Raw genomic sequence first — 131,171 nt, forward strand, 5'->3', positions numbered from 1 at the left:
AGTAAAGGGCTATGTAATGATGAAATAGATAAGAAGTAAACATTTATAAACAGTTAAGTCTTTCAGCAAAAACAAAATAAACAACTTCAGTCTCTCCAAATGAACTGTGCATTATTTGTAGACTTTGCAAAATCTTCGAAATATTATTTGTAAATAGTTTGTATGCTATTTTTTATGTAGTTCATAGCTATGTTGTTATTGCATTAAGATTAGATTGTAAATCATTTAGTGCGATTGAAATAAAAGACATTGAAACATTAATTAAGATATGCGCATACATACATATTTAAATGTTAAAGGTATTAAATTTGGTTGAATATCTATATCCATTGTATCCAGGAGTATTAGACAATATACTAATTATGAACAAAACATGTACGTAGTTTTTATAAATTATTAGGACATGCCCTGACAATGTGCAGGCAATACTTCCAAGAAGAAGTACAGAAGACATTCAACATTTATCGATAACTTGTTCATATGTTACTAAGCTTTCGTTTATCATTTATATACAAGCCCTATGAGGAAGACTTCAAATGAACTGAGTAGCCCAGATTCACTTCTCTTGTTACTAATTATTTGTTAAGATTTTATCAATGATGTGCAACGCATCTACAAAGTTAGTTGCGTCAACTAATCTGAATTTGGATACAAACACTTACCTCAATATCTGTAACTCACTATTAGCTATTATAAACAATTACTTCCTGCTTAGATGTCATTTACAAAACGTTTTGCACCCCTTAATCTAAAGTGGAAGCATGTTCTCATATTGAAACATTAGGCTACTTCACTGTCTGTGTGTCACTCAGCCACATATTTTACAAATGATCTGTTAATGTTAACAAATTATTTACGAAGCTTTTTGAACCCGTTAATCTAAAGTGAAAACATATTCTCATACACAAAAACTTAACTTAATATGTGTAACTCACTACTACCTTTTACAAATGATCTTTTATTGTTTACAAATTATTTACAAAGCTTTTTGAACCCGTTAATCTAAAGTGAAAACATATTCTCATACACAAAAACTTAACTTAATATGTGTAACTCACTACTACCTTTTACAAATGATCCGTTAATGTTTACAAATTATTTACAAAGCTTTTTGAACCCGTTAATCTAAAGTGAAAACATATTCTCATGAACAAAAATTTAACTTAATATGTGTAACTCACTACTACCTTTTACAAATGATCTGTTAATGTTTACAAATTATTTACGAAGCTTTTTGAACCCGTTAATCTAAAGTGAAAACATATTCTCATACACAAAAACTTAACTTAATATGTGTAACTCACTACTACCTTTTACAAATGATCTTTTATTGTTTACAAATTATTTACAAAGCTTTTTGAACCCGTTAATCTAAAGTGAAAACATATTCTCATACACAAAAACTTAACTTAATATGTGTAACTCACTACTACCTTTTACAAATGATCTGTTAATGTTTACAAATTATTTACAAAGCTTTTTGAACCCGTTAATCTAAAGTGAAAACATATTCTCATGAACAAAAACTTAACTTAATGTGTCACTAGGCTACTGCCTTTTCCAAATGATCTGTTAATGTTTACAGATTATTTACAAAGCTTTTTGAACACGTTAATCTAAAGTGAAAACATATTCTCATGAACAAAAACTTAACTTAATATGTGTCACTAGGCTACTGCCTTTTACAAATGATCTGTTAATGTTTACAAATTATTTACAAAGCTTTTTGAACCCGTTAATCTAAAGTGAAAACATATTCTCATATACAAAAACGTAATTTAGGCTAATATGTGTAACTCAATAGTCTACTACCTTTTACAAATGATCTGTTAATGTTTACAAATTATTTACAAAGCTTTTTGCATGCGCTAATTTGAGGTGAAAACACATCCTCATATACAAAAGCTTTCTTCAACATGTATAACTACAGTAGGCCTGTACTACTTTTAGCCTACATAGTCTATGACCTGTTAATGCTTACAAATCCACGTCCTGTACCAGAAACAATTGACCCTTCCAGAAGTCCCGCCCTCCATAGTTACTGTTGCTACGCCTGTCAAACTTTCGCACCTTGCCCGTCTATTACAATGGAGGAGACACAGGATTTTTTAAACAAATGTAATTTACAAAGACATCGCACCACAATGAAAGCTCATATTTGGTCACTAGCGAGCTACATCTGTCCTTTGTCAACTACAGTTGCATTTTCAGCTCTGAACAAAACCGTTCATGAGTTATTTAAGCAAAAGTCGAAGGTACTCGTTGTTTTCGATGGTTCCTCCAGGCTAGTACGAATGAAACGAGCGGGGGACAAAACTAGCATAACGTTTTAAGCTATACTTCCATAACGTCAATATTTGACAACATAACATGATTGGTACTTCAACTAGGTATTATTTTAGACAGAATTGCTGACGGGCTATACATAGGGCCTACGTCTCGTTGAATGTCTGTTAAGAACTTTTTGCCGCCATCGTGAAACGTATCTCGCGGTTATGGAAATATCACGCAATATGCAAAATTTAAAGTTAGAAAAATACGTATTTCAAACTATACCATGTCTTTATAGTTCAACATGTTATTTCACCGTGATTTCACGTGTTTGGGGGCACCACACATCCAAATAAATGCCCTTAATGGCCCACAGGCTATGCAGTCTCCATAGGTTAACATGGCAAAAACTCGAAAGCTTGCCAGGCCTTGATTGCGTAGTTACGGGTTGCTAAGCCACGATTGGCCTGTGGCGGTTTTAGGGCGTGGCTCTGGAAGGGTCAATTAGTCCTTCAACAGTTGAATCTTTTAGGCTAAGTGGTATCAACCGGGTACTGTAGCCTACACATTGTTGTTCTGTACACTAATATTGTGATTTTGTTCACAAGTTGTAATGGATGGACAGACGTCTTCGGCGAGGCTCCCGGAGGTTCGGAGCAGTTCGGAGAGAGGAGGAGAAGTGTCCGTGCAGTCAATCCATAGACACGCAAACGCATTGTGCTATATCTAGGTCTTGCTGACTAGCTGAAGGTTTTATGCTACTCGCGGAAAACTCTCGGTCGGAGTTCTCGACGTGTTCACTTCCAACACAACTTCACCGTCTAGCAGTAATGTTAAAAGCGAGTGTTTTACACACTAAACACAAAGGCTGTACTGTTTGGCTGCGGTAAACTTCTCCCGCTAAGCAGTCGTTCTCCCTTGTTCTCCCTTGTTCTCCCGCTTCTCGTTTGTTTGTTTCTCCCACTTCCTGATCACACTTGACCTCTAGCTCAATTCTCATTGGCTCAAATAATACAAATGTAAAAGAAAATACACATTTCCATTATTTTCACGTTTAGAATCAAAACATAATATCTTGACAACATTAGTAACTAGGAAATGATAAACAAAATATATTCAAAACGAATGCATAACCATGACATTTAATAAACATGACTTGCATGCCTAGCCTACAAGAGTCAACGTTTCCAGGTAGGCTATAGATGAATATATTTTGTTTATAATTTCCTAGTTACTGAAATGTTGTCAAGATATTCTAAAAGTGAAAATAATGGAAATGTGTATTTTCTTTTACGTTTGCATTATTTGATCCAATGAGAATTGAGCTAGAGGTCAAGGTTGATCAGGAAGTGGGAGAAAGAAACAAACGACACCAGGGAGAAGCGGGAGAAGAAGGGAGAACGACTGCTAAGCGGGAGAAGTTTACCGCAGCCAAACAGAAGTACAGCCTCTGTGTTTAGTGTGTAGAACACTCGCTTAAACATTACTGCTAGACGGTGAAGTTGTGTTGGAAGTGAAAACTTCGAGAACTCCGACCGAGAGTTTTCCGCGAGTAGCATTTAACCTTCAGCTAGTCAGCAAGACCTAGCTAGCACAATGCGTTTGCGTGTCTATGGATTGACTGCACAGACACTTCTCCTCCTCTCTCCGAACTGCTCCGAACCTCCAGGAGCCTCGCCGAAGACGTCTGTCCATCCATTACAACTTGTGAACAAAATCACAATATTAGTGTACAGAACAACAATGTGTACAGTACCCGGTTGATGCCACTTAGCCTAAAAGATTCAACTGTTGAAGGACTAATTGTTTCTGGTACAGGACGTGGATTTGTAAGCATTAACAGGTCATAGACTTTGTAGGCTAAAAGGTAATAGGCCTACTGTAGTTATACATATTGAAGAATATGAGAATATGTTTTCACTTTAGATTAACGGGTTCAAAAAGCTTCGTAAATAATTTGTAAACATTAACAGATCATTTGTAAAAGGCAGTAGCCTAGTGACACATATTAAGTTAAGTTTTTGTTCATGAGAATATGTTTTCACTTTAGATTAACGGGTTCAAAAAGCTTTGTAAATAATTTGTAAACATTAACAGATCATTTGTAAAAGGCAGTAGCCTAGTGACGCATATTAAGTTAAGTTTTTGTTCATGAGAAAATGTTTTCACTTTAGATTAACAGGTTCAAAAAGCTTCGTTAATAATATGTAAACTTTAACAGATCATTTGTAAAAGGTAGTAGTGAGTTACACATATTAAGTTAAGTTTTTGTGTATGAGAATATGTTTTCACTTTAGATTAACGGGTTCAAAAAGCTTTGTAAATAATTTGTAAACAATAAAAGATCATTTGTAAAAGGTAGTAGTGAGTTACACATATTAAGTTAAGTTATTGTATATGAGAATATGTTTTCACTTTAGATAAATGGGTTCAAAAAGCTTTGTAAATAATCTGTAAACATTAACAGATCATTTGTAAAAGGTACTAGTGAGTTACACAGATCAAGTTAAGTTTTTGTATATGAGAATATGTTTTCACTTTAGATTAACGGGTTCAAAAAGCTTCGTAAATAATTTGTAAAGTATAATAGATCATTTGTAGAAGGTAGTAGTGAGTTACACATATTAAGGTAATTTTTTGTATATGAGAATATGTTTTCACTTTAGATTAACGGGTTCAAAAAGCTTCGAAATAATTTGTAAAGTAATAGATCATTTGTAAAACATGTTGCTGAGTGACACACTGTGAAGTAATGTTTCAATATGTGAACATGCTTCCACTTTAGATTAAGGGGTGCAAAAAGTTTTGTAAATGACATCTAAACAGGAACTAATTGTTTATAATAGCTTATAGTGAGTTACAGATATTGAGGTAGTATCCAAATTCAGATTAGTGGATGCAATTAACTTTGTAGATGCGTTGCACATCATTGATAAAATCTTAGCAAATAATTAGTAACAAGAGAAGTGAATCTGGGCTGCCCAGTTCATTTGAAGTCTTCCTCATAAGGCTTGTATATAAATGATAAACGAAAGCTTAGTAACATATGAACAAGTTATCAATAAATGTTTAATATCTTCTGTACTTCTTCTTGGAAGTATTGCCTGCACATTGTTAAGGCATGTCCTAATAATTTATAAAAACTACATAAATGTTTTTCAAATTAGTAATAACATACATATATAGCATTAACATAGTATTTCTTACTCATTTACAAATATTTGTAAATGTTTTGTTCAGCCGTTTACTAATGTTTTTCAAATGAGTAATAACATACATACATAGCATTAACATAGTATTTCTTACTCATTTACAAATATTTGTAAATGTTTTGTTCATGATTAGTTCATTATTTACTAAGTGTTACTAATGCTTTATAAGCGACCGTTATTCTAAAGTGTTACCGATACATTTCAGTTTTCAGCATTAGTTCTGAGATGTGTGGAGAGGGAAAATGTAGGTGTGTCCGGGCCTTTGACCAAATGGCCGGCCACACACACAATGGGGACAGTTCAAATGCAAATAGATCACCTGGACACAAAGGAGTCTAGCTGTGAGGTCGTCTCCCCCGTCCTGAACTTTAGAGATAGTTCCCGGATGGAAGATTACCAGCTTACACCATTTTTAAATATAGGCAATTTATTATGTCCAACTAGCTCTTATATAAGACGACAGCTCATGTCAACACATTATTTGTGTAGGCCTATATTTTAAGCTACTAGGCTACATGTATGATGGTATGATGTGTTTTTTTTCTATCATTATTACTATTAATATATTGGTTCAATTAATTTACATGTAGCACTTCTGGCAAGTAGGCCTACTATTGCCTAATAGATTCCTACAAGTTTTTTGTCAAGGCAAGTTGCTGCACTGCCAGCTACATCTAATCCAAACATAGAAGGCCAATAATAATAGGATCTATTCTAGTTGGTTGGTAATCCAAATGCAAAAAAAGTATAAAGGCTAAACCAAAATTATGATAATTGCGATTAGCCACGTTGCTAACTACAATGAAAACGGTGCTGACAGCTACTGCCATAATTTCCTATACAACTACATAAACAACAGAACATTACTTGAAATTAACTTTACTCACGTAATTGTCTTGCCATAATGGGCAAAGTAGGCTAGTCATTGAAACTTCTGTTATGCTCCACACAGCAGACACATGTGTACTCTTTCCGACACTTTTAAGACAAGGCTATTTTTGGACATGTTGCGAGAGACATAACGAGCCGATTGATCTGACTATAATCTTGATTTTATTGATGATGTCAGCAGAGCCAGCTTCTATAAGCCATCGAGTGGTGTGCATGATGAACGAACCTTATCCATATGCCAAGCAGTGGACATGCGTAAGGCGTGTGTAAAATATCCCTTTCAGTGCGAATGCAATACAGTAAACAGTAGGCTGGTGCGCGCGCGCTGCTCCATTGGCTTTGCGTGCGCAGCTTTCTCATAATGTCTACACTACAGGCTACTGTCTCATAGACCGTACATTTACGTATTCGGTAATTTCTGTACAGAATTATCTTTGATGAAATTATAATCAGACCGTCCAACGGACCCCCCCCCCCACCCTTAAAAAAAACCTCATCGGATCTACACGATTCACCCAAGTCCCCCAGACAGCCTTGAAAAAGGCGGCATCCGCCAAAAGGCGCGCTGTTTGCATCCCTGCAGAATAGTGACAAAAGTGATGAGTGGCTGCCAGAGAACAATAGAGGCATGGGATATGACAATTATGAAGGAGATGCAGAGAGTCAGGGTGCAAATAGTTGATAGGATTGATGATCATAAAATGAGGTTAATTTGAGAAAAACTCAGTTTGTTTAATTTTTATATTAGGTTTACACTTTTATGCTTGAGTGCTGAGGTGCATGTAGTCCACTGTAGTGGACTTGTTTGTAACTTTCTGAAAAAATAATATTTTTGAAAAAAAAATTGAATATGTGTTATTTTCATGGATACTAATGTGTTAATAACGTAGCTCCATAGCTCCACAGGGGGGAACATTTGGGATTGTTACTTGACATTTTGAGTGGGTAATGAATCCCTGGTGCCGTGAATAAAGCTGAGGTCTCACATCTAAATGGCCTTGGCTTATTCTGACTACAGCCTCCCATCCCTGTTAAAACAACGGGACCACATTCACATTGTAACAGTTTATTGGTGATTAAGGAGTGTGCACATACTGATATATATTCACATCATCTGGGAATCTTAAGTTGTTTGAGCTGGACTCCTGCTTAAAATATTCCCCTGGAGTCAGAGTTTAGAGATTTATGAGATATTTGAGAGATATGTTTTCGAAGAACCTCTGTCCATCGTGGCATAGTACCAGTGCTACTTAATTTACCTAGACTGTGTGACAGCAGCTCATAACCCTTAAATCCATATAAATTGTGGTCCTGACCTGGGTCATCAGCAAGAAGGTACAACTCACTGGCATGGACATCTGACAAGTTGGCATAGAAACTCTCTGGCTGAAAGCCCACCCACAATGTATAACGGTACTGACTAGACCGGACAGAGTACCCCAGTACTCGCACGTCCTTAAAGTGTGGCTGATCTGAATTGAGCTGGGGAGTGTCTGCTGGGCGTGGACACTGGCTAAATGCCATTTCCTCCTCACTGATATAGGTCTCCGGTCGGAAAAAAGTATAAGCTCTATTTTCACCCTCAGTACATAGATGAACATGGTTGGCAGGTTGGGGACATTTGTGAGGTGCATGCAGACCTGCTAGATGAGAGATGGTGGGAAACAAGTCCACCAGTTCCACAACAGACTTCACAACCTGACCTGAAGACAGAAAATAGAATAATGTTACTAACATTGCTCATTGTTGTAGTATATTTTTGACAGTGACAGAGACACTTTTTTCATCTCCAAAAGGCAAGAAAACCTTGTTAAAAAATGCAAGGTGGAAATTGATAATATGCATGTTGTTGTGATAAGTTATATTTACCTAAATAGCTAGCTTCCTGACTGGCTAACATGGGCAGTTAAGCAAGGGGCCATTCAGACTGACATGCTGAATTCAAGTGTTTCCCATATGGAACAAGCAGTCCATTGCTATGCAACATCTGAAACTTTCCTCCTATTTATGTGGGGTACTACAGTATTTGTCTTTCGGCGGAAGCCATAAAGATAATTTTAACAGATACATTGTGAATGAGTGTACTCATTTATGAAACATAACACTTTTCTTGTACATGTGCAGCCTATTTGCTGTAATGTAGCATATTATATTGACACATTTGATGGCTTAGGATAGCCATATAGGAGATGATTACTTTCTCTTTGGCAAACGCAACATTCATGAATTATATATTTTAAATTATTTTCAAAGGGAAAATTTCAGTGTCATATGGTTTTGTAATGAATGTATTTATAGTATGATGCGTTCTCTCTGCGAAAATAAAGTCTGTTGCGCTTAAATCGTTTTAGTTTCCCGCCTTCCTTGAAGACAGCTTCTAACTGTCAAAATTAACAAGGTTCAGCTGGACGTCACTGTGGCTCGAGATCACAAATGTTTCTCTTTTGGATGTATAATGCATCTTTCATGTCGTAAATTCTAGGGGCAAGGCCATTAAAACGAGCATATATAGGGGCGTGATATTTAAATCATGCTTGTTTCCAGCCGCCACATTTATCAACACACATTTATTCTTACGCTGGAATTGGAGTGATACGAAAGTTTGATGAATCACACGTGAGCCCCGTCGTAAGATGTCCATGTTAAAGAGCCCTTTCACCAATCGGAGTTAAATAATGGTCAGTAGTGCGAACCAGATAACCTCGCAAACTCCTATAGCCTCGTCTTTGTTGCCTTCATGATTTCCTTTTAAATGTTTCTTATATCAAAAATAAGATATACAATGACAAACCAGATGGAATTGGCCACTCTCTCCTGCATGCAAGGTGCATTCCCAATTAAGTGGAGTAAGTAAAGTTAGATCTGCTACATGGTGGAGATGGGGAGGACCCAAAAAGTATTATCCTTGCATGTAATCTGGTGTTAGTAAATTTTAACACTGTAAACGCACTCGACAAACAGTGAAACGCAGTTCGCAGTGAAACTACTAAATGGCTGTTGGTGCCCCCTTTGTCCTTTAGTGCCCTATGCACAGTGCGTGATGCTCATGGTGGGAGCGGCGGCACTGTTTTCACGCATGTCTGGATAATGGGTGAGGAATGTTTAGGAGACAGGCTATGTACGTGTTTTTTAGGCACAGTGCAGGACAGTCCTAGCCTGGCCCCCGCCTGACAACGTACCTCCGCTCATTTACAGCTCTCTCTCGCTATCGTTGTGTCGCCCGTGTCATTACCAAACGTTAGCGATTGAACTCCAATGAATTCAAACTTCAGGCAAGCGTCCACAAACCAGGAAATAAACCTTTGCCAATGGAGATATGTAGGTCAGACTCTCTGCGAAGAAGAGAGTCTGGTCTCCAGGCTAGGGCAGCCCTTAATCTCTGACTAAAAGTGCACCGAACTTATACCTATAACTTTGGGGCTGGAAAACTGTCTGACCTCTCACAAGTTCACCAAGCTCCCGAACTAGTGAGTGAGTGAGTGAGTGAGTGAGTGAGTGAGTGAGTGAGTGAGTGAGTGAGTGAGTGAGTGAGTGAGTGAGTGAGTGAGTGAGTGAGTGAGTGAGTGAGTGAGTGAGTGAGTGAGTGAGTGAGTGAGTGAGTGAGTGAGTGAGTGAGTGAGTGAGTGAGTGAGTGAGTGAGTGAGTGAGTGAGTGAGTGAGTGAGTGAGTGAGTGAGTGAGTGAGTGAGTGAGTGAGTGAGTGAGTGAGTCTGTCTGTCTGTCTGTCTGTCTGTCTGTCTGTCTGTCTGTCTGTCTGTCTGTCTGTCTGTCTGTCTGTCTGTCTGTCTGTCTGTCTGTCTGTCTGTCTGTCTGTCTGTCTGTCTGTCTGTCTGTCTGTCTGTCTGTCTGTCTGTCTGTCTGTCTGTCTGTCTGTCTGTCTGTCTGTCTGTCTGTCTGTCTGTCTGTCTGTCTGTCTGAAATTTTCTTCTGCAGTTATTCAACTATTCCAAGGTAAACTCTGCATGCATGTGTGTATGTAACAACTGTGAAATAACAGAAATATTACTTCATCAACAACATCAGCATTTCCCAGTGACTACAGCATCACATTTGTTTACCTGAAGTGAAGCGTTTGTTTGGTTCCTGAAATACATCCACATATGGGAAAGTGTTTTCACCAACGCCTTGGCTGGCTGATGTCAGCCCTGGCACAAACACCATTAATGGCACACGTGTCGCCACATCGAAGTTGCTGTATTTGGCCCACTCACCATGCTCACCTAGGGACCACCCTGTAGAAGAGCAACATGTCAAACAAATGAAATCACAAGGAGGAAGAAGGTGGTATATAGAAATGGCTCATGTTTTATTACTTAAACAATAACCCTTATCAAAGACAATCAAAAAACATGACAGGTTGGCTTGGAGTCAAAAGATATCACCCTCTAGGCCTCATCAGATTTTTTGACCACTACAACAGATACAAAGAAAAATAAGCTGCATCAAACATCAACATAACATCAAAAAGCTGCTGAGATGAGCTAAATGCCTGTTATAGACTTTAATGGAATTGCTGGAGTTCTAATGAAAACAGGCAAAGACTACTATTATTGTACCAGTGCACTAGAAGACGAAGAAGACTTTGTCGACTTCTACTGTATGTCAAGTGGCATGACTTGGCATACAAGCATGGCATTTACTTGTTGATACATTCAAGAAGCAGCAATCATTGCCCTACACAGGACCCTCATTTTGGAACACCTGTTACTAACCATGATCAGATGTAAAAACCACAATGGTGTTCTCTGCCAATCCATGTTCATCCAAAGCATTTAAGAGCTTGCCCACCTGGGCATCCACGTAGGACACAGAGGCAAAGTAATGTTGGCGGATCTGAAGCTGTGAAAGGAAAAAAAATCCTGTTTAAAACCTGACAAGAATGCCATCTTGATTGCTATGAATCTAACATGTTGACTGTACTGCCTGATATATTTTATGTTGTAATGTTCAACTGTTCATAAATTAAATCTCTGAGACAGGTTTGAACTGCTTGCCGTTTACTCGTATTCCAATGCATGTGTGACATTAAACAGGTTCCCCCCAATTCGACCTTAACGTAAAGTTCCTCTTAAGAGTCATTGCATGAGAAATCCAGGCAGAGGTCGGAAGATGGGGGTCGGCCAAATTGGCTCATACTTTGTATATGTAATAAGTATGTGGAACTATGAACAGCCATATAATTAAAACCCACCAGCTTTGTTTTGTTATGGAGTTCTGGGACCCCTCTCAGAGACCCTCAAAAATCCAACAATTCATGGCTGAAAATGACTAAAATTGCAATGGCTACACTGATTATCCTGATAAAGATATGGACATAAGCTTTATATTTCCAGAGCCTAGGTAGCATAGTAGCCCTCTAAATGTTGGTCATTTTTAACTCTTTGAATGCCGCACTGTTTTTGGAAGCTATGTCCCAGAGTGCCGGCAAGCTAGATCATTTTTGACTATTTTTGTAGAGCCACAGCGTATATGTTATAGCTAAGGACAGGTGAGACTCTGAGCTCTCAGTGGGTGAAAACCGTTTATTTCTACGTGTCTCCATTCCTGAGAAATCCCAAGCTAAACAGTGGCTGGTTTTCATCAAAATCCCTCTTTGTCCTCTGGAAACGGAGATATAAGCCGCTTTAAGACAGACGTTCATTTCCGCAATGTTCACAGACTTTTTACGGAAGGGGCTTTCTTTTTTGTTGTGCTGTCTGAATTCATATGTCCGTATCTACCACCGGAACCTTTCCTGCTGCCGACCTATGTTGCCGCCACAGCTGCTATGTGAATGCAATCGCGGACAAAATCTGCACTTGTCAGCGATGATCAAGGGAAGTGTTAGCCTACTTAAAGCGCCCTATGTCAATGAGCAGTTCGATCTCTCCAACACACTGCAGGTAATGCAGCAAGGCTAGCTCTTCCATAGCCTAGGCTATTCCCGGGGTGATTCTCAAACTCTCTCCTCGATCCTCGATGCTCGGTCCCACTGATCTATAACCAACACTGGATAGACTATCCCATTGTTGAGACTGCCACCTTGTGACGAACCCACAAAATTACGAAATTACCTTGTATTGACTTGACGTGCCTGATTCAACACAATTCATGCGGCAATATTTTTTTTTTTTTTCGTTTTCAATCGTCATCTACTTCAGTTCTCTTCATGATAGACTTCCAAAAATCACACATAAGGTGAGTTAGAGTCTAGTTTCGTAATAAAAAAAAAAAGAGCTAAAAACGCAATATTGCGTTTTTGGCACTCTACGCATGGGAGCTAAAGACGCAATATTACGTTGTTGGCACTCAATGAGTTAAGAGGCATTATCTCGTATTCGCAGTGGCTTTGGTGGATGGTTTTGTTGTCGTCTAATTCGGCCATACATAATGTGTGCCGTGCCAGGAGGGTCTTTAGCAGGATTTTTTGGGGTTTTGGACTATGATGAACCATATTCAGATCGCCACCACGTGATCATACTATGCCATTACATCGCAAACAGACGGACAAACAGACAGAGAGACAGACAGACAAACAAACAAACCCTGATTAAAACATAAACTCCTAGGCGGAGATAAGTAATGTTGATTGGGCTAATGTTGGGCTCCACATGGGGGGCAGCATGGAGCATTGGGTAAGATAAACGTTGAAATTAAGATGAAAATAAAATAAGAAACTTACCCAGTGGATGGCTACAAACTCCATAATTCAATATGCCTGTCAATATGAAGCTCTGCACCCATTTCACCTGTAAATTAAATGTCCTGATAGCCCTCATGCCTTTTTCATTATGTGCCCCATAGTAAATGTACACAATAATTTAGCAAGGAACTTACTAATAGCCTACATCGAGAGCAACAGAATGTGTAAAATGCTCCCTTCAAGTATCCTAATCCCCCATGTGGAGCCCAAATCAACATTACTAATTACCTTCGCCAAGGTGGTTATGTTTTCATCAGGGTTTGTTATATGTTTTTGTCCGTCCGTCCGTCTGTAAGTAAGATAACTCAAAAAGTAATGGATGGATTTCGCTGAAATGTTCAGCGAATGTCAGGCATGACCCAAGGAAGAAACGATGAGATGCATAAACGGGAGAACGATATGACCAGTTGTCCCATAAAAAGGGCAGAAACTAGCTATTTAAAATGCTAGTCAACGTCAGCAGTGCAATGCTAGTTGAATCGTTTTGTTTACTCATAGCAACAGTTGATATGGACGGAAAACTCATGCTTTTAGCCTTCTCCCCTCTGAATTGCGCAATACCCACTCCGGTTCGCAGGAAAAAACAAGTATTTTTTGGTTCGACTTCCGAACCAAGGTGCCACGTTCCAAACCGGATTTTGTTTGGTGGAAACACGACGAACGGTTCAAATGTTGGTTCGGGAACGGGAACGGAGCCGGTTCTCTGTCGGTGGAAAAGGTCCCTCTGAGTGCTTTTCTAGTTTGCGATGTAATGGCATGGTATGGCCACTCGAGGCGATCTGAATAGTCTAAGTTCAAATGTATGACAACCAAGAACAACAATGCATGCGGAGGTCTGCACTCTCTGAGTGTTTTTCTAGTTAACTCATTGGCTGCCAGCATTGAGCCAGTGCAGAGCGCTCCATACTGCCAGACGCTTTACAGCATTTTGACCGTTTTTCCAAGATCCACTGAACGGTGAGCTTTATGACTATGTAAACACCGAAGATACCATATGAACGAGTACACTCTCTTCTTTCACCAGGAAAAAACGGTTTGTTTCTATTGTTTTCCATTCTTTAATAATCGTCAGTAGAACATGGGTTGGTTTTGCTAAAAACACCATTTTTTGAAAAAAAAATGGAGAAACCATCTTTTTGTGAAAATCAACTTTTTAACGTTAGCGTTTCAGTAGTATGTCAACCACGATTGCACTGTTATCTCGTCAGTCTCGTCAAGGTTGCTAGGGACTCTGATGGTCGCTATAGACTCTGAACAGGATGGTAGACGCAAGCTAGCACTAGCAAAGTTGTTGTTAGTCTATAGCAATATCCAATGTAAATGGATCATACCGTTCACATGTTTTCCATCCTTGATATAAGAAGTAAGCATATCTATTCGCTGGACTGCGTGCAAACTAGATCCACTGTGGTTGATCTTCAGTGTGTTTGCTTGCTATTATGTCTCTGCATGTGTCTTTGCAGGCAGATACTAATCATCCAAATGGCACTGCTGCCATCTAGCGGTTCGGATCGCTAGTACAGTCTGTTTACAAGCCTGAAACTCTGCCAGATCGTTCCCAAGCCCACCCATTGAAAAATGCAATCAATGGCAGTCAACGTAAGTGTCTAAATTGACGTTTAAAGACGTAAATGGCAGTGAATGAGTTAATTATAGCTTTCTTTAACAATGTGTCATACAGTGACACACAAATTGACCATAAATTACTACCTGGCACGGCGCACATTGTGTGTGGCCCAATTAGACGACAATTGTTTTTGAATCAGTAGATGTTCCTCTCTCCACCAACAGTAAAACCATACACCAGTGGTCGGCAATAGGCGGCCCGCGGGCCAGATGCGGCCCGCAAGCAAAAAACATCTGGCCCGTGAGATCTTTTGAACCAGAGAATGAAAAAAAAAAAAAAAAACCTTTTTAAAAATCGGACTGCCAGTCTCAAACATGCTCTTTATTTTGAAACGTAACTTTCCAGAACAGAAGAATTTCAATCAATCTAAATGCTTAGATATTTGTTTCATCTGAATACGAGTGAAGCACGCAGCGAGGTGCAGCGTGAACGCACAACATGCAAAAACAAATGAAGTCAGTGGACAGCGCTGGTTCTCAAATTCCAAGCTAGTCCCTAAAACACATGTTGTCATTCAAACAACGGACATAGGCTTATGGTGATAATTAAAACATGACTTCTTTTAAACAGGCCTGACATCAAACAGGCAATTTACGCACATAGAACTGTGAAAAGTAAAACACGAGTTTCAAACATTAATAGCGTGCGTGTTATTTAGGAACGCAACCTTTAAATTAGCATGCTTACTTTCGTTGTGCCGTCTTGTACTCTTTGCATGCAGAGAAACCCTCGTTAGTTGTTACAGATCAGGCATGTGGGCTTTGCATTAATACAATTAGGGAGGATGAAGGCATAGTTCTCTGTCCATTCATCATTAAATATCCTGTTTTCGCTGTTAACTTTTCTCTTCAGATTTTTTCATAGTGCCATTTTTTGACAGCTAACAGCAACGCGTGGAAATGTTTTTCTGGTGTTTTTTATTATTTTTTTTTTAAAGACACAGGCATATAATAGCGCCCCCAATGACCAGTCGACAAATTTAACCTACATCAGCCTGCTTGAATGTCTCTGCTCTGTCATTTCAAGAGCGCCTATCATTTTTACCTCCTCTGATATTAATTAGTTAAATTAGCCATTGTTTTGGTTGTGAACTTGTGGCCCGCTATGTAATGGCTCGGAAAATATCTGGCCCGAGGCCAAACTTAATTGCCGACCCCTGCCATACACCAAAGCCACTGCGAATATGAGATAATGCCTCTTAAAAATGACTGAAATTTAGAGGGATGAAAATTCTACCTTCAGTGGTGTAGATAACCCCCAGTGCAGCTTTTGGTCTTTAAAGAGGACATAGAATGGATGAATTGAGTATTGCACTGTGTTCTCTAATAGCATACAGTGGGTACGGGTTGAGAATGCACTTTTTGCCGCGGCAATCCCGCAGAGATCCCGTTGGCTGTCAAGCCGATTTTTTCCAAGGCTAAGGCAATGTATCCAAACAACCACCAGGTGCCAGAAAGTTTCAACCCGCATTTCAACTGCATTTAATGATGAAGACCGCATATCAGTCAATAGTCGACTTCTTTAATCTCATTTAATCATTAAAATGAAGGTGATGACTGGCGAAATTAATCAAACGACGTTTCAATAAACCATTGTTGAAATGAATGAAAATGGTTTTAAAAAATCGCCTATAGGCCTATCAGAAGGAAATAGCCTTCAATTGAACCTGAAAGACTCGATAGGCAACCTTAAGATTAATTCATTAATTCATTGTGGTTACAAGACTGCATTTCCGTGAATAGGCTATAGTTGTCAAGGCGAAGACGAAAGAGATGGACAAGATAGACATCAGGCTACATTTTATATGCTAGGCCTACTTAGACATGTTATAGGCTATTTTAAAACGGAGGCATGCATTCATTTTAACCGGGGACGCTGGGTACATGTACCCAGCACTTTTTGTTATCACAGATTTTGTCCCCACCACTTTTGACAACTGAAAATAAAATGTATTTAACAGAAATCTCTTTAATACATGCCTACACTTGACACTTTACTTATAACCGTACATGCACGGAGAAGATAGCGTATTTTGTAACATTGTAACAATGGATGGTCAGCTCTATGCGATAGGGCATTGAGGGTGATTCATTGTAACCATCGACTAGGTTGCTAGGTTACGGGGACGCTGGCGAGACACGCTGCTCCTTCTGGCATCATGTTTTTGTTTGCTTTTATGTAATTTTCATAATTTTATGTTTTATTCTGTTTGTTTTTTGTAGTTATTTGTCTAGTTAAATGTTTTCACTCTTGGTTTACGTAATTTTCGATAGTCTTGTGCTTTTTGTTAGTCTTCATTTTGCTGCGTATCCAACTTGGCTTATGAACGTTTGGCATGAACTGCTGACGATGGCTAGCTTTTGCCTTGGGCCTCTCATCCTCCATCCGTGAGCGGCGCGCACCTCAGGACTGGGCAGGAGAGATGAGGACCGGCTACCAACTGCGGGCGATATGCTGCTACCAACGAGCTACAGCTGGCCTGCGAGCTGCCATGGTCTGCTGCCTGGAGTCTGGATCGAGCTAACATCAGAAGCTAAAGGCAAACTGTCGCTGTCGGAGTCCACGGAGTTGCTGATCTGCAGGATCACCCACGACTTCTGACTGTTCTGTTATGCTGCTCTCAATTTACCTGAAAGTCCTTTGGAATAGGTCCATATGGAAAACTGATGTTTTGAGCCTTTACATCTTCTCTTGCACGGATATCAGTCCAAGGATTGTAGGCAACTCTAGGGAGGCCTTTTGGAACATCAGGGTCAGGCGGTAAAGACATCTTCTCAAAGGGATAAAGCTTCAAAAATTCCTAGGAAAACATAAGTATGCGAGAGGGGAAGAGGATTAAATAATGTTCTAGATTCAGACAATATTTTTGCAAGGTAAAAACTGGCAAAGCCCTCTCTTCCTTTCTCTCAATCACAATAAATCACAATTAATCACAGCAAAATTGTGTAATTAAAGGAGAATAACAGTGATTTTTCACATAAATCTGTTTCTCGAGGTCACAAAGTCTTGTAGTACGAAATAAAGTGAAACAATTAGTTCTACCTAGCTCGAGTTGCTGTAGCTAGCAGCCACAGCGCTACACTCTGAGGGCACGTCCATGAGCCCCATGTTCATGCACCAGGACTGTGAGCACTAAAAGGGCTTGAGTGCAAGTGACATGCAGACATCATTGAGTAGCCATGTTTCCTTATGCCATTTTACAGGAACGGATGCTCAGAAAATTAGTGGAATTACTCCAAAACCTGTTCTTTATCGTCATAGGCCCACCTGAGCGACTAAATAAGTAGAGTTGCTCCGATCAGCAGTTTGGGGCCGATCACCCATCACCAAAATCATGATCGGCCGATCACTGCCGATCACAGAAGGGCAGGGGAATGAGAGTCTTTTAACAATAATCTAGTCTAATCTAATCTAATCGAGTTTGCATCATTTGTAGAAATCAAACTAACTATGAATTAATGTAAGTGGCATAAAAAACAGTATAAGCTAGTCAAGATGTTGAAGAACCACCGTTTATCTATTTGTATTAAGAAAATGAAATAACTTTGGTCATCGTTTCCAAATATGCAGTGACCTAAAATTATTCCATAGCCTACAAGAACCACCTAAAGATGGGACCAAATTACACATTGCCTACTTGAAAAGTATAGCCTCTTAATACACTGACTACATGAAAAACGTGTTACACCAACTGAAAATGAAACCTGGCGTTTTTCTAGGCTGATTTGACATGGAACTACACTCTCATCTGGCGTAATAATCAAGGCAACTTGCAAACGTACCATAGGCGCAGTGATATCGTACGCAGCATCTGAAAATAGTCCCCATAGACAACAAGCAGTAGTAGTGCCAGTAGTATGTAAGTTGCCTTGATTATTACGCCAGATGAGAGTGTAGTTCCATGTCAAATCAGCCTAGAAAAACACCAGGTTTCATTTTCAGTTGGTCTTATTGCACTTTCTAACTTGAGAGGAGACACTTTTTAAATGGCAAAATTACCAGAAATCTTAGTCACTTTTAAACATGAAGCTAGCAGGCGAGAAGCTAATGGTCTAATCCGATTCAATGATCTATGCTAGGCTGAAGCTAAAAGTTGTATCGCCAGACTCACAGAATGGCTGGATGAACGGGAACAAGGTAAATATTGATTGTTTTGCTCGAGGGGAAGTGGAAAATGAGCGTATTTCCAAAAATGGCGGAATATCCCTTTAACTAGAAAAACACTTGAGAGCGCAGACTTCCGCCTTTGTTCTTCCTAGGTTGTCATACATTTGAACCTAAACTATTCAGATTGCCCCGACGTGGCCATACCATGCCATTACACCACTAAGCGAAACACATAAACGGCTCCGGAATCCCAAGGGAATTACGGATCACTTTTTGAGTTATCTTGCTAACAAACAGACAGACAAACAAACGCCGGTCCCCGATGAAAACATAACCTCCTTGGCGGAGGTAATAAAGAAGTTAATATTACATGGAAACATGAAAATCCTTTTTCCTCCCCATAGTATCGGATCTGGCACGGGGAATCATAATTTTACTGATATTGGTACCAGCTACAGAGTTTTTGGTATTGTTACATCCCTAGAATACATACCTGAGGAATTCGGAATGGTATGTGTGGTTTGTAGTATCCAACTGCCAAGAAAAACGGACTTTTTGATTTTTTCATTGACTTCAACAACCGTATTGCCTCCTCCGTATTCTCTATGTCTGGCAAGGTACCGAGTGGCATTTCAGTAACATTGACAGCACAAAGAAGGTTTTCATGCAGTTTGCCATCTGTGCCTTTGCACACCTAGACAACAAAGACAACAAATGATCTACTTGCCATGTATGATGTAGAAGGAATGAATTTACTGCAACTGGAAATGCTCTGCATGTCCAGCAGTAAAAAGTCAAAAGTTAATTCAAATGGATCGATCATGATTAACTACTATGAACACAATCAAATACTTAACACATAGTCTGGTGCACTGTGTCTCAAAATAAGCTCTTGCTGGAATGATGATAATAGTACAGAGATTGAATATCAAAATATTTAATCATTTGATAATGATAAGTAAACATTTGCATACGGAACAGTGCATTTCAGCTTTTCTGCCAACTGGATAACATCTTTTAAGCAGACAATATCAAACCAGTCTAGGAAAATAGTAGGTCCAAGTTAATATCCAGAGCTTTCAAACTCTTTTAAACAGACTTTTTAGTAGGCCAATTCAATCATTATTTCAAATGAATATGTTCCTTGACATTGGCACTGATGGCAGAAAACATATCAAGGAAAACTTTTGAAAGTGACTGTCAAAAATTATTCATTTTCATTTGGAGTCTCCATTGTAATAGTTTTGACAGGAAGAGCAGCTAGTTGTTTGTATTTAATTATTTATTTTCATTTGGAGTCTCCATTGTAATACTTCTGACAGGAAGAGCAGCTAGTTGTTTGTATTTGTTTGAGCGATGATATGGCCAAGGAAAGTGAGAGCTACTTTATTTACGAGAAGTATTTGAAGAAGACTGACAAGAACTCAAAGTTCACTCCTTTTCAAGACTCAGAGGATAGAGACTGCAATATTTAATCTATGGTAAAAAGAGAAGTGTTCATTCATTTAGGCCCACGACTCCTGCTTGGATTAAATGGCCCAAGCAATGAAGAGGAGTACAAATAAATTTGTCTGGTACTGGTTGGTGCTCTCACAGGCTTGCATTTTGTTTGTACATGTTGCTGATAAGGTTGCTGGCACGCCCAAACTAGATCAGTGGAGATAGGTGCTGGAAGCTCGACCCTTCTGCTTCTGCTTCTGTTAGTTTTTTGAGGATGGTCACTGAAAGGAGCTGTAAAACAGTTATCAAAGGCTGCTGAAAAGGCAAGCCAATGGCTATGACTGAGGGGCTCACAGACTACTTGGGGTCATGTTGTAACCTGAATTGATGCTGATGTCTGAAATCTAGCTGGGTTTGTGCCCCTATCCAAGGCTTGCGTATCAGCAGCAATGAAGAGGAATGACTGAAGATTTTGTTGGTATTTGTGGATGCCTTCATCAAGGGCTTGCTAGTTTGGGCTTGCTAGTCACGCTCTCTTATCTCTACACCCAGTTCATTACAACATTACAATGTGGAACTTGCAGTTGCCTTCCAACATCCACCAGGAGTTCCCAACTGCACTTGCTGTACAGCGCAAATGAGAGTGAGAATAGTTCATTTTCACACACCCCAAGCCATTTCCTAACTACATCGTAAACAATTCTCTCAAATTTCTCCACCTCCGAAACACCAATTTCATACACAGACATCTGACAGATCTGATGTGTGGCAAGAGCCCAAACTGTAAGCACCTACATAGCACCTAGATAGGTAGTATGCCCGGTTTGTGACTGCAGTGCAAAGATGTCACTAATTTGTGACAAATTGAGATACACATTTTAAGAGAGTATTAGTTTCTACCCCAGTTCTATCAATAAACTTTTACTTATTTTTAAATATTAGTGTTATATTTTAACACTACATTATAACACTAAAATCCAGCAGGAATACACAAGGTGCTGGTCTAGTAGTCACTATTGTTTATTAGGCCTATAAAATGCACAATGCTCCAACAATGCTTTACCTATGACAGAGCATTACTTTTTATTATTGTTATTGTTATTATTGTTATTAGTATTATTATTATTATGATTATTATTATTACTATTATTATTATTATTGTTATTATTATTTTATTATTACTACTCTTTGCCCATCTATGCTTTTATCTGCTATTACTGTTTGTTTTTTGTTTATGTAAAGCACATTTAATGAACCCTCTGTGTATACTGTGTATACTCTCTATATACTGTAAATAAACTTGACTTGACTATTAAGGCCACACATGATTTTTTTTTTGTTGTGGGGGGAGGGGCATGATGAGATTGAGCTCGACATGTTGACATTAAGATCAAGGTTTGAGAATAAAGCTGAAATATCATGTCAACTTTGATCTTGACATCTTGAACACGGTATGTTAGTTACTATAGAAACATATGCTCTGAACCTAACCTGGTCGGAGCAGGTTTTGAGCAGGTTAAGTTTGAAAGATAACCCGGTTTTTGCTCAGGGTAGGCTATTTAAACCCGCGATTTCCGCAGCTTTCTCGTGTTTGCAATGGCATGCCCTATTGATGAGAGGCCTATTGACATCGGAGCGCAAATAATTTGTGCAATTCACTGAGAGAGTTTGATAAGACCACGGATTCTTGATGAATTTTGGCTGAAGCAATATAGTTTTTTACGTTAATCTTAATTAATATATTTAAAGACTTATTCTATTCTATTCTATTCTATTCTATTATTCTACGTTAGGCTACCAATCGTGAACCTGGCCTCAGTTCACTGAAAACTATTTGCATAGCTCTCCGTTTATTTGCGACGTGTAGTTTTCTGTACAGTATTTGAGATGCTGAGCATAGGGAAAGCGGTCTGCCAATCAGTGCGTAAAGTCTGTCTTGCGCTGGAGCGGTTATAGTGCGCGACTTCATCCTCTTTCCTGGCCACAACTCACGAGGGTAATCATTAAAATGGAGTTTCACCAACTCACAGGTCACTAATGCTTTAAGTGTCCCCAAGTGGCACAAAAATTATCCTTGCTGTTGACTGTTCATATGGGTATCACTATGATACCATTCGGTTACAATATTATGTCATTGGGTGCATTGATGGCACAAGTGCCTATAGGCCCCAGCCATATGAGGCCGATTAACAGGAAAGGCTATCACAAATGTTTAGGTATACGCAGCCTATATTGGCCATTTCATATCTTCGAGATGGATTGTTAATCGCTGTCGATTTTATCATTAGCCAAGAGGATATAGCCTATGATGCTTCGTACATGATTACTTATGTGGAGGCACAATTGCCTGGTTTGGTCTACGATGCAGGATGTAATTTGAGCTATACATTTCAACAGACTGCGTTGCATTATGAACATATCATAGACCTTATATAATTGTTGTGCTTGTGCAAGATAGCTAAAAGTTTGTATTTGGTCGCAGCGCAATTTGATGGGTATGGGGATCGAGGGTATCCATGCCTCCCGACGCTCATCACCCTGTAGGCTACCCTAATCCCGCTCCTGGACCACAGGCAACATTTAACCTGGCACACAGCAGAACCCGCGATTGAAAACACATTTGGGATATTGAAGTCCATATTTCAATGCCTACGTAGTATAAGAGTGTGTCCGAACGGGCTTGCGTAATTGTTGCATGCGCCGTCCTCCACAATATAGCCATTCCGCGCAAAGAGATGTAGAAATGTATGTGGAAAAATAATATAATTACTACCATGAATCATAGTGTTTCATCTTTACTTGATCAGATGATCGCTTGGGCCCATCGGAGTAGCCTACATCTTTATAAAATAACAGGTTATGTGGTAGGAATGCTAAGAAAACTTAACTGAGATACGAATAGATTCATAGTTCAGATATTTAGGAACGTGCTTTGTCACGAAACGTATGCATTCACGCAGTCAGCGATCCTCTAACAGGGTTTCTCTGAATGGCAGAGGCTTTGGTGTTACTTTTTAAAACTTTTTCTAATTTATTACAGCCTGCGTTCGAGTTCTGAGAAACATGCGGCCCGTTTCTCGCCTAGAAATCTAGACGCCCCTAGTGGCAACTAGCCTGTTTCGCCCTTTTGATCAGGATTTGCATGCTCCATACATCACGTCTTTATAGGTTTGGCGTGTACGCGCACAACCCAGTGTTAACCAGCTCCGTGTTGATTAAACTAATTCATAACCGGCGCGGTGGAACCGACAACTCTGGTTTAGTCGGCTCAGGGTCAATCAACCTAGAGTTCAGCGTTAACTCTGTGTTTGTAAAACCTCCGTTCGTGGAATACCCCTCTGGTCGGACCTGGGGAACATAGGGATGACCCCCAAATAAGCTAATACAATTTGTAGGCATATCTGCTATCTATTGCATATTTGCATTTTGTGCATAATTAAGTATTATTAGAAGGCTAATTTGCCAAAAACGTTTAACTTTAGGTAATTTAAGTCATAGCCTACACTATATTGGCGATGTGAGGTCAATAGGTGGCTGTCACAAAAACGGAAACTTGAGATAAAACGTTTTGAAGTTAGTGAGGTTTCCTGCCCATGTCGGCCCAAGTACCACCATTATGACCAGCATTAAAATACCGCTCAGCGTAGGCCAATTTAAATGTATTGTACATTGTACATACTGTTTTGCATTGTTTTATTTTGTTTTCAAGAAAGATAAAAAAATGTTTAACACTCTGGAGTCTAAATCGCCCCCTGGGGATTTGAAAAACTGTTCCAAACACACATCTCAATCTCTGCTAGTTTTTGTCCTAGAAACATATAAGTGATACCATTAGAAACCTTTAATCAACTAGTTTCCAAATAAAAGAGAATGTATCAATGGCACTTTGTAAGAACAATAAAAGAAAATCTTAGGATTTCAGTCCTCTCACCTGCAGCAGGCCCATTCAACTTCATTTGCATTTGAAAGAGACACGCACTAAGTGACACATTTAGTCTGACTTCTTGCCAATTTGTAGTAAAACTACATAACATCTTTTAATGTTCTTTTTACTTATACGGAGCCAACACCGTTGTTTTCAAGGTTCAAACTTCAAAAGTCTTAGCTCGATATATTTATTGTGTGTTTTTAACCTTTGAACTTTGAAAATAATTTTTTAAATAGTTGTGTTTACACTGAATTATAATAAAAAATAATTTCATTACATCCACTTTACTCCTATATAATTATTGTGGAGAACCTCTAGAATATAACCATATGTGCCACTTGTGCATAGACGTTTTTAGTTAGATGAAAAATCTCAAGGTATAGCTGACTACCTCAAAGTGCCTGAAAAGGCCCCGGACCTCCAAGTGATAAAGTGAAAGATTTTTCATCATATACTGTACATATTTTACAGGGCTCTTCAGAGTGCTGCAGAAAGTTGCATTCACATGAATGGGCCTTCCCAATGTTCGGAGGTCTGTTAAAATCTATATAATGACCACTGAAAGTATATAATGGCCGCTGTCAATGGCAACGGGTTTGGTGCTTTTAATAGAGTGCGTAAGTGAAAGTGTCACGTTGTCCCGGTAACGCGATTTCCTGTTCAAAACAAACGACCTGCAAGTGGCATTTTCCATTGCCTCACCGTGTTGTTTCTTTCAAAATGAAAATAAATTCATTTTAAGCAGTAAAAATCACTACGATGTCAAGGCGTTTATGTATGCATCTGGTGTACTAAAAGGAGACGTTCACGCTAGCATGAAAAAAAAAGTTTATAATGTCACGGCAAGCTGGGCTCATCTATGATTACATGAAGTTGGCTAATGTCAACCGATGTCAACTCGTAAATTAATTTGCGCAAAAACATGGCTTTTTCTGTAAAACAATCATCTGGCATAGGATTTTACATTGTGAATTTGGTTTGTTTAGAACAGAAATTTCGGTTGCTAAGGAAAAGTCTTACACACTTACGCACTCTATTTTCGTCTTTCATATCAATCCGCAACAAATCCGATAGTTGGTTGCAATGGAATGTCATTGAAAGTAAAACTCAGCTACTAAGTATGTTGCCAGGTAACACTTAACAACTGTCAACTGTGGCGAACTATTTATTTTTAGTTCTAGCGGAAGCCACCAAACGGTAGCCAAGTCATTGCTAAAGACGCATTGAGTTAAGTTTAATTTCTCGTTTTCGGCAAGTAGCCTACTTTTTAGATATACCTAGAACTGCTAGGCTGCGGTCTTGTGACCGCAGTGATTAAAAAAAAAAATTAAAAAAAATCTTTTCACTCGATTAAATTCCAAGACCCTAGGTTCACGACTTTTCCTAAATACGCGTGTTTTATCACCCAGAATTTTTACATGATCAAAAGCACACCGGTACAAGCTAGTTTATAGTGAGGGGAATTGTGTTATTTTAGGAACGATTCATATAGATTTTTGCAACTAGTGTTTTTTTACTTGCTAGGACCCCATTGAATACAAAACAACCTGTTTCCAATTTTTTTCATCATTTTTAGTGCCAAAATTCAAAATGGCGGTCAATGTATGCAGAAAAATCACAAAAAATAACATATAGTATAGTAATTCCGTGACTATTCTCTGGCAAATATATTTTGTTGACTGATTTGACTTCTATACACCCTATACATCTCATTTTGAGACTTAGACATCATCTTGGCCCTGAAATCCAAGATGGCCACCATCTGGTAGAGCGAAAACATCATTTTTAATACACAAATGTTTTTTTTAACCAGAGCACCTACAATGATGCATGAAGACAGTTTTTGTGGTAAATTGACCATAAGGATTGTGATTTTGACATCATTTTGACATTAGCTCATTGTTTTGACCCCAAAACCCAAGATGGCCACCATCTGGGAAGGCAAAAATGTGACGTTTAGAAGAAACACTGCCTTTGACACCATAGATCATGACATACTACTTGATAGGCTTGAACATACCATAGGCATCAAAGACTCAGCACTCACTTGATTAAGATCATACCTTACCAACTGTCGACAATTTGTACTGGTCCATAACGAACCATCTACCCAGATTATGATAAAATATGGAGTGCCTCAAGGCTCAGTACTGGGGCCCCTCTTATTTTCCCTGCATTATGCTTCCCCATGGTTCTTAAATTAGGAAACATGACACTCATTTCCATTCTTATGCAGATGATACACAATTATACTTTTCCATAAAGCCTGATGAATTAACCCTGTTAGGCAAACTTGACACAATCATGTATTGGAGATATAAAAACCAGAGCACCTAAAATGATGCATGAAGAATTTTTTTGTGGTAAATTGACCATAAGGATTGTGTTTTTGACATCCTTTTGACATTAACACATTGTTCTGACCCCAAAACCCAAGACGGCCACCATCCAAGAAGTTTAAAGTAATAGAAGATTAGTCCGAATCAGAGCATTCTGCCTCACTAGACTCTGAATCACCATTATCTGATGAAATTCTACTCTGCACATCATCATTTTCATTTTCTTCCCAATCATACTCGCACTACTATCTTCCGTGCTGTCTTCAACTGCCCTTAATGCAGGTAGATGAGTTGGAAGAGCAGGTATTGTGTTGCGGACAGGGCGACAATGACCATCCACCAACTCCCATCCATGTCTGATTGGCATGGGATGGTGCTCAGGGAGGGATGGCGTACTAGATATGCCAAGTAGTTGTCACAGAGGCAGCGTTGGCACAAGCTATCTTCATCTGGGGTGAGACTGATAGATGATTTATTTTTCATGCTCTTCCACTTCACTGCACCTGCCTCTGCCATGGTGCTACTCTTGTGGTACTCTTGTGACCACAGATGACATGTCTTGTGAACTTGGATACTTCCTGCAACACTTCCTCCTCAAGGTCAAGGCTAAAGCATTTAACACATTGCTTTGTAGCGTAAGTAACATGGGGCATCTACAAAAATTGATATGAGGCTACCTGACTGACATTGCACAAACTGTTGATGCAGAGATTGTTTACTCTGGTGGCCCCCACTGTACTAACTTGTCAACCCAGCAACCAATGCAGAACTTCTGCTTTGACCAGTCTGAGGCAAACACTATCATCTTCTCCACTTACGCAATGCTGCGAGAATCAGGCTATCATGGACCTGTTGTCCTTGATTCTGCTGGTAATGATGCCTATGTCGAACCAGCGTTAATCTCAAAGCAACTTTCTGGTATGCTCTACATCAAGAGAAAGTAGAATATGGTAGCCTGCAGTGATCTGATAACTGACAAGATGGTAGACTGCATTGTGCAGCTGCACTATATGATCGGATGTGATCCTAACTGGATTCTGTGGCAAGGATAAGAATTCAGTGTATGACCAGATGGCAAAGAACCCTGTGCAATAGCTCTCACAGTGTGGAGATAGCCTTGACTTTGAGGATGAGGTGATACAGGAGGTGTTACAAGTTCACGAGACAGATCATCTATGGTGACCACAAAAGTAGCACCATGGCTGAGGCACATGCAGTGAAATGGAAAAGCATGAAAAAAATGATAATCTCCCTCCAGATGAAACCAGAACCTCCAGAAACACTATATTGACAAAAGTATCAGGTCACTTGTCTTGACTCGCATATGAACTTAAGCGACATCCCATTCTTAAAGGGATATTCCGCCATTTTTGGAAATACGCTAATTTTCCACCTCCCCTCGAGCAAAACAATCGATATTTACCTTGTTCCCGTTCATCCAGCCATTCTGTGAGTCTGGCGATACAACTTTTAGCTTCAGCCTAGCATAGATCACTGAATCGGATTAGACCATTAGCTTCTCGCCTGCTAGCTTCATGTTTAAAAGTGACTAAGATTTCTGATAATTTTCCCATTTAAAACGTGTCTCCTCTCAAGTTAGAAAGTGCAATAAGACCAACTGAAAATGAAACCTGGCGTTTTTCTAGGCTGATTTGACATGGAACTACACTCTCATCTGGCGTAATAATCAAGGCAACTTGCAAACGTACCATAGGCGCAGTGATATCGTACGCAGCATCTGAAAATAGTCCCCATAGATATCAAGCAGTAGTAGTGCCAGTAGCTGCAAGTTGCCTTGATTATTACGCCAGATGAGAATGTAGTTCCATGTCAAATCAGCCTAGAAAAACGGCAGGGTTCATTTTCAGTTGGTCTTATTGCACTTTCTAACTTGATAGGACACACGTTTTAAATGGGAAAATTACCAGAAATATTAGTCACTTTTAAACATGAAGCTAGCAGGCGAGAAGCTAATGGTCTAATCAGATTCAATGATCTATGCTAGGCTGAAGCTAAAAGTTGTATCGCCAGACTCACAGAATGGCTGGATGAACGGGAACAAGGTAAATATCGATTGTTTTGCTCGAGGGAAGGTGGAAAATGAGCGTATTTCCACAAATGGCGGAATATCCCTTTAATCCACAGGGTTTAATATGATGTTGGTCCACTTTTTTTAAAATATCTAACTGATACTAACAGCTTCAATTCTTCTGGGAAGGCTTTCACACAATGTTTAAGAGTGTGTGAATTTTTGACCATTCTTCCAGAAGCGTATTTGTGAGGTCACACACTGATGTTGAACGACGAGACTGGTCTCTGCTCTAATTCATCCCAAAGGTGTTCTATTAGGTTGAGGTTAGGAGGTCAAGTTCATCCACACCAAACTCTATCTGCATCCATGTCTTTATTGACCTCGGTTTGTGCATTGGTGCACAGTCATGTTGGAACAGGAAGGGGTCATCCCCAAATGGTTCCCACAAAGTTGGGAGCATGGAATTGTCAAAAATCTCTTGGTCAATGCTGAAGCATTCAGAGCTCCTTTCATTGAAACTAAAGGAACGTGGGGATTAATTAGAGCGGAGGCTGACTCCCAAATGCGCTTCTGGAAGAATGGTGAAATATTCCCATAACCAGACTCCTAAACCTTATGGAAAGCCTTCCTAGAAGAATTGAAGCTGTTATAGCTGCAAAGGGTGGACCAACATTAAATTAAACCCTATGGATTAAGAATGGGATTTAATATGCAAGTCAAGGCATGTGACCCAATACTTTTGGCAATATACTGTAGTGTAGCAACTGATCAAACAGGGTGATTATTAATATACATTTTCTTATTATAGCTCAGGGGAGGCTATTCCTATACTAACTCCTATCCAGTAAAGACACATCCCATGTCTCTTACATATAGTGTAGTAGTAGGCATGTGATGTAGTCTACTTTAATGACCTTTTGAACTCTTTTATAAAAGTCCATGTCTGGACACACAAGTGCTGGTTCATTTTCCTGGTGGTCCCCTGCCATCAGATCGTTAAGATTACAGAACTGAGTTCTTCCTGAAAAAGCTCACGAGTAACAAGGGCTGTGCTAGTATATTAATTCAAATGATAAAATGTTCAGAGGTGGTCAGAAATGACCCACAGAAGAAACTATTACATTTTGGGAGTGATCCGTATCACCGTCGGGATTCTGGAGGCGTTTATGTTTTTCGCTTTTTGGTGTAACGGCATGGTATGACCACGTGGTGGCGATCTGAATAGTTTAGGTTCAAATGTATGACAACCTAGGTAGAGTAAAACAGGTGGAAGTCTGCGGAAGTGCTTTTCTAGTTAGGTTATGTGAAGGAAACATAATCAGTCAACGGGTATGCAAATAAAAGTACCATAATAACATAATGGTGGTTACACCCATTATTGGTTGATTATCATGAGACTCATGTTACTAATGGTCATATTTAGTAATTCAATTATTTAGAAAATGTATATATATATAATCATTATACCTAATATATACCATATGTCCATTTGAAATGTTTAAAAAGGCGATTATTTGCCATTTTTGGTGATATATCCGCCATCTTGGATTTCGGGCCTGTGCAGCCCGGGAAAAAATCGGAAACAGGTAGTTTTGCAAACTATAGGGTCTGAGGAAGTGAAAAAACATAATTTGCAAAAATCTATATGAAATGTTCCAAACACTTTATTTTGCTACATATCGGCCTATACTATTAGAGCTATTTTGATCGTACTTCCATGACAACACTGCCAGTCTCACGTTCTGCCTTTTTTTTCAGGCTGCGGCTCTCTTTTCTCACAGCAGATGTCGCAAGGGCTTCCTCCTGTAAGTTTCCTGTCAGTCGGGCATGAAAATAATATTTTACCATCAAACATATAGTTTATATATGAAATATGTATTATATGTGATTTACGTTAATAACCATTTTTCCATTTACATGGCATAGTCTATGGAGGCGATTTACAGTGGTAAAATGTTTGTTTTGAAAATGCATTGCGACGTTGTTCTATTAGGCACTACAAAGCTAAAAGGCAGTAACTGCCAACTGAAAAAAACAGAAAAAAATTACCTTAAATTTATCCTGCTGTCCAGCCTAAGTAGTTGTAGGTGAATTATTGGACATGTGGAGGTTTTGTTACTTAACATTAACTTATTTTTGGTAAATATCAATCTTCATAACAAGTTGAATGTTATGAAAATTATAATAAAAAAAGATAGACCAAAAACGCAGTTACTGCTTTGTAGGGCAGCATAGGTCTACCTGTGTAAAAATTATTTTCAGCTGAAATTAGTCATATTTAAGGCGAAACACTACAGGTGAACAGGGGAACATTTTAACTTAAAGATATCTTCATGAAACTTTACCAGTTGAATACTCACATAAATTGGAGAAAAAGATGTATTGCAAGTTTTCTTTAATTTGATGTTTAAATATGCTAATTAGGCTATAACTAATTAAATATGTGCTAATTTGCATACAGTATTTTGATGCGAAGGATCTGACCATTGGAAAAAGCCAGGTTGAAAATTATTGTTATGCTGTGTTAATATATCAAATAAAAAAAACATTTACTGAGGTGATTATGAATATCTTTTTTTTAAATCAGAAAATACTGTCAATTGGCTTAAAAAATGGATTTTCGTCCTCTTTTTTAGGCATAAAAAGTAATATAAATTAGGCCAAGAATGCTATATCAACAAATGCCTCTGTAAATATCCTCCAAATATAGTTAGGAATAAAACTGGAAAGTTTGGTGCATGTAGGTGCTGCAGAAGTGGAGATGCTTTGCATGAAGTGTGGGGAAAAAGTCGTTTTGAGAAAACAGCCTTGAAGCACAGCCAATGAAATGCATTCTCAGCTTAGACTCCTCTTTGAACTTTCGCGATTGGTTGCTTATACAAAGGAAATGCCCATATTTGGATCACACAGCGTCATGTAGGAGAAACAGGGCTTTCCAACGGTGTCAGACACAATATGATTTGGATCACGGTCGCGGTAGTACATGACACTTTAGAATGGGAACTTTTGGTAAAATTAAAGAGACCCTATGCAGTGTCCCTATCCGCTATTGCAACCTTGCAGTTTCTGCAGGAGACGATCGCTGCAGTTTACATCTGGAAGTCTGAGATGCGTAAGGAACAAGAAGAACCACGCTTGCAATTTATATATTTATAGCCTATGTATAAATATACACGCTAAAGCTGTCGGGGAAGCTCTGCAGAGAAATATGCAAGCATAAAACGAGCGAAAATGAAAAACCAAACCGAAACCAAACCGAAACCGAGATGAAATCGCCAATCCTGCATAATTCCTCTTTAAGAGAAATATATAGGCACGAGTAGACAAAATGTCATGAAATAAACACTTAAATGTGCAAATCGGACTTTGTTGTTGTAGGTGGTAGAATACATGCTAAGGTAACAAACTAGCACAAAATCTCAAAATTGAACAATGCTAAAAAAAAACGCCAAATCATTCATCTGCACGCAACTAACAAAGGACATTGGCAAGCGATTCTTATGAATTATTTCCAGATGAAACTCGTCAAATATAAATAAGTTTCGGCCAAATCATTCATCAGCGGGCAAACTTTTTGGGCAAACTTTTCTTATGCATTTATTTGGGCTTACTTAGTATGCCCATGTAGCCTACATTCATAGTTGTATATTTTCTAAGTTGTATATCTTCTATAGTTGTATCTTTTAAAGCTCAGACTAATGTATAAGCATTTTCTTACATATTTGCTGTCAATAAACCACTAGTTACTATCGATTTACCAAAAAGATTTGGATGTTGTTTCTATAATCGTACAGCGGCGAGTGGCGCAACTTAGCTCTCTCGTCTAGCACTCGATCGACCTGGGTTCAATCCCAGCCACGAGCGAAAATTTGTAGCTTTTTTAACATTGACTGAATTCAATGACCGTTTTTCAGCGTTGATGAACAATTATTTTTCGTTAATGGTTTTTAATAACAAATTATCTGAAATAAACAGATGAAAAAACAAACGTTTTGAAATAAAGACAAATAAGCAGTACAACAATTAGTTCAAGGCGGAGTTTTTGGTGTTTACATTTGTCAATTGACATCCCATTTTAGAGCAAGAAAATCATTATTATTATTATTATTATTATCCTATTATTATTTTTCAGTCTCCATCGGATTCGGAGAGGCACAAAGACACTTAAAGATGATACAGACGGCCGATGATCGGCGCAGCACTTTAGGCCTACATAACACACTATCCATTGCAAACATAGCCTACTGTATTTGAAACCTTCGCACATGGAGGCATTCAATAGAAGAGCAATTAGCTTATGTCTTGTGCGATCATTCCCCGTCCCCCATACACTCGTCTAACCAGTTCACTTTACCCCCCCCCCCCCCCCTCTCTTCCCTCTGCATCTTTCAGTATGTTACGCCTACTGTATTAGTTGTTTGATTTGTGAGGCAGAGCAGTAGGCTGGCTGTTTAGGCAACTCATGGAAGAATGCGCAATCTTGATCGTAAATGCGCGTTTCAGAATGTTCGAATTCGCCTACGTGCGAGTTGTGTGAATGCTGAACCACGAATTCACATAGAAGTTAACTTTAAAATTTAGAAAAAAATGTAGCTCTTTTCAGCAGACATCGCAAACATACAACATTCGCAAAACTGAGAACATCTTTCACTCATCATTTTTTAGCCTATTTACTTCTCGCGCCTATGCCTGCTCAGCATAGCCTATTGCTCTCTCTATCTCCCTCCCTCCGAGGTAGCCTACAAGATGCTTCTCCCTCAAGTATAAATGAATGAATGATAGAAAGTAGCCACGGTAGCCTGTAAAATGCAGCATCAAATCCTGGCTACTGTTATTGAAACCATACTAGGTTAGCACGGTGCTTCTAGTAGGACGTCAAAGCGGTCAGATGACCGGGGCGCGGCGCTTCTAGTTATAAGTGGGTCAGAACGGCACGGCGCTTCTAGTGTTAAATAGGGTTGGGTATCGTTTGGGTTTTATCCGATACCGGTGCCAAATCGATACTTTTAAAACGGTGCCGGTGCCAAAACAATTTTTTACAATGAAATGGTCTAGCATGAATAGGCTATATGCACGGAAGGCTGTTCAAGTACCTCATTTGTTTATGTTTTGTTGTATCTGCATCTTATCTAGCTCCTTATAATTTATGTTCACTCCAACAAGATATGGTTACCCCGTAACCCCAATAACAAAAATTTTAACACACACAAAATATGAAATTGAACTGTTATACTGAATTTACTATCAATATCTCATTGCTTCTATGCATAATATTTAAATGTTAAAACAGCTTGCCATGGTGTACACACAATGGTAAGCTCTGCTTTCATGTTCATCCAATATAGGCCTAGGTGGCTTGGAGTTCCTCTGTTTTTTCCAGCTGAACTTTTTCTGAGTCCAAGAAGCGCTCCTAGACAAACATTTTCTGAATCATAGGCCTAGGTGGCTTGCTATAAGGTAGGCTAAGTTAAAATGGCTTACCATAGAACTGCCAGGTCAAACGCATTTCTAAGTAACGTTGAGGGACTTTCAAGTTCATTCAGTGTGTTCCCAAATGCTTCAAGAAATATGTCTTCCCTCATAACACGGAAGACGGAATAGTTTTACACATGTTACATGTGCTGATGTTGAAGTGTTTTGATACCCAGCAGTGAGGCATTTAAAAAAAAAAAAAGAGCAACTAGCCAATGCGCCAGCATGCGCCTATTTTTTTTCTTGCTCTGTTGCTTCTTGATTGTCTTTGCACATAGGCCTAGCCCACACACAGAGAGAAGGACAAATGTCTACCGGAACAGTCCACTGTTTGTGCCAAGGCGGCTAACAGGCTACAAAACGTTGGTTCATCTTTCTTTCTTTGATTTTTTATTCTCATTCGCTTTCGTCATAAATCTTTGTAATTCACATTATAACAAGCACATACGAACCTATAATGTAGAGGTCAAATTCATTATTGATTATTATATGACTCAAGCAAAGCAAGTAGTTGTGATGCATATAACATTTGACTGATTAACAGGAATCACTGCATGTTTATAATGCAGTTTCCTGATTTAAATTATAATCATTCATTTTCACTTGTCATAATGTATCACAAAGGTGATTATGAGTCATGAATACATATGATTACAATGAGCATTACAAAGCTCTATAGAGACCTCATAATATATTATGAACACCTTCATAAACCATTATAAATACAAGGTTCATAGAAAGTGTTACCATTATTATTATGCAACAATTTATCATCATCATCATCATCATCATCAAGTTCACTACATGAGCATCTGTAGCCAATGTGTCTCGTCTTTGTTTTAGACTGAATTTGTGTTCTAAAATAATTTAACTTAATATAACCTAACCTAACCTAACTTATTTAAACTAACCAGCATTTGAGACTGATGGGGCATTGAACGCTGTTGTATCATTTTCTGCGTTAGCTTATGAAGTTTTGCGTTATCATGCATCAGGAAATGTCACTGCGCAACTGTTCAAGCAAACTTCTCAAACCTCTGCTCTTTTCTCCATGAATTCTCTACATCTATAGCCCTAACAAAAAAGAGAATATTTGAGACGTCTGTTGATTTGGACCATCTTAGTTTAATTCTTTCTGTCTGCTGGAAGCTGTTCATATCGCATAAAGAATCATATCACTGCTGTAGACCACCCACCCTCCTCCACTTTTTTTTTCTCGGATCTGCACCACATTACATTCTTGGTCTTTTGAGACCCGAGCTGACGGAAATCAGTCATAGGACAGAAAACTTTAATCCATGCATAGACGCATAATTTGCATGCCATGAACATTCTGAGTCATGACCTCACAAATATGGAAGCTAAACATTTGAAGACAAAGGGGAATGTCTATATCTATCTCAATCATATCGATTAAGGCAAAAAAACAATCAATTTAAATATCAATATCCAGGGGGAATACACAAGGCACCAGACTAATAGGGGTAATAAGGCCTAAACATTTGGGCAAGCTTGACACTGACCTTCCTCCTTTCATAATGGAAAGAGGGAGGATGATACGATGGTACAGACCAGCTGTACGGGTAGTCATCCGTGTGGTTGGAAACAATGCCTTTAGGGTAAGCACACAAAGCAGAGGTTTTCATGCAGCCAAAACACAAGTCATAATCCACTGGAGAAATGTTAGAAACAATACAAAAAGAAGCATCAGCGTACTAAAGGATATCAGATGGGGTAAAACACAGAAGGGCAGCATGCATAGGACAGTATTGCACTTCATGTTGTCCTTCCAGATGGGTAAAAACTGGCATTTTGTATGGATAAACCTACATGTAGGCCAACTTTCAGACTTACCATATGAACATTTCTTCAGTATATTCCTTTACCTATGGACTACACTTCTGCAAGTTTTGAAATTGTAAGGACTCCATATTCAAAGTAATTTGAGTACAAACATATGTCTTTTTCCATTTTCCTAAAGAAATTGTGCAAGTTTGCTTCAATCAATAGGGCAGAAATCAACAAACCTCATCACGGCGCAGCAATATGGTTTCATTTTGGTTTTGAAGATGTGATTAATTGAATTTGATGAATTTAATATTGAGACTGGCCTTTTTTTGAGGGGGTCGTATTTTTAAGTGTACCTGGACTAAGTGAACTCATGACCTTAGCTTTACTGAACTCAACTCGTGTTTTTTCTGGAGCTGCATCTGTACTACTAGCTGTTAGTTTATAGAGTAGTTGTATGGGAGCTTCATGTTGGTGAATTGTTTATATGGTCATCATAGTTTCAAGTTAGCAAGTTATTAATATGGTTAGTTATTAGGCATGCTGGGTGGGAAGTCGATATTGTTTTCATTACGGCCATCTGTTTAATTGCACTGAGACTGGCCTGCAAACATAATAATTTCCCATAAATGCAGTCGCCTACTGTTAACGTAATAAAATATTTCCCACAAACATAATAATTATTACGTTTGCAGGAAATTGTTACATTGGTGGGAACATTGAAAAAACGTATTACATTACCCTCCCATAAACATAATAAATCACAGATTTGGTGAAATTGTTACTGTTTTATCAGATGTAGGAGCTTATTTGTCCGTCACCTCATATCTCTAACCATGTAGCCTGCTGTCAGAGCTTAAAACCTGATACAGTGGCATGCTGAATATGTTTAATTGCTTCCCTCATTTGTTTTTATTGATAAAGTTTGATTTGTGTGTGCATATTTTCAAACTAACATTTATTCATTCTCACCACAACTGACAATGTGAATGAATAGCATATGCTAAGTTTAGCCCCTAATATTAAATTCCTGAATGTTAAAGAGACCCTATGCAACTTTTTCATAGTCATAAAATCGCTTAGAAATCGTTGTTTTGCTTGACTGACCAGTTTTAGCGAAAACAGTAATATTTCCTCCCGCCCCCAGTGTCCCTATCCGCTATTGCAACCTTGCAGTTTGTTCAGGAGATGATCGTTCCCTGTTTACATCTGGAAGGCTTAGACGCATAAAGAACAAGAAGAACCACGCTTGCAATTTATATATAGCCTATATATGTATAAATATACACGCTAAAGCTGTCGGGGAAGCTCTGCAGAGAAATATGCAAGCATAAAACGAGCGAAAATGAAAAAACGAAACCGAAACTTAAGATGAAATCGCCAATCCTGCATAGTTTCTCTTTAACACTAGAAAGAGTTGTGCCAAAAATAGCTGTATCAAATAAATGTCTTACAATGCAAATATTTTATGCCAATAAAATTTATGAAATCAGTATGTCTGCAATATGCACAATGGTTAAATGTCAAATAAACTTTTTTTCAAAAATATCTTTAAACATCTTTGGTGAAAACATTATACTATTATCAAAAGATGTGAGGCTTGAACCACACAAAGTAGGCGGAGACTTGATGTAAACTGAACACATTTCAATTACTATTTTGAAAAATACTAGATTTTGATATCTAAATTTCGGCTCTAGCTGGAAAGTGGCTAGAGATGGAGAAAAAGTGTGAATGAGACGGATATTAAGAATTAATTTTCAGGAAATACCTGATATGTTGAAAGAGTTGAACTTATTTAATCAAATTCAACCTCTCCATGACTCCATCTATTTGTTATTTTGTCCATATATAAAATGAACAGGAAAAAGTAAATTGTAAGCCAACAGTGGTAAACTAGAACTATTACTATACCACAACACTCAAACACAAAAACGGTAAAAGTCTTTTTTTTTTCTCCACCACCACCCCACTCTATTGGAGGACATTTTTATTTTCTTATTTCTTCACTTCTTCACTATTATTATCATTATAATCATTATAATATGATAATAATAATAATAACAGTAACCGTTTTTAGCTTTTGAGTTAGGCTCAGAGTTGTAATGTTTTCACCAAAGCTGTGCAGTGATCAAACCGTAACAATTTCAACAAATCTGATTTATTACGTTTATGGGAGGGTAATGTAATATTTTTTTTTCAATGTTCCCACCAATGTAATAATATCCTGCAAACGTACAGTAATAATTATTACGTTTGTGGGATTTTTTTTTATTATGTTAACAGTAGGCCACTTATTACATTTATGGGCAATCATAACGTTTGCAGGATTATTACATTTTAAAAGTGCATATTTTTATTACGTTTGTGGGTTATTACATTTGTGGGAAGTTATTACGTTCGTGGGTGTTACAAGTGGACATCCCCGACCCACATGTTTGAGTGTCGTTATTTACAGAAATGTTCCTGGCAGGAGGTGTACTTTTAGAAAACATCTGGGTTTCTAAATGTTCCTCATAGGCTTGTTTAATTTGGCAATTGAAAGTCAAAGTCTTTTTGAAGTCCAAACAGAAGAAAATGTGACTCTCCACGGCAAAACCAGTCGCTTGTCGCAACAGGCGTTTCTGAGAAAAATGACCATTTATGTTACTTCAACAACATCACAGAGAAGCTTCTGGTGTCCTTCTACCGCAGCACAGTGGAGAGCGTCCTGAGCTACTGCCTCTGTGCATGGTACTCCAGCTGCACAGTTGCACAGAGGAAGAAGCTAGACAGGATAATTCACACTGCCCAGTGGATTGTTGGAAGCAGTCTCCTCCCTCTAGAGGACCTGTACAAATCACGCTGCCTCAAGAGTGCTGCCAGGATCCTCCAAGACCCCACTCATCCAGGACACAAACTTTTCGAACGTCTGCCATCTGGCAGACGTTTCAGATCCACAAAAACACATACAAACAGACTTAAGAACAGTTTCTACCCATCAACCATATCACTTCTAAATGCTGCCAAAGCCCGCTGATGTGAATGTATCTATTTATTTATATGTATTTTATATTTTTATATTTTAGGTTTTATCTCTTATCTTTATTTTTATACTGGCACTGTTAGTGGACACTTGCAATTTTCGTTGTTCAACTTGTTGAATAATGACAAATAAAGATTCTATTCTTATGCTAAAATCGTGGATTTTTTTTTTTTTTTTTTTTTTTAAAGGTTCAATTCCAGCAGGAAGTTAGAGGCGTTTTTGCCGCTCTATTCCAATATTTACGGTAAATGCACTCATTGACCAACCTAGAAAAACGCCAGGATTCATTTTCAGTTGGTCTTATTGCACTTTCTATGGAAGCCCGTTTCCGCCACTTGGTGGAAAAAAACTGGCAGATACTAAGTCATAATTATGAGATGCAAAGTCGTAATTATGAGATAGAAAGTCATAATTATGAGATAAAAAGTCATAATTATGAGATAGAAAGTCATAATTATGAGATAAAAAGTCATAACTAGAAATGCAATTCCAAGGAATTACCAGTGCATGAAAATGCAAAAATAGATAGATAATGTAGATATGGTTACTAAGGTGTAGCTAGGGTAAACATGGTGGTTGCATAGTTTACAGAGAGTTGATAGTGTGAAGGTAGACTGTTAAAAGATGAAACATTCCAGTTCTAACTTAACTAATGATTTCTATTCATGTTAAAATGTTGATTAGCTAACTTAGGTAATGATTTCTAGCAGTTACGCTAAAAATGCTAATTATGCTAGCAATGCTAACTTTACTAACAATGCTAACCAGGTTGATTAGCTAACTTAACCGATGATTTCTAGCAGTAATGCTAAAAATGCTAACTATGCTAACAATGCTAAATTTGCTAACCATGCTAACCAGGTTGATTAGCTAACTTAGTTGATGATTTTTTGCAGTTATGTTAAAAATGCTAACTATGCTAACAATGCTAACTATGCTAACCATGCTAACTAGCTAACTTGCTAGTGAGGACTTTTATTTTGAAACATTTGTTGCTAGGGTATCCATGGTGGCCACTATCAGGAAACAAGAAGTTACTGCAGTATAATCATGTTGGTTGCTATGGAAACGGTCATAAACACTTAATTTTAATGGTTGCTATGTTGGTTGCTAGGTACATGGAGGTCTCATGTAGTTGACTGGAGGCATAGTGGATGATAACTGACAGTTGGAATGGTTGAACAGTTCAATAGTTGAGTAGTTTCAATGGTTAAATGATTTAATGGTGTATTATTGCAGTGAGGACTTTTATTTTGAAACAGTTGTGGACAGAGGAAACAATTGACAATTCACTGATCTACGTAAAGAATGATGGAGCGGCAACAATGGGATAGTCTAGCCCTTCTATCTTTCTTTATGTAGATCATTGAGGATCGAGGCCCGAGGAGCGAGTGAGGACATATAAACGCTGCTTGAGAGGCACTCACAGTAAATACTTGTATGTAGATAGTCTAATTACAGTGCATGAAAATGCACTGTACTGTTATCCCTAGGCTTCTTCTTCTTCTTCTTCTTCTTCTTCTACTACTTCTTATTATTACAGTGCATGAAAATGCACTGTACTGTTCTTCCTATTCTTCTTATTATTACAGTGCATGAAAATGCACTGTACTGTTCTTCCTAGGCTTCTTATTATTACAGTGCATGAAAATGCACTGTACTGTTATTCCAAGTCTTCTTCCGCAACTTCTTCTTATTATTCTTCTTCTAACGCACGCAATTCAGCTTGAACCGTTTAACGTAGAAACTCCATTCAAACTATGTCGCGTAGGTCTTGCTTATGCCATGTGTGCTTTCTATTTTTCAACTTGCTAACTTTTATACTTTTTAAACTATTAGTTAAAAACTATTACAATTTCCCCCATAGACTTAACATGGCCCATTATGACATCACGGCAGCAATTAGAATGTTACCCCAGCTGGTCAGCCACCTGGGCACCAACTGTCAGTTTCTCTCAGGCTTTACAATCTCTCTGAAGACTACATATTCTGTTCCCCTGTATCCTCTGCGCACAACAGTATCAAAATAAGTCCTCCTTATTCCATTCAACTTTATATCCATTCATCTTCTTCAAACCATTCACTCATCCACCCATTCTAAACAGTCTGCCTATCAACATCAATTAGACGCTCTACATTCAACTTTTAAACAATCTACTCTGTCTCAGGCTGGCTCTCTTAAGACTAGCCAGTTAAATTGATTACACCTGTATCTGTATCCACTACTCTCAGTAGAGAGCTGTGTCTCTCCATTCTACAAGAATATAAGGCACATTCCATCCAACATTCTATTCATTCATCTTCTTCAGACCATTCACTCATCCACCCATTAAACTGTCTATCAACATCTATTAAACAATCTGTCTATCAACATCCATTAAACTCTCTGTCTATCAACATTAATTAGACTATCTACATTCAACTTTTTAATTATTTACTCTGTCTCAGGCTTTAAGAGTACTCTGGCTCTCTTAAGACTAGCCAGTTAAATTGATTACACCTGTGTCAACTACTCTCAGAGAGCTGTATCAGTGTCTCTCTTAACAAGAATATAAGGCACATTCCATCCAACCTTCTATCCATTCATCTTCTTCAGACCATTCACTCATCCACCCATTAAACTGTCAATCAATATCTATTAAACAATCTGCCTATCAACATCCATTAAACATTCTGTCTATCAACATTAATTAGACTATCTACATACAACTTTTAAAGTATTTACTGTGGGTCCCTCTCAAGCAGCGTTTATATGTCCTCCCTCGCTCCTCGATCCTCAATGATCTACATAAAGAAAGATAGAAGAAGGGCTAGACTATCCCATTGTTGCCGCTCCATCATTCTTTATGTAGATGAGTGAGGAGCGAGAGAGGACGCGTAAACGCTATATGAGAGGCACCTTCTGTCTCAGGCTTTAAGCATACAATCTCATTAAGACTACAAATCCTGTTTCACTACGTCCTCTGTCCACTGTTTCAAAATAAAGGTCCTCACTGCAATAATACACTATTAAATCATTTAACCATTGAAACTACTCAACTATTGAACTGTTCAACCATTCCAACTGTCAGTTATCATCCACTATGCCTCCAGTCAACTACATGAAACCTCCATGTACCTAGCAACCAACATAGCAACCATTAAAATTAAGTGTTTATGACCGTTTCCATAGCAACCAACATGATTATACTGCAGTAACTTCTTGTTTCCTGATAGTGACCACCATGGATACCCTATCAACAAATGTTTCAAAATAAAAGTCCTCACTAGCAAGTTAGCTAGTTAGCATTGTTAGCATAGTTAGCATTTTTAGTATAACTGCAAAAAATCATCAACTAAGTTAGCTAATCAACCTGGTTAGCATTGTTAGCAAATTTAGCATTTTTAGCATAGTTAGCATTTTTAGCATTACTGTTAGAAATCATCGGTTAAGTTAGCTAATCAACCTGGTTAGCATTGTTAGTAAAGTTAGCATTGCTAGCATAATAAGCATTTTTAGCGTAACTGCTAGAAATCATTAGCTAAGTTAGCTAATCAACATTTTAACATGAATAGAAATCATTAGTTAAGTTAGAACTGGAACGTTTCATCTTTAAAACGTCTACCTTCACACTATCAACTCTCTGTAAACTATGCAACCACCATGTTTACCCTAGCTACACCTTAGTAACCATATCTACATTATCTATCTATTTTTGCATTTTCATGCACTGGTAATTCCTTGGAATTGCATTTCTAGTTAAACTTCTTCTTCTAACGCTCGCAATTCAGCTTCAACCGTTTAACGTAGAAACTTCATTCAAACTTTGTTGCGTAGGTCTTGCTTATGCCATATGTGCTTTGTATTTTTCAACTTTGTAACTTTTATACTTTTTAAACTATTAGTTAAAAACTATCACCATTTCCCCCATAGACTTAACATTGCTCATTATGACATCACGGCAGCAATTAGAATGTTACCCCAGCTGGTCAGCCACCTGGGCACCAACTGTCAGTTTCTCTCAGGCTCCTCTCTGAAGACTACATATTCTGTTCCCCTGTATCCTCTGTGCACAACAGTATCAAAATAAGTCCTCCTAATTCCATCCAACTTTATATCCATTCATCTTCTTCAAACCATTCACTCATCCACCCATTCTAAACAGTCTGCCTATCAACAACATCAATTAGACGCTCTACATTGAACTTTTAAACAATCTACTCTGTCTCAGGCTGGCTCTCTTAAGACTAGCCAGTTAAATTGATTACACCTGTATCTGTATCCACTACTCTCAGTAGAGAGCTGTGTCTCTCCATTCTACAAGAATATGAGGCACATTCCATCCAACATTCTATCCATTCATCTTCTTCAGACCATTCACTCATCCACCCATTAAACTGTCTATCAACATCTATTAAACAATCTGTCTATCAACATCCATTAAACTCTCTGTCTATCAACATTAATTAGACTATCTACATTCAACTTTTAAATTATTTACTCTGTCTCAGGCTTTAAGAGTACTCTGGCTCTCTTAAGACTAGCCAGTTAAATTGATTACACCTGTGTCAACTACTCTCAGAGAGCTGTATCAGTGTCTCTCTTAACAAGAATATAAGGCACATTCCATCCAACCTTCTATCCATTCATCTTCTTCAGACCATTCACTCATCCACCCATTAAACTGTCAATCAATATAAAACAATCTGCCTATCAACATCCATTAAACATTCTATCTATCAACATTAATTAGACTATCTACATACAACTTTTAAAGTATTTACTGTGGGTCCCTCTCAAGCAGCGTTTATATGTCCTCCCTCGCTCCTCGATCCTCAATGATCTACATAAAGAAAGATAGAAGAAGGGCTAGACTATCCCATTGTTGCCGCTCCATCATTCTTTATGTAGATCAGTGAGGAGCGAGAGAGGACGCGTAAACGCTATGAGAGGCACCTTCTGTCTCAGGCTTTAAGCATACAATCTCATTAAGACTACAGATCCTGTTTCACTACTTCCTCTGTCCACAACTGTTTCAAAATAAAGGTCCTCACTGCAATAATACACTATTAAATCATTTAACCATTGAAACTACTCAACTATTGAACTGTTCAACCATTCCAACTGTCAGTTATCATCCACTATGCCTCCAGTCAACTACATGAAACCTCCATGTACCTAGCAACCAACATAGCAACCATTAAAATTAAGCGTTTATGACCGTTTCCATAGCAACCAACATGATTATACTGCAGTAACTTCTTGTTTCCTGATAGTGGCCACCATGGATACCCTAGCAACAAATGTTTCCAAATAAAAGTCCTCACTAGCAAGTTAGCTAGTTAGCATAGTTAGCATTGTTAACATAGTTAGCATTTTTAGCATAACTGCTAGAAATCATCGGTTAAGTTAGCTAATCAACCTGGTTAGCATTGTTAGTAAAGTTAGCATTGCTAGCATAATAAGCATTTTTAGCGTAACTGCTAGAAATCATTAGCTAAGTTAGCTAATCAACATTTTAACATGAATAGAAATCATTAGTTAAGTTAGAACTGGAATGTTTCATCTTTAAACTGTCTACCTTCACACTATCAACTCTCTGTAAACTATGCAACCACCATGTTTACCCTAGCTACACCTTAGTAACCATATCTACATTATCTATCTATTTTTGCATTTTCATGCACTGGTAATTCCTTGGAATTGCATTTCTAGTTACAGTGCATGAAAATGCACTGTACTGTTATTCCAAATCTTCTTCCGCAACTTCTTCTTATTATTCTTCTTCTAACGCACGCAATTCAGCTTGAACCGTTTAATGTAGAAACTTCATTCAAACTTTGTTGCGTAGGTCTTGCTTATGCCATGTGTGCTTTGTATTTTTCAACTTTGTAACTTTTATACTTTTTAAACTATTAGTTAAAAACTATTACAATTTCCCCCATAGACTTAACATTGCTCATTATGACATCACGGCAGCAATTAGAATGTTACCCCAGCTGGTCAGCCACCTGGGCACCAACTGTCAGTTTCTCTCAGGCTCCTCTCTGAAGACTACATATTCTGTTCCCCTGTATCCTCTGTGCACAACAGTATCAAAATAAGTCCTCCTAATTCCATCCAACTTTATATCTATTCATCTTCTTCAAACCATTCACTCATCCACCCATTCTAAACAGTCTGCCTATCAACAACATCAATTAGACGCTCTACATTGAACTTTTAAACAATCTACTCTGTCTCAGGCTGGCTCTCTTAAGACTAGCCAGTTAAATTGATTACACCTGTATCTGTATCCACTAGATGATTATACTGCAGTAAATTCTTGTTTCCTGATAGTGGCCACCATGGATACCCTAGCAACAAATGTTTCAAAATAAAAGTCCTCATTAGCAAGTTAGCTAGTTAGCATAGTTAGCATTGTTAGCATAGTTAGCATTTTTAGCATAACTGCTAGAAATCATCGGTTAAGTTAGCTAATCAACCTGGTTAGCATTGTTAGTAAAGTTAGCATTGCTAGCATAATAAGCATTTTTAGCGTAACTGCTAGAAATCATTAGCTAAGTTAGCTAATCAACATTTTAACATGAATAGAAATCATTAGTTAAGTTAGAACTGGAATGTTTCATCTTTAAACTGTCTACCTTCACACTATCAACTCTCTGTAAACTATGCAACCACCATGTTTACCCTAGCTAAACCTTAGTAACCATATCTACATTATCTATCTATTTTTGCATTTTCATGCACTGGTAATTCCTTGGAATTGCATTTCTAGTTATTATTAAACTTCTTCTTCTAACGCTCGCAATTCAGCTTCAACCGTTTAACGTAGAAACTTCATTCAAACTTTGTTGCGTAGGTCTTGCTTATGCCATATGTGCTTTGTATTTTTCAACTTTGTAACTTTTATACTTTTTAAACTATTAGTTAAAAACTATCACCATTTCCCCCATAGACTTAACATTGCTCATTATGACATCACGGCAGCAATTAGAATGTTACCCCAGCTGGTCAGCCACCTGGGCACCAACTGTCAGTTTCTCTCAGGCTCCTCTCTGAAGACTACATATTCTGTTCCCCTGTATCCTCTGCGCACAACAGTATCAAAATAAGTCCTCCTAATTCCATCCAACTTTATATCCATTCATCTTCAAACCATTCACTCATCCACCCATTCTAAACAGTCTGCCTATCAACAACATCAATTAGACGCTCTACATTGAACTTTTAAACAATCTACTCTGTCTCAGGCTGGCTCTCTTAAGACTAGCCAGTTAAATTGATTACACCTGTATCTGTATCCACTACTCTCAGTAGAGAGCTGTGTCTCTCCATTCTACAAGAATATAAGGCACATTCCATCCAACATTCTATCCATTCATCTTCTTCAGACCATTCACTCATCCACCCATTAAACTGTCTATCAACATCTATTAAACAATCTGTCTATCAACATCCATTAAACTCTCTGTCTATCAACATTAATTAGACTATCTACATTCAACTTTTAAATTATTTACTGTCTCAGGCTTTAAGAGTACACGCTGGCTCTCTTAAGACTAGCCAGTTAAATTGATTACACCTGTGTCAACTACTCTCAGAGAGCTGTATCAGTGTCTCTCTTAACAAGAATATAAGGCACATTCCATCCAACCTTCTATCCATTCATCTTCTTCAGACCATTCACTCATCCACCCATTAAACTGTCAATCAATATCTATTAAACAATCTGCCTATCAACATCCATTAAACATTCTGTCTATCAACATTAATTAGACTATATACAACTTTTAAAGTATTTACTGTGGGTCCCTCTCAAGCAGTGTTTATATGTCCTCCCTCGCTCCTCGATCCTCAATGATCTACATAAAGAAAGATAGAAGAAGGGCTAGACTATCCCATTGTTGCCGCTCCATCATTCTTTATGTAGATCAGTGAGGAGCGAGAGAGGACGCGTAAACGCTATATATGAGAGGCACCTTCTGTCTCAGGCTTTAAGCATACAATCTCATTAAGACTACAGATCCTGTTTCACTACTTCCTCTGTCAACAACTGTTTCAAAATAAAGGTCCTCACTGCAATAATACACTATTAAATCATTTAACCACTGAAACTACTCAACTATTGAACTGTTCAACCATTCCAACTGTCAGTTATCATCCACTATGCCTCCAATCAACTACATGAAACCTCCATGTACCTAGCAACCAACATAGCAACCATTAAAATTAAGTGTTTATGACCGTTTCCATAGCAACCAACATGATTATACTGCAGTAACTTCTTGTTTCCTGATAGTGGCCACCATGGATACCCTAGCAACAAATGTTTCAAAATAAAAGTCCTCACTAGCAAGTTAGCTAGTTAGCATGGTTAGCATAGTTAGCATTGTTAGCATTTTTAGCATAACTGCAAAAAATCATAAACTAAGTAAGCTAATCAACCTGGTTAGCATTGTTAGCAAATTTAGCATTGTTAGCATAGTTAGCATTTTTAGCATTACTGCTAGGAATCATCGGTTAAGTTAGCTAATCAACCTGGTTAGCATTTTTAGTAAAGTTAGCATTGCTAGCATAATAAGCATTTTTAGCGTAACTGCTAGAAATCATTAGCTAAGTTAGCTAATCAACATTTTAACATGAATAGAAATCATTAGTTAAGTTAGAACTGGAACGTTTCATCTTTAAACTGTCTACCTTCACACTATCAACTCTCTGTAAACTATGCAACCACCATGTCTACCCTAGCTACACCTTAGTAACCATATCTACATTATCTATCTATTTTTGCATTTTCATGCACTGGTAATTCCTTGGAATTGCATTTCTAGTTCTTCTTCTAACGCACGCAATTCAGCTTGAACCGTTTAACGTAGAAACTTCATTCAAACTGTGTTACGAAGGTCTTGCTTAGGACATCAGTGCAATGTATTTTTTAACTTTGTAACTTTTATACTTTTTAAACTATAAATTAAAAACTATTAACAATTTCCCCATAGACTTAACATTGCTCATTATGACATCACGGCAGCAATTAGAATGTTACCCCAGCTGGTCAGCCACCTGGGCACCAACTGTCAGTTTCTCTCAGGCTCCTCTCTGAAGACTACATATTCTGTTCCCCTGTATCCTCTGCGCACAACAGTATCAAAATAAGTCCTCCTAATTCCATCCAACTTTATATCCATTCATCTTCTTCAAACCATTCACTCATCCACCCATTCTAAACAGTCTGCCTATCAACAACATCAATTAGACGCTCTACATTGAACTTTTAAACAATCTACTCTGTCTCAGGCTGGCTCTCTTAAGACTAGCCAGTTAAATTGATTACACCTGTATCTGTATCCACTACTCTCAGTAGAGAGCTGTGTCTCTCCATTCTACAAGAATATAAGGCACATTCCATCTAACATTCTATCCATTCATCTTCTTCAGACCATTCACTCATCCACCCATTAAACTGTCTATCAACATCTATTAAACAATCTGTCTATCAACATCCATTAAACTCTCTGTCTATCAACATTAATTAGACTATCTACATTCAACTTTTAAATGATTTACTCTGTCTCAGACTTTAAGATTACTCTGGCTCTCTTAAGACTAGCCAGTTAAATTGATTACACCTGTGTCAACTACTCTCAGAGAGCTGTATCAGTGTCTCTCTTAACAAGAATATAAGGCACATTCCATCCAACCTTCTATCCATTCATCTTCTTCAGACCATTCACTCATCCACCCATTAAACTGTCAATCAATATCTATTAAACAATCTGCCTATCAACATCCATTAAACATTCTGTCTATCAACATTAATTAGACTATATACATACAACTGTTAAAGTATTTACTGTGGGTCCCTCTCAAGCAGCGTTTATATGTCCTCCCTCGCTCCTCGATCCTCAATGATCTACATAAAGAAAGATAGAAGAAGGGCTAGACTATCCCATTGTTGCCGCTCCATCATTCTTTATGTAGATCAGTGAGGAGCGAGAGAGGACGCGTAAACGCTATGAGAGGCACCTTCTGTCTCAGGCTTTAAGCATACAATCTCATTAAGACTACAGATCCTGTTTCACTACTTCCTCTGTCCACAACTGTTTCAAAATGAAGGTCCTCACTGCAATAATACACTATTAAATCATTTAACCATTGAAACTACTCAACTATTGAACTGTTCAACCATTCCAACTGTCAGTTATCACCCACTATGCCTCCAGTCAACTACATGAAACCTCCATGTACCTAGCAACCAACATAGCAACCATTAAAATTAAGTGTTTATGACTGTTTCCATAGCAACCAACATGATTATACTGCAGTAACTTCTTGTTTCCTGATAGTGGCCACCATGGATACCCTAGCAACAAATGTTTCAAAATAAAAGTCCTCACTAGCAAGTTAGCTAGTTAGCATGGTTGGCATAGTTAGCATTGTTAGCATTTATAGCATAACTGCAAAAAATCATCAACTAAGTTAGCTAATCAACCTGGTTAGCATTGTTAGCAAATTTAGCATTGTTGGCATAGTTAGCATTTTTAGCATTACTGCTAGAAATCATCGGTTAAGTTAGCTAATCAACCTGGTTAGCATTGTTAGTAAAGTTAGCATTGCTAGCATAATTAGCATTTTTAGCGTAACTGCTAGAAATCATTAGCTAAGTTAGAACTGGAATGTTTCATCTTTAAACTGTCTACCTTCACACTATCAACTCTCTGTAAACTATGCAACCACCATGTTTACCCTAGCTACACCTTAGTAACCATATCTACATTATCTATCTATTTTTGCATTTTCATGCACTGGTAATTCCTTGGAATTGCATTTCTAGTTAATGTTGATAGACAGAATGTTTAATGGATGTTGATAGGCAGATTGTTTAATAGATATTGATTGACAGTTTAATGGGTGGATGAGTGAATGGTCTGAAGAAGATGAATGGATAGAAGGTTGGATGGAATGTGCCTTATATTCTTGTTAAGAGAGACACTGATACAGCTCTCTGAGAGTAGTTGATACAGGTGTAATCAATTTAACTGGCTAGTCTTAAGAGAACCAGAGTGTGTTTAAAGCCTGAGACAGAGTAAATCATTTAAAAGTTGAATGTACATGTAGATAGTCTAATTAATGTTGATAGACAGAGAGTTTAATGGATGTTGATAGGCATATTGTTTAATAGATGTTGATAGACAGTTTAATGGGTGGATGAGTGAATGGTCTGAAGAAGATGAATGGATAGAAAGTTGGATGGAATGTGCCTTATATTCTTGTAGACTGGAGAGACACAGCTCTCTACTGAGAGTAGTGGATACAGATACAGGTGTAATCAATTTAACTGGCTAGTCTTAAGAGAGCCAGTGTATGTAGCCTGAGAGAGAGAGAGAGCTGCTGCACCTGGACTGGCCACCTGGCGTAACATTCTAATTGCTGCCGTGATGTCATAATGAGCAATGTTAAGTCTACACTGTATGGGGAAATTTTAATAGTTTTTAATTAATAGTTTAAAAAGTATAAAAGTTACAAAGTTGAAACATACAAAGCACACATGTCCTAAATAAGACCTACGCAACAACGTTTGAATGAAGTTTCTACGTTAAACGGTTGAAGCTGCATTAAACACGTTAGAAGAAGAATAATAAGAACTAGAAATGCAATTCCAAGGAATTACCAGTGCATGAAAATGCAAAAATAGATAGATAATGTAGATATGGTTACTAAGGTGTAGCTAGCGTAAACATGGTGGTTGCATAGTTTACAGAGAGTTGATAGTGTGAAGGTAGACAGTTTAAAGATGAAACATTCCAGTTCTAACTTAACTAATGATTTCTATTCATGTTAAAATGTTGATTAGCTAACTTAGCTAATGATTTCTAGCAGTTACGCTAAAATGCTAATTATGCTAGCAATGCTATTTTACTAACAATGCTAACCAGGTTGATTAGCTAACTTAACCGATGATTTCTAGCAGTAATGCTAGAAATGCTAACTATGCTAACAATGCTAAATTTGCTAACAATGCTAACCAGGTTAATTAGCTAACTTAGTTGATGATTTTTTGCAATTATGCTAAAAATGCTAACTATGCTAAAAATGCTAACTATGCTAAAAATGCTAACAATGCTAACTATGCTAACCATGCTAGCTAGCTAACTTGCTAGTGAGGACTTTTATTTTGAAACATGTGTTGCTAGGGTATCCATGGTGGCCACTATCAGGAAACAAGAAGTTACTGCAGTATAATCATGTTGGTTGCTATGGAAACGGTCATAAACACTTAATTTTAATGGTTGCTATGTTGGTTGCTAGGTACATGGAGGTTTCATGTAGTTGACTGGAGGCATAGTGGCTGATAACTGACAGTTGGAATGGTTGAACAGTTCAATAGTTGAGTAGTTTCAATGGTTAAATGATTTAATGGTGTATTATTGCACTGAGGACTTTTATTTTGAAACAGTTGTGGACAGAGGAAACCGTTAACAGGATATGTAGTCTTCTGAGAGACTGTATGCTTAAAGCCAGAGAAACTGACAGTTGGTGCCCAGGTGGCCGGCCACCTGGCGTAAGATTCTAATTGCTGCCGTGATGTCATAATGAGCAATGTTAAGTCTATGGGGGAAATTGTAATAGTTTTTAACTAATAGTTTAAAAAGTATAAAAGTTACAAAGTTGAAAAGTCATAGCACACATGTCCTAAGTAAGACCTACGTAACGCAGTTTGAATGAAGTTTCTACGTTAAACGGTTCTAGCTGATTTGCGTGCGTTAGAAGAATAACTAGAAATGCAATTCCAAGGAATTACCAGTGCATGAAATGCAAAAATAGATAGATAATGTAGATATGGTTACTAAGGTGTAGCTAGGGTAAACATGGTGGTTGCATAGTTTACAGAGAGTTGATAGTGTGAAGGTAGACAGTTTAAAGCTGAAACATTCCCAGTTCTAACTTAACTAATGATTACTATTCATGTTAAAATGTTAACTATGGCAACAATGATAACCAGGTTGATTGGTTAACTTAGCTACTGATTTCATGCAGTAATGGTAAAAATGTTAACTATGCTAACTATGCTCACAGTGCTAACCAGGTTGATTAGCTAACGTAGCTAATGATTTCTAGCAGTTATGCTAACTATGCTAGCAATGCTAACTATGGTAACAATGCTAACTTAAACTAACAATGCTAACCAGGTTGATTAGCTAACTTAACTGATGATTTCTAGCAATAATGTTAAAAATGCTAACTATGCTAACAATGCTAAAATTGCTAACAATGCTAACCAGGTTGATTAGCTAACTTAGTTGATGTTTTTTGCAGTTATGCTAAAAATGCTAACTATGTTAACTATGCTAACCATGCTAACTAGCTAACTTGCTAGTGAGGACTTTTATTTTGAAACATTTGTTGCTAGGGTATCCATGGTGGCCACTATCAGGAAACAAGAAGTTACTGCAGTATAATCATGTTGGTTGCTATGGAAACGGTCATAAACGCTTAATTTTAATGGTTGATATGTTGGTTGCTAGGTACATGGAGTTTCCGTGTAGTTGACTGGAGGCATAGTTGATAACTGACAGTTGGAATGGTTGAACAGTTAAATGGTTGAGTAGTTACAATGGTTAAAGGATTTAATAGTGTATTATTGCAGTGAGGACCTTTATTTTGAAACAGTTGTGGATAGAGGAAGTAGTGAAACAGGATCTGTAGTCTTAATGAGATTGTATGCTTAAAGCCTGAGACAGAAGGTGCCTCTCATATAGTGTTTACGCGGCCTCTCTCGCTCCTCGATCCTCACTGATCTTTCTTTATGTAGATCATTGAGGAGCGAGGAGCGAGGGAGGGCATATAAACGCTGCTTGAGAGGCACCCACAGTAAATACTTTAAAAGTTGTATGTAGATAGTCTAATTAATGTTGATAGACAGAATGTTTAATGGATGTTGATAGGCAGATTGTTTAATAGATATTGATTGACAGTTTAATGGGTGGATGAGTGAATGGTCTGAAGAAGATGAATGGATAGAAGGTTGGATGGAATGTGCCTTATATTCTTGTTAAGAGAGACACTGATACAGCTCTCTGAGAGTAGTTGATACAGGTGTAATCAATTTAACTGGCTAGTCTTAAGAGAGCCAGAGTGTAGAGATACCTGAGCCTGAGACAGAGTAGATTTTTAAAAAGTTGAAAGTAGATCGTCTAATTAATGTTGATAGACAGAGAGTTTAATGGATGTTGATAAACAGTTTAATGGGTGGATGAGTGAATGGTCTGAAGAAGATGAATGGATAGAAAGTTGGATGGAATGTGCCTTATATTCTTGTAGAATGGAGAGACACAGCTCTCTACTGAGAGAGTAGTGGATACAGATACAGGTGTAATCAATTTAACTGGCTAGTCTTAAGAGAGCCAGGCCTGAGACAGAGTAGATTGTTTCAAAGTTGAATGTAGATTGTCTAATTGATGTTGATAGGCAGACTGTTTAGAATGGGTGGATGAGTGAATGGTTTGAAGAAGATGAGTGGATAGAAAGTTGGATGGAATTAGGAAGACTTATGTTGATACCGTTGATACAGGGGAACAGAAAATGTAGTCTCAAGAGAGCCAGTTTAAAGCCTGAGAGAGAGAGAGAGAGAGAGAGAGAGAGAGAGCTGCTGCACCTGGACTGGCCACCTGGCGTAACATTCTAATTGCTGCCGTGATGTCATAATGAGCAATGTTAAGTCTATGGGGAAATGTTTAATAGTTTTTAATTTACAGTTTAAAAAGTATAAAAGTTACAAAGTTGAAAAATACATTGCACAGGTCTCCTAAGTAAGACCTACGTAGCAAAGTTTGAATCAAGTTTCTACGTTAAACGGTTCAAGCTGAATTGCGAGCGTTAGAAGAAGTTGGATTAATAACTAGAAATGCAATTCCAAGGAATTACCAGTGCATGAAAATGCAAAAATAGATAGATAATGTAGATATGGTTACTAAGGTGTAGCTAGGGTAAACATGGTGGTTGCATAGTTTACAGAGAGTTGATAGTGTGAAGGTAGACAGTTTAAAGATGAAACATTCCAGTTCTAACTTAACTAATGATTTCTATTCATGTTAAAATGTTGATTAGCTAACTTAGCTAATGATTTCTAGCAGTTACGCTAAAAATGCTTATTATGCTAGCAATGCTAACTTTACTAACAATGCTAACCAGGTTGATTAGCTAACTTAACCGATGATTTCTAGCAGTTATGCTAAAAATGCTAACTATGTTAACAATGCTAACTATGCTAACTAGCTAACTTGCTAGTGAGGACTTTTATTTTGAAACATTTGTTGCTAGGGTATCCATGGTGGCCACTATCAGGAAACAAGAAGTTACTGCAGTATAATCATGTTGGTTGCTATGGAAACGGTCATAAACGCTTAATTTTAATGGTTGCTATGTTGGTTGCTAGGTACATGGAGGTTTCATGTAGTTGACTGGAGGCATAGTGGATGATAACTGACAGTTGGAATGGTTGAACAGTTCAATAGTTGAGTAGTTTCAATGGTTAAATGATTTAATAGTGTATTATTGCAGTGAGGACCTTTATTTTGAAACAGTTGTGGACAGAGGAAGTAGTGAAACAGGATCTGTAGTCTTAATGAGATTGTATGCTTAAAGCCTGAGACAGAAGGTGCCTCTCATAGCGTTTACGCGTCCTCTCTCGCTCCTCACTGATCTACATAAAGAATGATGGAGCGGCAACAATGGGATAGTCTAGCCCTTCTTCTATCTTTCTTTATGTAGATCATTGAGGATCGAGGAGCGAGGGAGGACATATAAACGCTGCTTGAGAGGGACCCACAGTAAATACTTTAAAAGTTGTATGTAGATAGTCTAATTAATGTTGATAGATAGAATGTTTAATGGATGTTGATAGGCAGATTGTTTTATATTGATTGACAGTTTAATGGGTGGATGAGTGAATGGTCTGAAGAAGATGAATGGATAGAAGGTTGGATGGAATGTGCCTTATATTCTTGTTAAGAGAGACACTGATACAGCTCTCTGAGAGTAGTTGACACAGGTGTAATCAATTTAACTGGCTAGTCTTAAAGGGATAGTTCGGATTTTAAGACACGAAGTTGTATGGGTTCCCTGTCAGCAACGTAGTGCATCAGCACTGACTTACCCCCGACAGCGTCCTGTGAGCCGAGATCCAGCCGGTTTTAGATCGTTTTTGATGCTGAAGAAAGTAGTCCGGCAAGTTTCTGGGGTCACGAAAGTAAAGTGTTTTTCTTCTCAAAACCATATGCGTTCAACAGAGTGATATATTTCCACCACAAAAACGTTGTCCAGGAAAAATTCAAACCTTGTTATCACTTACTTATTTTTCGCGATTCCTATCACTGCGCGCTACTGACAGCTGGACAACGTTTTTGTGGTGCAAATATATCACTCTGTTGAACGCATATGGTTTTGAGAAGAAAAACACTTTACTTTCGTGACCCCAGAAACTTGCTGAAGAAAATAGTCCGGCATCAAAAACGATCAAAAACCGGCTGGATCTCGGCTCACAGGACGCTGTCGGGGGTAAGTCAGTGCTGATGCACTACGTTGCTGACAGGGAACCCATACAACTTCGTGTCTTAAAATCCAAACTATCCCTTTAAGAGAGCCAGAGTACTCTTAAAGCCTGAGACAGAGTAAATAATTTAAAAGTTGAATGTAGATAGTCTAATTAATGTTGATAGACAGAGAGTTTAATGGATGTTGATAGACAGATTGTTTAATAGATGTTGATAGACAGTTTAATGGGTGGATGAGTGAATGGTCTGAAGAAGATGAATGGATAGAATGTTGGATGGAATGTGCCTTATATTCTTGTAGAATGGAGAGACACAGCTCTCTACTGAGAGTAGTGGATACAGATACAGGTGTAATCAATTTAACTGGCTAGTCTTAAGAGAGCCAGCCTGAGACAGAGTAGATTGTTTAAAAGTTCAATGTAGAGCGTCTAATTGATGTTGTTGATAGGCAGACTGTTTAGAATGGGTGGATGAGTGAATGGTTTGAAGAAGATGAATGGATATAAAGTTGGATGGAATTAGGAGGACTTATTTTGATACTGTTGTGCACAGAGGATACAGGGGAACAGAATATGTAGTCTTCAGAGAGGAGCCTGAGAGAAACTGACAGTTGGTGCCCAGGTGGCTGACCAGCTGGGGTAACATTCTAATTGCTGCCGTGATGTCATAATGAGCAATGTTAAGTCTATGGGGGAAATGGTGATAGTTTTTAACTAATAGTTTAAAAAGTATAAAAGTTACAAAGTTGAAAAATACAAAGCACATATGGCATAAGCAAGACCTACGCAACAAAGTTTGAATGAAGTTTCTACGTTAAACGGTTGAAGCTGAATTGCGAGCGTTAGAAGAAGAAGTTTAATAACTAGAAATGCAATTCCAAGGAATTACCAGTGCATGAAAATGCAAAAAAGATAGATAATGTAGATATGGTTACTAAGGTGTAGCTAGGGTAAACATGGTGGTTGCATAGTTTACAGAGAGTTGATAGTGTGAAGGTAGACAGTTTAAAGTTGAAACATTCCAGTTCTAACTGAACTAATGATTTCTATTCATGTTAAAATGTTGATTAGCTAACTTAGCTAATGATTTCTAGCAGTTGTGCTAAAAAATTTAATTATGCTAGCAATGCTAACTTTACTTACGATGCTAACCAGGTTGATTAGCTAACTTAACCGATGATTTCTAACAGTAATGTTAAAAATGCTAACTATGCTAACAATGCTAGATTTGCTAACAATGCTAACCAGGTTGATTAGCTAACTTAGTTGATGATTTTTTGCAGTTATGCTAAAAATGCTAGCTATGCTAACAATGCTAACCTTGCTAACTAGATAACTTGCTAGTGAGGACATTTATTTTGAAACATTTGTTGCTAGGGTATCCATGGTGGCCACTATCAGGAAACAAGAAGTTACTGCAGTATAATCATGTTGGTTGCTATGGAAACGGTCATAAACGCTTAATTTGAATGGTTGCTATGTTGGTTGCTAGGTACATGGAGGTTTCATGTAGTTGACTGGAGGCATAGTTGATGATAACTGACAGTTGGAATGGTTGAACCGTTAAATAGTTGAGTAGTTTCAATGGTTAAATGATTTAATAGTGTATTATGCAGTGAGGACTTTTATTTTGAAACAGTTGTAGACAGAGGAAACAGTTAACAGGATATGTAGTCTTCAGAGAGATTGTATGCTTAAAGCCAGAGAAACTGACAGTTGATACAGGTGTAATCAATTTAATTGGCTAGTCTTAAGAGAGTGTTACTTAAAGCCTGAGACAGAGTAAATCATTTAAAAGTTGAATGAAGATAGTCTAATTAATGTTGATAGAGAGTTTAATGGATGTTAAATGGGTGGATGAGTGAATAGTCTGAAGAAGATGAATGGATAGAAAGTTGGATGGAATGTGCCTTATATTCTTGTAGAATGGAGAGACACAGCTCTACTGAGAGTAGTGGATACAGATACAGGTGTAATCAATTTAACTGGCTAGTCTTAAGAGAGCCAGAGACAGAGCTTGCTTACTTTGCTTAAAGCCTGAGACAGAGTAGATTGTTTAAAAGTTGAATGTAGATCGTCTAATTGATGTTGATAGGCAGACTGTTTAGAATGGGTGGATGAGTGAATGGTTTGAAGAAGATGAATGGATAGAAAGTTGGATGGAATTAGGAAGACTTATGTTGATACAGTTGATACAGGGGAACAGAAAATGTAGTCTCAAGAGCCTGAGAGAGAGAGAGAGCTGCTGCACCTGGACTGGCCACCTGGCGTAACATTCTAATTGCTGCCGTGATGTCATAATGAGCCATGTTAAGTCTATGGGGATATAGCTCAATGTTAAATCTATGGGGAAATCGTTTTTTAATTCATAGTTTAAAAAGTATAAAAGTTACAAAGTTGAAAAATACAAAGCACACATGGCATAAGCAAGACCTACGCAACAACGTTTGAATGAAGTTTCTACGTTAAACGGTTCAAGCTGAATTGCGCGCGTTAGAAGAAGAAAAATAAAGATAAGAAGAAGCCTTGGAAGAACAGTACAGTGCATTTTCATGCACTGTAATAAGAAGCCTAGGAATAACAGTACAGTGCATTTTCATGCACTGTAATAAGAAAACTTGGAATAACAGTATAGTGCATTTTCATGCACTATAATTATGAGATAGGAAAGTCGAAATTATGAGATAAAAAGTCATAATTGAGATAAAAAATCGAAATTATGAGATACTTTCTCATAATTATGAGATGGTAAGTCATAATTATGAGATTATAATAAAGTCGTAATTAAGATTATAAAGTCAAAATTTTGACTTTATTGGTTGGTAGCCTGCCTTGACCTCGCATCACTTCCTTCCCGTTCAAAACTGTTGCCGGCAGTGTTGTGCACGTTCACACTCTTCAGTAGCCGGACTACCTAAATCTAACAAGTTAGGATTATTAAAACAATATTTGAGATGGGAAAGTGGTGCTAAATTTCCATAAACTTTATTCAGTGAACGGGTAAAGCCGTCCGTTTGTAAGCAACATCAAGAAATACGATCTTTTAGTTCTGTTTACCGTTACCTAGCAACCCCGACAACAAGTGAGTAAATAATTAGTATTCTCCTTCGTCAACTCAACATGGCGTAGTGCAGCGGGTTAATGACTGGTTTACCATGCCTGAGATGTGTGGTTCGAATCCCAGTTGAGCTACCGTTATTATGCATGTCAAAGTACGATCGATTAATTCTTTTTTCTTAGATGACGTACCTCGCGGCAAATAAGAGTTTGTGCTTTTTGAACCTATAATAAATATATATATTTGACAGGTTCAAAAAGCACAAACTCTTATTTGCCGCGAGGTAAGCTATAGCTTAATTAAGACACTCTATATTATATAGAGTATTATTATTAAAGGTACACTTCACCGATTAGCATTAAGCTTTGTACCTTTAGAAAACCAGTCATGTTTTTGAATGGTCATGCATCATTCCCTCAGTTACGGATTTCAATGAAACCCATGAATAGGACTTCCTGCTTTCAATGATGTAAAACAGGGATGGGCAACTTTCATGACTAAGAGGGCCACATTTTTTTAACATCACCATCAGAGGGCCAAATGTGGCCGCGCACTTCCGCACATCTGATGCTGCAAAATAATTCTGAATGAGAATGAAATATGTCAATTTTCATGTTAAAATGCATTTTTAACATAGACTCCCTAACAACAAATACAAGTATTTTACAGCCAGTCATAAGTATTATTTTCAGTGTAAAGGGCTCACATAAATCACCATTCAATGATGGCACAGAACTGAAAAACAGTGGCCCATCATTAAGTGCAACAAGCCTCTTTTTCAATGCATTTATGCTCCCACTCCATTTTTAAGAAATTATAGACATTTCCTAACGTCCATAATGAGAGTACAGATGAGATGTAACATGTAACATCCATCACATCTGTACTCTCATCCAACTCCAAAAAGTAGGCTACAGTCGGCCTACTTGCAGTCATGCATGATTTGTCTCAGCTCCCCACCTCGACATTATCAGAATGCCCGTCACCGTGCCCGTCACCGTGCATCGGGACAAAGATACCGTTTTGAAGTTTTAACCTCCACTACGCACCCAAACAATTTCGCCATCTGATATCCCTGCTGAAAAAACCAGCCTGACCAGCTAAAGGTGGTTTGCTGGTTGACCAGCTTGTAAACCAGCTTGTTTGACCACCCTTTGATGGTTAACCAGCTAGACCAGCAAAACTCTCGCGAAAACACACCTTCAGCTGGTTTACCCAGCTTATGATGGTAATTCAGCTGGTTTTGATTGTCGTACAACCTTAAGCTGGTCATTTTAGTTGGTGTTGCTGGTCTACATTGCTGGTTTTTACTGGCCACGCCAGCTTATGTTGGTCATTCTAGAAAACCAGCTTGACCATCTTTGTCAAGCTGGACAGGCTGGTCACCAGCATGACCATCTTAAACCAGCTGTATCCCAAACGACAGGCTGGTCACACCAGCACGACCAGCTTCCTCAGATGGTCACGCCAGCATGTCTAGCTGGTGGCCTAACCAGCTACACCAGCAATAAGAACTGTGTTTTGGGCAAAGACCAGCTAAAACCAGCTAAAACCAGCTACCAGCCTAAGCTGGTTTCTTGCTGTTTTTTTCAGCAGGGATAGCTTCTTTGCTTTGGCAAACTCAAGCGAAACAGCAAAAAAAAAATTTACTTGATCAGTTTATTGTCTGTAAACAAGATTTATTTATGGATAGCATGTTGTTCATGCTGCAATAATTACTTGGAGCAATTCAACTATGATTTAGATTGGAAAAGTGAGCAAAAAAGTGACTCTTATTCTTAAGTTGACTTCCATGATATCAAAAGTGCACTGCAGCTCCAGTACAGTGGATTTATAGATCTCAGTAAAGAAACTCTGAACAAGCTCACATTTTGAACAGATGATCCAAGTATACAGAATGATATATACTACAAAAATTAAAAAAGAATCCTGTTAACTTTCGACATGGTGAAATGAAAAGATGAAAACAGACTTTTTGAAAATTAAGCCCCCAAAAAATGCTCTGACAATATGATAATAATAACAACCAAAGACAATGGATGGACCTCACCTTATAATTGATATATGATTAGGAAAACAATCTTTGTCTTTGTTTTCCCATAATGAATTTATAGCCATTTTCAGAGCTTTGCAGAGGGGAAATTACAAGATAAGTCTGATCTGATTGGATTTTTTTTAATTCAACAGGAAAATGTTTGCAACTATTTGCATAGTTTCACTAATGCGTGTGAAATACTAAAAAGAGGCAACAATGTTGGAAGTTGGACAAAAAGGATTGTTCACCACAATGCTTAAAATTACTCAAAGCTTCAAAGGGCTGTAGTTTTGGAACCATTAGTGATGCAGATATACTATTTATAATGTATGCATAAGTTTGGTCTAAACATCTGTGATTTTTGACTTGACAAGGAATGACCCGTTTCTTAATTAATCATGGTTGCTTATTGAGCATAACATCCATTAAACCAATGAGAGTGGCATCTGTCGTTCCCTTTAGCTCAACATCAAACAGCGTGTTTTAACGACAAGTGTCCGCATCTTTACTAATATAAGGTTTGTGTGTGACTATCTGTTGAAAAACTGAATTCAGCAATAAACAATCCCTCCTACCCACTTCATGCCCTGGAAGTATTTCGATAGAGCACCTTCCTGACCCTCCCAAGGTGCAGGACTAATGTTGCGTTCGACGGCATATGGGACGTGGGACTTATCCTACCTCCAACTAAGAAAAGTGCACTGGAATGCCTGTCGAAGTGGAACCTCCTACCGGCAAAGTCAAGGGAGCTCGACCTACCCCGACCTCACCAAATTAAATCGGAGGTCACACATGGAATTACACATCGTGAGAGATAAAACTTCAACGAATAGGCTTACTATACTACAGTATTACTATAATAGGCATGTTACTTGTGTAGGGTTGTTTTAGACACTGCAATTAAAACACAACTTGTTTTTTTAATATTATGGCATGAAATGTTGTCATTATTACCTGTTAGAATGAAAATATATGGGTAAAAGTATACCCAGTTCCCCTACATAGCGATATGCAGCACTTTAACGACTCCAGATCAGTTGGTGAAAATTTTAGTTATGTGTCAACCAGTGTAGCCTACTAGCTCCTACTCCAAAGCGTCCCAGGTAATTGAAGTGGAATAACAGAAAGCATGGACACACTGGGTACACTTCAGGGAGGACAAGTCCCACGTCCCATTGAACGCAGCATAACGAATGCAGGAAGTCTTTCCTGCCAGCTGCTATTAAACTGTTAACTGTACAATAATATTGAATGCTAGGCATGCATGTACAAGTATTTAGGCCACACAGATATATTTTAATCTTCAGTTTATCTAGCCTACTATTCATTTGCATTTCCTTTAGTAGTATACAGGGAACAACTAACTTATTTCCAATAGGTGTGCTTGTGTCAATGTAGCCTACAGTAGAGTGTTCATGCAGTGTTGGATGTAGGCTTAGTGTGTGTGATCCTTGTCTGACCGAATGTAGCTGCTGTAACCAAGTAAATTACTAATATTCAACATGCTGGAATGGTTTCCTTGGAACCTCAAATGCAGGTTATTCCAAGCCCTCAATGCCATGCCCTGGATTATTTTCATTCTGAACACAGGCTGATATGGGTTTAGTTACAATGTGAGCATAAAAAATGTTTACCTGGATGGAATATCTTTCCAACAGACAAGGTAGTATACCCATGGCTTTTGAAATACTGAGGGAAGGTGGTGTAATTGCCCGCATGGACTCTCCAGTAGAAATTTGAGTTGTCATACAATTTCGTAGTGTCTGGCCTTCGACTTGTTAACATTGATGTTCGACTGGGTCCACATAATGCTTGCTAGAGAAAGAAAAAAAAGAAAGAAATGAGACTAGATCTAGCCTTAGCCATGACGTCCTCCTACACAGTGGATTCTCGCGCACTCACCTGTGCATATGCATTGGAGAACAAGTTGCTTTTCGATGCAAGTTGATCGATATTTGGCGATTTTACAAGTGGATCAGAGTAGCAGCCCAATGATGGTCGCAGGTCATCGGCCATAATGTAAAGAACATTGAATGTATCTGAAAACGGAATAGGCTAGTTAATGGAAATCAAACTAACAAAAGCATCGCTTAGCCTACAACATGAACGAGCGTAGGCTACTTGAACCTACCTCTTCCCACAACTTCCAACAGGCTTATACATATCACAAAGAGACGCGGCAACATCATCTTCAGAAGCATCGTTCTTGTGCAACGTTGTTCGACGTTGTTCGACCTCAAAACTCATTTCCAACTTCTTCCTAAATCGTATGCTGACTTCTTCTTCTTATAGTTGTCATTGGAGATTATTATGTTAGACTATTACTGCCCTCTACTGTCCTCTACTGCAGCGGTTCCCAAACTTTCCCCCCCACGCGTATGCTACCGCCTACATCCTGACTATAGACTCGCGTAGGCCTACCGAATCAATGGCTTTTAAGAGATCTTTCTTTAAGAGGCAGGGTTTTGCTTTCAAAGGCTGAAGGGATATCTAGATTGACCTACACTGCACTTTCACTTAGTGTTGATACCCTTACCTGTAAAGCTATAGATCAACTTCTCTTTGACTTTGTTTGGAAAAACCACACTCATTATGTAAGAAAATCTGTTATAGCCTAATGAATGAGTAGGCTACTGTAAAGGTAGGGTTGCCAACCGTTCCGTAGGCTATAATACGGAATCGTCCCGTATTTGACACCTAAAAGTCTTGTTCCGTATTGAACTAATACGGAACGCTCTTTATTTTTGAGAAACTGCTCAATGCACACATAGTAAAAACACACACACAAAAAAACTAAAAACTCCCTGACACAACGTGCGAGCCTGCTGGTCCGCAAAAGGCATGGAGTGAGGTCCGGTGCTTCACCTGATAATTAGCTGCGCAATTGGATCAAGCTGCGGCCCGACAGAAAATAAAACAAAGTTTCTGCAATTAGGAGGAAATGCTAGCTAGTTTGATGTGATGAGTCATAGCCTACAAATAAGTGGTGGTATGAGCGTTTATTGAATGCATGCCTGTGTGCGTTTGCCCGACAGAAACTGAAACTACACAATAACGTTGTTGGCAAAGCTCCGCTTCAACCTGTTGGAAGACTATTTAATTACGTAACGACATTTAACAACGTGGAATCTTACAACTTCCATGGAAACAGAGCAGAGACTGTACAATCCATTGTTTAGCATTGAGTAGCCTATAGTCAAATTTGAATATAACATGGTCAAAAGATTGTAGCTTTAGTCTTTCATTTAAAGATCTCCAGATAAGTGATTTACGCTCGGCTGTTTAAACCATAGACAAAAGTTGGTATTATGTTTCCTGGATCTTTACATTCAGGCATTCAAATGAAATTTCATTATAAAGCATATCATTTTGTTCTCCATTTTCCGAGCATTGAGAATAGCCGAATGGCTGAAACGTCTGCTCACCCAGTAAAGAAAGAGTTTCTTCAGCAAAGACTTTGTCTATTTTTTACAGAGTGCGAACCCTTACTACCTTTTCCTGATATCTTTTGGTTTAACGCACCTGACTAAAAATAATTTCATCAAGAGCGCAACAGTATCCCACCTTCTGTTCTCCATTTTCCTACCAGAGTATGATGCTTGCATGAGGGAAACATCCCAAAACAATAGCACCCATATAATTGCTGTTGTTTTCAGAAGTATTTCTCATGCAACCATGCAAAAGCAATGAACTATTGTAAATATTACATTATTAAAGCAGGCCTCTGATGTGCATAGGACATGTACACACATGCATAGTTTTCACAAACTAGCACTTTAAGCACTTTTAGCACTTCTTGACTGCTTTGAAGTGAAAGTGCATGTCTAACAATAGTCTATAGCATAATAATAATTGTGATAATGATAATCATAATGATAATTTAAAAATACACCCCCGGTAGGCCTATTTTTGTTCCGTATTTTAATTTCTCAGAGTTGGCAACCCTATGTAAAGGTGGCCTTAACTTTTTGGACTTTACAACTTTAAATTAGACCTCAGAGCGTTTGCCGATGGGACAAGCGCATTTCGTCCATAGAGATTGAATGATGGATTACGTGATTTTGCGTTCTCCTGTCCTGGTTTACAAATAGTAAATCTATGCTATGGCCTTATAAACAACGGATCTGTGTTCAAAAGAGTTCAAACAACCCACACATATTTAGGTTAGGCTACTGTGGTAAACGTCAATCGAGGGTGCAAAGTGATGACGGATCAACATCGGAGTTTGGCATGGATTCAACTAAGTTACAGTATAGGCTGATGTTAATTGGCAGAAAGATTGAACATGGTTTGCGACACCTACATGACAATAAACTTGAACTAGCTAGCGACAGTTTTGTTTAACTAGTTAAACAAAGAGATGAGAGAAACAAAGAGTTTAAGTTTTACAAATACAGCTAGGCTACCTCCGTAAGTATACACATGCTAAAGTTGAATATAAAGGGTATATAAACTCATCTTTTGGAAATTTATCTTAATGCCTTCAATTAAAAAAATGAGGAAATATCCAACCTTTCAGGACATCAGTTTTCTTTGTGAATGAATAATGTATCGTAAATAAATAAATGTTTTCCTTAAAATGCAGGGGACATTAGTATTGGAACTCCTATGTTAACCCATATGTGTTAAAATTCCCATAGAGGCAGGCAGATTTTTTGTTTCTTTAAATACCAGTTATTTCATGGATCCAGGACACTGCACCCTGATAAAGTCTCCTTGGCCTTTGGGATTAAAATAGCCCCACATCATCACATCTCCTTCACCATACCTATAGGATTGGAATGAACAATATCCATTTCCCTGTTCGTACATCCACATGCAATATTTCCTAATACAACAACAATGCCTGACAAGGACGTATTCGTTTGAGGGCTTGACAACGGCATAGACTTGTTTGTCAAATTTTAATTCAAGGGGAAGGGGAAGGAGGAGGAGGTGGCAGGAGGTTCATGTTCGGACCTTAGGTCCACCTGTAGCAGGGAATAATGCACAACTAACGCAATTAGTGGGCTAAAGGAATAGGCTACAAAAAAGTACATTGCATTCATTACATTGTGAATACATGGATATAGTTTCACATATAGTCTACATGTTATTTGGGTGAAATTATTAAAAAAATAATAGAAAATAAATTTGCACACAACCAAAGTCAATCAGTTTGAATGGGTCTTGACACGTGGTTCACTATGTTGAGGGACAGTCATTTAATTCTCAAGTGCCAAGTAAACACAGGAAAAGAAGAATGACAGAGATGTGAACGTGGTTTAGGCCTAACAATGCTTAATACGGTTTGTTTACAGCAGAAAAGTTCAGTTGGGTAGAAAATGTCACCAAAGTGCATCATTATTAAATGACTAAATGTGTTGATGACAATACATTTCTTTGTTTTACAATTTTGTCATTTCAGAATTATTTTAATATCTGACATATGTATATGTTAACAAATATGGGGGAACATAGGGCAGCTTGTTAGCTGTTAGTCTCCCTAGAATCCTGAGTGTTAACAGATGGCTGCTCCCGGTCAATTCCTGTTGTACACATCATCCGATTCTTGACTTTCTTGTTGGATGTCATAATGAGAAAAGGGCTAAGAGAGGCATAACAGGATGAGAACCACACTCGCATGTCTGCCACCACGGGGGGCACCTGATCCACTGTCAGCATGTAGATCCAGATTACATTGTCTATACCAAAGAATACCGTATATAGAATCACTAGTGTGACCACTGTCTTTGCTGCACGTGTCTCCATGGCTGCATTGGCCTGACTTCGCCGTATACTGCGTGCCTTTTGGGCATGGTGATGGAGTACCACCAGTATATATCCACTGGAGCCAAGCATGAGGCCTACAAAGACAAAGTCCCGGCCTGACACAGCTACCCCATTGATCACATATGATAGGTTATCACGGAAATCCACATAGCAAAAGCCAAGGTTGAGTGTGAAAGCTGGCACTGTGCCATTTCGGGGTGCAATGGAAAAGAAAGGTGCAGCAATGCACACAGCCATGTTGATAAACCAGAGTGCAGCAAATGTGGGAATGACAAGGCCAGGGAGCCTGGTCTTCAGTCTCATCCAACAAGGCTTAGCTGGGGCCAACATGACAGCCTGGAAGACACTGAGCATGCAGGTGATACAGACAGAGAGGGCACGGGCAATACGGTAAGAGTAGATGACCACCTTGCAGCCAGCATCATTCAGTAAATTCCGTAAGCCAAAGACAGTCATAGTCTGGGGTACACAGCGAGTCAGCAGTAACATAAGGTTGGTGAAGGCAAGATGGCACAGGATGATGTCCACAGGTAACAGATGTGGTTCTAGGCACACGATGTGAGCGTAAGCCAGCAGCACCAGAACATTTCCCAGAATGCCCAAACCTGTCTGCAAGAGGAAGGACACTCCCTTGATGGACAAGCATAGGTCCATGGGGTTACCTAAACAACAGAGATTTAAAAAGACGAATTTAAAGGAAATTGAGAACAATACATTTATTTTACTGCAATCTAAATATGCATAGGGCTTAATCAAAGTTCTTATATACTTTTAGTGACTGCCTGTGACTCCTGCAGACTCAACACTGACATACGCAGAGCCTCATTTTATAGTCCGCACCATGCTATGGGGAATAGAAGGTTCAAAAACAAGAGTGGAAAACAAAAGTTGACTGACAATTAAAAACAAGGGTACAATGGAGAGATTGTGCAGCTGCTATGGGCACCTGTTTGTGATGGGGATTGGTAGCAATACAGTAGAACATCTGTTTACTTTACGATCACTACCAGGCCCTGTTCTTCATCTCATCAAGAGGAATATTAGACAGACAGACAGATAGATAGATAGATAGATAGATAGATAGATAGATAGATAGATAGATAAATACTTTATTGATCCCCAAGGGAAAATTCAAGGTCCCAGTAGCTTAAGACACCACACAACAAACACTATTTGGTATAATATACCAAAAGATGCTGGCAACAACAGACTGGTAAAACATCCAGAGGAACTTGCTGCAGCTTCCTCAGGAAGTAAAGCCTGCTATGCCCTTACTTGTAGAGTGCTTCAGTGTTGACTGACCAGTCCAGTTTATTGTCCAGATGTATCCCCAGGCACTTGAATGTGTTTACCACCTCCACATTGACCCCTTCAATGATGACTGTCAGCAGTGCGGGCTTAGACCTTCGGAAATCCACCACCATCTCCTTGGTCTTAGCAGTGTTCAGTTGTAGGTGGTTGAGTTTGCACCTCCACCAGGCTCCTGTATTCCTCCTCCTGCCCATCCCTGATACACATGCACAACACATGACTCTGTGTTGTAGCAGAACCCAGACGTGAACAGGGTGAAGAGGACTAGAGAGAGCACTGTTCCCTGTGGAACTCTAGTGCTGCTGATGACAGTGTCAGAGAGGCAGTTCTTCAGTCTGACGAGCTGTGGCCGCTGTCAGGCCGCTGTCAAGTCTCGCAGAGCCTTTGAAAGACGATGGTAATCAGGCTATCTGCTTTCACCAGTTTTACACGGTAGGGTGTTGGGTAGTGTAGTACTCTCTTGTTAAATCGTGAATAAAACATTGTTTTCTCAAAAACAAGGTTGATGCCCCGTTAACTTTTGACATCTATATGAGCCGGTATAATCGCTTAGTCACATCGTAGCTGGTTTTAAGTCTACCATGGACGGTTACGATTTTATGGCTTATTCTCCAGTTGTCAATGGAGAAATTGTATTGGATTTTTACTTCCAGGCAAGGCTGTGGGCGGGACTGTGGAGCTCTATACCTGTCAACATTTAGCTTTCAAAATAATGGGATAACGTTACTGCATTTCGGTCATTGTTTTTACCTTACCTAGAGCCTATGCAGCCTATCCAACTGCTGCCTGCAGCCTACTTCCAAAACTCCAAAGCTGCTGTCAGATTTTGTTCGGAGGACACAAGTTAGGCTACCAACACTCAAGAACAGTTTGTGATGTGTTAATCAATACCATTTCCAACCATTTCACAACAGCTAATTCTGGAGTAGCCTAGGCTAACAACTAGCCCGCTTGCTTGCGAGACTCGGCTGTGAACTGCACCGGTTTCCTTATTTGGGTTTACGTTGCCAGGTGTTAGCCTATGACAGAACGGTTGAAATAAATTCAAAGTAAGTGATTGCGTAGGCTATGTGTCAGGTGTATGGCAACCAGTTGTCAGAAAATGAATGGATCAGTTATTTTCGAATTAAGTATGATGGCCATGCAAATTACGCGAGTTTTTCGGGAGAAACAACAAAACGGGAGGGCGGCAGGAAATGACCTTAAGATAGGAGAGAAACAAGGGGGAAACGGGAGTTTTTGGCAGGTGCTCTAGGTCATAACTCACCTATGACCTTCACCATGTGGATTTGTGGTTGTTGTGCACCTTAAACCAGCGGGTTTGCAAAGCGACCTGTAATAGGCAACCCCACATATTCCCACAGACGTGCTCCCGAGACAAATCACCCAAAGATGATTGACACGAACCGCATTGCCACAACACTATGACACCGACAAAGACAACGGGCAGAAGGCCTAACATGCTGTCACACGAATAGGCCAAAATCACACCTGAATACTGCTTAATGTGGATTAATGTATTGACTTTTCCATTAAGTATTTAAGCAATTTTAGTAGGCATGTTCAATAGTTATTTCCTGTGTCATTCCACTATAAAACTTTATTTATCGACTTTAAAGTTACACTAAGTATTTCTTGGGGGGAAATTCTCCCATCTATCGGTGAGATGGTATATTGCAACAGACTCCAGTCTCTAAAGATGGAGGCTGAAACATGGCTGTCACCATACTGACGACGAGCTCCTGAATGGCAGATTTTACACTAATACACAAGAATGATTTGTTGGTGGAAGTAATTACACATGAATGAGCACATATTTTTGGAAGAAATATTTTTGCTAAGAATCAACCCCCCCAAACATACAGAATGTAACTTTAATGTTTGGATTTGTTGTGGATTAAGTTAATAGGCTACTAATGTCTGGTGAATTTCATGTGAATAGCTTCACTGGAAGTATACTTACTGAAACAATAATGCAATATTTGTATTATGACCTATTTATTCTAATATTTTCAGATATTGATTACTTGACTTTCAAGTGCTGTAAGCCATAATCATCAAGATTGAAATAAATAAAAAAAAATGCTTGAACTGTTTCATTTAAACTGTAATGAATTTAGAGTATATGAAACATTAAAAAAGGCATATTAGGCATTAATTCATCTAATCACAGTGAGTTGTCAACAAGGCATCTAAATAAAATAAACACATAGGACTATCTGTTTTTATTGTCTAGCAGGGCTGTACGCTGCGAGCAGCTCGTCGCAAAAACAAGTAAAAATATATTAGTGCTAGTTTCAAATAATAAATACTCGCACACGTGCGAGTAGTGATTTCAACCCTTTCATTCGCATTTTGCTCCTAAAATGAATCCACACCAAGTGGATCAAAGTATAGTACAATTTTCGCGCATCTGTATACAAATTTCAGAGTTGACAACTCTTACGCACCTGGCTAGACACTCACGTTTTCAGCATCAACTGTTCGTTATCAGTTGGTGACTATGTAGCAATTACCGGTGAAACGGTAAACCATGATAAAACTGTTGACTATAACAATTACCGTGTTCATTTCAAATATTATTATTATCACGTTGATAGCCTTAACACGGTGTGGAAACCGTGGTTAATTCCTCCCAGCTTCACCCGAGCTTGCATTTGACATAGGCCTGGTAGACTTCTATGAAACAAAAATGGTATCCTACTGATTCTGTTGTCTAAATGATGTATTTAACCACGTTTCGGTGTAGGCTACATCTGCTTTTAAGGCGGAACATTTTCATCGCAAATGTGCGCTGTATAGCCACTCTGCATCTTTTTATGGCTACGTTATCAGGAGAACGTAACGTAACGTTTTATTTTGAGCACTGGTTGTCACTCATTGAATATAACAGATATAGGCTACCAAACTCCAAGACAAGTCATGGCAGAGTAAGTTAAAGGGATAATCCGGAGTCAAATGCAGTTTAGATCAATTTTTCGGTCTATTGGGAGTACATACGTTGAGTTGACACCAAAATCATGTCATTCCGATGTATTTTGAGAAAGTTCGAGCTCACCGTTTTTAGCCAAAACTCGTTAGCCTGGAAGTGACTCGGGCATGTCCTTTCGACGCTACAAAACGCTATTTTTATACCTCAAGTCAAGTCAAGTCAAGTTTATTTATATAGCGCATTTCATACACAGAGGTCATTCAATGTGCTTTACATAAACAAAAACCAAACAGTAATAGCAGATAAAAGCATAGATGAGCAAAGAGGAATAATAATAGGCCTAATAATAATAGTAATAATGATAAAATAAAAAAATAAAAAGAAAGCAATAAAGAATAATTAACATAAAAGACATAAGGTGGAATAACAAGAAGACAGGTCTGTTTTTAACAGATAGACTTTGCCAGAGTCTAATTTAGCAAACCAGTGATAGTGATCCTTCTCAAACACCCAGAGCTGTTGCCACTCTTTGGAGATTCGTTGACGTAGGCCCATCTGTGTGCGCACACAATATTTCCTTTCTTACTGGGGAGACCTTAATGTAATAAAACCTCTTCTACTGTTCCAAACAACACTACACTTACGTGGTAGTGAGTAGAGGATCCCTAAAGCCAAACCGAAGTATCCCCACGTCTTTATGTGGTCGGATAGAGAGTCCAGAATAAATTTAATCGAGTCAGTACCTTTCCGGAAATGTCGCAGCTGCAGCTAGCAACGTTTTAACAACACTTTATTAACATTTCCGGAAAGGTACGGACTCGATTAAATTCATTCTGGACTCTCTATCCGACCACATAAAGACGTGGGGATACTTCGGTTTGGCTTTAGGGATCCTCTACTCACTACCACGTAAGTGTAGTGTTGTTTGGAACAGTAGAAGAGGTATAAAAATAGCGTTTTGTAGCGGCGAAAGGACATGCCCGAGTCACTTCCAGGCTAACGAGTTTTGGCTAAAAACGGTGAGCTCGAACTTTCTCAAAATACATCCGAATGACATGATTTTGGTGTCAACTCAACGTATGTACTCCCAATAGTCCGAAAAAATGATCCAAAGTGCATTTCACTCCGGATTATCCCTTTAAGCACCCAACCTGACCAAGGAAAAAGTGAAAGGACAACTCACAATGCCATGCCACGGTAGGCTACCTAAATCATAGAAATCATTGCTGGACACTCATCTTTTCTATTACACCGGAAATATTTGTCTTTACCGTTGTTAGTACTTCTTAAAGTGACAGGCACTCAATTAGACCTACACACCACCCCTGTAATATCATTAAAGACAAGTGTAATCAAATGTGTATGAATGTAACAAAAAGTGTATGAAGTTTTCAAATTACTTTGAATATTAAGCTATAAGTAATTATGCAGATCCTATAATGCTATGAATTGTTAACAAAATGTATACAAATTCTGAATTCAAAATATGATATAGAAACCAGACAAGCCATTTTCTGTGTGTTTGAGCAGAGACTAGGATTGCCACTGCTGTGAATGATCTGTATCCTGCTTAAGGCAAGGCAATAAGGTTTTCAATGAAATTTCATCGTGCTCCAACATTTTTTTCTGTGCTCCTAATTTTTTTCATTTAGGAGCACCTTTATTTACATTCAATAAGCTAAGCGTACAGCCCTGTCTAGTGATGATATGCATTCTTGTTCAGGTTTATATTGTGCCTCACAGTTCAACATACTGTGACAAAAACTAACTCCATCAGCCTTGTTCATGTGGTTAAAAAACAATCTCTTTTTTTACCAGCTGACATCAAAATCTCTTATCACATTTTCACACAAAAGTTCACACTAAGTGATGCCAATTTATTTTATTTACATTCAATAAAATTAGTTGCATTAAACATGAGCTTAATAAGTACAAGCATTTTGTCTTAAATTATCTGTGTCTATCTGTTAAATACCTGTACAAAAAACTGACATGATGTTGAAGAATGACTGATGATGTTATACATTGGAAAGAGCTGTCTCAATCCCACATTTCACAAGTTTGTTGACTTTCTTGTTGGAGACTATGATGACAAAGGGGCTTACGGCAGCATACAGCGATGAGAAAAAAACACGCAAGTCTGACACCAATGATGACCTCATAGTTTCCTTCACTGTGAGTGTGTACACCCACAAACCATTGTCCACACCATAGAATATCACATACAATGTCACCAAAGTGACCACTGTCATAGCTGCCCTTCGCTCTGAGGAAGGGCCTCCTCCTCTGCTGCATGTGCTTTTATGGACACTTCTGACTTGGTGACTATGATGGTAGAGAAAAAACAAAATAATTAAACTGGCTGTTGTCATGAGAGTCATGGGCAACACATCTCTGCTCACCTGGGCTGCTCCGTTGGCATCACGTGAGAGCTTTGAAGGAAAGCGCACAAAGCAGAATTGTACATTAATGCCATGCTGCATAAGGCTTGAGTTGTTTCTTGAACTTAGAGAGAAGAGGATAGCTGCTGAGCTCATGGATGTGTTGATGAGCCACAGAACCAAAAAGATGCCACCCAGGTTCTTGGCAGCAAGGGCACGGACAGCAGCCCAGCGGGACCCTGGAGCAGCAGTGCTCAGGCACTGATAAGCACTGAGCACAAATGTCAGCCAAATGGAGAGTGAGCGGGATGTGCGATAGAGAAATATTACCGCTTTGCACCCAGTGTCGCTGAAGACGTCAGAGAGTTGGAAGGTGGCAAGGCTTTCCAGAAGGCAACGCACCCCAACCACTATCAAGTTGGCAGAAGCTAGGTGCAACATGATGGCATCAGCTGGCAAGAGATGGCGCTCCTGGTATGCCAGCTGTACAAATGCCCAGATAACTATGCTGTTACCAGGGACACCCAACAGTGTTAGAGATAGGTAAAGCAACCCACGGGTGAGTATCTCAGACTCCATTTCTGGTCATACAGATGTACATAAGTGTTTTTATGCTAAGCCAGGTCCGATAAACAGTAGATAGCAATTCAAGTTCCATAAAGTATTGTCACTATGACTAAGAGCAGCGGTCTTCTTTTCATAATCTATTTTTTCTTTACATATAGCACTACATCATATCAAAATGTATTACAAATTGTGTAGAATCTCAGACATCTATGAACCTACAACAATTTCCTCAACTAAATGATACCACAGCATTAAAATCACTTTGTATCCGCCTCCTTTATATCCTTAGAGGTAGGCTACAGTGTAACGAAGTGGCATTAATATCTTGTTTACCTCTGGAAATGATGCAAACTATCTGACTGAATGCTTCATTAATTCATACACGGCCATTAGTCTCATTAGTCAAAAACATGATAGACATGAAAAGACATGAGATGGTAAATAATTTGGACCGTGTTTTACAATAAGTGTCTTCCTGTTCTAAGACATATACATATATTTAAATATATATATATATTTTTCCAGTTTTATTTAAAAATAGCTGTACAACTATGTTATTCTACATTGTATATGCAGGTAAAAAAAATATTTTCTCATTAAAGGTTGGGTATGGAATTCGCAAAACGGCCGGCAGATTTTGAAAAATCACAAACCCAAATGGTTCCTCCCTCCGAAGAACATGGACGCGCATTCATGCACGTCTGTACAGCACTATCTTCATACAATCGCTCACATCAACTTCCCCAAGCAGATTACTTAGCCAACTAGTTTTACATTCTTTATTCACCTTCAAAGGGTTGTTGGTAGGCTAATAGTTCCACAAATCCCCGAAGGCAGATGATTTTATAGGATACATTATCGTAAAAGCAATAGGCTATCGCCCCTTTCGTTCGGAATTTTAAAACAATGATGCTTTTAATAGACTACACCAAAATAACATTTGATAAATGAACCTTGCATTTTTCAGTAGCCATAGGTGTGTATATGTGAACAGAATCTGGTTTGGTTCTTACCGGGGCTTTTACCTCCAGAAATATCCAAGTTTAGTGCTGGCCCGGTTGTTCGCGTATTCCACTGGAGCTCCAAGCGTTTAAGTTTCGGTTTCAGGTTTACAACACTCTTTCGAGTCACGGTAAAATGTATTTTTTGCTACATAGCTTATTTATTGCATGGGTGCTTGAGTTTCTGTAGGAATCGGCTGTCTTAGTTTGTATAGAAATGAAGTGACACATACAACAAGAGGGGAACATAGGGGACGCAGTAGGCCTGGTTGGTTTCGTTTTAGAACTTGCTGTTGCTGGCAGCTCAACAGCTTTGAATATGTGCAGATTGACGAACGAGCTGTGAAATGATGGTAGGGGGTCAAGAATGTGATTGGCTGGAGTTGTTCAATCCCTGCCCGTTCCACAGATGATTGACATGTTTAATTTCCATTTCAGTGCTTCCAACTCAGTTGCTATAAGTGGGTTAGGAATAGGATTTCAAATGATTTCGCAAAAATGGCCAAAAAAGCGAATTCCATACCCTACCTTTAAGTATGTTGTACTGTAGGAGGTACTTCTATCAACGTTTTATCAATATATTCTTTTAAACTTTTTTCCCTATAAGTGAAAATGTAAGTGTCCACTGTAGTGGACGCCATGCACCAATGGCTATTCTGATTATGAGGACACATATATAAATTTCATAAAATAGCTTCAAATTAATAATCTTATGACAGTTATTATCTAAATAAAAAAAATCTAAAACAAAAATGTGAATTGTGACTATGCAATATATTGCAATATACATGTACTATTCCAGTACTAAGATGAGACACTACAGGTGGAAGTAGGGTAAAACGCAATTAACCCTCTATGGTTCACTTTATGATATTCTTATGGCATAAAAATATATAATTGTAGGCAGGAGCACCAAATAAACCAAATAGTTCCCACCATGGCCCTTTCATAGCCCCCGCCATGGGCTTTGTATAGCCTACTGCAGGTAACAAGTTGTCTATTCAACCAATGTGTAATCATGCGGGGGTGCCACCTGCACAAATAATAGACAGGACTGTCACACACACACACACACACACACACTCTCTCTCTCTCTCGCACACACACACACACACACACACACGCACCATTAGACCCCCCCCCCCACACACACACAAACATATCAATCCCCCCCCCCCCCCCCCATTTCGGCCCATACACACCCTTTCACTATACCCCTCACACACAACCTACTTACAGTACACACACAAGTACCCTCCAAACATCACACACAGAGACACACTACACAATTTCAATGCATTAAGTGTCGCCAACTGACAAAACCCCAATACAATACGTATGCCAGAAATTAAATTGCTGTGGGGGAGTGCACACTCACTTTGATCCATCCAACCATGAGCATAAAAGATATGGACTCACCATTTGTGTGTACACAGGCTTTGTACATTGGGTCCAAAGACCCAAGAAAGAAGTGCTTTTGATGTAAACTGTGATCAACTGGTGAAATGTAGCACATAGATTAGGTGTATGCATTTGACAGACCACCAGATGGAGTGCATTTATTGAGATGACAAAATGTATTGGGTCATAGTATCAAAGGGGCTTGCGCTCGTCACTGCTACTTGTGGATTTTGTTGTTCTTTAACAAAGATAGATAGATAGATAGATAGATAGATAGATACTTTATTGATTCCCAAGGGGAAATTCAAGGTAATACCATAAACGTAGTCCATTACTGGTCAACGAATCATTTTTAAATTCTTGTTAAAGAGGAACTATGCAGGATTGGCGATTTCATCTCTGGTTTCGCTCGTTTTATGCTTGCATTTTCTCTGCAGAGCTTCCCCGACAGCTTTAGCGTGTATATTTATACATGTATAGGCTATATTTAAATATATAAATTGCAAGCGTGGTTCTTCGTCTCAGACTTCCAGATGTAAACAAGGAGCGATCGTCTCCTGCAGAAAGTTGCATAGGGTCTCTTTAAATGCAGAGCACAATTTATTGAAGTTTGGATTAATTTCCATTTTCACTTGCTATGGAGACACTTGAAGATCTGAACAATATTTATATTGTTCCAGTCTCCATTTAAGACATGACTCAAGTTGTAAACATGTCTGCAATTTACTTACCCCCAGAGACGTAAAAGCCATGAAAGACAAATCCACAGAGGATATTAGAACTCATTAAATCACTAATGAGGCAAAAAAGGGAAAAACATGTTTAAAACATACACGGTAGGAGGGCTTTTGGAACCTGGGACATCATTTTCACACTCCTGAGTTCAAAACAGTTGGAGCTGTAATATCAGATGTAATATAGACCTACATTATATGGTCTACATTTTCTAACAGCTTTTATCTTGTATATTGGCTTTGGAGTTGGTGGACTAATGCAATATGAACTGTACAACTGATGACAAAATATGACATTTTCATTAATTGGCATTAGCATAATGCTTGTATGCTGGTCTAACAAATAACATCAATACATGTTACAAAATGTTCTGAAGTGTTCTCCTTAGCCTGAGACTGAGCTTAGAAAGAAATTAGGCATTTGTGGATTTTACAAAAGCATGCTACTGTAGCTGAATGTGCAGTGTGAATTGTGAGGTGAAGTGTTATTTCCCCCAGCAGGAACAAATATTCATGGCTTACGACCAGAAGTGTATGAATCAGTTTTCTTGTCTATGATCTAAATAAAAACATGTGTGACAAAATATGTAAGAAAAGTTGGTCTGAAATACATTTATTAGGACAGGATATCAAAATGCAGAAAAGCCCTTAGATGACCAAACAATACAGACCATCTTGGCACTTGGTCTAAAACATGGCCATCCATGTTGCTTATGGAATACAAATACCATTTTGTGTTAAACAAAATTGATACAACTGATTTATGGTCAGAGAATTACCTATATTGTGAGTTACAACTACACACATCCAAAAAAAGCATTTGATTAACGTCAATATCACTCAGTTTATTTGTACCAAGATATCCTCTTTTTAAGCTTCACTGAACTTCCACAAAAAAAAAAGATGATTAGAGATGTTGGACAGCCAGATATGAGTACTGTGTGATCATCCAGATGCGTCAACCAAATCTCTCAAATGTCCTTGATGACATCTTCCAGCTCCTCTTTAGAGTACATGTGAAAAGTCTTTCCAGGCTCCACGGTAGCTAGCTAAGGTGTGAAGAAAGAAAAACAGTACAATTTAGGCTTTAACCCTCCATACCCCAACATAATTCTACAACAATGCTCCAGATTCCTGGGAATTCCCAGAGAAAAAGACAATTTGAGAAACATTTCAAATACCAAGAATTACTAAAAAAACTAATGAAGAGAGTCCACTGTAAGTTCCTTTCAGTTTAAAAATTAGAAAAGGCTGTTTCAAACGATGTATGATCAACTAAGAATAATATATTCATGTTTTCCAAAGACGGCCATAGGCCTAGTCACTCACAATCTCAAAGTCTTTCACTAATAACTAGTGCGGTCAAAAATATCGCGTTATTAATGCGTTAACGCAAAACAATTTTAACGGCGTTATTTTTTTTATCGCAAGTTTTTTCATAAACTGCTGTGGCCACTTAGAAAAACGACAGGACCCGGCTGTAAACCTATAGACCGTGTGAACCAGAAGCAAAACAGTAAGCGCCCCACAATGCCATTGTTTAGATGTCCAGCTGAAGACTTTAAAATGGGCTGCTAACAAACTATTAAATGGAAAGTTTAGTTTTAAAACATTGTCAGGGTCAGTTGATAAGAGCAAATTTATCTGCATGTACTGTCGATGTGTACTTAGTTACCATCGTAGCACGAGTAGTTATTATTAGCCGCATTGAGAATTTGCACGAACTTAGAAGATTAAGTTAGAGCATGCGTTGGGGCAGACGCAGTTGCGCTAACGGGAGATTAGCCTACTGGACTCGGTAATGAGAACTATCTCGAGGTAACGTTAATGTGAGTGTATCTGTGTGCGACATCCCTCTGGCTCTTCTCCCCCCTTCCTACTGCTGCGTTATCCGTCTTGTGCCTGCGTGCGCATGTGTGCGCGCAAGCGTTCATGCACATTCTGTGCGCGAGTGAGTGAGTGAGTGAGTGAGTGAGTGAGTGAGTGAGTGAGTGAGTGAGTGAGTGAGTGAGTGAGTGAGTGAGTGAGTGAGTGAGTGAGTGAGTGAGTGAGTGAGTGAGTGAGTGAGTGAGTGAGTGAGTGAGTGAGTGAGTGAGTGAGTGAGTGAGTGAGTGTGTGTGTGTGTGTGTGTGTGTGTGTGTGTGTGTGTGTGTGTGTGTGTGTGTGTGTGTGTGTGTGTGTGTGTGTGAGTGAGTGAGTGAGTGAGTGAGTGAGTGAGTGAAAAACTATGTTTGAACTAGAAAATATAATTCCATGGATTGCATGTAAATGCAAAAAGGTTGCCGACTGTGTAAAACATTGTATTAGGCCTATAGTTAAAAAGACAACTAGGCTACACAGAAGAATAGATAAATAACTATTACCCAATTACAATTCCACTGAAATTACTTGGAATGTCACATTTAAAAAGTGATTTATGAAAATGCATCAAAATTGTGGATATAGGCTATTTTGGAAAATAACTTTAGAAGAATTTAAAAGACTGAAATGAAGTTGCCAACTTCAAACGAGTTGCAAGAGCTGACTTTAGTAGCCTACAGTGAAACGACTGGTAGGATAGTTTAAGTCTCGTTTCCACCGAGCAGTACGGTACAGTTCGGTTCAGTTCGGTCCGCAATTATTTGTGTTTCGATTGTGAGTTCTAAAGCGTACCTAAATAAGCGTACCGAACCGTACTGTTTTAGGGGACCCTTCTGTTGAGGTACCAGTTTGTGGTACGGTATTGAGGATTCCGGGCGCGTCACTATTCCTCACTGTTCCCATAACAACCAGCATATAGATATTAACGCCGCCATTTTGGGAGTCAAAAATTAGCGGAGTCCAATAGCGACACACGTGAGATTGAATCAAAGTTTGCTTCATTGAGTATTTTAAATGACCTGGTGCAAGGTGATCGACTTCCTAGACCTCAAGTAAGATACTGTGACACTGATTATTTAGTTAACACCACGTCTTGATGACGCTTGACCATTAAAGCTTAGAGTTTGAAGATTTTCAGGCTGGATTTACGTAGGCTTTAGATAACGCTGCAGGGAACAGCTTCTATTATCGGTCCTAAACAGTGCTATTTGTTCCTCAGGCTTGAACGTGACAGGCAGTCAGCCTACATGAATAAACAAAAAATATATGTCTAGGTATATTGCCTGAAAGAGTGGACGTGCTAGCAGTGCATCCAAGCTGCCTACCACAGATCCTTCAGCGAACTGTTTTGACTGGCTATCAAGCATATCAACGGGAGCTACAGTAGCCTAGGCCTATCTGGATTACATCTATTTATTTCGTTTGACAAATGACAACGTGTTAACTACGCTACCGGTCGCTAGGATTACTTATTTCGTTTGGCAAAATGACGAAGTGTTGGTCGTAGACGCTAGTTAGCAGGAGTTAGTAATTAGCCCACTGTGTTTCTAAATTAGGCATAGGCTACAAGTTATCTTAACTAAGTTTACAGCACACTTGGATTAACTCTGAAAGACAGCATGACGTTTACTGGATATCTGAGGATTTTTCTCCGTGGACAACTAGAAAGCAGGAGAGAAGAACAGCTAGACTGGCCGTCAGTTTAGCTGGCTAGCTTTCAAGCAAGGTAAGAAATTTTCCCTCCAGTGCTAGCAAAAAAGGGCAGGATATTGTTATTCAGTTGTGGTTATCATTTGCCTTTAAATTGAGTGAACGTATCTATTCAAAATAAACTAAACGTTTCCCCAATCTGGACGTTTTAGTTTGGTGCCACCGATTCATGAGCAGTCGTGCAATGTGTGTGGTCCCTGCAGTGAAACCATACGAAGCTAGCAACGATATTTAACATACGATTGATTCCTGCAACTATATCCATGCAAACAGCATAGGCAGACTGCCTAATCCTTGTTTTTGAAACGATTTAAGATGATATGATGGTGAAACGATTTAAGATGGTATGAACACAAATATCCCTTTGCATACATTTGCAAACATGCGTTGGGTAGACAAAACGGAACAACTGCTATCCCGCCTGTCATACAGTAGTGCCTTTTGCAGTGGGTACACAAAGCGGACCGAACTGTACCAAAACGTTCCGTACCTAAACCTAATGTACTGAACCGAACTGTACCGTACTACTCGGTCGAAACGTAGCTTTACATAGCCTTCATATCTACACTAATGCAGGTTAAAAGTAGGCCATAGGCACCATTGGAATACGGAATACAATCTCAAACAATGCCAATCAACGATGATGTGGCAACAGGTAGGATCTAGCAAATGTAACGTTAGCTTACAGTAGGATATTTTATGTAGGCTACACATATTACAGGATGAGCTAGTATGTTCTTCAAAGTGTTTCCAGGTGTGTGATTGTCCTAATAGGAATGTACAATAAGCTGTTAAAGGTTTTTAATTTGTGAATGATACCGAAAGCTTTAAATGATCGCCTGGCTGGCAAGTCCCTATAGCTGAAACGACTAGCTTGCTAACAAACAAACAAACGTGAAAATGATAGCCATGCAGTTTGTACTAGAAACGACTGTGAACAAGGCTTGAATCTAAATGGTGCAACTAGTAGGCCTATCTATCAGGTTCACACTAGGGATGCACCGATCCGATATTTGGATCGGATATCGGCCCCGATATGAACAAAATAGCTGGATCGGGGATCGGAAAAAAATAGCCGATCCATGGGCCGATCCGAATTTAATTTAGTTTTAAAAAAGGCTGAGCCATGACGCTCAACCATGCCATTTAGCGCTGCTGTAGCAGACAGCTCACTGCTGCGGGTTAGAGTGTGTCATCACCTCACTGTGTGCTCTGAGTGTTTAAATTCACGGATGGGATAAATACAGATACCAAATGTATGTCATAGGATCAAAAGAATGTCTATACTAACCTCCATTTGTCATAGATTAATTACGATCTTCATGCGTTTTGTTGCATTGATTTGGGCAACACGTTTAATGTGTAGTCAACACAAAATAGGCTACTACAAACTAAACACATTGTCGTTTTCATCTCATATCTGTATAAACTGTTCTTGGTATCAAGACATGCAAATGTTCAAATTGGCTGTTAAAAACTTCTCATTTATTAGATAAAACGTACAACTTCAAGTGCCGTTTACCACCATTCAAACTCAGTGTGAACTAATTAGTTTATCGTGGGGAAACTGAGAGACCGTACCACTATGGGTAAATAGAGGGGTTTCGCGGGTGACACCATTTTGGCAGGGGTGTTTCAATGTATGTCACTAATATGGGATTTTTATCTGCAAAATTGTTTTGATGGGAGAAAATTATGCATTTGTTGAGTTTCATGTCAGCTAGTTAGATTTATTATTTAGTAATAACTGTAAACTTGAATTTGAATGCCGTTCCAAGTTGCTGCTGGTGCACAACTGTTTATTTTTAATACTAGTAATGTAATCAATAATGATAATAATAATAATATTAATAATAATAATAATAATAATAATACATTACCTTTATATCTAAGTGTTATTTTGTTAGATTTTTTCTTAGGAAAGTAATTTTTAGTTAGGGAAAGAATGTTTAAGTCAAGCCTGATGCTTTTAGTCTTTTCCACATGGTGAGGTATACAGTTTATTAATTAACAATGGTATCGGATCGGTATTGGATATCGACCGATACGCAGAGCCCAGGCATCGGTATCGGTATCGAGACTGAAAGTCGGATCGGTGCATCACTAGTTCACACTTAAAACGCTGGGTGAAGATCGGTGTCGTGTAGGCTGCTCTGTCGAGACGGCTAACTTGCTTGTCGTTAGCTAAATACAGTGTTTACGTTGACGTTAGGTTAGATTGTCTTTAGCTGTTGATAACGTTACCGAGAGCAAACCGGTTACTGTATAAACTGTTTTTTTGGGCAGCCGTGGTGTACTGGTTAGCGCTTCGGGCTTGTAACCGGAGGGTTGCCGGTTCGATCCCCGACCAGTCCACCACGGCTGAAGTGCCCTTGAGCAAGGCACCTAACCCCTCACTACTCCCCGAGCGCCGCTGGTTGGGCAGGCAGCTCACTGCTCTGGGTTGTGTGATTCACCTCACTGTGTGTTAACTGTGTGCTGTGTGTTCACTAATTCGGTTAAATTGGGTTAAATGCAGAGAACTGAATTTCCCCTCACGGGATCAAAAAAGTATATATTCTATTCTATTCTATTCTATAAACAAATCAATTAAGGAGACAAGACGATAACGTCCTGGTTTACAGCAGCTGTGGCATGGTAGAATGTTTTCACAGCTGTTACAGCTGAATGAGTAGACGTAACATTCAGGTTTAGCCCGGTTTAGCGCAGCGGTGGCATGGCTTTGTTTCAAAGATCCTTGATTACTGACAGCTGAGCACTGACGTAACAATTAATCTTTGCCGCCAAAGGGTCTCAATGTAAACTCTATGGGAATTTTAAACTCTTTTATCGTAAATATCTCAAAAAGTATGAAGTTCCCAAATGTGAAAAATACAATCGTCAAATCTCTCAAAAAGATGTTGATAAATAGTTTAATGGATGTTGACAGACAAACTGTTTAATTTATGTTGATAGACAGTTTAATAAATGGTTTGAAGTAAATGGATGGAGAGAAAGTTGGATGGAAGGTTAGATAGATGGAGACAAGGTAATAAATGTTGGTTAATATGGTGGTTCCTAGGTTGACATAATGGTGGTTGCTAATAGTACAACATGAGTAAGACCAGTAAGCAGCACAATCACTGACAACAGCAACACTTAACTATCACACACTCAAGATTTGAAATGGTCTCTAAATGGTAATTGAAATGAGGTAGCCACCTGTGGGTGTAGTGTCAGCTAACTGTCTAGCCTAGTGGCTAACAACACCCAAACAATAGAGACAGACCTCAAACAGAATCCCCCCACCTTTGTTATCACAACCCAAACGGTATATGATGACACAATAGTAGCTAAATTTAATATTGATAGCCTATTTTGCATTCGGGAGCCTGGCAAACATGATGTGCTTATGTTCATGTTTTTTCTGTCATGTTTTTTTTTTCTCTTGCACTTCCTAGGTACAGGTGCCATTTAGTATGTTTTCGCAAATGTTGTCCCCAGATGGGTGATGATCTCATGGGGGACAGGATGCTGTGTAGGCCCAGCGGTCTCTAAACAGTCATTAGGATGAGCCACTAAGATAACAGATTTTTCCATTGGGGATCTACAAAGATACCACAGCCTTTTTTGGAAACAAATTAACGGTTATCGGTAATTTCTGCAAAATGAAACGGTCCTCAAAATGCAGAACAAAGACAAAGTTATTTTACCTCAATGTTTGTAGCATTAAGTTTCTCCTCCATAACTTGTTTCAGGATAGTAAGAGAAGACTTGATGGCATCTTTTAATGTCATGGACTGAAAAAAACATAAACAAATAATACAAATGCTTAGTACGTCAATTGCTTTGGTCAATAAATTATTATAACACCATTCAACACAATAAACATTTCACAACAATACAATACCACCGGTCATCACAACATGAAGTAAATTGATGAGCCTCACCTGTCACTGTACACAACTGCATTAGTTTAATTAGCCAATGATGATGTGACAGAGACTTGGCCCACAGAGAACAAAATCCTTTTAACATACTGAATGCCAAGCTTTTGGCAATGTGGTTTAGGAAGTTTTGTTCTAGAGTACCAGCAATCTAGATCACTGTTGACGATTTTTACACAGCCACATTATATTCTATGGCTCATTTGAAAGGTGAGACTAAGCTCTCAGTGGGTACAAACCGTTTATTTCTACGTGCCTCTGTTCCTGAGGAACCCCAAGCTAAACAGTGGCTAGTTTTCATCAAAATACCTGTTTGTTTTCTAGAAATAAAGATATTGCATCTTTCATGAAATGTGCCTGTTAAGTTTCTGAGAAGTGATCTAGCAAGACCTGGCGAAACTGCCATCTAGAGATATACCCACGAAAATGTCCTGGTTTTCAATTTCAATTTCAATTTAATGTCGCTTATAGAGCGCCAATACATTACACATGTCTCAAGGCGCTTTACAGAGTGTTTTGACATGACATGCATGAGTCACTGATTCAACCCAAAGCGGCAACCATTAAAAGCTTAGAGTGGGTACCATTTAGAAGTGGCCATTTCACTCACGCTTTCAGCACCGTGGAGCTTAATTGACATTTGCCATAGAATACAAAATTGGCAGGTCCGCCAATACGCCTAGGATGTACAGTACAGTGCATGTGTATTCACGCATTGCAATAATAACAATGGAAGAATAATCAGGACAAATAAAAGCTGGTTCACACAGTTTGGGGACACCACAGACTCAGTCTATTTCCACAAAGCAAAAATGTTACTGCAGTAAAATTCTAGTTTCTATAGAGAATGTTATCTAGCTTGCGTCTGCTTTTCTGAGGGTGTAGATTGTGCGGGAGTAGGACTGTCTAAAATAGTGTTTCAACTGTGCATACACCGTTTACCATCAGACAGCAAATAAGAGGTTCAAATCTGTGCACACTTTGCACAGGATTATTCTAGTCCAGACACAACTCTATTCAGTGAATATGACATCGTAAGAGTACCTTATGGTAGACTTCCTGCAGTGAGCTCTGGGCACCCTCAGATGCAGAGCCAATGGCTCTTGCGTCACACTGAACGAAAGTGCCTGATGGGTCCATGTGGTATCTATAGAGCAAAGTTATTTTGTTAACATATTCTTCAGGTCAAACATACATAAAATATTTCAAATATCATATATAAATAACCATCAGTAGCTTTGATTGCATTAAGAGTTAAAACAATGCACTTACAACTGGGGTCCCTTCTCATCCATGCCTCCAAAAAGGAGTGCCACACCAAATGGTCGACTCTGAATATAGAATATATAGCAATAAGGGGAAAGCAACATATACAAATAAAAAATTAAAACAAAGCAGGAACAGGTATATCTTGCGTGTAGAGCTCTTACTACTGCAGCAACTCTGAGATCACTAGTTCAGAGCCCGTAGATGTGGCATTTTCTGTTCGCATAACATGAAATGAAAAACACTCGTGCCTTCAAGATGACACCCACCAAATTTGAGAGCAGTCGGGTGAGTGGTTCGAGAGTTATGCATGGAACAGACAGACAGACGTTCCTTGCATTTATAGATAGATAGATAATGAACCATTCATTCATGGTTCCTCATTAAGTGGAATGATTATCGAGTGTTGTCCAGTATAGTGAGCATTCTGGGAACATTATGTTAATCTTTATTTAATTTGTAGCTAAATTCATATGTTTACAGAATCATCATGTTATTGCTATTATGATTAATTAATGACCTGAATGAATTCTTACTATTAGTTTAATTAAGGCGAGACACGGCAGTTGAAAACATTGATTTTGTGACCTCCGGTCAATTTTGAGATTTTGTGCTAGTTTGCTACCTTAGCATACATTCTACCACCCTACTACAACAACAAAGTCTGATTTGCACATTTAGGTGTTTATTTCACGACATTTTGTCTACTCACGCCTATGTATTTCTCCTAATTTCACAAAAAGTTCCCATTCTAAAGTGTCATGTACTCACCGCGACCGTGATCCAAATCATATGTGACCTTCCACGGCGAGATCAGTCACAAAGTTATTACGTTTTCAGGAAGGGGCATAATCAACCTTCAAAACGATACCTATATCTAATGAATTGAACGTAGGGTTGCAAAATTCCGGGAATTTTCAAAGTTGGAAACTTTCCATGGGAATTAATGGGAATATACGGGAATTAACGGGAATAAATGGGAATTAATGGGAATAAACTGGAAATTTTGTATCTGGCAAGTTAGTATATAACAGAGACCTTAATGTAGTTAGAAAAAACCCTGATTTAATGCAAATTCAGTTGAATTTCTACCCTGCACACAGGTCAATTACATGCACACAACAATCAACATAGGCTTCTAGACATATAGGAAACCTAATTTTCCCGGTGATTGCAAACGTTATCTCATGTGGGAATAACTGGTGGGAAACTGGGGGAAGTTTGCGAACAGAGTCGCCCAGTTCAGTCATCACTGTTGTCCTCATGCAAATGGAAGAACATGATTTTGCATAAGCTCTAATGGGATGGTTAATAATCATATGGTCATATTACTGGTCTGATTTAGCTTGGCACTTTTAAAATAATCACAATCTGTGAGGTTTGGGGTCATACATGTATGTAATGTCGGTATTTTTTGGCCAACCGAGGATTAAAATAAATTCATTAAACATTTTTGTAACAAGTCGAGGTCAGTCAGTGTTCACGGCAGTCTTGGCTAGCTAATGTAAGCTGCTAGTAAAAAAACAAAATTCCCGTAAATTCCCATTAATTCTCTAAAAGTTTCCAATTTTGAATATTTCCAAAATTCCCCAGCTTAACTTCCCATGGGAAATTTCCAGAAAGTTTCCGGAAATTTACCGGAAATTTTCCGCCCCTTTGCAACCCTAATTGAACGTCATATTACTGAAATATAAACATTCAAAGGAGTTGAGTTCATCCTGTCATGCCAATAGAAAAACGGAGAAATCTGCCTCTGAAGTTAACCGTCGGCTCAACACTCACGAACGCTTTGTAAGGTCGCCGCTATTACAAGATTTACGTTACTTGTATCAACGACACAGCACGCGGGTGGCTTGGTGGTTGTCAATGAGTGCATTCACCGTAAATATTGGAATAGAGCGGCAAAAACGAGACGCCTCTAACTTCCTGCTTCCTCTAACTTTCTCACCTCAACAAACTCACGTTTTTAGACTACAAAAGGTCAGTTTTTCGGCGAAATGTATTCACGGCCGTACAGTGTAGACCTCCCACGGTTTCAAAACACTTAAAAAAAAAATCCACGATTTTAGCACAAGTGACATAAATGGCCATTTTTCTCAGAAACGCCTGTTGCGACAAGCGACTGGTTTTGCCGAGGAACGTCACATATCGTGTGTGACACCGTTGGAAAGCCCTGTTTCTCCTTCATAACGCTATGCAATCCAAATATGGACATTTCCTTTGTGTTAGCAACCAATCGCGGAAGTTCAAAGACGAGTCTAAGCTGAGAACGCATCTCATTGGCTGTGTTTCAAGGCTGTTTTCTCAAAACTAGTTATTTGCGGTTTTGTGTCATTTCCCGGTAGATACTTCTCAGCCTCTGTAGCACATGTACACCAAACTTTCCAGTTATACACTTAACAGTATTCTGAAGATATTTACAGAGGGATTTGTTAATACATCATTCCTGGCCTGATTTATGTGACATTTTAATCAAAAAAGCATGGCAAAAATCGTTTTTAAGGCTATGGACTAGGGCTGGGACAACGCATCGACTTAACCGATTAGTTCGACGCAAAAAATACGTCGGTTCAAAATATGCGAATCGACACGTCGTCAAAATCAAAACAAGGTTGGCGGCAACGTGAGTGACTCCTCAGAATTTCAAAAGTGCAAGCCACTGCAGCACTCACTCGTTCCTCCACAGCGTTTCTCTATGGGCCGCGGAGCTGCACCGGTCCGCAAGAGAGACTGGTCCGTGAGGCGTGGAGTGAAATTAGGCTCGGTGCTTCACCTGATAATTTGCTGCGCAATTGATGAAGCAACCGCGGCCCGACAGAAAAAGAAAACAAAAGTTTCAGCAATCAGGAGGAAATACTTGCTAATTCGATGTGAATAAACTAAACAACACAGCAACATAAATACAACATACAGCAACACAATTAAGTGTTGGTATGAGCGTTCATTGAATGCATGCATGTGTGTGTTTGCGCGACAGAAACTGAAACTAATCGATAACGTTGGTGGCAAGTTCCGCTTCAACCTGCTGTTTAATTATTTAACGACATTTAATAGAACAACGTGGATTCTTGATACAGAGCAGAGTATAGTTCAGTCAAATTTGAATATGGTCAAAAGATTGTAGCCTTAGTCTTTCATTTAAAAATCTCCAGATCAGTGATTTACGCCTATCTGCTCGGCCGTAATACATACAGTAGACTAAAGTTGGTATTGTGTTTCCTGAATCCTTGCATTCAGAGATTCAAATGGAATTTCATTAAAAAGCATGTAAATTTTGTCTCCATTTGCCTACCAGAGTTTGATGCTTGAATGAGGGAAACATCCCAAAACAATAGCACCCATATTATTGCTGTTGTTTTCAGAAGTACTGTTTATCATGCAACCATGCAAAAGCTATGGTAGTTATACTGTATCTTACATTACTCTCTGATTTTTTCACAAACTTTTTGTGAACAATGTTAGCATTTAAAACATTGACTGCTTTGAAGTGAAAGTACACTTAATACAGCATAATAATAATTGTAATAATGATCATCATAATGATGATTTGATGGGGGTATACAGTACGTGTAGGTGGGCCCTATATGGCCCCAAAGTCCCAAAGACTTAAAATAAGCCTACTTAACTTGTCATTTTATTGATGACAGTTGGGATCTTGTCCCCTTCAATTTGACAACACTCCCAGTGTTTTCAAGGCTTCAAGGTTTTATTGAATGCTACCTCTGACTTAGAATGCATTACTTTGCACTTGTATAGTCTTTCATTTAGGAATTTTAAGAGCAATAAACATACATTGCAATGTTTTATTTCATTCAGATATGTAAATCAACATGTATATATTGCAATTAGTCAATTAGTGGAGAGATAATCGATAATCGAATCGAAATCGAATCGAACTGAAAAAATGAATCGTTAGATTAATCGATGCATCGAAAAAATAATCGCTAGATTAATCGTTTAAAAAATAATCGTTTATCCCAGCCCTACTATGGACAGTATATTTGGATTTCCTAGGCAATGAAAGCAGAAATCCTGAAATCCTTCAGTAATTGTATTGAAATCTTGTTTGTAAACAATATGAAAGAATAATTTTGCACCTGGCTTTATCATATGTTCAGATCTATCTACCGGAAATACATGCAAAATCATGCATATTTAATGAGATAATGCCTAACTTGCATAATTAAACATACACATTTCAAAAACTTGTAATACATTTTTTTCTCATACTTGTGTAAGTAATCAGCTGAGGAAGTTTCATGGTGATGCCTATTATTTAAAAATTTTACCCTATTCAACTACAGTGTCTCGCCTTAAGCAATAAGCCCCGAGAGGCCTCAGAACTATCCGTTTTAGATTTTACGTTAAACTGTTGAATCTAAAGCCATGTAACGTTGAAAGACGGAGGCAGCCAGAGGTCCAGACCAGGAACATCTACTGGCCTTAGCCCCAACTAATTCTTTGAGAGATTTCACTACTTAATCATAATCAAAAAGAAAACCATAATTCTATTTATTTAATAAATGGAGTGTTACATTGCATCTTAAAGGAATTATCCGGAGGAAAATGCACTTTAGATCAATTTAGGGATGATTCCCAATCATCCCTATTTAGGGATGATTCCCAATCATCCCTAAATTGATCTAAAGTGCATTTTACTCCGGATAATTCCTTTAAATGAATGGTGGCAAGACCAATTGCCAAGCCTGGATGTGCGCTGATGTTTATGGCCATTAGACCATAGGTTGTTCTTAGACCAGACTTTTCCTTTAAAGAAGATACAACACAGAACAGTTCAATTTACCATTGCTCCTGGGTCAGCATCTTCTTCCCCAAACTGCAGTGCCAAGTTGGACACAGCCTGCGTCACAGCCTCAACAGTCATGGTTTCATTATATGTGAACCAGTGGTTCTAAATGAGAAAGATATATTAGCTTGGTAAGTGAAAGGAGGCCAGATATCTTCATGAAATAAATCAGAAATCACTGAAAAAAATGACCAGCCACTGATGCAAAATTTAGTTTGGTCAGAGTAATTGAAACGTGTAATGAGATGCTCCTGTCAGCATCTTTAGCATACTGATAGTAATGTAAGGAACAGTTGTACACCACATGCAGAACAAACAGGAGGGAGTCACTGTCGAGCTAACAGTCAACTCCGAGATCCAAACAGAGCAGTTCCAGAAAAGTAACCCTCTATTTAGAAGACAGTACTATAATGCCCCAAGCCTTAACATAACATGCCACCCATCCACACAAAGAAATAAAGAGTGCATACTTTCTCACTTAACATATTCAAGGTTAGCAACTATGGTTTTGGGAAACACACCCTGTCAACCAAGGTACCAAGTAGCCCCCCCCCCCCCCCCCCCCCCCCGGCGGAATAATATTGGGAGCACTTACACTCTGCACAGTAATATCCTCACTCCAAAGTGAAACTGAAAGTGCAAGAGTGAGGGTATTGTTGCGCCACACAATATACTGTAGTTATCAGTGACGTGTGGGCTGATCCAAATCGAGTGGGCGACCGCGGTCACCCGCAGTTATGGGTCAAGAAAAAATATTTGTAATGATGAATGTTTGGTCGGGTCGGTTAAAATAAATATGCCGTTAATTTTTTGTCATATCGTAGCCTACACATAGACTAATTGTCTTTAGAAGAGAAAGACATAATTTGCAGCATCCCCACTGAAAAGCGATTCTATCCCCCACATTTTGTCACAAACATGTAGAAATGCACTTGTTGTTTCTGCGTAGACAGACCCTCGGCTACACTTGACATGCATGTTCTGTTCTCAGAGCATATATGCTTTCTCTGTCTATGATCTGCAGCTTTTTCCTCGAACTGCTGGCCTCCTGCCGATGTGATGCGTGCTTCTCAAGTCTGATAATTTGCAGCAAGATTGAATGATATTATGGAACCATGGACTGAAAGGAAAATAAACTAAAAGTTTCCCCAATCAGGAAATACTTCTTAATTTACGGTCATCAAGGCATATAGCCTACACTTGATGTGCATGCAATGTGCGTCCTTGCGCAACTTATAAAGTGGCTCGTTGGAAAGCCCCACGACTGCTCTTTCGTGTTTGGTTGCTTCAAACTTCATCTCTGTTTGGATCCTAATGAATGCATTGGGCTAGCTAAGTGCTATCAAACTTGCGCCGCGCACCAGAGCCAGTGAGTGCACACATTGAAACGTGAGAGGTATGTATCAACTCGTCTTAGTTAAGGGAATAACGTAGTTTAATATGAAAAAACGGTGAAGTGTTCCTTTAATAACCTTAATCAAAAAATGAGTAAAAATCAAACCGCCAAGGACACCAATTGTCTTTGTGATTGAAGAATGTATCGTACATAAATAAATGTTTTCCTTAAATGCTAGGGGAAGGAAGTATTTGACCCCCTATGTAACCCTATGGGAATTTAACACATAGGGTTAAAGAGGAATAATGCAGGATTGGCGATTTCATCTCTGGTTTCGGTTTCGTTTTTCGTTTTCACTCGTTTTATGCTTGCATATTTCTCTGTAGAGCTTCCCCGACAGCTTTAGCGTGTATATTTATACATATATAGGCTATATATAAATATATAAATTGCAAGCGTGGTTCTTCTTGTTCCTTTCGCGTCTCTGACTTCCAGATGTAAACAGCAGACGATCGTTTATCAGAAAGTTGCAAGGTTGTAATAGCGGAGAGGGACACTAGGGGCGGGAGGAAATGTGACTGTTTTCGATAAAACTGGTCAGTCAAGCAAAACAACGATTTCTAAGCGAAATTTTAAAGGCCAGCTATTTCATGGATCCAGGATATTATGCATCCTGATAAAGTTCCCTTGGCCTTTGGAATTAAAATAGCCCCACATCATCACATACCCTTCACCATAGATAGACCATAGCTAGCTCAATGAGCATCAAATAGGCTAATAGGCCTACTGGAAAAAGCACCATGCCAGGTGTCATGTTGTAAGGATATGTGAAATTGGAAGGCAGGCATTTGAAGAATAAGATTTAGTTGCAACCATTTTTAAGTTAAGATATTCAAAAAAGGACAATGATTCTGTTTTTAAAAAGAGTAATAACAGTGTTTCCCACAGATTAGAAGGCAATGTGTGGTGGTCACCCATGTCTGACTTTTTATCACTTTGCTTTGATATAATGTGAATTTATTTATTATTTTTCTAATGTTTTTTTTAACAAGATGTAAAGCTTGTCTTTATTTGAAACACACACACACACACACACACACACACACACACACACACACACACATACACATACACATATAATTATTTATACATTCTGTATACTGACATTTCTGATATTCATAACGGCAAACTTTATGCAGATTATAGCCTGCTATTCATATTACAACTCCACCTCTTAAATTCAGCTGTCTGACTGAAGCCTCAAAATATTGTAAAAAAAAGTAGCATAGTAGCATACGCTAGCTGGTTGGACTGTTCAGTTTCCCCACGTGTGTTTAAGTTTCAAGGGAAGCTCATACTTCTTCTTGGGACAGGCCCTTTAAATCTTGGAGTTGAAAAACATTGGTATTGAGATGGTCAGTCAACTTGAATGCAAGAGTTTTAATCAGATGTGTGCAGCATAGCCTACTAATGATGCTAACCGGATTTAACAATAATTCAGCTAGTCGTCTTCTGTGCGTCATTGTGTTCACGATTGTGAATATTTTATTTTGATTAAATGTGCATGTCGAGGGGCGGGTGTCCATTGAGCGCTCACGAGAGCGGGCCAAGGAGAATTAGTTTACTTCTATACTGTTTGGTAAAGTTGCACGCATAGTCTACAAAATTTGGGGAAGAACTTACGCTTCCACCCGCAGCGTCAGGTGCATCAGTGCGACCACGCTTGCCGGGATGATCTCGTTGGTTTTCATGGAGACAGACGCGGTGTGCAGGAAGGGGAGTGAGTGTGTGTATAAGGGCGCGTGACACGTGAGTGACGTGAGAGCCGAGAAAGGAAATTCAGCTTAACGAATGCTGCGTGTTTTTCAATAGCGTTAACAAATAAATAATTAGATTATTAAAAAAAAAATAACGCAGTCAAGGGCCGCATGCCGGAATTCCGGCACGGTGCCGGAAAACTTCAATCCCTGCCACTGTGTCATGGACATGTACATTACAGGGGTCATAGAGGATTACGACATATTAACCCCAACTCCACTGCACAACTAAGAGGCAATTTCTCAAAACACTTCTGTGGAATTATTGTAGACCTAAATCCATGCCAACATTTTAAATGATAGTCTAAAATAAAGCCAAGTTTTTTACACTTACCTGCGTTTCCACTCTTGCTTTGTCTATCAGAGTTTTGGCATCAGCAATCAGACCACTCATTGCACAACCTGAGAGAAAAGGAAGTATTATTTATTTAAAACAAAAAGAAGTTTAGCATTCAGGATTCAAACCAAGTTTGACTGTCAGAAGGTGAGGTTATGAGTTCTCCACCATGCCCAGGTGACACCTGACCTTTATGTTAGAATGCTGATTATTGACTTTAGTACAGCATTCAACACTGATCACCTCCAAGCTGATCTCCAAGCTCGGCCAGCTTGGCATCAGCAACTCACTCTTCACTAAGGGTGTCACAAATTAAATTTTAAGTTGAACCTAGTCGCAAAACATATTGATCTCAATGGTGCATTTTGTGTCGTTTTTGTACAGCATTGATATAAAGAGTAAATAAACAGATGTGATCCCCTGAGAGTACCTCAGCAGGGGTGGGGATATACTTCAATTTCAGTGATTCAGTGATTTAGAGCCACCTGTGGTTAGTCTATACAAAACATATTGATCTCAATGGTGCATTTTGCCCATGTTCAAGGTGGGAAATAAAAAAGAAAGATTTGCATAAGACAGGTCTAATTGGTGTTTTTAAAAACAATGGATCATGGAGAATAAAGACATTCCCACAAGGTGGTAGGATGCTCTGAAAATGAGATCCAAAATGATTTTTTAGACTTGTGAGGTCTACTGTTCAGATCACTAGATAGGCGCGAAGTTCTCACGCAGGAGCACCTGAATCCCATCCTGTGAAGTTCCAGTCGAATCTAGAAGTTGGGAGTTTTCAAGTGCTACGTGAGAACTTTGCGCCTATCTTGCGGTGCTTTGCCTGTGATGAGGCCGAATGTTAGCCTGACGAGCCAGACCCACATCAAGATGTAGGGTCTGGAAACTCACCGTAGTCAGGGCTCAATCAGAGGGGTGGGATAAACAATTGTCTATTAAATTCCCTCTACGCAATAGGATAACGCTAAACAAATCATCTTCTTGTTTTCAAATAGCAGGACGTGTTACTGTCGCAACTTCTGGTCGCATGACAGTCACCATTAATCACCGCCCACCGACTTTATACACGCTGTGATTGGCCCGCTTGATTTTCCAGTTCTCAGCTCCTAAGCTCTATGGGTCGTGTCTAGACTGCCCCGCCAGCCAAATTACATTTGCTGCCGCTAGGGGCGTCTAGATTTCTAGGCTAGCCGAATGTAGTTCCAAGTAAATATCTGCCCAGGTAATAGCCTAGTTCGATTTTGCATTATGATCTGTACTCGTTTTGAACACATGGCTCCCAAGATATATTTAGAAACATTTTTAGATATCTCGGTCGCTTTTTTTGGAGGACATGTTAGCTGACACCCTTCATTTACAGCAACTGTGCTAATCTAAAGCTAAAAATGATGCTCCCAAAGCAGGACAATGCCCGGACGGATTTTAACCGGGTTTTTTTCACTGTTCTAACTCTGGGGGTGACCGAGACTGGCTTAATGTCATTTTTGGGTGCCGTATTCCTTGAAGGGAATAACATAGTTTAATATGAAAAAACAGTGAAGTGTTCCTTTAAGATCACTGATCATAACTTACCTATGTGAGTATCAATTTCAACAATTTTCTCAATGCTGCTGGGCTCCATCAGCGGAGACGTTATCCTTTTCTCCACAGCTAGACAAACTCCTTCTGAAGTCTGAATGCCAATGGCAGTGGACCCCAACTAAAAAATGAAGAACCATAACATTTCAATAACATTTCATACATGATCATCAATATTTTCTATATACGAAATGGAAAAAATAATGCAATGCATAGGATGGTGTAGCCTGGGAGCTAGGCTAAAGATTGTACAAACATGCAATGAACAGCTGGGGAAGTGTGTCGTTAACCCAAGGAGTAAACAGACATTTCAAACAAACGGGAACAACATCACGCAAACATGCTGTTTTAACTTGGTGAAAGTGAAACTGAAGTTTTCCCACATATCCACGTTGGTCTAAGTGAATTTGTGATAAAACCTCCCTTTCCATAGCTAAGCTAAACGAAAGGCCAAACTGCATGAAAAAATTATGCATTCATAGCCATAGCGTTTCTGTTGCAATCAAAATCAACCCAAGCCAACACGGTCCCACACCCAACTCGTCGAAGTTCCCTGCAGAAAAAGGATGTAGGCGGGGCTAAACTTCGGTCGGGCATCCAGGCTAGTATATGGGCCCCGTGTGTATGCCAATGGGCCTGCACTTAAAGATTGTGCTGATACTTTTTGTACTCGCCTGATAGCCACCCCAAATAAGCAAAATGCCCCCTGAAAAATGACATCCTCCTACCCCCTCTCCCCACCCCCATCCCACAAATTTCACTTCAGCCAAACACCTGAAGTTGGCAACTCTGACTTGTATGTGCACCCCAGAGCCAGAATCTATGCCCTCCACAGCTCAAAGTAACGCTATAGGGCCTCCATCCATCCAGATGTGGCTCCGTGCTCAGCAACTCACTCATTTGCCCCTAACGAAAGTTAAACACATTATAAATCGGCACATTAATAACATTGGGGAAGAAGGGAAGAAAAAAAAACCTAGCGACCCATGGCCTCAACTGACTACCAACCGGAACCAACATTTTTTTTTTTTTTTTTTTTAAGGCCCTGTAGGCTATTTTTGTCTGCTTTGTCATCACATCATTATGTCCATTGAATGAATGCTATTTTGCACACTAAAATCTGAATCAGCACAAGTAAATACAAGAATGGTAATGTAAGTTGGATAATTATATTCTTAGTTGTACTCCCACTGTATATCCTGCTGGTGACTCCACTGAGGCATAATGGTGCATTCCATTTAGTGTTGGCAGGGTTGGTAGTCTCGTACGTTTACCCGCCCGACATGTGAGAATTAGTGGCTAGCGTGAAGGCTGGAGTTTGTAGTCTTTTGGGAAAGAACATGGATGCCACCAGGGCAGCAACTGTCTCTTAGTGCTGGACATTTGTCTAGAACACAAGCAGATGTCCCTCATTCTCCCTTTTTGGGTATGGTCAATGGGAATAAATAATAAAAACATTTTTGGGCAATTTCAACAAGTGCTGTCCCATTTCTAATGAGCTAGATGGGCATTAGCAGGCTAGCTAGTCATTGTTATTGTTGTGTGCTAGCCTCTTTAGCAAACCAGCTGGAAAACAAATCATTACATTGTATTGCACGCACAGCAAGACCGTTAAATGTATGAATTGGTGACCGGATTGAAGCAGCAATGCAATCTAGTGTGTTAAAGCATTCCATTGTCATTAAAACGACCAACACGGTACAAATACAAAGAAAACACATGTCATCTCATCTCGACTATGGGCGCAGCCATGTTTGTTTACAGGTCGTAAGCCCAACTCGGGGTACTCGCAAGTACTTCGAGGTAAAGGGGGCGTTCCTCTGTAAAATGCCGCAAGAAAGCTGGGTAATTTACACTTTACAACTCGGGCGGGTGACTTACGATACAAATGGATCGCAGGGTTCGCGTTAGTCTCTTAGGGGGGAAATGGACCGTTGGTGCTCAGCAGTGATGCCAGTAACGCATTACTTAGTAACACGTTACTATATTTTTCGGTAACGAGTAATCTAACGCGCTACTATTTCCAAACCAGTAATCGGATTAAAGTTACTCATCCAAGTCTCCGTGCGTTACTATTTTTGTCATTTTCATTTTGCTTTCTTCTTGTCGTGTAGGCTGCTCACGTTTTCAGCATGAGGACAACTCATGTGTAGGCTCCACGCAGCGACACATACATAAACAACAATGCAGGGAGGAGAGTTTCCTATATGAAAATACAGTCAGTAAGCATATTTTGAGTTTGAGTCATCTACACATGACAACATTAAGGTGCTAAACATTCCGAGTTCGCATAGCGGCTCCCTGACGCACACAACGGAGAGGGAGAGAGAGAGAGAGAGAATGAGGGTGCTGCATCTGCCCGATGCGCATCCAAAACAGAGCACCCTGACTGGGCTGTTTCGCTATATCAACCGCTACGTTTTCAGTGTAGGCGGGCTTTTCTCTTTTCTCCCAAACTAAATAAATCAGTTCAATATGGTACTATAGCGTCAGTCAGTGCCCCCCAAAAAGTAACATTTAAGACTGCATCTAACACCAGACACGACCCTTGTCTCATAAGAGCAAAAAATAATGATAATCTTGTAACAGTGATTTTAGCATCGCCCAGGGTGGATTAAATGATTGCAAAAGACTTTTAACAAGTGTAATTTAATTGGCATATTCTAATGGCTACAGTAGGATCTTCATATTTTATTAGCCTACCACAGTTTCTATCTATAGCCTTCCTTTAATATACTGACTAGACATTATTGAACAAACATATTCATCTGTAGGCTATTTCGGTATCTCAGTAGGTTAAAGTATCTTTTAGATACCTCCCTGAAATTACTTTTTGCAGGTTGTGATGTCTATATTGTTGATGAGGGGGGGTGGTGGTGTAAAGTTTTAAAAGTAACTAAGTAATCTAACTGAGTTACTTTTAAAATCAAGTAATCAGTAAAGTAACTAAGTTACTTTTTAAAGGAGTAATCAGTAATCGGATTACTTGTTCAAAGTAACTGTGACAACACTGGTGCTCGGGCCCTATTTATGACATTGGCTGTTTACAATGTGAAAGCAGGCCAAATTAACATCTGGCTACTGATCATGTGAAGATTTTGCAATGGCGCTGAAAATCCAGCAGCCACTGCTGAATACATTGTTGGGGAAACACTGCAATACAACGAAATGTACTTTGAAGAGAATTTTATAATGGGATTGTTCTAGAAAAGATAGGATGCTTACCTTGATGGCCTCAATGGCATACTCCACTTGAAACAACCGTCCCTCTGGAGAGAAGGTGTTTACTCCTCTGATGAGACACAATCATTGATTAATTAATTAGCAGTAAACTACTAAACAACTAAATACCAAATCTGAAAAACACAGTGCATCTCAAAATTTCAATAATTTATTTCAAAAAGTGACTTTCATATATTCTAGATTCATTACACATTCCAATGTGTGCCAACACATTTCTAATATGTTGATTTTTCTTGTTACTCATATGGTCGCAATACATTATGAGCAATCGGAATAAATGAAGGGGATGACTATAGGCCAGTGGTTCTCAAACTGTGGTACGGGTACCACTGGTGGTACGCGGACTCTCTGTTGGGGTACTCAGGGAGTCTCCAAGATGTTTTATTTCATACAAAATAATCACTTCAGATGATATAAAAACTATTTATGTAATTAATTATGTAATGATCGTTAAAAAAAATCGTTAACATTAAACTAGTTTTTATCCTTCTTGAAAAGAACTAAACAAAACAATGCAAAACAGTATGTACAATGTAAAAAATAGTATTGGCCTACACTACTGTATTTTAATGCTGGTCATAATGGTGGTGCTCTGAGGTGGTACTCATTGTCAAAAGTTTGAGAATCACTGCTATAGGCTAAACAATTGCACAAAAAGAGATACCAGGTACCAAACTGATACCAAAATACAGCAGGCTAGGCTTACTATGAAGGAATTCAGTAGAAATTCCAGTACTTACCTATCATACTCAGACCTTGTCAGGAACATATTTAAGGTTTTTCACTGGGAAAGAGCAAAAAATGTATTGTGATGAAATGGCCAACAAGGATTTATCTACATATATCATAGACAAAATCGGTTGACAACTCTAACCAGAAATCTCTGATGTGGTGCTGCTGCTGCCCGCCTGACGTGTTCACTGTCTCTTTTGGCTGAAAATGCTTTTAACACTCGTGAAATATACAGACCATTCCTATTTCTAGCTGTCCCGCCACTGCAGCGTGTTTTGAGCTGCACCCAAGACGTGCGAGTCACACAGGCAATGTGCAAGTTCTAACCAGCTTGGCAACCAGGCATGAGGTTTTGGTTGCCAAAGTCAACCAAATGGTTGCCATCACTAATGGCTAGGGCTTTACGTTCGACAATCAATTGTACAATCGATTGAACCAACCAACTTATCGATATTTACCAAATTACTCAGAAACAAGCAGAAAATGTAAATTCCCACCAACTTTACGCACCGGAAACAGCCTGGCTGGCGCGGTTTAGTGCTTTGCTAGAACAACGGTGATAAACCTGCGGGACATGAGACGAGAGATAACTCCTAGCTACTCATTATATAGAGGAGTTCGATATGGAAGCACTTCGGATTTTGGGCAGAAACTCAAACTACGGTCAAGTTAAGTTAGTCTATTTGTATCAATAGGCTAGCGCACATGACAACCCAAAGCGGTATGCAAACTGCCACTGTCTTTTCACCTTCCACCTGCCTTCAGGCAGACGATACAAGAGCACATTGACTAGGGATGTTAGCCGGTGACATGTGCCCGGTGCCCGGTGTCTCCTGAAGTTTCAAGTGTGGTTTTACCGCTACAGACCACTAGAGCGGCCAAAAAAAAACACTGTTCGACCGGTAATGACTCATTTAATCATATATAACAGTATAGAACGAATTGATTAACTGAAAAACGTTGCATAGTATACCTTTAAACAATCTTAGGGCAGTGTTAGGTAACCAACGTTATGCACATCCGAGTGTTCCTTTTTTTTTCATAGTGATAATGATGTGAAATAGATAGAGATACTTTATTGATCCCCAAGGGGATGCTACATATGAACACATAGGTATTCAAATAGTTGTTCCATTAATTACTAACACTTGCTAAATTTGTTTTACACCTCTCGAAACAGTCCACTTCTATTTACGGCGAGCATAGACCTAAAAGAAAGATGGCGAGAGGCGATTTGTTTATATCCGGCAATATGGCGGACTAGTCGCTGGGTGAAATACCCGTATGTTTTAACCTAGCTGCTATTTGCGTGACGCCGGTAGAACACCGGAGTTGAACACCATGCAAAAATGAAAGGAAAAACTTTAACTGAACGGCATTAACACGAAAATAATTGTTGCAGTGTTAGCTAAATATTACAGAACTGGCACGGTTACGTACACCAGAAATCAGAAAATACATATCCCGAAGATGAAATAACCTAACAGTATCCATTTATGCTTATTCATTCATTTACTTATTCGGACAAAGCGGAGTGTGCGAAAACACAATTTAATCTGTCAAACCCTATGGTCAAACCCAACTCACTCAACAACTGAGCTAACCGCAACGTTAGCCTAACTTAACATGCGTCCGGTCAATAAGCAATGTTACGCTTACTTCGTATGACCGAAAACAAACTGATGGTTTGACATAATGAACCGGTCTTAACGCACATTGTTCGCACAAACCATAGACTTCAAATTCTATAATTGACAGAAACGAACTTGCTCTCAATTCAGTTGGTTAACGTTAGCGTGCTGTCTGGGCTCATAGAGAGCCGTCACAAAATTGGTCACATTCACTAACTTCACGTTATTAATCAACTGCTGGGATATCATAAAACCAACTGGTTAATTACGCACACGCAGGTTTTGCCTACTGTGGATAGAGCACAAAAGTCTAGCTATAATTCACATACAATTCAAACGTTGGACTTACCTCTCGGTGTATAACAATGAGTTTGCTACTTTCGACCTGATTGAGGAGGATGCGCAACTGAATTATGCGTCCGCCATAAACAAATTCCCTACACATTTCAGGTTCCGCCATGTACCTCTGCGTGTACGGCACACGTAAATTCATGTTTAGTTTGATACTCAGTAACATGTGCAAGATCGTACAGAAGTAGGCTGTAATATTTACACATGTGCAGGTCGCATTTACAGCACTTTTATAGTTTGATGTTAAATAGCCTAAAGCATAAAATGCAACTCCTCACTCATAGTAGGCTAATAAAAGGAGAGAGGAATGGCTACATCCAGAACATCTTTATTGGCGATATAATGTTGCCTTCATAATTTCTATGAAAACAAATCTGACGTCATATCAAGCGCATCCGAAATGTAACGCTGTTTTAACCATAACGACCACCATAGATATTGACGTCACCAGAGAATGTCTAGGGAGATTATGTGAAAAATCGTTACGCGGCGGATAGAAGCATGAAATTTGGTAGATATGTTCCTTGGGTGATCCTAAGACATCCTAGAAGGGGTGCCCAAAAATATCTCAAACAGGAAGTGAGATTTTGGAGAAATTGAAAATGGCCGCCAATACAATAGCTGATTCAAAAACTACCTATAGGCTACAACCTCCTAAAAGCTTGAAATTTGGTGTAGCCTATATGTTCATTGGGTGATCCTAAATCATCCTGGAAGATTACACCAAAATTCTCAAACAGGAAGTGAGTTTTTTGAAAAAAACAAAAAAATACTGCGCTTCCTGCCACAAAATTGGCAACTACTTCAAAGACTGCCTAAACAACCTCTAAAAAGCTTGACATTTGGTATACATGTTCCTTGGGTGATCCTAAGACATCCCAGAAGGGGTGCCCAAAAATATCTCAAACAGGAAGTGAGACTTGGAGAAATTCAAAATGGCCGCCAATTGATAGCTGATTCAAAACCTACACAACCTCCTAAAAGCTTGACATTTTGTGTATATGTTCATTGGGTGATCCTACGTCATCCAGTGGGGTGTCCTACGAAGCTCGATTAGTGGCTTAGCGAGGTAGGCTATGTTGCGCTCAAAGCCAGGGTATGCTGTCATACGAAAGTGGATTTGTTTTAGCGTCGCTGTATCACCATGGTATCTTATGCTCGCAACCAAACCTGGTCGGGAGCAGGTTATGTGCTAACTTATAGCTCAAATCGTGAAAAATCACCGCCCTCTGACTAATCCTACTGACTACTGACCAATCAATTATCTTGAAAAACGAAGTCATCTCACGTGTGAGAATCTACTGGAGCAGCTCCGCCTCTTCAAACATTTTGAAACTCGAAGGCGCTTTTAACTATGTTACGCATGCAGATATCTCGCTACTATGGACATGCATACCATACAATATGACCATCGATTTTTTGATGTTATAGGTTAGACACTAAAAAAGACCACCCTAGATTTCGCTTCCGCTCATAAATGCGGAAGTAATCATTGCTGTCTTGTGCATCTCCACGTTTCCCGATTGGTCAAAATCACCCCAACCACGAGAACGCATAGACCTAAAAGAAATGGACAAACAGACTCAGTTGTTCTCGATGGAAGGGGGCTGAAACAAAATTCCGTTTACTTTCCGTCGTACTGCGCAGACTTGTACTCAGTTCGTGACGTTAGCCTGCTGTAACTCGTCTGATAGATCGAAAACCTCTGAAATTGTTAACGTTCGTTTTTAAATATTATTATTATGTGTACTTGCCTCTAGGTAATGCTTTACCATATCAAAGGCTACCGTAGGCTACATGCATTTTCACTGATCTTGCGAATGACTCTCCGTCATGGTTTTCGTGCAGGCTCACTCAGCTTCTTATCCAAACATTACGGGCGAACGTTAGCTTCCCTACAACCGACATGCTAAAATACTTCTTTACGGGAAACCAACGTAATATACGGGGAAGAAGTGAATTAATTTTGCCTTCGATACCCTATATAGAATACACAGAAGCTATAAGGGAGACAAAGGGCACATGAAGTCATGGGATCGCAAAAAAATCTGAAATCTATGGCCGTCCAAGGGAGTTAGCAGAGCGTTGATCACCAGCTCATTTCGTGTTTCTACTTCCGGGAATATGCCTGCCCCCTTGCGAGAACGCGCACAGATCTGAGCTGAAAGCCTAGTTTGACAAATTTATCACATACCTGCTGTCGTAGGATCACTTAACTTTGTTAAGGCTTTGTGCAGCCTCCACATGTCTAGATCAGTGTTTCTCAACCTTATTTCAGTCGCGGCACCCTTTCCATGATTAAAAAATCTCAAGGCACCCCAAACTTTTAAAAAAAAACTCATAGGCGCGCGCGCACACACACACACACACACACACACACACACACTGACTCAGTGAGAGACTTGGGCCTGCAAGGATGAATACAGCTGCTCTATTCTCGCAGGAATGGATGACAGACACACACGTATAGCTCCTGGTCCACAGCTCTAGGGCGCTCTCTGTAGCCTACTTGAATCCGAACGTGATGTAGCATAATTGTCATCATACTGACGTTTCTCAAGCCGTTTTCAGACAGACGTGTATTTTCGCAATGTTCACGCCACAGACTTTTTACTTTTTTTTTTTAGTGCTGTCTGAATTCTGATGTCCGTATATCTGCTACCGGAACTTTTCCTGCTGCTGACTTAATCATTTGGCCGTAATGTTGCCACCACAGCATGTGAATGCAATCGCGGAAAATGTCTGCACTTGTCAGTGATGATCGAGGGAAGTATTACGTGTATAAAGCGCCCTAATGCCACTTAACAGTTTTGCATCTTTCTAACACGCTGCGGGTAATGCAGCAAAGTTATAGCCTCCTCCATACTCCCGGTGTAAAAAATACAGTACACTCTTCCGCATGCACAGTAGACAGCGCGGCCGCATTTGTCAATATCTGCCCAGCAAACCAAAGCCCTTGCTGACGGTCTCTACCTCCTTCACTGAATAACCACACGACGAAGAGAGGGTGATATTGAGGGCACAGGTTCAGATATTTTTTTCAAAAACCTGGCCACGTTGCTAATTAACCGCTACACAATAACGCTATGACTTGACAACTCATCAGATATTGCACGCAGTAAACAAAAGTGACCAATTTATAGACGTCATACAGGCTACGATTGCAGCTTCAGGGTTAGAAAAAAATATCTATTTTCTCTGATGTGTGGCCGCAATTTACTTATCTGCGTGATAAAGCTAGAGGAAAGATTCCGAAATTATGCTTTTTTTTTAAAAAAATTTTAAATTTGATTAGCCTAGTGTCAGACACGTTTCTGCGGCACCCCTGAGGAGGCCACACGGCACCCCGGTTGAGAAACAAACCTAGATTTGTCTAACTTGCTTCGTAGGATACCCCACTGGAAGATTACACCAAAATTCTCAAACAGGAAGTGAGGTTTTTGAAAAAAAAACTAAAAAATACTGCGCTTCCTGTCACAAAATTGGCAACTACTTCAAAGACTGCCTAAACCATGGAGGTATTAGGTGCGTTTGCGATGAGCTGCGGCTGACTTAGGCTGGCTTCATACGTCAACGAGAGCTGCAGAGTCTTAGCAGGAGGGGCAACTAGCCCACGCAGCTGATCCCGGACAGTCTGCCTGAGATGCCATGTGACTGAATTCACTCGCGGGAGACCTCGCTGGAGACCTCGCGGGAGATATTGCGGGATTTTGAATTAAATATAGTATAACTTTCATTTTTACTCATTAAAATGAGCATGATGACTGACGAAATAAATTGATATGATGTGTTTAAATAAACCACTATTGTCATATAGTTAACAGGCCTGCATTGTAGTACATTAATTAAATATCAAGTGTTTTCCGTGTGTATATATTTAACCAACAGCATAAAATAGCAGAATATCCTCACGTTTTCAGTAGGCTAGCCTACCGCTGTTCCAGAAATCACAAATAAGAAGGTATCCCTTCGATTTCTGTTAATTTTAGCACATTCTAACGTAAGGAGCAAAGATTCTATAACAGAGCAAGATGGATCACAGGGATAAGCTCCAGCGTCGTCCCAGACGCTGGTTACAGTGCAGTTGAACTGATCCGTCTTGGTCCGCTCTAGAGTCTTTGGTAAGGAGGCAGAACGAGACACCTGTCATACTCGTCATGGGGAGATTCCTTCCAAACAGCCCTATCACAACTTTGAACTGACGTCATTGGGGTGGGTCTCAGCCAGCACAGTTGCTGAAATGCGAACTTGTTTTAAGGACATGTTTTAAGGACATGTGACATGATGTCACGGTGGTAACTCCCACCGCGACTGCAAGAAGTCGGACATGATTTCTAACCAGTTTGCATTTCGTCTGTCCCAGTATGCACTGTGTTTAACCCAGCATGCATCACATCAAGTCAGATCTGCGCAGATTTTCGTTAAGTCAAACGCACCTATTATATATAACTGGAGAGCGTGACTAAGTCCCGCCCTCCACACAAATGAATGGCCGATGCTAGGCTAGTAAATCCGGCCAATTTTCGTCAACGCCATATTGAACACTGGAGCTCCGATCCAGTGCCAGTCGGCTCTGACCATGCGCAAAGTTCCAAAGCTGGAAATGACGCATGGACCTACATTGATTTCTATTGGACTTTCTGTAAAAAGAGAATCCTCCAGTTCAGAGGGTGGCGATAATGCACATACCTTGCTTGCCGCGTAATAACAAGCAGAAAAAGTTGCTCGGGAACGCGCACCTGAGTCCAGTGGAGTGTCGCACGGAGTATTGATTGGCTGTAGGTACCCGTCCACCAACATGTACGCGCATGAGAGCTCGTGCCCAACACGGATTTTCGTGCACGGAGCTGGTTCTAAATGCTCCATGAGGCGCCATACTTGAAAATGGCGCTTGAGCACTAACTTGCCGAAGCTAATCTACACGGCCTTGACCCCCTGGCCTAAACAACCTCTAAAAAGCTTGAAATTTGGTATACATGTTCCTTGGGTGATCCTAAGACATCCCAGAAGGGGTGCCCAAAAATATCTCAAACAGGAAGTGAGATTTTGAAGAAATTCAAAATGGCCGCCAATACAATTGATAGCCGATTCAAAAACTATTGGAAAAGGCTGTACTGCCCGCCACAAAATTGGCAGCTAGTTCAAAGACCATCTAAGCAACCCCTGAAAAGCCTGAAAGTTGGTATATGTTCATTGGGTGATCCTAAGACATCCTAGAAGGAGTGTCCAATATGTCTCTAACAGGAAGTGAGTTTTTAAAGAAATTGAAAAAGGCAGTGCTGCTCGCCACAAAATTGTCAGCTATTTCAAATGCCACCTAAATAACCTCTAATAAACTTGAAATTTGGTGTTCCTTGGGTGATCCTTAAGGCTCTTCTCATTCATCTTTTCATATCCTCCCTTCCTTCCTTCCTAGATAAAGAATGATGGGGCAGCAACAATGGGATAGTCTATCTAGTGTTCTTTATAGATCAGTGGGAACAAGCCGGAGAACCGAGGAAGGAAGGAAGGATATATAAAAAGACGAATTAGCCCTAAGACATCCTAGAGGGGGTGCCCAAAACTATCTCTAACAGGTAGTGAGTTTTTAAAGAAATTGAAAAAAGTTGCGCTAAGGTCGTGCCCGCCACATAATTGGCAGCTAATTCAAAGACCATCCAAACAACCTGAAATTGGGTATGTTCCTTGGGTGATCCTAGAAGGAATGCCCCAAATATCTGGGGTTATCTAGGGTAAGAAGAACTGTCTTCAAAGAAAATAAATTATGAAAAGAAATACACTATGGCTACCTATATATCCACTAACTATCTCAAGGATACTGTAAACACAGAGAAGCACCTCAGGCAGATCTCATAAAATCATAAAATTATGCACACATGTCCCCTGTAACTTTGTAAGACATAGTATGACACCACATCAGATTACAGTAGTACATTAGTCTTAGCCTACATACTGCATATTTTCATCTAGTCACATGCTCCAGCACATTGGCATAATGCTGTGCAAGGCAACCCAGCATCCTGGCATCGGCACTCGGCAGAGGCAGAGAGGCTCAGCTTTGCTGTCACATTAAGAAGTTCTCTACATACTTTCGCTGCCTCTGGTAAAAGTATCCATAAAGGTGTCCAAGAATCATCTAATTTAGTCCATCCATATTTTTCAGGAGAAAGCACTGACTGGATAGCTTGCAGACCTTTGGACCAAATGCTAGCTTGGTACACTGCACTATTTGAATGCTGGATCAGTGCAGCCTGTGTGGTAGGGGTGTTTTCCATTGAGAGACATTTTTGAGAAAACAAATCCTTCCTGAGATCATTGAATTTTTCAAGATTGATCGTAAAGAACAAAAGTGTACCTCTCCAGCAATGCAAATATGTTTGTTTCCTGGTTAAGTAATTGAAAAAGATTTAATGTCATAGAAGGCACCTGTTACTTCTGGAAATTATTTCCATAGAGCCCATGCTGACTTTTTGCCCTAAAGGTTGTATCACAACCTGAAAAAGAGAGAAAACCTGGGAGAGCCAAACTTGCTCTTTTCCTCAAGGTTTTGAAAACACTATTGATGTGTATTTCCTGAAAGATTTGCCCTATACCAAAAGCAACCTAAGTACTGTACACTAATTGCCAAAAGTATTTGGTCACCTGCCTTGACTCACATATGAATTTCAGTCACATCCCATTCTTAATCCATAGGGTTTAATATGATGTCAGTCCACCCTTTGCAGCTTCAGGGAAGACTTTCCACAGATTTTTTTTACCATTCTTTCAGAAGCACATTTGTGATGTCACACACTGATGTTGGATGAGTAGACTGCCTCTCAGTCCATCTAATTCATCCCAAAGGTGTTCTATTGGGTTGAGGTCAGGACCCTGTGCAGGCCAGTCCAGTTCATCCACACCAATCTCTGTCATCAATGCCTTTATGGACCTTGCTTTGTGCACTGGTGCACAGGGCTTGGTCCCTTAGTTCCGGTGAAAGGAACTTTGAATGCTTCAGCATTTAACCGAGAGATTTTAGAATGTTTCATGCTCCCACCTTTGTGGGAAGTTTGGGGAAGGCCCCTTTTGGGACAGTACTAACCATCAAAAGTGAGCACTACGTCAGTAAGTGGTCAGTGCACATTAGCAGTGTACTGACGGAAGTAAGTGTAATGAGACACAGCCTTACTCAATGTACATTTTTATTCAAGTTATCTTGAAAGGAATAAGCTAATTGATACCTCGGTGCAAAAGGCTGGAATCCCTGGCTTCTCCGGGTGCTTAGAGCATACCAGCATGATTTGGCACCAAATTCAGTTAGCGAAGCGTGAGAGGAGAGACCTGCATGTTGTGTTCTTGGATTTGGCTAATGCTTTTGGATCAGTACCGCATAGTCTGTTGTGGGAGGCCTTTGACTACTTTAGAATTCCAGGTAGCATTAAAAGCCTAGTGAAAGCATACTTTCTGGATATTCAACTATGTTTTACTACTTCGGAGTACACCACAGGGTGGCAGCAGCTTGAGATAGGGATTATGGCGGGATGTACCATCTCCCCACTTGCTTTTACAATGGCAATGGAGGTCATTATTAGGGCATCAAAATGGGTAGTGGGTGGGGAGAGACTGCAGGGAGGGCTACGCCTCCCCCCAGTTAGGGCTTTCATGGACGACATGACAACTATGACGTCTACCGTCCCATGCACCAACAGGTTATTGGATAAGCTAAATAGCAATCTGCAGTGGGCTAGAATGAAGGTGAAGCCTAGTAAGTCTAGGAGTCTCTCAATTGTCAAAGGGAAGGTAGTAGATAAGAAGTTTGTTATTGATAAGGAGGTGATGCCCACAGTTATGGATAAGCCAGTGAAGAGTTTGGGAAGATGGTATGATGCAAGCCTTAATGATAAGGTACAGGTTGAAGAATTAAGACAGGTCACTAGGCAAGGTATTACAAAAATTGACAAGTCAGGACTACCAGGTAAGCTTAAGTTGTGGTGTTTGCAGTTTGGCTTATTGGCCCGGCTAATGTGGCCATTGACAGTCTATGAAGTTCCTCTGTCAAAGGTTGAAAGGTTAGAAAAAATGATCAATTCCTTTGTGAGAAAATGGCTTGGAGTGCCTCGCTGCTTAAGCAGTGTAGCCTTGTACGGGAAGGGCATTGTGGAGTTGCCAATATCTAGTCTGACAGAAGAATTTAAGTGTGCTAAGGCTAGATTGGAAATGACTCTTACTCAGTCTAAGGACCCAGTGGTGAGGAAAGTTGCACCTACAGTTAAGGCAGGGAGGAAGTGGAACCCAGAGCAGGCAGTTAAGCAAGCTCAATCAGCATTGAGGCATAGAGACATAATGGGTCATGTGCAGCATGGGCGGGGGGGTCTAGGTTTAGACATACAGATGGTACGGGTTGAGAATGCTCCTTTCTTTCCCGCACATCGGGACTCCCGAAGCATCGGGACTTTAATTAAAACTGCAACCGCAAGGGGGCAACATAAGACCGCCTTAATAAAAGGAAGGTTCGGCTCATACCGGAAAACACGGAAAAACCCGAAGACACCGCGCTGGTGACAAGCGGAGAAAAGAGACATCACGCTCGGCATGTCAGATTGCAGTTTCAGAGTTTTCGAATGTTTTACAGCGTACCTCACAGCTGGCTCTCTCACTCGACGTAGCCTATAACTCAGTCAGTCCAGCAGAGATGCCAGAGCAACGTTTTGGTCAATGGAGAGGGAGAGAAATGCTCCGCATATCCGTCTCATTTAATCCGTCTCATTTAATCATTAAAATGAAGGTGATGACTGGCGAAATTATAATCAAACGACGTTTCAATAAACCATTGTTGAAATTAATGAAAATGGTTTTAGAAGCCTTCAATTCAACCTGAAAGACTCGATATAGGCAACCTTAGATTAATTCATTAATTCATTACGGTTACAAGACCGCATTTCCGTGAATAGGCTATTATTGTCAAGGCGAAGACGAAAGAGATGGACAAGATGGACATTTAGGCTACATTTATGTTAGGAATACTTAGAAATGTGTAGGCCTATGGGCTATTTTAAAACGGAGGCATGTTCATTTTAACCGGCGACGCTGGGTAGCTTACCCAGCACTTTATCACAGATTTTGTCCCCACCACTTTTGACAACTGAAAATAAAACGTATTTAACAGAAATATCTTTAATAGGCCTACATGCCTATCATGTCACTTTACTTATAACCGTAGGCTACATGATTGGAGAAGATCGCGCATTTTGTAACATTATAACAATGGATGGTCAGATATGCGATAGGGCAGTGAGGGTGATTAATTGTAACCATCGACTAGTAGGCCTAGCTCCGCAAAAGAAGTTTCTAGCAACTTAGAATATATGGATCTCGTTATGCATGTTCATGTTGATTCAGAGATAGACATAGACTACCGTGGGCTACTGTGCGTCAATATAACAGCATTTTATCATGTGGTGAATTAATGACTAACGTCAGTTTAACATGTCAGAACTTTTGATCGGCGTTTCAAGTGCATGCCGCGAATAGGCTAAATGAACTCGACTGACTGAATCCTTTATATTTCTTGGCTAAGTGCGAAGAAATTGACACTCGAACTGTGGCGTAAATGGTTGAGGCATCTTAATCATACGTCAGCGACCGGGGTTCAAAACTTACTCTACGAACCTCCGGAACCCATTAAGACAAGAGGCATTATTTTATTAAAAAGTTTTGCGATTTTTTTATGATTGCGATGTCTGCTGAAAAGAAAAGTTAATATGTGAATTCGTGGTTCAGCGCACACACACACACACACACACACACACACACACACACACACACACACACACATTTTTACATTTACATAATAGGGCTCGGGCACACGCCTTGCATTCTAGGAATATCGCCGCCATTTGGTAGCGCACTGAACGTAATATCCATTCATTCAGATGCACAAGACAAGAAGCAGAAATAGTAGCGATTTATTCTTTTCCTCTTGCGATCGTGGGTTGCACTGTTACACCCCACTACACAGCAACATACTACCAAGAAGGCAAAAACTAAGTAACAGGAACACACTAAAAGGCGGGAGTAAATCCATAGTAATCCATAGTAAACTAAGGAGTGAAGCTGCCAATGTGGCTGTGCCCGCGAAGTTTTGATGTCATGATCCCGAGCCCTAGTGTCAGGAAGTGTCTGTCGAGAGAGAGGGGGGAGGGAGGCAATCGTCCAATGCCGCATACAGGTAGGCTATAATGTCTAGTGAACTGGTTAGACAAGTGTGGGGGAGGGGGAATGATCGCACAAGACAATTGCTCTTCATGAAATGGGTAGTCTCACAGACGTTTGCCGATGTTTAAACGTAGCCTACTACATCACTTGCGAAATCGGACGTGGCACATAGAATTATTAGGCTACTGGATTTAATATAGCATAGACTTTGTTCATCCTATATTAGCCTATATTGAAATGTAATGTGCTGCGGGGAAGCATTGGGGAAGTCAGTTTAAGTTGTCCTGTAACAATTTGCCTCTTATTATAAGAGTATGCAGCCACTACGCACATAATAGTCTAGGTTACGGGCGGATGCGAGCAACCCCATGCAAAAGAAGGCCTTAAGTTAACGGACTGAAGGCCTGTTTACATGTCAAACATGCATTAAATCTAAGAAACGAAAAACACAAATATCATGTATTGTGTCGTAAACAGTTAATGACTTCGTGGCCACTATGCGCAACTGCATCGCGCAGTGAGCTGAAGGATAGGAGGACCGACACTTATTAACACAAAGCTTTGTAAAGCACTAACAACCACCCCTCAAAGTTCATTGTCCATAAGTCCAAACAATAAGTATAAAAATCCGACAATCCAAAACGATAACGAGATCTCCCAGAAACGAAAAACAAGTTTGTTGAGTAGCCTAGTCCTTCCAACAATCTCAGCTTTTGCGTTTGTTAGATAAAAGGCATTCTGTCCTGCTGTATTCCAATGAGAAAAAATCATCCACAAGGTAGGCTAAGGGTCACGGTAATGCAGCATGCAGGAATCTATATAGGCCTACGCACAAAACGAATGAATGGATTATATCGGCCAAAACGAATGAATGGGTTGGGAGAGTCGTCTGGCTGTGTCAGCAGACTGCAGTCGGTCTCGAGGGGTTAAATAGCGCACGTACTTGAATTTTAATCTGAAGAAGACCAAATCAAATCAAAAAAGAAGGATTTCAAGTGTGCGAACCTTTTTCCATTTTTTTTATGATTTAGCCTACTCTTGTTCTGCACCTTGACCGGGGATGTGCACAAACTTTTTTACTACACTTGAATTTTAAACCAACTCTTCTCTAGCCTATATCCTATAAAAGAAGGATTTCAAGTGTGCGAACCTTTTTCCATTTTTTTTATGATTTAGCCTACTCTTGTTCTGCACCTTGACCGGGGATGTGCACAAACTTTTTTACTACACTTGAATTTTAAACCAACTCTTCTCTAGCCTATATCCTATAGCCATACTTTAATAATCAGATGTTATGCTAATTTTTGTAGGCTACACCTCACCGGCAAGCACGCACGCAAATGCTGCTTTTGCACATCTACAATATTGGCCAGGCTATATAGAATAGGCTTTTAGGACTGTATTTTGCCTTCGTGCAACTTTAGTTGTGCTCAATCTAAATTATTGTCAGTAAGGATAGGTCATATTACCAAATGGCGAACCTCGAAAATTATTTAGGATATAAAGCCGTGTCCATTACGCATGCAGTTATTTTTTAGGCTATTGTTTTATTTGAGTGTTTTTGTCTACCATGGCAAACATAGTTGAAACGTTCGCTCTAAACTTAAGTATTTCCAATCGGCTTTCACAAAACCGATGAGGTCCAGATCTCAGTGGCCTCATAGCTGCCTACAGCCATGCATAGTAAGCCTAATGATAGCCTAATAGTTATGACATTAATAGCCTATTAATGACCTCATGTCGGAATGGCACGTTGTTTGAAAAAAAAAAAGTTAAATAGGCCTAGGCCTACCGCCGAGTGGGGATATGTCGGAATGAACAGCGGATACCAGCTGGGTTGTAAAACATTACTGTATTCGTTGATCTTATCGATGCAGTCCTTGCGGCCACTTCTCTCCATCGTAGGAAACTTTCTGTTTAGTGTTGACAACACAAAGGCCTTCACGTTGTGTGGCAGTGCTTGCTTGCCCTTCGATCCATCCCAGTTGGTGGTTTTGCACCTGTCCCTGAGTTATAGTCTATATGAGTAAGCGCTTATATGCTCTAACCGCATAATAAAAGAAGCACCTGCAGCAGTGCTTATGGCAAGGCTATTAACACCTGTCACTGAGCTATGGACAAGCAGTTATGCTCGAAAATTATCATAACAGACACACCTAATTGTATGTCTCTATGTTTAAACACATCAAATTAGGAAGCATTTCCGCCGCAACGTTTGCTTTCTTTTTCTGTCGGTCCGCGGTTGCTTGGTCAATTGCGCAGCAAATTATCAGATCACCGGACCTAATTTCACCCCATGTCTCGCGGACCAGCAGCAGTCTCCACGTTTCGCGGCCCATAGTTTGAGAAACGCTGCATTAAAGTGTCATTAGGTTGTAGGCTATATGTTTAGTGATTTCTTTGTGTGTTTTTCATTGTAGTGTGTGTGCATTGAGTAGTTCCTTAAAATACGGAACAAAGAGCGTCCCGTAGCCTATCTGTTCAATACGGAAGAAGACTAACTATTACTTATATATTTCTTATAACGAAACGCGAAGAAAAAATACGAGGACTGACCATCTCGTTTCTCCGCGTTTCCCCCAATACCATGGCGACAAAGAGAAATAAATATGATTTGACATTTAAGCTGATTGCTGACAAATTTGCCACACAATTCGGGAGAAGCAGCGGACAGGAGCGCCACCACAAGCAAGCACTTCTAGCCCAAATTAACATGGCAACGTTGCCTATGACTAAAGTGTCTAAAGGCCTATTCGGACGGGATTAGTTTTATGGGGGGACGTAGAGTAATGCAGGTTTATCATATGACCTCTGTAATATAAATGTCCAATTCGGACGGGACTAGACATCTCTGTCATTTTACCTGACATGGGAGGAGTAACTACGTTTACGTTCTGCCGTCACATCTTCGTCGCCGTGCACGTGATACTTTGCGTCAGGTACGTGCGGCATTTTCAGATTGGAAAAAAGACTACACAAATTGGTTAAACTAGCCAACGTTAGCTTTATGTTATGCCATAAGTAGTTTGAAATGGCTAACAATATCAAGCTATTAGGCAAACTAGCTAACGTCCTATTAGGAGCTGCACAGCATGTTATGTTTTCATTCAGACTATGGTGGAATTGTTTTCAAAGGATGTGACGAAATATTACAGACATCTTTACAGAGGGTCGCGTTCGCACGGGATGGATTAATATTACCTAAGGTAATTTCTCCGGACCGTTTTACGGAAGGTAAAAGTGTCTGTAAATGTCACCGACATACTCCGTTATGTCTACTGACATGGCGCGTCCGGACGGGACTACATTACCTGGTAATTATTACTTTACCTGATGTCACCCCATAAAACTAATCCCGTCCGAATAGGCCTTTAGTAGGCTAGTCCTACTAATATTACATTTGATTGGTAGCATGTTTGTAGCGCGCCAGTTTACCCATCCCCTACATCAAAACAGCTTAGAATCAATCAAAGAATCAGCTGTGTCGGCGTTAGGCTGTAGGCGATTTTCTATAACCATTTTCATTCATTTCAACAATGGTTCATTGAAACGTTGTTTGAATAATTTCGCCAGTCATCACCTTCATTGTAATGATTAAATGAGATTAAGGAGTCGACTATTGACGGATATGCGGTCTTCATCATTTTGAAATGCGGGATGAAACTTTCTGCCACCTGGTGGTTGTTTGGGTACATTGCCTTAGGCTCAAAAAAAATCGGCTTGACGGCCTGCGGGATCTCTTCGGGAGTCCCGCGGGAGAAGGTGCATTCTCAACCCGTACCCACTGTAAGAAAACCTTTGTGGAGCAAGGCTTCTGCAGGAGAAAGGAGGAAAATGGTTGTGGAGGAAATGCATAGGCAGGAGGAGACTGTTAGATGTACCAAGGCAGTATCTCAGGCAAGACAAGGGCAGTGGGTAAACTGGGAAGGGGTGGAAAAAAAGCAGATTAAATGGAAAGACCTATGGGGCATGGATGCTGGCAGGATTAGATTTATGTTAGGTGCTACATATGATGTGCTCCCATCTCCCAAGAACTTAAGTCAATGGTTTGGTGAGGATGATAGATGTACACTTTGTTCGTGTGTGGGCAGCCTCCACCATATCCTATCAGGGTGCAAGGTAAGCCTCACCCAGGGGCGCTATACATGGCGTCACAACCAAGTACTGAAATGCTTAGCAGCAGCAATTGAGGATAAGCGGAGAGAAGTTAATTCATTAGCAGCAAGTAAGGATGGTAAGCAAATTAACTTTGTACGTCAGGGGGGTCAACAGCGTTCCACGAAGGCCAGGTGTAAAAACGGCTCTTTAGCTAATGGAGCGGGGTGGGAAATGAAGGTTGATCTAGGCCAGCAGATGGCAGTACCTTCGCATATAGTGAGCACTAGGTTGCGACCCGACTTGCTGCTGTGGTCTGATAGAGATAAAGTGGTTATCCTGGTCGAGCTAACTGTACCTTGGGAAGACAGAGTAGAAGAGGCCAATGAGTTAAAGAGAGCAAAATACACTGAAATAGCAGAGGAGGCAGCGCATCGAGGTTGGAGTGTGAGATTAAGGCCTATTGAAGTCGGTGCACGAGGGTTTGTGGCCAGATCTGCTATTGGCTTGCTGTCTGAGTTGGGCATTCGTGGACGAAGTCTAAGGCAAGTGGTTAGTAACATATCTTTGGCAGCAGAACGAGCAAGTGAATGGTTGTGGGTAAGGAGAAACTCTACTTCCTGGGGTAAGGTAAGTTAGCTGGCTTATTTGTTTTGTGTTTGAGACAAGGTGCCTAGGTTTATGTGTTGGTTAAGGTTTTCAAGCTGACCAGTAAGTTGGCTTGTTGCGCAAGCTAAGACCGGCAAGTCGGCTTGTTGCAATGTGGTAGTATGGGTGTGTGTGGTGTGTTGGTTAAGGTTTTCAAGCTGACCAGTAAGTTGGCTTGTTGCGCAAGCTAAGACCAGCAAGTCGGCTTGTTGCAATGTGGTAGTATGGGTGTGTGTGGTGTGTTGGTTAAGGTTCTTAAGCTGACAAGCAAGTTGGCTTGTTGCGCAAGCTAAGACAAGCAAGTCAGCTTGTTGCAATGTGGAAATGTGGAAGTATGGAGGCAGCATGTGGTGGTAGCATGTAGCGTAACATAAGCTATACTAGCTGGTTTGTTTGTTGCAATATGGTAGTATGGAGGCAGCATGTGGTGGTAGCATGTAGCGTAGCACAAGCTAAACTAGCTGGTTTGTTTGTTGCAATGTGGTAGTATGGTGGCAGCATGGAGGGGAGTGACTCCAGGACGCTGGTTTCACTGTTAAGCCTTCATGAGGTGTCGTGGGCCTAACTTAACAAAACATCGGTGAATGAGGGTGCCCACTTGATAACTCCAATGACATGCTGTATACCATATACTGCTGTGGGATTGGCCATCTGTCTTGTGTTTGTGACCATTGGTTAACAGAGTGGTGGTTAGCCTGCTTCTTTAAGTTAATTTTGGACAGGGGCTTCTTAATGTGTGTTTGCCTTGGATTTTGGCACAAGGGATTTTAACATCTAATCCTGTGTATTAATGTAATTACACACCTTAGTACTAGCTGGCGACCATTACTGTAGTACAAATCTAAATTTCATAGTTCCTATAACATTATGCCCGAAAGAATACGACAATACCCCCCAGGAAGATCCAAAGGGCACAAATACGCAAAAAAAAGACCCCAAGTGATCACAGGGACACAATTAGCCTAGGAATACCTTTGTTCGCCCAGCTTTAACTCAACCCAGCTGGTGGGTCTACATTGGCTAATGCTAATGCTAACGCTAGCATAACATGAGTTGTGTTCCTATTTACAGAATATTAATGTTATGCATAAATGAATAATTACCTACTCAGGTGGGGATTCACTGGGGGAGTCATGTCATTCTGACCATTTTAAGCCTGTTTTTTCCACTTTAAAGTTGTATAATAGACATGTAAGATTGTTTACATGGGTTATCTTGCATATATTATTTGTTATCTCCCTCAACAATGGAATTCTCTTCTCTGATTGGCTGATGGGGTGGCCATTAACTTCGTATAACCTGCTACCTTTGAAGTAGTTCCCGTATCACACTTGAATATTAATTCGCCAAACTCGTTGCGAAGTTTAAATGAACTGTCACGTTGCATTCAAGCTGAAATACAGACGTGCAGAACCATAGTAACATTGTAGCATATGACGGAGGTGGATTGTAGCTAGTTGGATGCCATTTAGGCTATAAAAGTAGCGATCTTTCAAAGATAAAGTTAATCAGAATCCTGGGATATGCCCGCTTGACAACGGGAGAGATAGAACTAACGACTGGCTTTTGGCCGTAGCAACCGGCCATTTAGAACTAACGACTGGCTTTTGGCCATAGCAACCATCCATTTAGAACTAGTAACGGCAGTTTTGTCCTGCAAGTAGAAAGTTGATATGTGGCGGAAAAGTAGTCCCACAGTCAAGACAGTTTTAGCGATGTTAACGGACGCAACGGTGGAATAAAACTATGTTCTAAATATACAGGTTATGAATACAAACGGGAGATAAGCGGGATAACGGCCTTCGAGGTCGACCGGTTCGATGGAAATAATGGCACGGCGGAGGTAACTCCGTCTCCGTGCTTCGCACGTCGCCGGAGTTCTAGACCTCCACCTAGCCATTATTTCCATCGAACCGGTCACCTCGTCGGCCGTTATCCCTTACTTAACCATCTCTATATATTAAATGTGAAATGATAAAGTAGCAGAATACATCAAGATGCCCAAACAATTTTGGTGCTTCTATCCGACGCGTAACGATTAGGCCCTTTTTTGTTGATAATCCCCCCTACTATAAGGGGAAATCCAAAACGACCACTCGCTGAATACTTCCGCATGGTACTGCAACTAGAGGGCGGTCGCAAGCAAGTGGAGAATGAATGGAGGTGGATGGAGTTTCTCCTAAAATCCACTTTTCTCTGGATATATTTTTTTTTTGTGTAGAAATCGGAATATTGCAAGTGAAAGGGGAGTCAAGGAAAATACACACGGCTGAGTATTAGATTTTTTAAGTACCTTAATTGCTCTAAAAAGCCTTTCAAATGTGTCAATGACGTCATTCATTAGCAGGGTGCTAGTGTGTTATGGGCAACAACGACCAAGCCTGTGAGAAACCAAAGGACCATAAGTAATTGTTCATTCAACTTTCGACCCATAACCCACATTGAGCTTGCAGAAACTAAAATCCAATCTTCGATTTTTTAATGACAATCAGGTGAAACAGACCAATTTAGCTGTCTAGCCCCATAGACCCCCATTGTTTTTTTTTTTGTTTTTTTTATCCCACCACCACCCCCCCACAATGGAGGACTAACTTTTTTTTTTATTACAGTGCATGAAAATGCACTGTACTGTTCTTCCTCGGTCTTCTTCTTCTTATTATTATTATTATTATAGTGCATGAAAATGCACTATACTGTTATTCCAAGTCTTCTTATTATTATAGTGCATGAAAATGCACTATACTGTTCTTCCTAGGCTTCTTATTATTCTTCTAACGCACGCAATTCAGATTGAACCGTTTAACGTAGAAACTTCATTCAAACTTTGTTGCGTAGGTCTCGCTTATGCCATGTGTGCTTTGTATTTTTCAACTTTGTAACTTTTATACTTTTTAAACTATGAATTAAAAAACGATTTCCCCATAGATTTAACATTGAGCTTTTTCCCCATAGACTTAACATTGCTCATTATGACATCACGGCAGCAATTAGAATCTTACGCCAGGTGGCCGGCCACCTGGGCACCAACTGTCAGTTTCTCTGGCTTTAAGCATACAGTCTCTCAGAAGACTACATATCCTGTTAACTGTTTCCTCTGTCCACAACTGTTTCAAAATAAAAGTCCTCACTGCAATAATACACTATTAAATCATTTAACCATTGAAACTACTCAACTATTGAACTGTTCAACCATTCCAACTGTCAGTTATCATCCACTATGCATCCAGTCAACTACATGAAACCTCCATGTACCTAGCAACCAACATAGCAACCATTAAAATTAAGTGTTTATGACCGTTTCCATAGCAACCAACATGATTATACTGCAGTAACTTCTTGTTTCCTGATAGTGGCCACCATGGATACCCTAACAACAAATGTTTCAAAATAAAAGTCCTCACTAGCAAGTTAGCTAGTTAGCATGGTTAGCATAGTTAGCATTGTTAGCATAGTTAGCATTTTTAGCATAACTGCAAAAAATCATCAACTAAGTTAGCTAATCAACCTGGTTAGCATTGTTAGCATATTTAGCATAGTTAGCATCTTTAACATTACTGCTAGAAATCATCAGTTAAGTTAGCTAATCAACCTGGTTAGCATTGTTAATAAAGTTAGCATTGCTAGCATAATTAGCATTTTTAACATAACTGCTAGAAATCATTAGCTAAGTTAGCTAATCAACATTTTAACATGAATAGAAATCATTAGTTAAAGGGATAGTTCGGATTTTAAGACACGAAGTTGTATGGGTTCCCTGTCAGCAACGTAGTGCATCAGCACTGACTTACCCCCGACAGCGTCCTGTGAGCCGAGATCCAGCCGGTTTTAGATCGTTTTTGATGCTGAAGAAAGTAGTCCGGCAAGTTTCTGGGGTCACGAAAGTAAAGTGTTTTTCTTCTCAAAACCATATGCGTTCAACAGAGTGATATATTTGCACCACAAAAACGTTGTCCAGGAAAAATTCAAACCTCGTTATCACTTACTTATTTTTCGCGATTCCTATCACTGCGCGCTACTGACAGCTGGACAACGTTTTTGTGGTGCAAATATATCACTCTGTTGAACGCATATGGTTTTGAGAAGAAAAACACTTTACTTTCGTGACCCCAGAAACTTGCTGAAGAAAATAGTCCGGCATCAAAAACGATCAAAAACCGGCTGGATCTCGGCTCACAGGACGCTGTCGGGGGTAAGTCAGTGCTGATGCACTACGTTGCTGACAGGGAACCCATACAACTTCGTGTCTTAAAATCCGAACTATCCCTTTAAGTTAGAACTGGAATGTTTCATCTTTAAACAGTCTACCTTCACACTATCAACTCTCTGTAAACTATGCAACCACCATGTTTACCCTAGCTACACCTTAGTAACCATATCTACATTATCTATCTTTTTTGCATTTTCATGCACTGGTAATTCCTTGGAATTGCATTTCTAGTATTCTTCTTATTAGAGTGCATGAAAATGCACTCTACTGTTATCCGATATCTTTTTATTATTACAGTGCATGAAAATGCACTGTACTGTTCTTCCTAGGCTTCTTATTCTTCTTCTTCTAACGCTCGCAATTCAGCTTCAACCGTTTAACGTAGAAACTTCATTCAAACGTTGTTGCGTAGGTCTTGCTTATGCCATGTGTGCTTTGTATTTTTCAACTTTGTAACTTTTATACTTTTTGAACTATTAAATAAAAACTATTAACAATTTCCCCATAGACTTAACATTGCTCATTATGACATCACGGCAGCAATTAGAATGTTACCCCAGCTGGTCAGCCACCTGGGCACCAACTGTCAGTTTCTCTCAGGCTCCTCTCTGAAGACTACATATTCTGTTCCCCTGTATCCTCTGCGCACAACAGTATCAAAATAAGTCCTCCTAATTCCATCCAACTTTATATCCATTCATCTTCTTCAAACCATTCACTCATCCACCCATTCTAAACAGTCTGCCTATCAACAACATCAATTAGACGCTCTACATTGAACTTTTAAACAATCTACTCTGTCTCAGGCTGGCTCTCTTAAGACTAGCCAGTTAAATTGATTACACCTGTATCTGTATCCACTACTCTCAGATACATTCTCTGTGTCTCTCCATTCTACAAGAATATAAGGCACATTCCATCCAACATTCTATCCATTCATCTTCTTCAGACCATTCACTCATCCACCCATTAAACTGTCTATCAACATCTATTAAACAATCTGTCTATCAACATCCATGAAACTCTCTGTCTATCAACATTAATTAGACTATCTACATTCAACTTTTAAATTATTTACTCTGTCTCAGGCTTTAAGAGTAGGCCTACTCTGGCTCTCTTAAGACTAGCCAGTTAAATTGATTACACCTGTGTCAACTACTCTCAGAGAGCTGTATCAGTGTCTCTCTTAACAAGAATATAAGGCACATTCCATCCAACCTTCTATCCACTCATCTTCTTCAGACCATTCACTCATCCACCCATTAAACTGTCAATCAATATCTATTAAACAATCTGCCTATCAATATCCATTAAACATTCAGTCTATCAACATTAATTAGACTATCTACATACAACTTTTAAAGTATTTACTGTGGGTCCCTCTCAAGCAGCGTTTATATGTCCTCCCTCGCTCCTCGATCCTCAATGATCTACATAAAGAAAGATAGAAGAAGGGCTAGACTATCCCATTGTTGCCGCTCCATCATTCTTTATGTAGATCAGTGAGGAGCGAGAGAGGACGCGTAAACGCTATGAGAGGCACCTTCTGTCTCAGGCTTTAAGCATACAATCTCATTAAGACTACAGATCCTGTTTCACTACTTCCTCTGTCCACAACTGTTTCAAAATAAAGGTCCTCACTGCAATAATACACTATTAAATCATTTAACCATTGAAACTACTCAACTATTGAACTGTTCAACCATTCCAACTGTCAGTTATCATCCACTATGCCTCCAGTCAACTACATGAAACCTCCATGTACCTAGCAACCAACATAGCAACCATTAAAATTAAGTGTTTATAACCGTTTCCATAGCAACCAACATGATTATACTGCAGTAACTTCTTGTTTCCTGATAGTGGCCACCATGGATACCCTAGCAACAAATGTTTCAAAATAAAAGTCCTCACTAGCAAGTTAGCTAGTTAGCATGGTTAGCATAGTTAACATTGTTAACATAGTTAGCATTTTTAGCATAACTGCAAAAAATCATCAACTAAGTTAGCTAATCAACCTGGTTAGCATTGTCAGCAAATTTAGCATTGTTAGCATAGTTAGCATTTTTAACATTACTGCTAGAAATCATCGGTTAAGTTAGCTAATCAACCTGGTTAGCATTGTTAGTAAAGTTAGCATTGCTAGCATAATTAACATTTTTAGCTTAACTGATAGAAATCATTAGCTAAGTTAGCTAATCAACATTTTAACATGAATAGAAATCATTAGTTAAGTTAGAACTGGAATGTTTCATCTTTAAACTGTCTACCTTCACACTATCAACTCTCTGTAAACTATGCAACCACCATGTTTACCCTAGCTACACCTCAGTAACCATATCTACATTATCTATCTATTTTTGCATTTTCATGCACTGGTAATTCCTTGGAATTGCATTTCTAGTTATTTTTATTTTTCTTCTAACGTTTTTGTGCGTCCAATTCAGCTTCAACCGTTTAACGTAGAAACTTCGTTCAAACTGCGCTGCGTAGGTCTTACTTAGGTGACTTCAGCTTTGTATTTTTCAACTTTGAAAACTTAATCGTTGAATTTATATTAATTTTTTAAACCATTTTTTCTCCCATAGACTTAACATTGGATTATGACATCATAATAGGGCAATTAGAATCTTATGCCAGGTGGCCAGCCCCACCTGCAGCAGCTCTCTCTCTTCCAGGCTTTAAGCATACAATCTCTCTGAAGACTACACATATCCTGTTAAACTGTTTCCTCTGTCCACAACTGTTTCAAAATAAAAGTCCTCACTGCAATAATACACTATTAAATCATTTAACCATTGAAACTACTCAACTATTGAACTGTTCAACCATTCCAACTGTCAGTTATCATCCACTATGCCTCCAGTCAACTACATGAAACCTCCATGTACCTAGCAACCAACATAGCAACCATTGAAATTAAGCGTTTATGACCGTTTCCATAGCAACCAACATGATTATACTGCAGTAACTTCTTGTTTCCTGATAGTGGCCACCATGGATACCCTAACAACAAATGTTTCAAAATAAAAGTCCTCACTAGCAAGTTAGCTAGTTACCATGGTTAGCATAGTTAGCATTTTTAGCATAGTTAGCATTTTTAGCATAACTGCTAGAAATGATTAGCTAAGTTAGCTAATCAACCTGGTTAGCATTTTTAGCATAGTTAGCATTGTTAGCATAGTTAGCATTTTAGCATAACTGCAAAAAATCATCACCTAAGTTAGCTAATCAACCTGGTTAGCATTGTTAGCAATTTTAGCATTGTTAGCATAGTTAGCATTTTTAGCATTATTGCTAGAAATCATCAGTTAAGTTAGCTAAACAACCTGGTTAGCACTGTGAGCATAGCTAGCATAGTTAACGTTTTTACCATAACTGCATGAAATCAGTAGCTAAGTTAACAATCAACCTGGTTATCATTGTGACCATAGTTATCATTTTAACAGGAATAGAAATCATTAGTTAAGTTAGAACTGGAATGTTTCAGCTTTAAACTGTCTACCTTCACACTATCAACTCTCTGTAAACTATGCAACCACCATGTTTACCCTAGCTACACCTTAGTAACCATATCCACATTATCTATCTATTTTTGCATTTTCATGCACTGGTAATTCCTTGGAATTGCATTTCTAGTTATTTTTCTTCTTCTAACGCTCGCAATTCAGCTTGAACCGTTTAACGTAGAAACGTCATTCAAACTTTGTTGCGTAGGTCTTGCTTATGCCATATGTGCTTTGTATTTTTCAACTTTGTAACTTTTATACTTTTTAAACTATTAGTTAAAAACTACTACCATTTCTCCCATAGACTTAACATTGCTCATTATGACATCACGGCAGCAATTAGAATGTTACTCCAGGTGGCCAGTCCAGGTGCAGCAGCTCTCTCTCTCTCTCAGGCTCTTGAGACTACATTTTCTGTTCCCCTGTATCAACTGTATCAACATAAGTCTTCCTAATTCCATCCAACTTTCTATCCATTCATCTTCTTCAAACCATTCACTCATCCACCCATTCTAAACAGTCTGCCTATCAACATCAATTAGACGATCTACATTCAACTTTTAAACAATCTACTCTGTCTCAGGCTCAGGTATCTCTACACTCTGGCTCTCTTTAGACTAGCCAGTTAAATTGATTACACCTGTATCTGTATCTACTACTCTCAGTAGAGAGCTGTGTCTCTCCATTCTACAAGAATATACGGCACATTCCATCCAACTTTCTATCCATTCATCTTCTTCAGACCATTCACTCATCCACCCATTAAACTGTCTATCAACATCCATTAAACTCTCTGTCTATCAACATTAATTAGACTACATTAACCCTTTCATGCACGCATTATGAAAAAAAGTGTCTAGATTTTTTTAGTATTGATTTTATTACTCTATATGAGCCCAATATTGAAAATCAGTTGGAATTTTTAAAAAATATGCTTTTATATAGAAGTTATGTTACTGTCCACGTATGTGGACAGTGCGCAACAAAGGGGTAAAAAAGAATAAAATGTAATGACAGAAAATGTGGAAACTATGGCCCTCTACTTCCTCCATACTACCCACCCAGCCCTCTACTACCCCCATACTACCCACCCACCTCTCTACTACCTCCATACTACCCGCCCAACCCCTCTACTACCCCCATTATTGCTCACCGACCCTCACCCACCCCTCTACTACCCCCATATTACCTACCTCTACTACCACCACTACCCAACCACCCCTCTACTACATCCCTACTACCCACCCCTCTACTACTAATCCACCCACCCCTCTAGTACTCTCATACCCACCCCTCTACTACCCACCCACCCCTCTACTACCCCCATATTACCATACCTCCTTGGCATTACCACATGTAATTAGGTCATTATTTATAAATATGTTTACCAAAAGTTTGTTTCTTTGTAATTTAAAGCAATTAAAGTCATATTTGAACAAAAAAAAAAAAAAAAAAGTCCTAGTTACAAAATCTAATTTTTGGCCATTTAACTCCTCTGTTGCGCAACGTCCACATACGTGGACAGTTGCTTTTTAGGGTCTACAAACTCCATTTTACATCCGATTTAATTTCTGAAAACATAGAGTTGTTCAACACACTCTCCTGTACAGCATAATATTTTTTTTTACATGATTTTGCCTTCTTGAGTACTAGCTTTTTACAGATATGCCTGGAGCATTCAGCATATGGCCATTACTGTCACTCATGTTGAATTGATGATGTCATCAAGCAGTCAATATTCCAAATATAAGATGATACATATTGTTAATATATTGCCAAGGACCTACTAAAACTGCCCTGAAGTGGATTGGTGTATATCAACATGATACATAAGTAGAAAACAGAGTTAAAGTTACTGTCCACGCATGTGGACGTTGCACATGAAAGGGTTAAACTTTTAAATTATTTACTCTGTCTCAGGCTTCAAGCATATACACTCTGGCTCTCTTAAGACTAGCCAGTTAAATTGATTACACCTGTATCAACTGTCAGTTTCTCTGGCTATAAGCATACAATCTCTCTGAAGACTACATATCCTGTTAACTGTTTCCTCTGTCCACAACTGTTTCAAAATAAAAGTCCTCACTGCAATAATACACTATTAAATCATTTAACCATTGAAACTACTCAACTATTTAACTGTTCAACCATTCCAACTGTCAGTTATCATCAACTATGCCTCCAGTCAACTACATGAAACCTCCATGTACCTAGCAACCAACATAGCAACCATTAAAATTAAGCGTTTATGACCGTTTCCATAGCAACCAACATGATTATACTGCAGTAACTTCTTGTTTCCTGATAGTGGCCACCATGGTTACCCTAGCAACAAATGTTTCAAAATAAAAGTCCTCACTAGCAAGTTATCTAGTTAGCATGGTTAGCATTGTTAGCATAGCTAACATTTTTAGCATAACTGCAAAAAATCATCAACTAAGTTAGCTAATCAACCTGGTTAGCATTGTTAGTAAAGTTAGCATTGCTAGCATAATTAGCATTTTTAACACAACTGCTAGAAATCATTAGCTAAGTTAGCTAATCAACATTTTAACATGAATAGAAATCATTAGTTAAGTTAGAACTGGAATGTTTCAACTTTAAACTGTCTACCTTCACACTATCAACTCTCTGTAAATTATGCAACCACCATGTTTACCCTAGCTACACCTTAGTAACCATATCTACATTATCTATCTTTTTTGCATTTTCATGCACTGGTAATTCCTTGGAATTGCATTTCTAGTTAAACTTCTTCTTCTAACGCAGCCAATTCAGCTTCAACCGTTTAACGTAGAAACTTCATTCAAACGTTGTTGCGTAGGTCTTGCTTATGCCATGCCTGCTTTGTATTTTTCAACTTTGTAACTTTTATACTTTTTAAACTATTAGTTAAAAACTATTACAATTTCCCCCATAGACTTAACATTGCTCATTATGACATCACGGCAGCAATTAGAATCTTAGGCCAGGTGGCCGGCCACCTGGGCACCAACTGTCAGTTTCTCTGGCTTTAAGCATACAGTCTCTCAGAAGACTACATATCCTGTTAACTGTTTACTCTGTCCACAACTGTTTCAAAATAAAAGTCCTCACTGCAATAATACACTATTAAATCATTTAACCATTGAAACTACTCAACTATTGAACTGTTCAACCATTCCAACTGTCAGTTATCATCCACTATGCCTCCAGTCAACTACATGAAACCTCCATGTACCTAGCAACCAACATAGCAACTATTAAAATTAAGCGTTTATGACCGTTTCCATACCAACCAACATGATTATACTGCAGTAACTTCTTGTTTCCTGATAGTGGCCACCATGGATACCCTAGCAACAAATGTTTCAAAATAAAAGTCCTCACTAGCAAGTTAGCTAGTTAGCATGGTTAGCATTGTTAGCATAGTTAGCATTTTTAGCATAACTGCAAAAAATCATCAACTAAGTTAGCTAATCAACCTGGTTAGCATTGTTAGCAAATTTAGCATTGTCAGCATAGTTAGCATTTTTAGCATTGCTGCTAGAAATCATTGGTTAAGTTAGCTAATCAACCTGGTTAGCATTGTTAGTAAAGTTAGCATTGCTAGCATAATTAGCATTTTTAACGTAACTGCTAGAAATCATTAGCTAAGTTAGCTAATCAACATTTTAACATGAATAGAAATCATTAGTTAAGTTAGAACTGGAATGTTTCATCTTTAAACAGTCTACCTTCACACTATCAACTCTCTGTAAACTATGCAACCACCATGTTTACCCTAGCTACACCTTAGTAACCATATCTACATTATCTATCTATTTCTGCATTTTCATGCACTGGTAATTCCTTGGAATTGCATTTCTAGTTCTTCTTCTAACGCACGCAATTCAGCTTCAACCGCTTAACGTAGAAACTCCATTAAAATTTTGACGCGTAGGTCTTACTTACGCGATGTGGGCTTTGTATTTTTCAACTTTGTAACTTTTATACTTTTTAAACTATTAGTTAAAAACGATTACAATTTCCCCCATAGACTTAACATGGCTCATTATGACATCACGGCAGCAATTAGAATGTTACCCCAGCTGGTCAGCCACCTGGGCACCAACTGTCAGTTTCTCTCAGGCTTTACAATCTCTCTGAAGACTTCTGTTCTGTTCCCCTGTATCCTCTGCGCACAACAGTATCAAAACTAGAAATGCAATTCCAAGGAATTACCAGTGCATGAAAATGCAAAAAATTGTAGATAGATAATGTAGATATGGTTACTAAGGTGTTGCTAGGGTAGACATGGTGGTTGCATAATTTAATGAAAGTTGACAGTGTATCAGTAGGTTAAAAGTTGAATATGGATAGCTTAAAAGTTGTTGATAGACAATTGAATGATTGTTGATAGATAGTTTAATGATTGTTGATTGCTGCTAGGGTACTTAAGGTAGTCGCTAGGCTGTTTGTAGGGTACTTAAGGTAGTTGCTAGACTGTTGGTAGGGTACTTGATGTAGTTGCTAAGCTGTTGTTAGGGTAGTTAAGGTGGTTACTTTAGTGGTTGCTATGGAAACTGATATAGATGCTTTATTTCAACGGTTGCTATGTTGGTTGTTAAGTAGGTGGAGGTTTAATATAGTTGGCTGGAGGCATAGTTGATGATAACTGACAGTTGGAATGGTTGAATGGTTGATAGACATATAGCCTAGTATAATGAATGATGATAGTTTAATGGATGTTGATGCAGAAAGTTTAATGAATGTTGATATTTTAAAAGTAGATTGTTTAAAAGTTGTTCATAGGCTGATAGTTTAATGCAAAGATGTAAAATTGAATTCAGATGTAATATAAGAGACCCAGTTGATAATATAGTTCATGCATAATGAGGGAGCAAGAGAGATTAATTTAGTTTGAACATCTAAAATTCATGTGGTATCAAATTACATCAAACATTGTTGATTCATGGAATATTTTATTAGGTTATGATTTGTAGACTACTTCTATTTCAAATTATCAGCATGTAAAAGGTCTGATGATTAGATTCCTCCAAGATCATTAGCCTCAAATGCAATAAGCTAGAGACGGGTTCATAGGGCACAAATCTATACAAATCAAATAGCCTCTGGATGTAGATTTGGACGTTTCTGACCTTTCATTAAATATAATTTTTTTTATCTTTATCTTGATATTGAAAACAAGCAGTCTAAGGGCTATTTCATTATTTAGTTCAACTTTATTTTTTGTAATTTAAACAGCATAGACACCTGACATTGTCTCAAGGACATTAACATCCATTTTGAATATTACATGTAATATCAGGCAACCAAACTACTCTCAAGCACATATGTTAAGCTTGAGGTCGAAGTTGGAGGAGAATGATTTGGTACAACATAATTTGGTGAATACTAAGTTCATGATGGGGAAGCTTAAATATGCTTATCTATGATCCAGGAAAATGTGCTAGTGGTCTCAGTAGTACAATCAGGTTTGTATTAACCCACCACCAACCCCCCCTCTTTGGAGGACAGCTTTATTGTATGAGTAGTCCAACTTTTAATTATTCAATGTCCATTTGTTCGCTCTAAAAAAAAAAAGTAAAAGATTCTTGGACGCTACACAATTACACCAAAATCATTGGTTGGTCTATTGTGCCAATCATTATAAAGTCATAGAAATTCAGTTATTTAGGTGTCAGGGAAAAGTCAAGGAATTGTATATTTGACTTGGGGACCCTGATTTTGGTAACCTGTTTACATAGCACAATTGTTCATAATTTTTGTCCTAAAACATTCATCATATTTCATTACTGTTTTCCCTTAATTCTAGTTGTTATAATATTGATAATGGTTCAAAATTAGTCAAATGTGTAAGTTGATATAATGGTTTAAAAAGAGTAAAATGTGTAAAATGACATGATGTACAAAAGATTTGATGTACAAAAACTTAATTAAGAATACAGAACACAGGATCATGATAACTGTAATATGTCTGTAGAACACCTGAATGGGCACAGTGCTGAGGATCAGAGATGAAGATGTTATCCAACAATGTGTTCTTCTCAGTGGTGGAGGTGGTAATGAGATTTGTGAATCCTTTAGACTGGAACAACTCATAGATTGGCTTTCTTCCATTGGTCAACATGTCCTCATTAAAATCCCCACAGACTATAACTGGACTATCAGCAATAACATGTAAAGACTCCAGTAGATGACAGAGATTTGGCAAAAATAGGTTTGTGTTGTAATCCGGTGGTCTGTAAATCACTGCAATTAGTAGTGGAACTGGAGCAACAAATTTCAAAACCAGGAATTCGAGATCAGTCACACCCTGTATGTATGGCATGTGATGGGCTTGAAGATGGCTTTTTACAAACATAGCAACTCCCCCACCATTTTTCTGTGCAAAATGTGAAAGAGTACTGTATGACACATGTCTATTGCGCTTATACATTCGATAGTTCTCCAAATGGATATTTTCTGGGACAAATGTGCCAAAAAGGTGTGTTTCAGTAAAGCACAAAATATCTGCGAGGCACAATTCATGATGTCTCTTAATGTCATCAATATGGGCTGACAGTCCTTCAGTGTTGTGATGGATCAGTGTTAAAGATGGTGATCTCAGAGTGGGGAGGCAGTGAAGAAGGGGCATGGCATTTCTAAAGTCGACTTTTTGCATACTGTCCACGGAAACGGTCACTTCTGGATCGGCATATATTTTGTTTTCATCAAAATCAACTATGCGTAGACCATGTAGTGAAGTCGTTCTGCTGAGAGCAACGTATGCCATGCCAGGTTCAAATATGCGCTGCATCGAGACCACTGCAGAAACTGTCGTCATGCCTTGACATTTATGAATGGTACAACCAAAGGCTAGAGTCATTGGAAATTGGTGACGAACCACACCCTTTTTACTAAGAGGTTCCTCTACTCTTTCAATGTACACCAAATTGTCTGGTCCTCCTGGTCCTTTATTGCGATGTCTTTGCCCTGCATTAGGACTGTCCAATTCAACACCAAGCATTTTTACAAGTGATCTGCCATCTTGGTCGTGATAAACAATTTTACCAATCTTTCCAAATGAACCATTCACCAGTCCATCTTCCACGTCTATGTTTCTTATGAGCATCACACGAGCACCATCAGCAACTTGTAGTCTGTCTGGTAAATCTCCTTTATGTCCTTCAAAAGGTGCTCTCTGCCTTTCCATCCGACCAGTTCGTAAATCTTTCTTATAGTCATGGGCATCAATGTTGACCAGTTCGGAGTATAGAGCAGATATTGTATTTGCATTGTGTTGATTTACTTCTTTATTTGTAGCAAACACATGCAGAATGTCTTTGGGACAGTCATCAGGTTGACATATAGTCTGTGCAAGTAGAGCTCTGTCTGCTTCAGATAATGCCTC

The 131,171-nt window shown here is 39.2% G+C and overlaps 4 protein-coding genes across 5 annotated transcripts; all 4 read right to left on the reverse strand.

The window, feature by feature from the left end:
* Positions 1-7,424: 7,424 nt before the first annotated feature.
* On the reverse strand, positions 7,425-62,766 carry ids (iduronate 2-sulfatase). The gene is made up of 9 exons (XM_062524736.1): positions 62,573-62,766; positions 62,344-62,480; positions 62,076-62,256; positions 35,524-35,612; positions 19,283-19,483; positions 17,312-17,482; positions 11,086-11,212; positions 10,432-10,605; positions 7,425-8,077 (listed from the first exon to the last, which is right to left on the reverse strand). The coding sequence occupies exons 1-9, from the start codon at positions 62,640-62,642 to the stop codon at positions 7,524-7,526; spliced, it is 1,704 nt and encodes a 567-aa protein (XP_062380720.1). The 5' UTR covers positions 62,643-62,766; the 3' UTR covers positions 7,425-7,523.
* Positions 62,767-65,910: 3,144 nt separating this feature from the next.
* Positions 65,911-66,867, reverse strand: LOC134068645 (olfactory receptor class A-like protein 1). The gene has a single exon (XM_062524331.1). It carries the CDS (start codon positions 66,865-66,867, stop codon positions 65,911-65,913), a length of 957 nt encoding a protein of 318 aa, XP_062380315.1.
* Positions 66,868-72,474: 5,607 nt separating this feature from the next.
* LOC134068646 (olfactory receptor class A-like protein 1) lies at positions 72,475-73,416 on the reverse strand. Its single transcript, XM_062524332.1, has one exon. It carries the CDS (start codon positions 73,414-73,416, stop codon positions 72,475-72,477), a length of 942 nt encoding a protein of 313 aa, XP_062380316.1.
* A 3,721-nt stretch (positions 73,417-77,137) lies between these two features.
* On the reverse strand, positions 77,138-101,247 carry psma5 (proteasome 20S subunit alpha 5). 2 transcript variants are annotated; one of them, XM_062524742.1, is made up of 10 exons: positions 101,142-101,247; positions 99,170-99,213; positions 98,412-98,478; positions 95,181-95,307; positions 93,597-93,664; positions 90,107-90,214; positions 85,309-85,367; positions 85,081-85,183; positions 83,803-83,889; positions 77,138-77,589 (listed from the first exon to the last, which is right to left on the reverse strand). In XM_062524742.1, exons 2-10 carry the CDS (start codon positions 99,196-99,198, stop codon positions 77,512-77,514), a joined length of 726 nt encoding a protein of 241 aa, XP_062380726.1. In that variant the 5' UTR covers positions 99,199-99,213; positions 101,142-101,247; the 3' UTR covers positions 77,138-77,511. The 2 variants fall into 2 exon arrangements, with proteins under 2 accessions (XP_062380726.1, XP_062380727.1); XM_062524743.1 differs by lacking the exon at positions 101,142-101,247 and adding an exon at positions 100,135-100,341.
* Positions 101,248-131,171: the final 29,924 nt, after the last annotated feature.

Source organism: Sardina pilchardus, chromosome 21 (assembly GCF_963854185.1).
Source record: "Sardina pilchardus chromosome 21, fSarPil1.1, whole genome shotgun sequence".
NCBI classification, from domain to species: domain Eukaryota; kingdom Metazoa; phylum Chordata; class Actinopteri; order Clupeiformes; family Clupeidae; genus Sardina; species Sardina pilchardus.

Coding starts and splice junctions, on each gene's coding strand:
- ids (XM_062524736.1), bottom strand. CDS start 62,642: ATGCTTCTGAAGATGATGTTGCCGCGTCTCTTTGTGATATGTATAAGC. Junction 35,613..62,075: donor TGGAAAGATATTCCATCCAG/GTAAACATTTTT, acceptor CTTACCCTAAAG/GCATTGTTTCCAACCACACG. Junction 11,213..17,311: donor CTATTCCAAAGGACTTTCAG/GTAAATTGAGAG, acceptor TTCCTTTCACAG/CTTCAGATCCGCCAACATTA.
- LOC134068645 (XM_062524331.1), bottom strand. CDS start 66,867: ATGGACCTATGCTTGTCCATCAAGGGAGTGTCCTTCCTCTTGCAGACA.
- LOC134068646 (XM_062524332.1), bottom strand. CDS start 73,416: ATGGAGTCTGAGATACTCACCCGTGGGTTGCTTTACCTATCTCTAACA.
- psma5 (XM_062524742.1), bottom strand. CDS start 99,198: ATGTTCCTGACAAGGTCTGAGTATGATAG. Junction 95,308..98,411: donor ATGCCATTGAGGCCATCAAG/GTAAGCATCCTA, acceptor TTCATTTTTTAG/TTGGGGTCCACTGCCATTGG. Junction 77,590..83,802: donor TTAATGCTACAAACATTGAG/GTAAAATAACTT, acceptor TTCACACCTTAG/CTAGCTACCGTGGAGCCTGG.